The sequence below is a fragment of the Protopterus annectens genome, chromosome 14.part0, assembly GCF_019279795.1.
Source record: "Protopterus annectens isolate FY-2018-M chromosome 14.part0, PAN1.0, whole genome shotgun sequence".
NCBI lineage: Eukaryota > Metazoa > Chordata > Ceratodontiformes > Protopteridae > Protopterus > Protopterus annectens.
Window position 1 is genome coordinate 991,514,857 of NC_056748.1, and position 144,179 is coordinate 991,659,035.

Here is a 144,179-nt window from a genome sequence, read left to right on the forward strand (position 1 = left end):
CCATTCACTAAGATAGGATATAACCTCTTGTGGTAGTTTGATACCCTTGTTGTCTCAAGACAACCTACTGTTGGCATTTTGTCTTTCCCACTTACTGGCTCTCCCACCTTTTGTTCCCCACCTTGCCTTCATGGACATCTATATGCTACATGGCCCCACTGATTGCATTTAAAACATTTAACCTTAGGTCCTGGATGTTTACTTGGACTAGTGGCTTCCCCTGTTACTGGCGGTCTCTGTTGGGGCAGTCTCGGTTACCCACCATGGGTTCCCTTAGGTACATGAGCAGCATTGGGTGTCCCTTTTCTGTGCAGTGATGCCCTGCTTGCTAGGTATAGGTCTCCCTTTTTCCCCAACTCATCTGCAGTAGTACATTTTCTACTACATTTTCTTGAGCAGCCGTGGTGGTGCAGCGGTAGCATTGTTGTCTCACAGCAAGAGGTTCTCCTGTTCGATTCTTGGCTGGAGTGCGGGGAGTGCCTTCTGTGTGGAGTATGCATGTCCACCCCACGGTTGGATGGGCGTTCAAAAGACATGCGTAAATAGGCATGCCTTCGTGGAAGGTTGAACATTGAGCTGGCACCTCGACGTTTGTAAAAATCTACTGCCAATCATTAGCGGACTTCCGCTGTGGCGACCCCTAACCAGGAAAAGCCGAAAGACAACAACAACAACATCTGCAGTAGTACATTTTCTATTAGCTAACCAGATTCTCATGTCCTCTGGAAAAGTGCTAAGGGCTTGTTCCCTCACCAAAAGGTCTGCCAGCCCTTCAAAAGTGGTGACCTGACATCTACTCAGCCACCTATGAAAGTAAGTGCTTAGATCAGCAACATATTCACACACACACTTTCATCTGCCTTGCATCTATGCTCACAAAACTTTTTCCTATAAGCTTCAGGTGTTAACTTAAAAAATTCTAGCAAACAGTTCTTTACAACATTATAGTTTAAACAGTCAGTATCAGACAATTTGGAAAGAACAAGCACAGCTTTACCATGGAGTAAGGGGGTCATGAACTGTACCCAGAGTCCTTAGTCAGCATTATACTGTTTACATACCCTCTCAAACATATGACTGAAACTATCAAAATTATCCCCCTCTGTAAATTGTGGAAGAAATTTAATGACCTTTGTTGGTTCTGGGGTTTGGTTACTCCCTTCCCCATTACCTCAATGACTCTGGCAAAGAGTCAGCATCTCCTTTTCATGTTGGCTCTGCCTCTCCTTCTCTTCAGCTTCCAGGCATAGCAGTTTCTCATTTTCCTTAGTCTCTAAATGCCTCAGTCTCTCTGCTGCCTCTACTTCCAAATGTTTGGCCTCCAACTCAAGTCTCTTTAACTCCAGACAGATCTTTAAGTCCTCTGTGGAAAGATTGAGCTGTCCATTTTCTGAGAGTTGTACATCTCCACGGCCAGTCTGATTGTCCTCCTGGTTGCTATTCTCTGATGCAGCTGTGATTAAAGCTGAAGTCACGTCTGCCATAATCAAGTTGTCATGCACCAGTCATTTAGCCTGGCACATCTTAGCTAAATGGTTCCTTGTCAGCTTGCCATACTCCTCTGCTGACATGATTGCCTGCTCTCCCTGACTAAGCTAACAAAAAAATAAAACAATTGCGATATGAACTCTGAATGTTCACTGCATGGCTGATTGAGAGTACAAACACCTTCAGTGATCACTGTACACAGGCTACAGGAATTCAATATCCACACCACTACAAGCCAATTAATATGTGATGTGGCTATCTCACCACTATCAACCAATTAATATGTGATGTGACTATCCCATCACTGCCACCAATTAATATGTGACACCACTGCACTGGCCCAGTAATCAAGGGAACCAAAATCCTCACTACTAGCACCAGTGAGAGATGTCCAAATTGGGAGGATGACAAGTGCAGTTTCCCTTAAGAGCACACAGAGAACACAGTCAGTCTGAGGCTGGTTTCTCCCTCTTTCGCCAGATCCCCAGTAAGACTCCCCACTGGCACAGCTATAGAGTTGAAGGTTTTGTACTGGAACACTACCCCACCAGATGCACAGTAGCAAGCATGGCCCAATCCCTGCCCAACACCCTGCGCATGATGTTTATTGTTAGTGTATGTCTGAATAAACATAAGAAGACCTGTGTCAGCAAAATGAATATTAAAAACATTGAATTGTAGCACATTCAAAACAGTTGCTGCTCCACAGTAATGTACCTAAATGCAAAGTATAGTAATTATATCTTCTCTAATGCACTACTTCCCTACTATGCGGTTACGTCCCTACTATGCGGTTAATGCCAGTTACCCATTATATAATGCACATAGACAAACATTTTCACATTCAAGTGAGACTACTCTGATCATGTTCCTGAGAAAACAGAGAACAGAAGTACAATATGCTGGAAACTGTATATAGAGCAAAAGTATATTCTCTGTTAAGACTTAAAAATGCTCAGATGCCTCATATCCACTACACTGGGTATCCAATGTCAAAGTACATGGACACCATGCAACCTGAGTTATAATTTTCATGTAAAAGCATCTGTTATAAAACATGCAAAATAAATAAACACCATCATACATAGAATCATAGCTCTCAACATATTAGGGACGAATCCAGAAATAAAAACTATTTAGAAATAATAAGGAAATATGGGACACAAAGTATTAGTACTGTTTTGCCAGAATAAGAGAATATAAACTAATATTACTGAAAAAAAATAAGTCAGTAAATAATAGTTATAAAGTGCAATTCACAAAATTTTCTCCAAAGGTCACCAGTTTTAGGAGGGATCATGAGGGACTGGTCTAAAAGTCAAGTCAAAATCAGGGACCTTCCTGAAAATCACAGACAGTTGAGGGATATGCATAAAACATCTTTATCTTTAAACCATAACTGACTGCAGTTTACTATTGCTGAATCACAAAAATAAAACTTTTTTTAATAAATGTGATGCACTGCTGAGTAACTGGACTGACTAAATCCAAGCTAAGACAAGGAAATTCATTTTTCAGCATCCCATTATTAAACACATATCCACATGACAGGCAAAAGGAACAGTTTGTCCATCAAAATAAGCAAGACTACTCCAAGCAAACATTGCCTTCTCCTGTCCACCTTCACTAAAACTGGTCAACTTCCACAAGGGGGGGGGGTTGATTTTCTATCAGACATGCAATGTTGGTTTAACAAAGTTCACATGTTTTCAAGCATCTGGTAAAAAAGATGTTAGCTGCAACAAGACAACTTGTGTCACTAACTTTGCAACTAAGGACAAGTCATTAGTTAATGAAAGTCTTGCAGCGGACTTGCAAGTCTACATCCAAAGTACTGGCCTCCCCTTAAGAGCAGAGAACACCCTGCATAATGGCAACATGAAAGCCTACCAATCAAGAACGTTACATAGCCTACAGTGTAGTACTAAGCATTATAGCAACAAAGTCAGTGAAGATTATTTATTCATTTTATTTATTTTTATTTATTTGCAGTTTGTTTGCCAGGATGGTCCACTGGGCCTGTTTTCAATGGAGTCCTGGGGAGAAAAGCTCCAAGTTAAATTACACATAATAAAAAAAAATAGTAAAAACATAATAGATACAAGTTATTACAAAATACAGAAGTAATGGTATTAATAAAACAGTACAGGTGTTAGTAAGCGCAAAACATTCAATAATATTTACAAATATTGGAACCAACAAATGCTAAATAGAAATCAGAGCAAGGGAGGATGATTACAAATATTTTTGCCCTTACTTGGGTTGAGTTGCTAAGAGAGTTTATGTAGGGTTGGAGCAGGAGCATTGCCACTGGTACGTTAGGTGTGAGTGAAGTAAAGTTTTAAAGGATGAGGGGTTTCTAGTAGTGTGGATAAGAGGTGGGAGTGAGTTCCAGAGGTGAGCTAGAGAGAAGGACAGTAGCTGTTAACCAGGTGGGTGGGCAGGTTTGTGCAGTTTGATCATATTTTGGGTGTTAGATTGTAGGAGTCTATTTGGTAGGTGCATAGTAAAGGTAGAGCCAAGGGAAGGACAGAGGGAGGGACTGAAAATGAGTTTGTGATGGTAAATGTCCTGAGATTTTAGGACAAAAAAAATCAAAAGTTTTCTCTAATAGCTGCATTTTTTGAAGTTATTTTGTATCTGAAACAGCTACATATTGTATGAAATAGCATAAACACCTCAAATGCTACAAGAATAAGCTTTTGTTTTGGCAAAAAAAATAAGTTCTGTCCTGTGCGCTGGCTGTGGGTATGTTTTATGCTTCCAAATTTCATGTTTCTACAAATAATGTCCCACAGTGGGTATTTGAAAAGGTGGCAACCATATATATACTGCACTACAGCAAAGAGACTGATTTTACTAAAAGAACTGCTGTGTCATTTGTATACAAAAGTATACAATAATTGCATGATTATGTCTGCATGAGAAACTTACAAGCTGTCCTTATACTTGTTAATAAAAGGCAGTGGCGGCTGGTGACTTCAAATCAAAGGGGGGCTGCAGGAGACAGGTGAATGGGTTGGGCCAATGGGAAGGGGTGTGGCCAACTAGAAGGGGGAGGAGCTATACTCAAAACCACAAAAACTGTAACTTTAATTAAATACGCTGCCCTGAGTTCCAAACAGTCATTATGAGAGTCCAATCAAGACAAAATTAAGTGTAGAAAAAATATTTCAATGCATTGGCTGCATGACAGCTTACTTAATATCTAGATGGAAACAAAAAGGTTGTGAGGCATGAAAAAATAAATGACTTTTTAAATACATTACTGGAATGCCAGTCAAAATCAAGTATAAGAAAAACAAGCAGCACTCAACTCAAACCACTTCTTGCATTGCAGTTCTAATTTTTGTGTTTTTAATTTTATTTGCTCCCCATTTGGGGGGCACCTGACATCTGGGGCAAGAGAGACTGATGTAATGGCGTTGGCTGCGTGTTTTGTGCCCCTGATGACCTGACATGGAGGGGGGGGACGGTGGCCGATGTGGGACCCGGGACTTTGTTGGTCGGGCCGACTGGGGGCAACCTGCCAGCAGATTACCCAAATGTAATGACTGCAACAGTGAATACACTCGAACATCTACATTTATGGTAAGTGTACACAACTGCACTTTTTTCCCCCCAAGAATGCTTCCGGTGTCAAAAAAGGAAAATCCTTGAAGATCACTTTTAGACCTTTTTTTTCTAAACCCATTTGTGATAATGACCAGATTGAAAACACTTTCAGTACACAGCCTCTTACCCCTTTTTTCCCTATTTGAGTTTTTTTTTGGGGGGGTGGGCTAACCTTGGATTTAGAAGATACTTATTGTATTCATATCCATCCAGACCTCCGAGGTTTTCTAAGATTTTATGTGTCTGGATCACATTGTCATTTATCTACCTTATCCTTTGGGTTATGCACTGCTCTGAAAGAGTTCATAAAATGTCTGGCTCCAGTTGTAGCACATTGCAGGCTACAGAGTAGCCTCATTCTTTCCATATTTAAATGACTTTCTTTATTTTTGTAGAGTATTTTTGAAATTGCCAAGAATATCTCACTTTTGTGTTGCTTACTTGTTCTGTCATGGTGGTGTTGGCATAGACGAGACGTGTTTTTGGTTGAAGAGCAGTAATTTAGATTTTTAGGGTTTGGTAGTACCATTTGTGAGTTATTTAACAAAGTTTCAATTGATAAGAAAGATTGTTGTGCAAGATCTTGATGTTTATACACAGATTTGACAAATCACATTAGGGGCAAGTCATCAGCCTATTGAACTGGGGTATTTTTTTGTAGCATTATAGAGATCATTGATGAATATGTTGAAAAGAATGGGGCCTAGTATAGATCCCTGTGGGTCACCAATAGTTACAGGCAAAATGGTGGTGAAATCATATTTCTATTTCACTGCTGGTGGCCTGTTTGATAGGCACCTCTAGAACCATTCACTGAAGAGTTGGTGAGACCTAAGATGTAAATGTTTCTGGTGGAGGACTGTATCAAAAGCTTCTCATAAGTCTATGAAGATGGTGGAGATGATGCTTCTAACATTTTTTGTGAGTGTTGACAGCATTAACACGTTCAACCAAACAGTAGTTGTGCTGTGATGAGGATGGAAGGCTTGTTGAGAAGTTGCATATGAATATCTTTTTCTAATATTTTTGTTTTTGGGGGGGGGGGTAAAATGACAGCCTATGGTTTCAAAGTTTTGTATTGTTTCCACCCTTGTGCAGTGGAATAATGAATGTTTTTTTCCATAGCAAGGGGAATTTATTTTCAGATATGGACTGATTTATCAGAATTGAAAGTGATCATGCAATAACCTCTGCTGCTCTTTTAATATATTTGCCAGGTAGATTGACTGGGACAGTTGTAGTAGGGTTTAATGTGGGGATTGGTTGGAAGTAGAAATGTTGGATCTTATTTGAGTAAGGGCATCAAGTTCTTGATTTGTTGCCTGGTTGGTTAATGACTGCGCCATCTGTATAAAACTGGTATTAAATTGGTTGTCTATGGTATCATTTTGTTTCTGTGTGTTTGATGTTGGCTGTGCATCTTGTCATGGATTTAACAGTTTATTGATTGAGGTGCAGAATAGTTTTGGATTATTAGTGTGTATGTTTTGACTGTTTGAGTCACAGGCTTTCCTGTCTTTGGTGCCAAGTTGTTTTGTTAGTTTCTTAATTGTCTATATGCTAGTAAAGTGAGAGTTTGTTTTTTTCCCCAAGACCTTTAATGCTTTTTGTCTCTTTTCATGAGTTTAGTTGCTAAGGATAGGCATGGGTTGATATTTTAGGCTGTATTTCATCTGTTTTATATTTATTAATAAACCTGAATGTTTATAATATTTGCACAAGATTTGATGCTGAGTAGACCTGTAGAGTTGTTTTCTTTGTATGGTGAAGTAGTAGTTTAGAATGAAAAGAATTTGCAAAATGCGGTGGTGGTGCTGCGGTAGCGTTGCCGCCTCACAGTAAGACGCTGTCCGGTTCGATTCTCAGCTAGAGCGTCTTCTGCATGGAGACATGCGTGACTGGGCGTACCTTTGTTGAAGGTTGTGCGTCAGGCCTGGCAAGCCGGTATGTAAAAATCAACTGCCAATCATTAGCGGACCGAGTTCCGCTGTGGTGACCCCTAACCGGGAAAAGCCTAAAGATTTGAATAATAGAAGTGAGTTTACATTCTTTACAATAGAATTTTTAGAGTATTCATGTAACTTTTCAGATGTGCAGGTTTATAACAATATTACAAGAGAAATTCAAACATGAGGTCACAAAAAGTTAAAGGTAATAATTGTTTGCAGAGGGATACCATGCATCCTAAGAACATATTGCTTGGTCAGAGAAGTACATTTTGGAGATAACTACAAGTGAAGGAATTTTATATGAATTTAGGAATAGGCCTTGGAATAATTAATCCAAAGATGCTATAAATTTAAGAGAAGTTAGTGAAGCAAAAGATAATATGGTGAATTTAAGCTTATAATTAAACTAACCATTCAGTGATGTGGTTTCCACTTACTTATGGATATGGAACCAATGGCATATATATACTATTATAAAATTGGACTGGGGTGTTTTAACTAAATATACTGATGTAAAAAAGCATATTACTCCAAAGTACATTAGCTATGTGGTAAGAGTGAAAATACTCTAAGTATAGGAATTAGTAAGAGGGGTACTTTTCCGTTATCGGGGCAACAGCTGTAAAACGCTACTCCGCGCACGCAATGATCTCCTTAGCCTATGTTATTAATCTTCCATATGTAAGTATGAACTCAGCTTGATTACAATGGTGGAAAACAAGGCTTTCTGCAGCTCTAATTTTATTGACACGTTTACCAGAAAAGAGCCACCCTCTTGCGTCCTCTCTGTTGTCAGTCGACCCATTTGTTCTTGGTGGACGAGATCCTGCTTTAACTGTTTATTAGTTCTCTCACTGCCTGAATGCCTCATAGCCTGAAACTCCGATTTGTATGCATTTCAGTGAGGCGAACCACTTCTGAATGCCCTCTCTCCCTTGGATTCTGTTTTGATCATGTTCAACACTTAACATGTTCACCTAAGAATAGCCATCGTGACAAAAGTTGCTTAATGCAAATGCTTCCACTTATAGAGGCACATTAATCCTTTGATATTATTGTTTCAAGGCTGCCAGCATTCTGTGATCCATTAAAAACTAAACTGCTGCCTTTCAGCTGTGGTTTCAGATGTCTAGGAGAGTGACTATTCAAACTTAAAGCAGTATGTTAGTTTCCAAACTACATGTGTAATAAACTATAACACTTAGTTGGCATGGTGCAGTGCTGAACATAAGTAAAGGTTCAAACTACGACAACGCATTACAAAAGAATCCGGAAAATGGAATTCAAAGGCACAAGTAGCTCCTGACTTATGGTGTTCCATCTAGTTAACACCTCCTCTAAACGTGTAACAGTTGTTAGATTTTTGCAGAGTGCTGCTCAGTGCGGATATAAATTCTCGGTAACAGCTATGCGATCATTGTGTGCATGGGGTAGCGCTTTGCAGTTGTTGCCCCAATAACGGAAAAGTACCGTAAGAGGAAAGGTAAATTTTCACATACTTAATACAATGTTTGTATGTCTGTCACAAGTGAAGGAGTTGTGTAAATTGTGATTCAAAGAACTCTGACTCTTTAGCAAAATGCACATTATGCACACCGTTTTGTGTGGGAAAGATGAACCAAAATTTTAAAGAGAATCTATATGCCCAGTGTTAGAAGATGTATTTATTTGTTTTTGTTTACCTGGGTAGTGCACTGATCTCAATAGACCATTTTGCAGGCACAGCCCAGGTAAATAGAATTCCATAAGGAATGAACAGAACACAATTATAGATACAAGAATATGCTTAAAAAAAAAACAAAAAAAACCCACACACACACAGTAAACTCTCAAGCAACCAGAAGTCGCAAGCAACTAGGAAAAAAAAATGAAATACAGTACAGTATGAACAATTTAGTTTTTCATGTGTTCCACTTTGTTTTGCCTCAGTGAAACACACCTTATGTTTTAGTTTTAAAAGGGAAGATACAAATAAGTTCCCTCTCTCCCCAATCTGAGAGCAAATCAAACCAAACAAGTCAAATCGCTAAAATGTCAACACTCACTCCATACTCAGTCAGTTTGCATCAGATTGCACATTTTCTCTCTCTCTCTCACACACACAGTCTCTTCAGCTTTTGTACATGCATTCACTCACTTTCTCTCTCCAATCTCTCACTGATCTCTCTCTCACACACACACACACACACACACACACACATACACACACAATACTTCAGCTTTCATACATCTCTCCAATCTCTCACACACAGTCTCTTCTATTGTCATATGTGCAAGCATTCTCTCTCTTTTTTCAGTTCATTCAATTCCAGTCCACTCAACATGCCACTGAAAACCATTCCGCATGCCATGCTTTCTAGGGGAAATATAAGTTTAAAATATTATTATTCCAGCCAGGCTTTTAATTACTGTATTTAAATATTAAAATAAAGTCAGTACAGTGTTTATGGTATGGTACAGTATAGGGTACAGTTTTTGTCAAGTTTGTCAGGTGTATTTTAATAGTAACTGTCAAGCAACTAGAAACTACACTTATCCAGCATCTACCAATCCCCAGGGCTGCCGGTTAACTGAGAATTTACTGTGTGTATATGTGTGTGTGTGTGTATAAATATATATTCCAAGATATAAACCTATGCTAAGGCAATTGGTCTCTACCTGAACTATAGGATAGAGCTAAACCTCTCCCTAGCCTCTAATCCAAAAGGGCTATTCTAATCCTTTCTCCCAAACCTCATCACTCTACCTACAAGTTATCTAAGCTGCTTGCTCTACAAACCTATCTTAATGTTCTGATACACTCTCCTCCAGTCACATCTTCACCTTACCTCAGTAGTCAGCATTTCACTGATTGTTCCTGGGGTCCTTCTTCTTCACCATTATCCATCATTACTCTACTTTCTACACTGCTACTAACTACCCAACAAAGCAAACCTGCTCAACACCCATAACTTATACTCAATCTCTTTCAAATACCTAGTACAATATAGCCTACCTATCAGCAAAAAAATATCACAGACTAATCACATCAAATACTATAGGCCTCCCAAGAAATCTCTGTTCATATAGGTAAACACCTGCAACCTACACTTAGCAACCAACTCCAATCAATAATAGATGGAGATATCCAAGCACATTCTACAGTGACCCATACAGCAACCCTCACTTCTACCCAATCCCTTATCAGACCCCAACTCACTATTAGTAGCCCATCTTAACATAAGAAGCATAAATAATAAAGTTGCCCAAATACATGCTCTCATAGATGTCCACTCATTTGATATTCTGTGTCTTACAAACCAACTATACAAGATAATGAATTTAATCCACCAGGATATAGCACATTAAGACAAGATAGATTAAAAGGAGGTGGAATAACTATACTATACAAGTCTGGACTACAAGTAACCTCTATTGACTCTAAGCTAACTAATAATGAAGAAATACTTATCTCCAAAATCCAACTCAATAACCATAAGTCCATATATATTATTGGCATAACTCTAATATCCTTGAAAATATCCTGAATTGGCTATCAACCAACTATCCCAGACTTTAATATTAACTGGAAAAGCTGTACTTCTCATCCCTCTACCCATCTTAATCTACATGGGTTTACTCAAACTATAAGTTCCCCCACAAGGACCAATAAACACAATAACACTGAAAGTACCCTAGACTGGATACTAATAAATAGACATCAACAAAGTTATCATGTAGGGACTCTCCCTGAGGATATAAGTGACCATGCTCTCACCTTCATAATTAGAGTCAAGACTGACACCCCAAATCCAATCACCTATAGAGCAATCAGGAGTAATAAAAATTTTAACTCTGATATTTTCCAAAATGAACTTAGAGCATGCAACTGGTCACCCCTCAAAAGTCTAATCCTAGAGGAAGCAGTAAGCTATTTTAATAGTAAATTCCTAAATATTCTTGACCTCCATGCTCCAAAAAGGACCATTAAAACTAGAAACAAACCTGCCCCCTGGCTCTCAAAAATGCTACTCAGAAATAAAATCTGGAACAAATGGCGTACTACTAAAAACCAAGAAGATCACATAAAGTTCAGACAGCTAAGAAATGAGACAAAAAAAGCAATATTGTCAGATAAAAGAAAGTACTACATTCAACTCCAAAATACCCAGCAAAGTAAACCCCAAAAATTCTGGGCAGGTATAAATGCTCTCTTACACCCAGGCCGTACTGTCACTCCCCGACCTGTAGGTGCTGATCAGGACAATCCAAAGCAAATTGCAAGTACTTTTAATACCTTCTTTACTGAGACCATTCAGTCTCTTGCCAATCAACTATCTCCCAACAGCTCATCTCCCCCCATTTCATCTCAAACCCATCCCTACATCCCTTATCCAAACCCTTTTGCAAAAACTAAAACCTACCACCACTGCAGCCGACCTCCTTCCTGCAGAATATCTACAAAGCAGAAAATGCCATAGCCTACCCAGTTTCCATTCTGATTAACAGAACAATCTCTGAGGGTGCTATTCCTTCCATTTGGAAGATTGCACACATTATCCCCTTAGGGTGGAAATTGGAACTATCCAATTACAGACCAATTGCCATACTATCCTCTGGCAAAGATCATGGAGAAATGCATTCATATGCAACTGTTAAAACACCTTATAGATAACAACTTATTAGCTAACTGCCAACACGGCTTTAGGCCATTTCACAGTACTACTACTGCCCTTTTATCCTTCTCCGACTGTATAAATAAAAATCGCAATAACAACACTCTATCCTCAGCCCTTTTTATTGATCTCTCCAAAGCCTTCGACATGGTTAACCACCAACTTCTCATAAACATACTGAAAAACCTATCCCTTGATACAGTTACTATACAATGGTTTGAATCCTACTTAGGCAATAGGCAACAAGCAGTTATGTGGGGAAACAACCTATCTCCCCATCTCCCCATTGCACTAGGTGTCCCACAAGGCTCTATACTTGGACCACTTCTATTCTCTATTTTTATCAATGACCTACATACTGTTATTCCTCAAGCTTCCTTAATTCAATATGCTGCATTTATATGCTCAGCCTCAACTCCAGCAGAGCTTCAATCTCTCACCCAAAAAGTGTTTAACACAGCTGAGGAATGGCTACATCGTCAGTGTCTCATCCTAAATCCTAAAAAAAAACAAACTTTTACTTTTTACCCCCACCCACAGGACCACATCTCTACACTTTGGAACCATCATATCCCCCGACTCTAACACAAAACTCCTAGGAGTTCTGATTGACAATAACCTTAACTTTGAAGACCACATTAACAACACCATAAAAACAGTTAACAAAAAACTAGGCTCCCTATATAGAATCAAATCCTTTCTTACCCCACTAGCAAGATCTACTATTGCCCAGACCCACTTACTCTCTACCCTCCTCTATGCCTCCCCTATATATACTAACCTCTCAAACAACATCTACAACAATATAGCGAGATTTGCAACAGGCTCTCCATTTAGGACCCATCACTGTATTAATTATCACAATCTTGGCTGGCTAGAGTTACAAAATCTACTTCTATTTAAACAATTAACATTTGTCCATAAAATCCTGTATCAGCTTAACAACACACCAATTCTTACCAATCTTATCACCCCATACACCTTAAGACCATGCCATCTAGTAAAATACTAGTACAAATACACAAAACCTACAATAAGGCAGGGGACTCTCTGTTCTCTAATACCATAGGTAAAACTGGAACTCTCTTCCCAGTGACTTAACCTCGCTACCTTCACTAACACAATTTAAAGCAGGCTTAAAACCTACCTCAAATCTCATTGGCTGTGCACCTGTCTGAACCCAGACTAACCTCTCATGTCTTCTTCTTACTAAGCTACTAAATCTTACTGACTGTATATTCTAACTGCCTAATAATAACCAGAAGTATATCTTCCTTTCAATTTATTGGACTCTCTTTTATATCAAAATATGACTTTCTGTCTCCCTACTATGTTAATATATATACTTAGCATAAGATTCTACATCAAATGTGTTTTAAACTGTACACATTTCCTTATTTTTCCTAACTACTTACTCCAATATATTCTTTCATGTACTAAATTAGCTTAACTATATATGTTACTTCCACCTGTTAAACTTTGAATTGTTTTTAGTTTACTTTTGAATTAAGTAAAATACTGTTCTGTACTCTCCCCGGGCCTCTGCTGAAAATGGATATGTATCCAGCTGGACTAGCCCGGTCAACAAATGTAAAATAAAATAAAATAAAAAATAAATAAATAAATATGTGTGTGTGTGTGTGTGTGTGTGTGTGTGTGTGTGTGTGTGTATATATATATATATATATATATATATATATATATATATATATATATATATATATATATATATATCTAGAGAGAGAGAGAGAGAGGTTTACTATCAGTATGTTGAACGGCAAAATAATTTCTGTTCGACATTGAAAACAAACCACGAAAGTCAAAATAAAGAACAAGTCACAATGCTGAATCAGTTGAACGAATTCAGCAGATTCAACATTGTTTCCGAACACATCACGTGATGTCAGTATACGAGCTCATATAAAGTAAACTTCTATACCTAACATCACGTTTTTGCAGGGGGGCAAGCTCCCCTGCGTCACCCCATGAGGGCTGTACCCCCCCACACCCCCTGCTAACTATATAGTCCAACTCCGAGATCGCACTACAGTGAGGAAAGGGATGAATTTCCAAAAACTGCACTATACGGTGATGTCTGTACAGTTCTTTGAATTTAGCTAATATAAACTTTTGAACATTGAGATTTTCAGCCAGATGAAAATTCGAACTTCTGTGTTTTGAATTTTCCATCTGCAAGCATCTCAACTCGAGATTGATATTAAACTATATATATATATATATATATATATATATATATATATATATATATGCATATATACAGATGCAAGATTATGCTACAGCATTCAATTCATGAAGGAGTTAACAATGTCAAAACATGAGTAGAAGAATGGAATTATGCGTAGCAGAGCTTTATGGATAAGTTGTAGCCATAGTGACCGAGATGGCTTATGCCACATGAATAGCAGCATATCATTATATAGAGAGGAATGAAGAGATTAGAAGAGGCAAGTGAGAATAGTTACAAGAAAGGATGCCATGGTGAGAAAACAGATAAAAGGTGAGAGAGGCATGCAGAGGGAAGAGAGGTAGAAAGGAGAAGTGAGAGAGAGAGATGCGGGGGGGGTAGGATGAATGAGAGGGAGTAAGTAAAGGGATGATGACATGAGGTAAGGAAGGACGACATAGGGATAAAGGGGTGTGTGTGAGAGAACTGCAGAGTCCATGTAATGTGACCTGAGTAAGTGCAGCTGCACTTTGATTAGGTGAAGAGGTGTTCCTTGAGCTATTGTCTAAAGTGAGTTGGATATCTCGGATTGAAAGGTGAATGGAGTACCATAGTTCAGGTGCTAGGATGGAGAATGCACAGTTGGTGCAATAAAATTTACTTTTTGGAATTGCTAGGGTGGGTTGAGGTTGAGAGATACCCCGAGATTAAATGTGGGGGTTTTGGTGAAAAGTTTCAGTGATTGGGGAGTGTGACTCAGGAGGATGGGGCTTTGTGAATTAGTGATCTTAGTAGGAGGTTATCTCTCGATTGTACTGGGATCCATTTAGCATTACTGAGAGGCAGTGGTGTTCATTAATGTGGGAGTTAATAATGAACTGGCAGATTTTACTGGAGATGGTTTATAAGGTGGTGGCATTTTTCTTCATGGCTGCAGCTACAATGGGTCGTCCATATTCAGGTTGAGATGAGAGTTAATCCTGTGCCTCTGGCAGCTTTGGCTGGATTGGACCAAAGAGGCTGGCTTGTCCGCCCAGAACAGTAGCATGTTGATCTTTTGGTACATGTTTTGAATGAGTGGTTGAAAGTTAAGAGATTGGTGTAGCCAAATGCCAAGGTATTTGAAGACTGTGGTAGTTTCTATGGTGGAGCTTTGGGTATTTTTTGGTTGGTTCCAAATAACATTGCTTTCTTTTTGAGGGACAGAGTATACTTTGCTGGCCTATTAACTACTGGTTGAGGGTTTGGGATAATCTTGGAGCTGAGTTTGTGTAACAGAGATGGATTTGTTAAAGAATTAGAGGTATCTGAAGATTGTCAGATGAGAGTTTGTTGGTAAATATGGAAAAGACCCTGGGAGGGTGGCCTAATGGTTAAGATGTTTGCCTTACAAACACAAGGTGCAGGGTTTGAGTCTCACAAAGGATGATTGGCTAGGCTTAAAATGGCTCACAAGGGCAGTTAGCCTAGTACTAACCTATGAACCTATTATAATTTATATTCAGCTTTATTAAAGTACCAAGTAACATGCTGAAAGTAGCAATCTCTGTGATACCCCCACTTGTAAAAATGTTTCTTATCCGAAAAAGACCTGCTGCCTGACAACTATCTACTTATTTCATGGGGAAAACAAGATCAAAGTAAAAAATTAAAAGCAAACAAGAAAGAAGCTCAAGATGCATTGCTTACAGGATTACTGTACAGGTAATGGACCGCACATGATAGATTGGCATCCTGTTTGGTTTACAGGTAAAGCCTGCAAAGATGACTGTAAGTCACCAACAAATATAATGAGCTTCTTAAAATAGTGTAATCCTGTCGTTTATTACAAATACTGTCATATGCATTTCAATACCCAAGGCTTATACATTATCTAGTTATGTAAGTATTCTCTGCATGGCAACAACAGAAAGGCTTTCAATGTTGGCAATTATTTAACAGTATGCTTATTAAAGCTTACTTGCATCTTACAATCTCAGACAAGCTTACCTGATGGTCATTAAAGCATTGCTACTTAAACACAGAGCAACAGGCACTTTCTGAATAATAATAAGCATAAATCAACAGTGTAAAGATATGACAGAAACCAGAACATTCTGCAAAACCAAGGACAGTATAAAAGTAGCACTTGTGTCTACCTTGGATGGGGGGATACTCCGCACATTTACACTGCACAACTGTTCCTTGCCTTGCTTGGACAGATCCAGAGTCACTACATGGGGGAGTGGGGTCCAACAAGTATGTCACAATTTGAAATGTCTCTGGCTGACTGTGCTGGCCCTGACACATTTGTCATACCTCTCAACCTCAGAACAAGAAATATGGACAGAGCCATATATAGAAGTGGGACAAAGGCCCAAAAATAAGTACAATTTTTAAATACTGCTTTGATAAACTTAGAAAGATAATAGAATAGTAGGTCTTGCATTAGTATGAATTTTCTGAAAGGTACGAAATCTGAAACTCAAATGTCTGTCATTATGTTCTAACTTCAGTCTTTAATGATTTGCCACTAATTTGCCAAAAAAAACACAATTTTATGAAACATGGACCAAAAATGTGATGGAAAAATATAAAATAGCCACATGATACAGCTGGGAACATGTCAAAGAAGGGACATTTTTTAATATTAGTACAGCTAACTTGAGCAGCTGACAAAATAAAAGAACCTACATGCATTTCTGAAATAAAAGTAATCTATAACTCTGATAATTACAGTTATTTCTTAATTGTAAGCCCTCCATGTTTTCTTCCAAAATTGCCATTTTGCGGCTGGATTGTTAGGGGAAGAGCAACATTTTGAGCCAAAATCAGGGACAGTTGAGAGGTTTGGATATGCCTAATTCTATAAAGCAATTTATTTGCACGTACCTCTCAACCTATTAATGCAGGAAATCTGGACAAGACCAAATATCTGGGGTAACATATAAACAGTACTATAAATTGTTTTATAAACTGAGACAATTCATAGAATAACAGGTCTTGCTTTAGCATGCATTTTTCTGAAGGTTATGAAGTCTGAAACTCAGTGTCTGTCATTATTTAGTGACTTAATTCCTCAATTATTTGCCAGAAAACCACACATTTTTTGAGGAACAAACCAAAAATAAGAAGGAAAAATCTATTCATTCTGTAAAAATCTGGACAGTTGAGAGGTATAGTTCAGCTGGGGCTGTCTTTGAGTTTGCCGCCCTTCCCCCTCACACAATCATGGTCGAATGGAGCCTCCCTCCTGCAGCCATTCCAGTGAACCATTACTTGGCTATTTCACCCCATTTACCATAAGCACTAATGTGCGTACTGTTTAACTTCTACGATGATTTGGACTTCATTTGAAAGTTTTATTTTGCATTTTACAGCACAAACACTAATATATATCTGCTAAACAAAGTAATGCAGTCTCACAATGAAAACAGACTTAGCATTAAAACTTCTCTGCCCTTGAAACTCACATTCATTGAAACAGCATTGAAACCCACATTCAAAGAAAATACATTTTGCCAGTGGCAGATAAAGATTAACTTTGGGCTGTTTTCATATTATAGGCCCCTTGCACATGAAACATATACATGGTCTTTGATACACCTTCCTAATTGTATTAAATTATATTCCTTGTACAATATAGTACAGTTGTTAGAGGGCGTTTTAAATTTGTTTTGAACATTTTTCCAGTAAACAATGAAACAAAATGCATGCACCAATAACGACAAAACTGCCCAAATCCAGAGCATATCTATCATAAAAGTCTACTCAAACATCTACAGTCCACCAGTATCAGTAAATATGCACAATCTCTGAAGAAGTAAAAGTCATCTAAATAATTCCACATTAAAGAAATCTGTAACTAATGAAGAGGTTGCTGCTAGCAAACAACTTTATATTTCATTGTTTCATCTACAAATAAAGTGTCCCGAGAGCACCCCAACACTACCAGGTTATACCTGATACCATGCTTTTCGGCCCCAAAACTTGGACCGAACCACAAAAGGAGGGGGAGTATCAATATTCATCAAAGATGCCCACACCTCCAGGTTGGTGGCACAGCACGAAGCATCAGAGACTATCCATGTGCAACTAACAGTGGGTAAAACTGCCTTCCAGTTTATAGCCTACTACAGACCACCCTCCCAAACCCAGGAACCCTACTCGGCCTTCCTGAGAACACTGGAAAATATGAAGGTCTCTCCAAACACCATTATATTGGGCTACTTCAACTACCCAAACATAGACTGGGAGCATTACTCTAGCTCCAACACCCTAGCCCAAAGGTTCCTAGAATTTATAAACTCAAATGCTATGGAACAACTTGTTACCACTCCCACAAGAGAGGAAAACATACTGGACCTGATCATCACCAACATGGGGACTCTATGCTCCAGACCAGAAGTGTATCCCTCACTGGTAAGATCAGACCATAAACTAATCTCACTGGATATTCACATCCCGACCCCACCTCCTGCCCAGAAAACCACAGTGAAAAACTTCTCTAAAGCAAATTTCACACTCCTCAAAACTGAGGTGGAATCCTTCAAAGCCCCCGGGCCTGTGGAAAATATGGCCCAGACTGCAGAATCCTTTATAAACACATTTTATGAACACCTTCAGGAATGCATGGATCTTGCAATCCCATATAAAACCAAGACCCAATCCTCGAAAGGCAGATGTCCTGTCTGGTGGACCCCAGCCATAAACAAACTATACAATAGAAGGAGGAAGCTACTACATGATAGAGCAAAATCCCCAAAAGGGAAGGCATCTCTGATCAGTATTAGCAAAAAACTATGGGCACTCATAAAATCGTCTAAGGCCAGCTTCGAGAGAAAAATTGCACAGGACACTAAGGATAATCACAAGGCTTTCTTTAGTTATGTTAGGAACCTGGGTGGGAATTCCCAGATATGCTCAGAATTAGTCCACAATGACAAAAATACACCGCACCCACAGACATTGCGAAGATCCTAGCTGCCACGGTCAGCGCAAACTCCCCACCAAAAGGGAAAATATCTATCCCAGCAGAGTGCTGCCCCTGACATCTCAGATGCTCAGGTAAGAGCCCTCTCCAAAGCAAAAACACAGCATCAATGGGACCAGACGGTGTCCCGGCTGTGTCCTACATGAACTCCAAGAAGAGCTAAACCCAAACATAAAACTACTGTTCAATCTCAGCCTTACTACAGGATATGTACCAAAAGAGTTGCGTACAGCAACAGTGGTCCCTCTCCACAAAGGTGGTGCCTCAACAGATCCTGGAAACTATCGCCCCATAAGCCTGACTAGCTTGGTCTGCAAAGCTATGGAAAGGATCATCATGGACCTCATAAATAAAGATGTTGGGGACCTACAGACACTGGATCCTACCCAGTTCGGCTTTGTTAAGGGCAGATCCTGCCTCTTAAACCTGGTCAGTTTCTTTGAAACAGTCACCAAGGCCATTGACGAGGGGAAGGTGGTCCACACAGCCTACCTGGACCTCGCAAATGTTCGATACAATACCCCACTCGGGCATTATAGATAAGCTCACCAGCTTAAATATAAACCCCTATGTCACTAGATGGGTTGCAAACTGGCTCAAGGACAGAACCCACATGGTTAGATTTGCTGGAGCCATGTCAGACTCCAAACCAGTTACAAGTGGCATCCCACAAGGCTCAGTCCTGGGACCTCTCTTGTTCGGTATATATTTCTCGGAGGTACAGGCCAACATGGAAGGACTGTGGCTGACCAGATTCGCAGATGACTGCAAACTGGGCGTCATAATCAACTCTCCAGCCGACACAAGCATCCTCCAAAAGGGCCTCATAGAAACAGACAACTGGTGCCAGAGCCATGGCCTCAAGCTAAACGCCAAAAAGTTTATAGTCATCCCCTTTGGCAAAAACAAAGTGCCCACAAATTACCACATAGGTGGTAATCTATTAAGTACAGAAGAAGTAATTAGGGACCTGGGGACCCAAGTTGATAGCAATCTCTCATTTTCCAAAGTGGTTAGAAGAACATTTTATATAGCCCACCTTATCATGAAGGGATTCACATCTAAATCAGGGGAGGTCATCGTGCCTCTTTACTCATCCCTCATCAGGCCCATAGTTGAGTACAATGCCCCTTTTGGGATGTACCTTACCAGACACCTGCAGCAACTGGAAAGACCCCAAAAGTACCTCACCAAGAGGATCAAAGGGCTCAAACAGATGCCATATGCTGCCTGGTTAAAGAAACTCCAGCTCTACTCAGTGGCATACCGCCTGCTCAGAGGCAATCTGTGCCTGACTTATAAAGCCATGTCCAACCCGGAATTAATGGACATGCTGCACCTCAGAAAATTCAAATCCCATCGAGCTACGCGCTCGAGAGACCTGAACCTCAGCACTGAAATAAATAGGACATGCTGGAGGGACAGATTCATAACCCAGAGGCTCCCTTCACTCTGGAATAAAATCCCAGTCCAGGTTAGGCAGAGTCCCTCATTGACTCTCTTCAAGAGGAATCTTGATGAGTGGATGGGAGATCGTAGGTTTACCCCGGGTATCACTTCTGTGTCACTGTTAGACAGAGGCACAGTATACTAACCTCGAAAAAGGGCATAGCAAAATTAATTTAAAATGGGTGGCAAAAGCCAAACACACTCTGGCTAGGCTTATAAATGCCCTAGGGCAGATAGCCTATTATGAACCTATGAACCTATGAACCTATGAGCCTGTTGCCCTTGAGGAATAAATTGCCTGAGTTGCATTAAAAAAGATAAGCTAGTAATATTGCAATAGGGAATGTATGGCAAACTGATAACAGGTTCATAGTTACTAGGTATCTTCACCAAAAAGGACTGCAGCATCCACCCCCTTTACAATACAGTACAGTAAGAGCAATGCATCTACCTACTGTGGGAGTAGAACCCACAGCCTTCTGCATCAAAAGCAAGTATACTACCTATTGTGCTATTAACAATGCAAGCAGACTCGGCATAAGCAGCACTAAACTTTTGTCAAACTGCAGCTCTCAGATTCTTGTAAAATCTACTTGACATTCAGCTGCATCTCTGAACTTTGCAACACAAGAAATCTTGAAAAATCCAAAATTTGGTGTGTGTGTGGGGGGGGGGGACAAAAGACCAAAACATAGGGACATATTTTAAACATTGCTTGTATAATGTTGGAAAGTTGTTAAAATAAAATGCTGTGTTACCACCATACATTTCACTGTCAAGTATTGAACCCAGTACCTTGTGCAAAACACTCAGAGCAACATACCACTATGCCAAATCATCTGTTTTATGAAAGAAAGGAAGACTGAAACTTAAATGGCTACCATTTAGTGAATTCATTTCTCACCATAGCTGTCAACATCTTAGCACAAAACACCTGAACAAAGCCAATAATGGGGGAATACAGCCCCCAAACATATTCAATGAGTTCAGTTATCACCATAGCTCTCAACCTTGGCACAAAAAACCTGGATGAAGCCAATAATGGGGGAATACAGTCCAAAAAATAGGGACAAATATCCATTGAGGACACCAGAGCAAACCCACACAAACACAGGGAGAACATGCAGACTCCACACAGAAGGCACCCCAGCCAAGAATCAAACCAGACAACCTGTAGCTGTCAGGCAACAATGCTACCACTGCACCACTGCACTACTGGCTATGCTAAGTAACAAAAATACAGAAACAACAGATTTTATGAGGAACAAAATAGAACAAATATGAGGCAAATATCTGCAAATGTTTTACAAATGGTGGTGGGTAGGGAATTCAGGCTCTTGTCACTTGGGCACAAGGTACAGGGTTCAAGCCTTATTCTCTACCCGCCACCATGTAGCAACTGGGGGCATTTTACACACACACACACACACACACACACACACCTCCATGGCAGCTAAGTCCAGTAGCAGTCCTCTGCAGCAACCCGATGATTCCCTGTCCTCCATAACAGCCCATGCAGGCTTTCTGGGTCTCCCAGCGAGAAGTGAGTAGGCTGGGGACTCCAGCCTGTGGGCGATGCAGTCCAGTGTTCTTCCAGTCTGTGCGCTCATCACCACACAGACCTCTGGGCTGGCAGGGCGGTGTTCCCTGCCTTCCCTATCTGGACTGCCTAACAAAGCAGTCAGGAACTAAGCACGCATGCATGGAGTGCTCGTAACATTTTTTTAAGTTTATTTTTTATAGGTTCATAGGTTAGTATTAGGTTAGTTGCCCTTGTAAGCCTAGCCAATTATCCCTTTTGAGACTCAAACTCTGTACCTTGTGTTTGTAAGGCAAACACCTTAACCATTAGGCCACTCTCCCAACCCTTATTTTCTACAATGGGGGAATTTATTTTATTCCTTTTACATGTGGGGGGTCTGCAGTCCTGCATTCCTATAGCACGAGCCGCCCCTGATAAAAGGACATAAAATACACAGAATAACTCCCTTGGAATGGACATATTTCAAGAACTGCAAACTATGGTCATATAATGAATATTTATAATGAATATTCTCCATGTCACTGGATACTCTGCATGGCTTGTCACTCAGCCATGATTACCATGCACCGTCACACGGGCTTGCCCTGTCAATCATTTCAGCCATGCCCATTTCTGCTCAAACCAAAAGGTAGTTAGCACTGCCACCAGAACCCTTATCAGCTACTTTAAGGCCCTTACCAAAGGGTGACCAATCTTACTCTGTAATGTTACTGTTATCCAAATGGTAAGTGTGAGCAACAGCAAGGCTATTGGCATGACCTATACAGTGTCACCAAATACATATGCAAGTACTATAAGAGCTTAAATATATCTAAGCAAATCAGCCAAAATTACAAGGTTTAAATATATTTAATAATAAATGACATCCGCGGTGGTGCAGCAGTAGCATTGTTGCCTCACAGCAAGAGGTTCTCCAGTTCTATTCTCAGCTGGAGTGTGGGGAGTGTCTTCTGTGTGGTGTCTGCATGTCCTCCCTGCAGTTGGGTGGGCATTCGAAAGACATGCGTAAATGGGCGTGCCTTCGTTGAAGGTTGAATGCCGAGCTGGCACCTCGGCATTCATGAAAAGCTACTGCCAATCATTAGCGGACCGGAGTTCCAATGTGGCAACCCCTAACCAGGAAAGCCGAAAGACAAACAACAACAATAATAAATAATAAAAGAACAAGACAATACTCAATAACTTAGCACAGTGGAATCACAGGGAATATTTAAAAACAACATTGCAGGACAGTCTCAAATAAATACACAAATCAGCTAAACTAATCCTACTATATTTTATCTATCTCTAAGAGAAATACTATACCTAAATCTTACAGTACAGATGAGAAGTGCTGAATACGGATGTTTTCAGGTCCAAAGAAAAATACAAAATGGACAGACTTTTTTCTGAGATAGTTCTTAAATTAATAATACACATTACTGTTGGGTCAGCTGGATGGCATCACTATTTTTCACCTGCCTCCAGTTCCCAGGCTAAACAGATACCAACAGAATTTAGCATTTCTCTGTGAAAAATACTTATCTTTCAGATGTTTGCCTAGAACTGGAAGTTGTAAAAAAATTTCCACTTTTACATTTGGAACCTAGTAATTATTTCTGTTTCCAGACAACAGGAAAACCTCTATCTGTAGACATTGTATCTGCTTGCTGCACTGAAACACAGTCATAAACTTTTCAACTTATTTCCTTGAAGGTTTGCAAGTTAACTCTGTATGTTCCAACCATGCTATCAAAACATACATGTGCACAAGTATTTACATTTTTGTTCTTTTCCAGTAGGGCACACTGTGGTTACATTCTTGAAGCTCAGTACATAAGATACAGTTCACCATATACTTCTGCACCAGTAGTTTAATATACACATAAACTAAGAAAAACAGAAAATACTCTTAAAAAGCAAAAATGATGACAGACAGTCCTTAATCCACGAGTTTACTGATAGCGCTTTCATTCACAAAAGTAAATGACCTTCTTCAGACTTTAATTTACACATAACATATAGTTCTCTTACATTTGTAAGACAAGCCTATGGATCATATTAATATTCACAAATGACATATGATTATTTAAAAAATTCCACATAGCTTGGCTGGCAGCCTCACAATCTCCCTCAATAACACAATCATTAAGCCAGATACCCACACTAAGCTCCTTAGGGTGATCATAGATGATCAATTCAAATTTGACCTTAATGTATTCCACAGTATAGAGAAAGCCCACCAAAAACTCAGAATTCTGTACAGAAACAAGTGATTCCTCATATCTGACTCCAAAATCTCCCTGGCTGACGCTTACCTTCTTCTTAACCTCTTCTACAGCTGCCAAATCCTCACAAACCTACAATCCTCACTACTCTCTAAACTAGAAATGACCTATAATAAAGTTGCTCGATTTGCTGCCAATCTTCCTCCTAAAACTCACCACTGCCTTTCCCTTAGGACACTCAACTGGCTACAGCTTCCACATCACCTCTTGCTTTCCCAGCTTCTCATAATCCACTCTATCCTAACCAAGCCCTCATCTTGCCGTAACACATTGTCACTGGTCTCCATTTACATTCCCCGGCAACTTTTAAGAGGCTCTGACCAACATCTCCTACAGATACATAAACCTAAAAATTATATTGGCCAGAATCTCTACAGTTATCTCCCTGCTCTTTCATGGAATAAGCTTCCCATGATGCTTAGAAATATCACTCCAGTCCATGAGTTTAAAAAAGCTCTCAAAAACCACCTTTCCAGTACTTGGATCGGTCACTGTAATGATCCTACCTGAACTCCGTCCATGCCCCTCCACCACCCCCTCCCCTTACTTTACTTCCTTATCTCCCTATATCTACCCCATTTCCTCCACTAACTCCTACTTCCTCAAATTTATTTCTCTTTTTTTCATCTCACTATTCTACTTCTATCATCCAACACAAGTCTGTACTGATAACCTGACATCTGTGTCCTAGTTTATTACCTTGGCTCTCACATCTAGAATTCTACACTTCTAGATTCAATAGCTCAAGCTGTCCCTAAATTCCACAGTTGTCTACTAACAACAATCCAAATACTTAACTACCTGATCCCTCCTATTACCTGGTCCTAATACTAAGCACTTGTTTTATTAATCTGTAATTTACTGATACCACTTTCTAGTATCTGTTAACACCAGTTGCAGTAATATTTTTGTACTTTGAAATTTTTTTATATTTGTTATATAATTTGTTGTTAATTTTTATATATGTTATATAATTTGTTGCTTACTTTGTAATGTGGAGCTTTTCTCCCCAGGCCTCTGCTGAAAAGGGCAGTAGCTCAGTTGGATTATCCCGGTCAACAAATGTCAAATAAATAAATAAATACAGAAATAGTAAATTTGAATATAAAGAGTATTTTCTTGCAGAATAGATAGTAACATTTGAAATATTGCATGGAACTTTTAGTTGAAACAGCCACCTAAACTACTCATGACTGAAAACACAGTTTTAACAACATTTTCAAAGCAATGGTAGTTTATTTCCCAGGTAGGATGCCTTCTGTAAGGATTTTGCATGTCCTCCTTACAGCTTGGATTTTGGCAGGGCTTCTTGTTCATAGGTTCATAGGTGTTTACTAGGCTAATGACCACAAGGGCCTTTTTAAGCCTAGCTATGCATCCCAACACTCTGACAAGTTCTGATACCCTTGATAAGTGTAAGCATAGGCCTGGGAGATGAACCATTTACAGGTTACTTGTTTGCATTAGAGACATAGGTGCTACTGCAAAACCAGGGATGAATTTCCAGTTTCCCGTCCAGTTGTCCAAGTTGAACTTGAATTGGGTTAAGGAGGAACTCTGCTTCACATGGATGGGGAACCTGTTCCATAGACGGGGTAGTCTCTGGGATACATACCTATCTCTCCAGCAGGTCCTGTTTTTATCACAGGCAAGGTTTAAGTCTTTAGAATGGGTAATTCTGCTACTGTTTGTTTTGTGGATATGCAGGAGGTCCATCAGAGTTGGGTCTGACAATGCCCTGTATGCCAGGCACAGCTCTCCCCTCAAAAGCCTGTAGGAGACAGAATACAGGGATAGGGCCTTGAGGCGCTCTGCTTAGAACATATTACTTACTCCCTGCATTCTTTTAGTGAGGAACCTCTGTGGACATTCCAGTTGTTGGATATGCCTGGTTGGGTACATACCAAAGGATGCATTGTACTCAATGATAGGTCTGATGAATGCCGAATACAGTGGAACAATGACTTCCTGGGACTTAGATGCCATACCTTTGTTTATAAGTTGTGCAACATAGAATGATTTCCTCACCACTGTAGACACATGATGATCAAAGGCTAAATTACTATCTATGTGCATCCCTAAGTCCCTGACTACCGGGTCAACTCTAAGGGGTGTGTTGTCAGTATGATAGTTAGCAGGGATGGATGACTTCCCAAAGGATACTATTATGCATTTTGTTTTAGTCCATGGCTCTGACACCAGTTATTTGTCTGTATCAGCCCCTCCTGGAGAAAATTTGTGTCAGTGTGAGATTCAATGACAGCTCCTAATTTGCAATCATCTGCAAATTTAGTCAGCCAGAGACAACTGACATTGGCCTTGACTTTTGAGAAGTAAATGCCAAAAAGGAGCGGTCCAAGGACTGATCCCTGAGGGACTCCACTTTTAACTGGCTTCTTTGTAGAGGTGGACTCCCCAAGTCTAACTTCCTGGGTCCTGGGTGTGAGCCAGTTGGCTATCCACCGGGTGACATACGGGTTTGTACCTAACCTCCTGAGTTTGTCAAACAATCCCCGAGTGGGGTATTGTGTCAAATGCCTTGGCCAGGTCAAAGTGGGCAGTGTAAACAATTTTGCCCTCATCCATTGCTTTGGTGACCTTCTCAAAGAAGTCCACCAAGTTGAGTAGGCATGCTTCCTTTCAAATGTCAGACTTGTTGGTCCTGTAATTGTCCACAGGTGTATGTGAGTGATATGTAAGTCTGAAAGTTTTCTGTGATGGACCATAAACCTAAAAGGATAAAGTAGGTGTCAGAAAATTAATAAACAAAACTGTATGACAACATGAGTTTGGAGAAAGGTAACTGATATCACATAAACAATGGTAGGTAATGTGTATGTATGCTTCAATTTAGAGATTAGACATACATAAGGAAATTAACCTATGAGTTAAATAGAAGTGGTTGCATCTTAGTTGCATGAATTTAGCAAGTAGAAAGTTACAGTGGTCATAAAGGGAAGAAGATACTTGCATATGAAAAATAGTGCCAGCAAAAGCAAAGTATTTTTATCATGCCACTTTGATTTTATTTATTTACTTATATTTGTTTACCAGGTTGTGTCCGACTGGGTCAGGAGCCTGTTTTCAGCTGAGACACAGGAAGAAAAGCTGCAACAAGTAATTGACAGGAAAACAGTAGTAGTAGAAATGCAGAAGAGTATCACAGACAGTGTACAAATACAACAATATTTGACTAACATTTACAAGAATGCTAGTTCATAATATACAGTTGAGTATACAAATCTTGATAACAAGAGTAAACAAACTGTAAAAAAAAGTTGTTAGGTTAAAAGAAGAGAATGAAACAGACAAATAATAACTTGCTGTCTAATAGGAGAGTAAAAGCTGGTAAATATATAGAGTTGATCTAGTTAGAGTAAGAAACAACATGCTGGTGAAGTTAACCTGGAGCTATTTTAAATTGAACACATAACAATCAATACCCATATATTTTACTAATACAAAAGTTTAGAGCACATATGTAGTCACAATAAATAAACAATAAATAAACATCTCAGTCAATCGAGTTAGGCAAAAATTCCATTTGGGTACATCCTGTGTGAAACAACCATGTTTGGTATAGAGACACAGCAGTTAGCAGTGCTGTTTCACAGAGCTGGGTTTAACAGTTTAGTATTCGCTAGGATACCTCCTGGTGTGGAGTCTGTATGTCGTCAGTCTGCCGGAGTGTGTGTCTGCTGGTTGTTTTGTTTTTTCCAATTTCCAAACACACACCATATTGGAATTTGTGCTCCTCATCTATAGATGTGCATTTATTGTATTTATTTATATATTAAATAAATAAATAAAATACAGCACAGTGGTGCAGCAGTTAATAGTGTCGCTTCACAGCAAGAGGTTCGCCAATTCGATTCTTGGCTGGGGTGCCTGTGTGGAGTCTGCATGTCCCCCCTGCGTTTGTGTGGGTTTTCTCTGGGTGCTCCGGTTTCCTCCCACATTACAAAGACATGTGTCTGCAGCATTTCTCCCTGGGCCTCCGCTGAAAATTGGCTCATTCCAAGTCGGACTTTCCCAGTAAAGAAATGTTAAATAATTAAAAAAATGTAAAAATAAATAAATTAAATAAATAAAGGTGTGCTCCTCATCTATAGGTGTGCATACCTTGTGTATACAACATGTATATGTATGTGCATGTATTTATCTTGCAATAGTCTGGCATGAGCATCCTGTGCAGATTAAGTTCTCTGCTATGCTCTGACTTAGTTCCTGGGTAGTCTCCATTTACCGCATGATACAGAACTGAATAAAGCTGGTGTTGGAGAATGAAAGAATAAATTAAATTACTTTAAACACCAGATTAACAACACTGTGTATGTTTCCCTACATATGGCTTCATTTATCATTCAGTTTTGCTCTGAAATGTATGCCAATCTGAATTACTTGACTTCAACTATTACCTAGATTACGTGCCACAAGAAAATCTAATGCTTCTTTTCACATAATGGAATAATAGCTTCATTATTCGGTGCTGTCTCTAAACACATTTGTGTTTATACTAAAGGCATTCTACATATAAGAAAAGTTCTTTCATATTAATGGAGACATTCCTTATTCCATATAAGGTTTCCCAGAAAGTCATTTCCTGCTCATAGTGGACTTTTTGTAACCTGTCAGCTTCTCAGCTAGAAAACAGAGTTGGTGAAAGTCTGTTCTGACACCATGTACATTCCTTCCATTCTGAGATGGGCATGACTTGGCATAATTGGCTTTCTTCCATATGTTGTCGGTCTAACTGTGCTCCACTGTTACCAGTGCACTGAACTGATAGTAAAGTGTCTCGGTTCTTTTTTGCTGTTCATAGCTATTGGAACAATATAGTTAATTTACCAATAGCCTACCAAGCTAGGCAAAGAAAAGTACCACATCTTTTTAGCGTTGATTGACTTCTCTGATTACTGATGTCCAAAATGGGGTAGTAATATTTGATCACACATTAAAGCTAACATGCTCTTTACGGTACCCAGAAAAGTAAGGGTAAAATGTCCTTTAAGAAGTCAACAGTTAGGTGTTAAGCATTTGTAAAACTTTCATTGTTCATGTGAATTAAATTCTGATAAATAGCAAACAGAATGTTCTATTAGGACACTTGATTATGAGTATTTGGAAAAATGTAAGAGCAACACAAAATAAGGAATCTTAGTCCAGAAAGGGATGCATTCTGCATCATTGCTCTGACTTTATTACGCACAGCTTTAAGAGTTACTTAGTTAATAATATAAATAAGCATGAAGAGCGTCAGGTCTGAGCAATCCTCTGCACAAAAGCACTACTTCTTCATTATACTGCAAGCACGGTGATTAATTATAGAAACACATGACAAGGCATCTGCTAGTTCCTTTGGCCTACATAACTCTGCATTATAATGTTCTTTTCCTGCTGGGTTTTTAACTTTTGCTCTATTTAATTGATGGCTTCCACACTTCAGCTAAGTCTCTTAGTCTTTCATTTCCTGATTGTTTGTATATTTCTGCAGAGCAGCAGCTTTGTTTCTCACATTGTTATTCATATGAGCAGCAAAATAGCTGAGAGGGGGAAAAAAGACTCCTTCAAATAGTTTATAAACTGCAGAGAACACTCCTCTTTCTTATTTTGCAAGCTTGGCACATGCCTTCTGTTACTAAGTGGCCCTTCTTTCAGCAGCACCCCATCTTCCATTCTTTATCCCACTAGGTGCCCAGACTTACAGGCCTGGCAGCTGCTGTGTTTTCAAAAGGGGCTATAGTCATCTCTCCGCAGGTGAGCCCTCCTGCCAAAGTAATTTCTAATCAAAGGCTCTTTCACAGCATCACTGCAAGGCTGACTTTGTCTATGCCTCTGCTCCAAGTGGTTTCTCAATGAGTGCTTCCACTGAATATGCATCTCATACTGTGAAGGACCATTCGGTTTCTCTTTTTGATTCACATAAGAATGAATGGTTGATGTGATCCCCTTTGGCTCAGGGGCAGGACACTTTTACAATTATCATATGTGTTAGTCCATATTAGTCAAAGGTGTGGCACTCCCTCAAAGAGATCTCTGTTTTGAAAGCTGCTGGCAAGCTGTAATATCTATTCATTGCCTTACTTAAGTGTAATTGCTCTCTTTGAAGCTTAAGAGAGGCAAATAATTTGCTCTGCCCTCAGGCAGTAATGACCACACTAAACCCCCCTCCTCCCCCAGCCGTATAAGCTGCCAGCACCTCTGGAAATGCAGCTCCCATACTGAGAAGAAATAATACTACCAGGGCTGCTCAATTTCATCTCCTTTTCATCCCATCCTTTTTAACTTTATTAACAACAGCTTTCACATCCGCAACAACAACTTTAGCAGTGACACAGAAGGCTCAGAAAAGAGAGCTATCAGAGACATAGTGGTTCTACCCACAACACAAAAAGGGTCAGTGGGGACTGGGGAAGCCTACAGTAGAGCAGTACACAGACTTTAATTTAGATCAAAAAGGAGTCTGTTACTGCTGTCCCCAGTTGGAATGCCTTTTAGCTCTTTTAGAAATAAAGATGAAATTACTTTCTTTGGAGGAGTCTACTTTGGTATTTCTTAATATGTATTTGTCTGCCTTGAGAGAGAAAGAGAGAGAGAGAGGGAGAGGCCAAAAAAAAAAAAAAAAAGTTTTAAAATAGTCTGTGAAATGAAAACCAATCCAAAACAGTAATTCAATTCACAAATGGGACACCTTATATTTTATTGTTTTAACATTTGTTTAAAACAGTTAAAACTATGGTTTGATAATCAAGTTCCAGGGTTTACACATTGCTCTGCATTAGGGTAGCACAAGAGACAAACTGTGAAGTTGTAGATACTTAAGATGGCATGCAGCAGCAGCTACAATCTACAGACATGCACCCCACCAATTCAATGCTTTATGGGGGAGGGTTTGAAATAAAATGGACTGGTATCTCTTCTAGGTTTATAAATTGTTTTTTGTTCCACATCAGATAGTTAGGTGGTTGTTTGGATGGCTGTGCTTTACTTTTGTATGCATACATTCTACTTCTCTCCAGATGTATACAGCAGTACAAAGATGAGTATTGTTCTCACCTGCACCCATTTACACTACAGCAATGGATGTACCATAGACAGCTGTGTCCTTATCTCTCACTTCTCCTCTTGTGACCCATACTTCCATAAAATGGTGGATTTACTAGTAAGTGGTCTCATCTATAGTGACCTTTTTAGCCACAATGAGAAAATACATTACAAAAAGTTACAACATGTACTTATTTAAACTTTACAGTTTGATTACATGCACTGTGCTCACATTTTCTATATGCCATTTACAAAGCAGACTGCAGTTGGAATACAGACTACTGAGTTTTATGTGCACACACACACACACACACACACACACACACACACACACACACACACACACACACACACACACACACACACACACACACACACACACACACACACACTAAAATAGCTGCTATTACACAAGTACAAAGAAATGGTATCCATATACTTCAACACAGTTTTCTATGTATATTATTTACAAAATGTACACTTTCACATTGTCACAGTAAGACGCTGTCTGGTTCGATTCTCAGCTAGAGCGTCTTCCACGTGGAGACATGCGTGAATGGGCGTACCTTCGTTGAAGGTTGTGTGTCAGGGCTGGTAACTTGGCACGTAAAAATCAACTACCAATCATTAGCGGACCGGAGTTCCGCTGTGGCAACCCCTAACCGGGAAAAGCCGAAAGACACAACAACAACACTTTCAGATTGGTGGTCAGGTAATTTAAAACAGGCTGTAACCTACAGTCCTTATGCCTGACTTCATTATGTGAACATTTGCAGTTGGATTTAAACTTATGTAAAGCTTGCAAGATCACCTGATGGCATCTAGTCTTTCAGAACTGAAGGCCTGTCATCTCCCAAGGTTTCTAACTTTACTGTAGCTTCGTATAACCATCTAATATTTTGCCATTCTAGGTAATGATGGTCAGTCACCTGAATAACCAGATAACATAAAAGGGTAGCATTTGTTCTCCTGCTGTTTTTGTGCTCCATGTAAAATCTCTGTGATACCTGAGGTTCATCTCAGCATTAGAATACTCACTAAGTTAACAGGCAGATGAAACAAATGCTTGATTGCAGCTTCCCAAGTGTACCATAATTAGGTCCACGTAGAATTAATTGGAGAAGGCAGCAGCACAATGCTTGTAGTAAAAGTCATCCGGTCCTTATCTTTGTGTTTACTGTCCGTTTTGTTCAAACTCTTTTTTTTCAAAAGACGCCTTTTCCAGTTTAACCGTCAACTCTGCCATCCCCCCCCCCCAACTAGTTTGTACACTAGTGCATCACAAACTGGGATATCTCCAATTTTCAGGCCTGACAAAACTTTGGAACTTCAACATTTGGACCACATAACTTGATTTTAGTCTGGTGATGGAGAGGCAAAAACTTGAGCAACATGTAACTGTCAGATCAGTTACTATGCTGTCAGGCAATGTAGCTTCTTCTGCCTAAGAATTGCCTATTCATGGGTATAATACACAGTGCAAATGGTATAGTGGTACACAAATTACAGCATGCATCTCCACTCACCATGCCACAACTCTGATGTGGCCAGTGGTGGACAGATTGCATTATGCTCCTACCACTCATAACACCACAAGATATGCCATGTTATTCTTGACTCAGGAATACAATTCCACTTTGTAGCAAGGGTAACTCATTTGCTGGGCAAACCCAAACCTCCTGTCAAAGCTGGCTAGTCTTGCCAGCCCTAGGGACTCTAAAATCTTCAGGTCACTCCCCACCTTTGCTCATGGGTAATACAGAAGGGATAACCTCACCAAGATGGCCTTTTAATCTTAACCTTTTTTTTTCCTTGACTCATAGGTTCATAGGTGTGTACTAGGCTAATGGCCCTGGAGCCTTTACAAGCCTAGCCCATAGGATCACCCTGGCAACGTGCCACCCGACCTTAGTTCCCAGTGCCTTTGTCGAGTAGAGTGACTGGAGTGATCCCCGGGGTGAATTTTCTATTTCCCATCCACTCATCAAGATTTCTCTTGAAGAGAGTCAGTGAGGCACTCCACTTGACATGTATAGGAAGTCTATTCCATAGCATGGGTAGCCTCTGGGTTACGAACCTGTCCCTCCAGCTTGTTCTGTTGATTGTGGTAATGAGGCTAAAGTCTCTGGGGCGTGTAGTGTGGAGGGATTGGGATTTCTTTAGATGTAGCATTTCTAACAGAGCTGGGTAAGACATGGCTTTGTAAGTCAAGAAGAGATAGCCTCTAAGTAGGCGATATGAGACAGAGAATAGTTGGAGTTTTTTGAGTCTGTCCATATAGGACAAGTGTTTAAGGCCTAGGATCCTCTTTGTGAGGTACGTTTGCGGCCTCTCCAGTTGTTGCAGGTGTCTAGTGAGGTACATGTCAAATGGGGCATTGTACTCGATGATTGGCCTAATGAGGGAAGAATAGAGGGTGACAGTGACCTCTTTCTTCCTGGATGCAAAACCCTTAGTAATGAAATGTGCCACATAGAAGGACTTTCTGACCACATTGGCAATGTGGTGGTCAAAAGAGAGGTTGTTGTCAACCTGTGTTCCCAGATCTCTTATATTGCCTTCTGTGTTCAGTGGACAACCATCAATGTGGTAATTCATGGGAACTGGGTTTTCCCATTTTTTGGCATTGAGCTTAAGGCCATGGTTCTGACACCAATCGTTGGTCTTAGTGAGGCCCTTCTGTAGGATGTCAACATAATTTGGGGAGTTAATTATGGCACCCAACTTGCAATCGTGTGTGAACTTTGTCATCCAGTGCCCCTTCGTGTTGGCCTGGACTTCAGGGAAGTAGATACCAAACAGGAGAGGATCCAGGACCTAACCCTGTGGGACTCCACTTGTACTGGTCGGCAGTCTGACTTGGAGTCCGCTACATTCACACTGTGAGTTCTGTCTGTGAGCCACATTGCAACCCACCTAGTGATATAGGGGTTGATGTCTAGCTTAGTGAGTTTTTCTATGATTCCTGAATGGGGAATGGTATCAAAAGCCTTGGCCAGATCAAGGTAGGATGTATGAACCACCTTGCCTTCATCCACAGCTCTGGTGACTGACTCAAAGAAGTTGACCAGGTTGAGCAGGCATGATCTACCCTTCACAAAACCAAACAGTGTGGGATCCAGAGTTTGGAGATTCCCTATATCCTTGTTTATTAGGTCCATAATGATGCATTCCACAGCTTTGCATATCAGACTCGTCAGGGTATTGGGGCGATAGTTCCAGAGTCTGTAGTCGCTCCTCCTTTGTGGAGATGGATGACTGCAGGAGTGCACCATTCGGTAGGGACAAAGCCTGAGGTGAGGCTGTGACTGAACAAGGCACATAGGTGAGGTGCCAGTTCACTCTGTAGTTCATGTAGAACACAGCCAGGGATATTGTCAGGTCCCATAGAAGCTGTATTCTTGGCCTTGGACAGTGCTGTTTTAACCTGTGCAGCAGTAATACTGGGTGCCTGGCAATCTACTGGTATTGTGATTGGTCCTTTGGTGGGGGAGAGAGGGGTAAAGTTGCCACTGAATCTGTCGGCCAGTATATTGGCAATATCTGTTGGCTCGGTATAGGAGGTGTCATCGTGCAATAGCTCCGAGCAAATCTGGGTATTGCCGTGGAGATTCTTTACATAACTATAGAAGGCCTTGTGGTTGTCTTTACTATCTGCTGCAATTCTGTTTTCATAGCTAGCTTTAGAGGATTTGATGAGGGATCTCAACTTTTTAGTGAGGCTGATAAAGGAGTTTTTCCAGTCTTGGGACTTCACCTTATTCCACATCAGTTTCCTCCTTCTGTTGTAGAGTTTGTTTATGGCAGGGGACCACCAGATTAGCTTCCTTTTTTGAAGGAGATCATCTTGGTTCTTTTGGGTATGGCAAGATCCACATATTTGTGTATGTGTTTGTACAGGGCATTAGTACATTATTCGGTGGTTATGCAGCTGTTCTCCAATTGCATGGATGCCATGAAGTTAGCTACCTCTGTTTTTAGGAGCCGAAAGTTAGCTTTGGAGAAGTTTTTCATGCTCTTTACTTTTGCGGGGGTGGGGTGGGAGGGATGTGGATTTCCGAAGTGATTATTTTGAGGTCCAATCTAACCAGGGAGGAGTTGACTATTGGTATAGAGCAACGGTTGCCCATGTTAGTAATGACCAGGTCAAGGATTTTGCTACCTCTAGTGGGGGGTAAGAACGAGCTAGTCCAGGGCATTGGAGTAAATGAATTCCAGGAAACGTTGGGCAAGTAAATTGGTACATGAGTAGTTTTCCCAGTTAATGGAGGGGTAGTTGAAGTCGCCCAGTATGAGAGTGTTAGGTTGGACCTTGATATTCTCCAGTGTGCTTAGGAACATGGAGTGTGAGTCTTGGGACATGGTTGGGGACCTATAGCAGGCTAAGACTTGAATCGCTGTCTTGCCCAATTTAAGCTGCACCTGAAGTATCTCTGATGCGTTATGTTGGGCTACCAGTCTGGAAGTGTGTGCATCCTTTATGAATATGGAAACACCACTGCCTTTGGAGCTTCAGTCCAAGTTCTGGGGCCGAAAGGTGTTGAATGAGTTGTAGCCTGGTAGTGCAGGGGTGCTTTCTGCTGCCTTGAACCAGGTCTCTGTTACAGCACAAATGTCGATGCACTCCATTTTAAGGAGTGCTTTGAGCGAGTGCATTTTGAGATTTATTCTTTTAGCATTGAACAGCATGACCCTCAGACTGTATTTGTTTGTAGCTGTTATGGTGGTAATTTGGTCTTTGGAACACCACCTAAAAAAGGGACTGTAGGGGTGGCAAGAGCCTTGGCCAGTATCCCGAAGACCAGGGGTGACCAATGCAGGCCATCTCTGTCAAAGCATCGAGGTCTGTCAGTCATGTCATCCCAGGCAGACAGATACTGGATCCCCTTAGAATGACACCAGAAACCTAGCCAATTGTTGAAATCAGTCATTTTCTGCTTGTACTGTGGTATCTTTCTGAGTGATGGTAGGAGGCTGCTCAGGGCTAGGGTCATACCTGCCTGGGCTACATAATCTGAGAGCTCCTCCATGTCTCTTTTCATGTAGTCCAGGAAGGCACGTCTTAGGTCATTCACACCCACATGTACAGTGACAGAGTCATATTTGTACCTGTTGTTGAGAGACCTGAGTGCATGGGTTATGTGCTAGATCCTGGCACCTGACAGGCAGCTAACTGTTACTTTCTCCTTATTCAACCTAGTGGGTGGGACATCAGTGTGCCTCACTATCGAATCACCTATGTGTGTTGAGCATGCTGTTTTGCCTTAGGGGCTTTGGTTGAGTGGCACACTATTTAGGAGGGTTATGTGTCTCGTGATTAGTGTTGTGTTGTGGTGGACGAGTGCATTTCTGCCTTGGAGGTCTCTGCTGTTTGGGTAGATTTTTATTGAGACCCTCCACGAAGGTGGGTGTGTGGTTTGTGTTTTTATGTGAAGTCAGTGCTGGTGTGTGTTCTGGAGGGCTATGTGTTCCATGTGTGGTGGAAGTGTTGACCTTCTCCTCTTGACTAGCTATTCCGGTCTTGGCTGGAGAGTGGGTGGCTTCCAGTTTGGATATATAAGTGCATCTCTCACAAGTCTGAATATTGGGAGGTAAGAGGAGAGGGTTATCAGTGTGTACATGAGGCAGTTGCTACATTGTCTCAGGACGCCCAAGTTCACCAAGTTAACAGGAGAAAGCAGCGGGAACTGACCTTTAGACATGCCTGGAGGGGTGGGCATTAATAATAAGTACTGGAATTTCCTTGTAGAACGTTTAGTGCTGGTAGCACTTTTGTGCTCATTCCATTTGCAATCATCATAATTAAAGAATGTAATACTGTTAGCTGGTTTCTAATAAAAAACAAAACAAGAGGATTGATTTTTTTTTTTTTTTGCAGACGTCTCCACCAGGAAAGGTAGACAGTATGCAGGCAGGATCATTAACTCCTGCATTTCTTGCATAGTTACTTAGATCACTGAAAAGCTCTGATATTTTAATAGGTTCATAGGTTCATAGGTTGGTACTAGGCTATCGGTCCTAAGGCCTATGCAAGCCTAGCCTTAAAAATTCCCTGGAAATTTTTTCCCACAATATTTACTTCTCTGGGCCCCTGTCTAGCAGGGCGACTGACATGATCCCCGGGGTGAATTTCCTATCTCCCATCCAATCATCAAGGTTCCTTTTGAAGAGGGCCAATGAGGCGCTCTGCTTGACATGTATGGGCAGTCTATTCCAGAGTATGAGGAGTCTCTGGGTCAGGAACCTATCCCTCCAGCATGTTTTGTTCATTGTGATGATAAGGTTTAGATCCCTAGAGTGTATGGCTCTGAGGGATTGGGATTTCTTTAAGTGGAGCATGTCCAACAGCTCAGGGTTTGGCATGGCCTTGTATGTTAAACAGAGATCGCCTCTGAGTAGACGATATGCTACAGAGTATAGCTGGAGTTTATTTTAGATGGTCAGCATATGGCATCTGCTTTAGGCCTGTAATTCTTTTAGTGAGGTATTTCTGTGGCCTTTCCAGCTGTTGCAGATGTCTTGTGAGGTACATACCAAATGGGGCATTATACTCTATAATGGGTCTAATGAGGGATGAGTACAGTGGGACAATGACCTCCTTTTTTCTGGATGAAAAGCCCTTAGTGATGAGGTGTGCCACATAGAAGGATTTCCTGATTGTTGTGGTGATGTGGTTATCGAAAGTGAGACCACTGTCCACTTGTGTCCCTAAGTCTCTCATCACACTTTCAATGTTTAGTGTCCTGCCACCTATGTGGTAGTTCATGGGTACATGTTTTTTCCAAAGGGGATAACTATACATTTCTTGGCATTAAGCTTGAGCCCATGGCTCTGGCACCAGGCATCTGTTTCTGTAAGGCCCTTTTGTAGAATATCTACATCATTTGGGGATTCAATAATGGCTCCCAGTTTGCAGTCATCTGCAAACTTTGTTAGCCAGAGTCCCTTAGTGTTGGCCTGTACTTCAGAGAAGTAGATGCCAAACAAGAGTGGTCCCAGGACTGAACCCTGAGGTGCTCCACTTGTCACTTGTCTGGAGCTGGATTTGGAGTCGGCTACTTTTCCAGTCTGGGTTCTGTCAGTAAGCCAGTTAGCAACCCATCGAGTGATGTAGGGATTTATGCCAAGCTTAGTAAGTTTATCTATGATTCCAGAGTGGGGAATGGTATTGAAGGCCTTGGCAAGGTCCAGATAGGCTGTGTGAACCGCCTTACCCTCATCCACAGCTCTGGAGACCGATTCAAAGAAGTCAATCAGATTCAGGAGACAAGATCGGCCCTTCACAAACCCAAACTGGGTGGGGTCCAGTGTTTGAAGGTTGCCAATGTCTTTGTTTATAAGTTCCATGATAATGCGTTCCATGCCCTTGCAGATCAGGCTTGTCAGACTGATGGGACAGTAGTTTCCGGGATCCAAGGCGGATCCTCCCTTGTGGAGCGGGATAACTGTAGCTGTGCACCACTCAGTGGGCACGAAGCCTGAGGTGAGGCTATGATTAAACATGACACTTGGGTGGGGTGCCAGTTCATTTTGTAGTTCATGTAGTACACAGCCTGGGATGTCATCTGGTCCCATGGATGCTGTATTCTTAGCTTTGGAGAGAGCTGTTTCTACCTGTGTGGCTGTGATTATCGGAATTTGGCAATCTTTTGGTATTGAGATGGGCCCTTTAGGGGGTGAGAGGGAGGTGAAGTTGGCACTAAATCGATCTGCCAGGATATTGGCAATATCCTTGGGATCAGTATAATTAATGCCATTCTGTTGTACCTCAGAGCAGATCTGAGCATTGCCGTTTAGATTCTTGACATAACTATAGAATGCCTTGTGGTTGTCTTTGGAATCTTTGACAATTTTATTTTCGTAACTAGCTTTTGAGGATTTTATGAGGGATCTCAGCTTCTTACTGAGGCTGGTGAGGGATTTTTTTGCATCCTGGGATTTTCCTCTTTTCTGCAACAGTTTCTTCCTTCTGTTGTATAGTTTGTTTATAGCAGGGGACCACCAGATTGGCTTCCTTTTTTTGGAGAAGAGCATCTTGGTTCTATTTGGGATGGCACGATTCATGCACGAGTCGATGTGCTCATACAGTGCCTTAGTGTAGGATTCTGCAGTCGAACTTCCAGATCCCATCTGCGTGGGTGTTGTGAAGTTTGTCACTTCTGACTTCAGTAGCATGAAGTTGGCTTTGGAGAAGATTTTTAAGGAGGTTTCCTTACTGGGGGGTGGGATGTGGATGTCAAGGGTGATTTGCTTATGGTCAGACCTGACCAATGAGGGGGTGACCACTGGTGTGGAGCATCTATCTCCCATGTTGGTAATGACCAGGTTTAGGATATTGGAGCCCCTGGTGGGACAATGGATTAGTTGATCCAGGGCGTTGGAATTTATGAATTCCAAGAACTGTTGGGAAAAGGAGTTGGTACCTGAGTAGTTTTCCCAGTTAATGGCAGGGTAGTTGAAATCACCCAGTATTAGGGTGTTTGGTTGTATCTTAATATTTTCCAGTATGTTTAGGAAGGTGTAGTGAGAATCTTGGGGTATGGTGGGGGATCTGTAACAAGCTACAATTTGGAATGCAGTCTTACCTAGTGTTAGTTGCACCTGGAGAATTTCAGATGCATTGTGTTGGGCAACTAGCCTGGAGGTGTGAATATCCTTGGTGAATATGGACACTCTTCCACCTTTAGTGTTTCGGTCTTGGTTTTGTGGCCGAAAAGTGTGGTAAGAATTGTAGCCTGGTATTGCAGGGGTGCTCTCTGGAGCCTTGAACCAGGTCTCAGTCACTGCACAGATATCGATGTTCTCCATTTTTAGGAGTGCCTCGAGAGAGTGCATTTTGAGGTTTAGACTTCTAGCATTGAGTAGCATTACCTTCAGATTTTGCATGCTTGTATCTGTTACGGTGGTGGTTTTATCCTGTGAACCTTGCCTAAAAAGGCACTATAGGGGTGGCAAGAGCTTTAGCCAGTAACCTGAATCCCAGGGGTGACAGGTGCAGACCATCTCTGGCAAAGCATCATGGTTTGTCGATCATGTTTTCCCAGGCAGACAAATACTGGATCCCCTTTGAATGACACCAGAAGCTTAACCAACTGTTGAAGTCAATCATTTTGTCCTTATACTGTGGTATCATTCTGAGCGAAGGCAGGATGCTACTCAGGGCTAGGGTCATACCTGCCTGGGTCACATGATCCAAGAGCTCTTCCATGTCTCTTTTCGTGTAGTCCAGGGAGGTACGTCTCAAGTCATTCACTCCAGCATGGACAATGACAGAGTCGTATTTGTACTTGTTGTGGAGTGACTTGAGTGCATGCGTTATGTGGTGGATCCTGGCACCCGACAGGCAGCTGACTGTAATTTTCTCCTTGTTCAGCCTGGTGAGTGGGACATCAGTGTGCCTGACTATAGAGTCACCTATGACTAAAGTGTTGGGTACATTGTCTTGCCTTAGGGGCTGTTGTTGGGTGGCACACTGGTGTTGTGAGCTATGTGTTACTTTGGTTGACTGGTGTTTGTTTGCGTTTCGGCTTCGGAGGTCCTTGTTGCTTGGGCAGGTTAATGTTAAGGGCCTCCGCATATGTGGGTTTAGTGTTGCTATGTGTGGGTGTTGATGGTGTGGGTTTTGAAGGGCTATGAGTTGCTAGTGGTGTAATACAGGTGTTAGCCTTCTCCTCTTGACTGTCTAGCACAGTCTTGACCGGAGAGAGCTTTGCTTCCAGTTTGGCTATGTAAGTGCATCTCTCACAGGTTGTATTGTTGGGTGGTAGGAGGAGAGGATTGTCTGTGTACATGAAGCAGTTGCCGCATTGCCCCAGTATGCCCAGATTCACCAGGTGGACAGGAGAAATCACCGGAAGCTGACCCTTGAACATGCCTGTTTAGGTGCTTTTTTTGTAAGGTTTAAGAGCTGTTTTCCTTTACCTTTGCAAGGCACTTTGCAATTGTAGGCTGTTTAGTGCCTATGATTAATTTCTCCTTATTGATAAAAAGAGCTGAGTGCTTGCTACAGCTTGTGCTGATTTTTACAGACTAGTTGGAAAACCTGTTAAAAATGCAGGCATTTGTTGATACTTAAATGCTCTTCAGCATTTCCCTGTTACACAAATTATTGAGCAGAGAATTTCAACTGTACAATGAAGTCCTCCATTTTAAAGATATGAAAGCTGTTTTTGTACTTATCTCCACAACTTGTGTCCTTTCAGCTACATGTAATCCTAATGCTGTCAAAAAGTAAAAAAATTACAGATACATACGAGCACACAGTGAAAGGGCATTGCTCATTAAGTCTTGTGCAGCAGTTAAGGGATAATGATGCTTTCACTTTCACCAGAATCAATGCCAACTTATTCATGTTGATTCTCTCAACTCATCACCTCGCCCACCCATATCAATAAACACACAAATAACCACACTACCCTTGACTGTATGATCACCTCTAACCCAAATCTGTACCACAATGCCACCACTCTACCTGACTCCCAAAATGACCATCTTCCTATCCACGTGTTATGACACTTATTTCATCTGCTAAAACCTCACCAATACAAAGACAGCCTCAATCTCTCTAATTTCTGTCCAGATACCTTCAATAATCTTCTCTATTAACTGATCCTTTCTCTGTGCCCTCCCTCTCAATGAGGCTGGCAACAGGTTTAACAACACCTTCCTGAATATCCTATACTTCTTAGCCCCCACTAGAAAAATAAGAAAAAAAAAATTTACTCCATGGTTAACCCAATCCACCGTAAACTAATGCTTAAATGAGACAGTGCCTGGAAAACCTAGAAAAAAAAAACAAACTCCCATCACCAACTCCAAACCTATAGAGAACTTAGGAACTGAACAAAGAAACAAGTTGATCTGGAGAAAAAAACAATACTATCAAAAACCACTAGATAACCTCAATGCCAACACGAAAAAGTTTTGGAATAGTATCAACAAACTCTTACATCCAGGTAACCGTTCTCCCCCCAGCCCCTGTCCTAACAGCTTACCAACAGCCACTGCCTCCTTTCTTAATTCTTTCTTCGTTGACTTTACTAAAAAGTTACCTAAACCTGACAACACCTGTCTCTTCCCTTCTGATACCCATTCTTCTACCAAATTCTACCCAGTTTTGTCTTAAACCTGTCCCTACTGCATACATCAAATCTCTTCTTACCAAACTGAAAATCTGCTCCCCCTCTACTGACAACTTTCCTCCTCTATTCCTTAAACTTACAGATAACTCTGTTGTACATCCAGTATCCATATTAGCAAACAGCTCAATTCAAGAGAACACAGTCCCTGACATCTGGGAAAAAATCCTGTGTCATACCATTCCACAAAGGTGGCAATTTAACTGAAACAACCAACTACAGATCTATTGCCATATTATCCCCTTTATCCAAAATTTTAGAAAAATGTATTCATAGCCAGCTTCTCAAACACATCATACAAGACAACGTGTTAACGCCCACCCAACACGGTTTCTGTCCTCACCACAGTGCCTCTACAGCTCTCATTTCATTTACACAGACTATCACCAAAGCATGGGACAATAACAAACTAGTCTCATGCCTTTTCCTTGCCTTATCTAAAGTCTTCAACACTGTTTCCCATACCATACTAATCTCAAAACGTTCTTCCCTTGACCTCTCCTCTTCTGTTATACTGTGGTTCTCCAGCTACCTCTCCAACAGATTCCAATCCGTCAAATGGCTTTCTGCCTCCTCCCCCTTCCTCCCAGTCCAAACAGGTGTCCCCCAAGGGTCAATCCTTGGAACTCTCCTTTTTAATATTGTTACAAATGACTACAAGCTTCCTGTCCAAACTCCTCTATTATCTTGTGCTCTGATTACCTTCCCTCCCTCTTTGCTCTTACAAAAGATTCCCTCCTTTCACTCAAAAAATGACTGACCAATAATCAACTACTTCTCAATCCTAAAAAACAAAACTTTTACTCTTCCTCCCCAAATCATTACAACAACACAAAAATACCTTCCCAGTTTCTTCTCTTAATAATACACTTATCTCTGTTGAACCACATACTACAATTCTGGGCGTAATCATGATGACCAACTAAAGGTTGATATACATATTCAGCAAGCCATCAAAAAGACCCAGCAAAAACTTGGTCTCTTTTACAGACATAAAAAATACCTCACTATTAACACCGAATGTTCTCTAGCACAGACTTTCCTTCTCCCAGCTTTACTTTATGTAGCCCCTATTCTCACCAATATTCATAGGTTCATAGGTGTTTACTAGTCTAATGGCCCTAGAGCCTTTACAAGCCTAGCCCATAGGATTACCCTGCCACCCAACCTTAGTTCCTAGTGCCTCTGTCGAGTAGAGACACTGGAGTGATCCCCGGGGTGAATTTTCTGTTTCCCATCCACTCATCAAGATTTCTCTTGAAGAGGGCCAGTGAGGTGCTCTGCTTGACATGTATGGGAAATCTATTCCATAGCATGGGCAGTCTCTGGGTTATGAACCTGTCCCTCCAGCATGTTCTGTTGATTATGGTAATGAGGTTGAGGTCAGTGGAGCGTGTGGTGGGGAAGGATAGGGATTTCTTTAGATGTAGCATTTCTAACAGAACTGGGTTAGACGTGGCTTTGTAAGACAAGAAGAGATCGCCTCTAAGTAGGCGATATGAGACAGAGAATAGTTGGAGTCTTTTGAGTCTGTCCATATAAGACAAGTGTTTAAGGCCTAGGATCCTTTTTGTGAGGTACTTTTGTGGCCTCTCCAGTTGTTGCAGGTGTCTAGTGAGGTACATGCCAAATGGGGCATTGTACTCGATGACTGGCCTAATGAGTAGAGGGAGACAATGACCTCTTTCTTCCTGGATGCAAAACCCTTAGTAATGAGATGTGCCACATAGAAGGACTTTCTGACCACAGTGGCAATGTGGTGGTCAAAAGAGAGGTTGCTGTCAACCTGTGTTCCCAGATTTCTTATAACACCTTCGGAGTTCAGTGGACTATCATTAATGTGGTAATTCAAGGGAACCGGATTTTTCCCAAAGGGGATGAAGACACATTTTTTGGCATTGAGCTTAAGGCCATAGTTCTGACACCATTTGTTGGTCTCATTGAGGCCTTTCTGTAGGATGTCAGCATCACTTGGGGAGTTAATAATAGCTCCCGACTTGCAATCATCTGCAAACTTTGTCAGCCAGAGTCCCTTCATGTTGGCCTGGACTTCAGGGAAGTAGATACCAAACAGGAAAGGACCCAGGACTAAACCCTGTGGGACACCACTCATGACTCGTCGGCAGTCTGAATTGGAGTCATCTACTTTCACACTATGGGTTCTGTGAGCCAGTTTGTAACCCACCTAATGATATAGGGGTTGATGCCTAGCTTAGTGAGTTTTTCTATGATTCCTGAGTGGGGAATGGTATCAAAGGCCTTGGGCAGATCAAGATAGGCTGTATGAACCACCATACCTTCATCCACAGCTCTAGTGACTGACTCAAAGAAGTCAACCAAGTTGAGCAGGCATGATTTACCCTTCACAAAACCAAACTGTGTAGGATCCGGAGTTTGGAGATTCCCTATATCCTTGTTTATTAGGTCCATGATGATGCGTTCCATAGCTTTGCATATCAGACTCCTCAGGCTAATGGGGCGATAGTTCCTGGGGTCTGTAGTCTCTCGGGGTCTGTAGTCTCTTCTCCTTTGTGGAGAGGGATGACTGTAGCAGTGCGCCATTCAGTAGGGACAAAGCCTGAGGTGAGGCTGTGATTGAACAAGGCACACAGATGAGGTGCCAGTTCACTCTGTTGTTCATGTAGAGCACAGCCAGGGATACTGTCAGGTCCCATAGAAGCTGTATTCTTGGCCTTGGACAGTGCTGTTTTAACCTGTGCAGCAGTAATACTGGGTGCCTGGCAATCTACTGTTATCGTGATTGGTCTTTGGTGGGGGGGGGGGCATTAGCACTGAATCTGTTCGCCAGTATATTTGCAATATCTGTTGGCTCGGTATAGGAGATACCATTGTGCAGTATCTCCGAGCAAATCTGGTATTGCCATGGAGATTCTTTACATAACTATAGAAGGCCTTGTGGTTGTCTTTACTATCTGCCGCAATTCTGTTTTCATAGCTAGCTTTAGAGGATTTGATGAGGGAGCTCTACCTTTTGCTGAGGCTGATAAGGGAGTTTTTCCAGTCTTGGGACTTCACCTTATTCTGTTTCAGTTTCCTCCTTCTGTTGTAGAGTTTGTTTATGGCGGGGGACCATCAGATTGGCTTCCTTTTTTTTTGAGATCATCTTAATTCTACTGGGTATGGGAAGATCCATGCATTTGTGTACATGTTCGTACAGTGCATTGGTGTATGATATGGCGGTCATGCAACTATTCTCCATTTACATGGGTGCTGTGAAGTTAGCCACCTCTGGTTTTAGGAGCCCAAAGTTAGCTTTGGAGAAGTTTTTCATGGTGGTTACCTTTGTTGGGGGTGGGAGGGATGTGGATTTCCAAGGTGATTAGCTTGTGATCGGATGTAACCAGGGAGGAGTTGACTATTGGTGTAGAGCAATGTTCGCCCATGTTAGTAATGACCAGGTCAAGAATTTTGCTACCTCTAGTGGGGATAAGAATGAGTTAGTCCAGGGCATTGGAATTAATGAATTCCAGAAAGCATTGGGCAAGTGTATTGGTACATGAGTAGTTTTCCCAGTTAATAGAGGGGTAGTTGAAGTCGCCCAGTATGAGAGTGTAAGGTTGGATCCTAATATTCTCCAGGGTGCTTAGGAATGTGGAGTGTGAATCTTGGGACATGGTTGGGGACCTATAGCAGGCTATGACCCGAATTGCTGTTTTACCCAATGTTAGCTGCACCTGAAGTATCTCAGATGTGTTATGTTGGGCTACCAGTCTGGAGGTGTGCGCACCCTTTATGAATATGGAAACACCACCTCCTTTGGAGCTCCGGTCCAAGTTCTGGGGCCGAAAGGTGTGGAATGAGTTGTAGCTTGGTAGTGCAGGGGTGCTTTCTGCTGCCTTGAACCAGGTCTCTGTTACAGCACAAATGTTGATGTTCTCCATTTTTAGGAGTACCTTGAGTGAGTGCATTTTGAGATTTAGACTTCTAGAGTTGAGCAACATGACTCTCAAACTGCATTTTATCTGTAGCTGTTACAGTGGTAATTTGGTCCTTGGCACACCACCTAAAAAGGGCACTGTAGGGGTGGCAAGAGCCTTGGCCAGCATCCGGACCCCCAGGGGTGACAAATGCAGACCATCTCTGGAAAGCATAGAGGTCTGTCAGTCATGTCATCCCAGGCAGGCAAATCCTGGATCCCCTTAGAATGACACCAGAAAATTAGCCAATTGTTGAAATCAATCATTTTCTGCTTGTACTGTGGTATCATTCTAGGTGATGGTAGGATGCTGCTCAGGGCTAGAGTCATACCCACCTGGGCTATATAATCTGAGAGCTTCCCCATGTCTCTTTTCATGTAGTCCAGGGAGGTACGTCTCAGGTCATTCACACCCACACATGCAATGACAGAGTCATATTTGTACCTTTTGTTGAGGGACGTGAGTGCGTGCATTATATGGCTGATCCTGGTGCCTGACAGGTAGCTGTTATTTTCTCCTTATTCAACCTAGAGAGTGGGACATCAGTGTGCCTCACTATTGAGTCACCTATGACTAGTGTGTTGGGCATACTGTTTTGCCTCAAGGGGCTTTGGTTGAGTGGCACACTGTTTAGGAGAGTTATGTGTCTCGTGATTAGTGTTGTGTTGTGGTGGTTGAGTGCATTTCTGCCTTGGAGGTCTCTGCTGCTTGGTTAGATTTTTATTGAGAGCCTCCGTGAAGGTTGGTGTGTGGTTTATGTTTTTATGTGAAGGCAATGCTGGTGTGTGTTCTGGAGGGCTATGTGTTCCATGTGGTGTGGTGCAAGTGTTGACCTTCTCCTCCTGGCCAGCTATTCCGGTCTTGGATGGAGAGTGTGTGGCTTCCAGTTTGGATATATAAGTGCATCTCTCTCAAGTCTGAGTGTTGGGGGGTAAGAGGAGAGGGTTGTCAGTGTACATGAGTCAGTTGCTACATTGCCTCAGGATGCCCAAGTTCACCAGGTTAATAGGGGAAAGCACAGGGAACTGACCTTTACACATGTCTGGAGGGGAGGGCATTAATAAGTACTGGAGCTGTTTCCTTGTAGAACATTTAGTGCTGGTAAAACTTTTGTGTACTACAATAACTGCTTCAAGAAGTCTGGTAAAGTGCTAAACTAACAAGCTAGTAAAAGTGCAGGAGAGGAGAGAACTAGCAGATCTAAGGGAAAAATTGAAGAACAGACTTTGGCACTGCTCAGAAGCTTACAAACAGTCCTGGATGCAGCAAATCACTATCTGGACTAGATTAGTTACAAGAAAGGTGAGAAACAAGCACAGATGTGAGCTTTTAAACCAGAAAGTTAAAAGAGATGGAGAAACTGCCCAAATGGTCAATAAACTACAATTTCTGGGCCAAAACCACTCCTGTTGTGGTAGATAGGCTAGCTAGTACTTACCACTCCTCACTGATAAGCTAGAAGGCTTCACTCCAACACAGAAAGGCTTGTGGGGGTCTCAGAAGCTTGCCAACAGTCCTGGATACAGCAACTCTGTATCTGGACTAAACTAGTTACAGGAAAGGTGAGAAACAAGCGCAAATGTGGGCTTTTAAACCAGAAAGTTGAAAGAGATGGAAAAAGCTGTCCAAACAGCCAATAAGCTACAATTTCTGGGCCAAGAACCACTCCTCTTGTGATAGATGGGCTACCTATTACTTACCACTCCCACTGGCAAGCTAGAAGGCTTCCCTCCAACACATAAAGGCTTGGGGGCTCAGAAGCTTACACATAGTCCTGGATACAACAAATTAGTACAAGGACTAGGCTGGCTACTGGAAAGGCGGGAAACAAGCGCAAACGCAGTCTTTTAAACCAGAAAGTTGAAAGAGATGGAAAACTACCCAAACGGCCAATAAACTACAATTTCTGGGCCAGAAGCCACTCCTCTTGTGGTAGATAGACTACCCAGTACTTACCACTCCCACTGACAAGCTGGAAGCCTTCCCTCCAACACAGAAAGGCTTGGGGGGGGGGGCTCAGAAGCTTACCAATAGTCCTGGATACAGCAAATCTGTATCTAGACTAGAGTAGTTACAGGAAAGGCAGGAAACCAGTGCAAATGCAGGCTTTTAAACCAGAAAGTTGAAAGAGATGGAAAAACTGCCCAAATGGTCAATAAACTACAATTTCTGGGCCAAAAAACACTCCTCTTGTGGTAGATAGGCTACCTAGTAATTACCACTCCCACTGATAAGCTAGAAGGCTTCCTTCCAACACAGAAAGGCTTTGGGGGCTCAGAAGCTTACAAAGAGTCCTGGGTACAGCAAATCTGTACTTGGACTAGACTAGTTACAGGAGAGGCAGGGAACAAATGCAAATGCGGGCTTTTAAACCAGAAAATTGAAAGAGATGGAAAACTTCCCAAATGGCCAATAAACTACAATTTCTAGGCCAAAACCCACTCCTCTTGTGGTAGATAGGCTACCTAGTGCTTACCACTCCCACTGATAAGCTAGAAGGCTTCCCTCCAACACTGAAAGGCTTGGGGGGGCTCAGAAGCTTACCAACAGTCCTGGATACAGCAAGTCTGTATCTGGACTAGATTAGTTACAGGAAAGACAGGAAACAAGTTTAGAATTTTTTTTACAGAAAAGCAGCTAAAACAGCAGTAAATACAATTCAAATGGAGTGCAGGCTAGCACACTTGAGTGTGTAGCAATTATACGGCAAATACAGTTTAAATAAATGCAATTAAATTAACAAATGACTAAAAACAAGTGCAGAAGGCAGTAAATTAGAAGGCTACTAACAAGCAGTAATAAGTGCAGAGTAAGAGCAACTGAACAGATAGCATGCAGAACAGCAAACGAAGACAGTTACAATAAGAACAGCTGAATAAAGTATATATATATATATTTTTTTTTTTTTTGAGGGCGGGAACAGAGCAGGATTAAGAGGCTACAGGGGTTGTCCTTCCCAAATGCTCTCTTTGTACACAGTGGCTACAGCTGAAGAGATGGGACTAGCAGGAGTGCCTGAAATCAGAATATGATCTCACTGCACTCAGATGAGTGAGCAAATGAGATGGGCCCAGAAGGAGTATCCAAATACAAATTTACAAGAGGGGCGAGCAATTTAAAAGCCACTAAGATTAACACCAAACCAAGAACAGTGAGGAAGGGTGGGGAAGTAACTGTAGAGACACAGAGACCACAATTTTCAATTCAATTAATATTCAATCCAATCTATAAGATAAACTTGAAACTATCTACAAAAAATAGCCAGATTTGCTGCCAACCTTCCCTATCGCTCTCACCACTGCACAGCTTTAAAAAACGTATAATGGCTTGAATTCCATAACCAACTCCTTCTTCCCCAACCCCACCTCACACACACTGTCTTAAATCAATCCTTCCGCTGTCCTGCCCTCACAGACCTCATTACTCCCTACTCTCCTAAGCATAGCCTACGCAGCACAGAGCTGCACCTTTTAAACATCTACAAACCCAATAAAAATACTGGCAAACTTTTACACAGCCACTCCATCGCCAATGGCTGGAACAAACTTCCCATTTCTCTCAGAACAAACGGCAACTTCATAACTTCAAAAACTTCTAAAGGACTTATTTACTCATTCCTGGACCTGTCCATGTCCCACACCCCCCCCAAACTACTCCCTCTCCTCTTCCCCTTTCAGCTCTCACACTTTATTTAATTTATTTATTTATTATATTTTACATTTGTTGACTGGGAGAGTCCAACTGGATTACAAGTCCATTTTCAGTGGAGGTCCAGGGAGAAAAGCTTCAAGAGAACAATTTTTTACAAAACATAGTTTTAAGGACAGACTTTTGACATACAATTTCCATAGAAGAGACTTTGACATACATATTAACTAACAGATAGGATATATTCGTTCTCTACAATATAATATTACATTTTAGAAGATATTTAGAAGATAGCCAGGGAATTGTTATGGCTAGGCTTGTATAGGCCCTAGAGCTGATAGCCTAGTACCAACCTATGAACTTATGAACCTATTCCTAAGTTTAGGATTACTGTGATAGATTTACTATCAGAGTAAAAGTAGAGAGCTGTAGAATAAGGCTCTGAGAGAGCAGATGATGCTCACTATAGTTGAGAAGGATAACAAATTGATTTACTATATGTCTTCGCCTGGTTTTAGTTGAGGAGGATAACAAATTGATTTACAATATGTCTTCTTCTGGTTTTAGTTGCTTATGGAAAGCACAACATTGCTGGGGTAGTTTTTCCTATCTCCTGGAGAGATGAGATGAGCAGTAAATTAACAGTCCTAAGTGGGTACAGTACTATGATTGGATGGCTTAACAGAGTTACTTAAGTTAGGTGAAGTGTTCTAATGAGACATTAGCTAGGGGGATACAGGAGCACAGCCGATTATTCAAAAAGTGAGTTTTAACAAGTTTCTTGAACTGTGATGGGGATTTGTTGTCAGTTATGTGGGCAGGAAGGGAGTTCCAGGTTTATGCTATACAGTGGCTGTAGACAGACTTACCAGCTTCATTGTTATATCTGGTTACTTTGAGGAGGTTTTGTGTTCTAGACCTCAAGGGCCTGGTGGTTGTATAGGGTTGCAAAAGATTTTGTAGGGCTGGGATGTTTTCAAAGTTATGTATTATTTTGTGGGCTAGTGATATTTGACTGAGTTGAAGTAGTAGTGGTAGTTCTAGCCAATTGAGTTTTTTTAGGCATTTACAGTGATGTTTTCTGATGGGAGAGGTTGTAGCGAATTTGGCTATCTTATTACAACAACTATTATTATAACAACTAGGTCAGATTTGTGGAGATTTGTAAGCATAGGGGAGGCATAAAGTAGGATGGATAGTAGGTGAGTCCTCGCTATTGTAGTTTTGGAGTGGTCAGTGAGGACTTTTTTATTGCGATACAGTAGACCAAGTTTTTTTTGTACTTTTTTATGGTTATAGAAATATGTAGGTCAAATCTAAGGTGATTATCTATTTCAACCCCTAAGAGTTTAGTATGATTTGTGGGGGTGATTATGGTCTTGTTAAAGGAGGAGATGAAGAAAGAATCATTGGGAGATGTGGGTCTGTGGGAGCTAAAGAGTACTAGCTTTGTTTTACTTGGATTCAGAATGAGCCTTTGGTTTGTAATCCAGGTTTCTGCTAGGGAAAAGCATTCTTGAGTTAGGGAGTGAAGAATGTCAATTGATTTGGCTGCACATATTATGGTGGTATCATCTGCATATTGTACTAGTAAGGCTTTAGGAATACTGTTTGGGAGCTGATTGGTGAAGAGGGTAAAAAGAAGTGGCCCCAGGAAGGATCCTTGGGCTACTCCTAGGGAGACTGGTAGGGAGGGGGAGAGTTGGTTTTGCCACATAACAGCTTGTTTCCTTCCCTCTAGGTAGTTTTTGAACCAGGAGATGGCAGGGGTGGTAAGGTTTAGAGTTGCTAGTGAAAGAAGGAGTTTATTGTGGTTAACCATATCGAATGCTTTGGATAAGTCAAAGAAGGTGGCAGATACAAGGAGTCTGTTGTTCCTGTGAGTATTGAAAATGTTGGTGAATTCTGTTAGTGCGGTGGTGGTGCTATGGAAGGGTCTAAAGCCATGTTGTTGTGTTGCTATTAGATTATTTTCTAGTAGATATTTTATTAGTTGCTTGTGTATTACCCTCTCTAAAATTTTAGATAAAGGGGGTAGTATGGCTATAGGGCGGTAGTTATTGAGTTCCACGGAAGTTCCCCCTTTATGTAGAGGGATGATATGTGACATTTTCCATAGCTTGGCTACTATACATTCGTAGATGGAGCTGTTAATTAGGATGGAGACAGGATATGATATGGCTTCTGCAGCCAGGTGGAGGTATTCAGTGGGTAATTTATCTGCGGCTAGAGATGCTGGTTTGAGTTTATGGAGTAGTTTTTCAATGGATTTGGTTGGTTCTGGGTGGAAGCTGAACTTGGGGCAATTGTTAGTTGGGGGTGGGGGGTGGATTTGCAGGGGTGAGGATGTTGTCATAGGGTTGATTGTTTGCAAAGGTCTGGATGGTTTCTGTAAAGTATTTATTAAATTGAGTGGGGATGTCTTCTTGGTTGTTATCTATTTTTGGGGTTGGGGAAGTTGTTTTACCTGGTTGTAGAACAGAGTTAATTGCTGCCCAAAATGTTTGTGGGTTGTTCCTGCGCTTATCCTGTAACTTTTGGTAGTAAGATGTTTTGTCTGTTTTGGTGAGTTTTGGTGGCTTTGTTACATAGTTCGACATATATTTGTTTGTTCAACTGGGATTTACTGTTGAGGTAGTTGGTCCAGCCCTTGTTTCTTTTTTTGAAATGGGATTTTGTGTCTGGGGTTAACCAGGGTGCATATTTAGTTTTAATTCTTGTTGTTCTGGAGGGGGCATGATGGTTAAGGGTGTTTAAGAAGGTAGTATTGAAATATAGTTCAGCTTCATCAAGAGGTAGGTTTTTTAGGGGCTCCAGCTGCACATTTTTAGGTCGTTTATAAGGTTGGAGCAGTTAAAGTGTTTTTTGTTTTTAATTAGGCACATAGCTATTTGGGTCAGTTGTGGTGATTTTGATCTGAGTAAGAATGTGGCTTGGTGGTCACTCATGGTGTTTGGTAGACACCCTGCTAGGGATATCAGTGATGGGTGGGATATGAGTATTCAATCTAGAGTGGATTGGTGTTTGGTTCTCTTGTCTGTTCTTGTGGGGTAAGTGATGAGTTGGGTTAGGCCATGTAGGTTAATATGGGAGAGTGGGTTATGACTGGAACAGTTTTGCCAGTCAGTATTAAGGTCTCCTAATACTATGCTTTCCTGGGGGAGGGAGTTAGATATCCATTCTAGGAGTTTTTCTGTAATGGGGATATTGCTGCCTGGAGGGATGTAGCATCCTATGATGTTGATGTGTTTACTATCATTAAATTTTAGTTTTGTTAGAGTGAGGTCAACTTTATGAGGTCTTGGGTTGTTATGTCTACTTTCTCAAGGATGAGGTGAGATTTATACACTATAGCAACCCCACCCCTTTTTTACCTATTCTATCACTACGAATTATACTGTAACCTGGTGGAGTGATTTCATTCTTGTGGTTGCCTTTTTTAAGCCAAGTCTCTCTTAGTATGACTATCTCAGGTTGATAAAAGAAGAGTAGTGCATGAAGGTCGGGGACTTTGTTTAGTATACTTCTGACATTTAAATTTAAAATGAGGAGCGTGGATTTGTCTCGGTGGAGTAGGGTATCATTCAGGTTGAGGGTTGGGGCTCCTAGATTTTGTGGGCCTGGGTTTGGGTGTATATCATTGCAGCTAATGAGTTGCGTTCTGAGGTAAAAATAGAGTGAGTAGTTTGTTTAGGGTCTTAAAGCTCTTTATAGTTGTTTGGGACCGGTAGTGTGATGGCTGTAATATATGTGCATAGTGGTGAATAAAGAAGGTTTGGTAGTGATACTGGACTAGTTGAGTAAAAGGGTATGTTGTAATAATGCTAGTGGAAGTAGTTTTTCTTGGTATGTGGATAAAATTAAGTTTTTTTGGTGGTTGGTGATAGAAGTTAGCAATGGGAGGGTGGATACACCTAGGAGCAATAGTAAGAAGTGTATGTATGTGGGATTGGGTGGTTTGGGCATGGTTTGGTTGGGTTTGGTCATGAGTGAGAGATCTTCTTGGGATGGGGTGGGTGTGGTGGATGATGAGAGGTGTTGTTTGTGATTATAATGTAGTTAGATGGAAGACTGTGCTTTACAGGCTGTGGAATAGTGGAAGAAAAGGAAATGGGTACAGAGGTGAGGCAGATTCAGTGATTGGTGGTTAGCATGAGGGGAGTGGCTAAGTTTAGTTGAAATGTAGCACTAGTGGGGGCGGGTGGGAATAGGGGGCAGGGAAGGGAGCGGAGTAAGCCCAGTCGCAGCGGGGGTGAGCACAGTGGGGCTAACACTAACTCCAATTATATCCCTGGGCTTATTTGTTTCTTTTCTTTGTACACCAAATGTATCTTTTCACTTGTTTCTGTTTACAAAAAAATGTATCTTTTTGGCTGTATTGTACTAGTTTCATTTCACTCCAAATGTATCTTTTTGGTTGTATTTTACTGGTTTAGTTTTACACCAAATTTATGGGCTATTTTTAAGCTATAGATTGTCCCCTTGCAGAGATTAATTAAGAGCTGCAGGGTATATTTTATGGGCTATGTGCAGGGGAGCTGGATGAAATTACTGTGTGCAGGGTAGATTTGTAGGTTAAAGAGGTAAGATCCTTGGGGAAAATCTAGCTAGGTTACACAATATGGAGGGAGCCTAGAGGTGCCTTTAGACCCAGGGCAGCATGAAACAAGTACATAGGTAGAGTGTTAAGGTACTAGTACATGTTATGGTATTAACCTTATTCAAATTGCAGGTTGGACTTCGAAGACTTGTAGCAGGTAATGTTTTTCAGGGTAACGTCCTTTCAGTCAGGAGTGTCGTATACTGGGATAGTTTGAGGGGGACTACCTAGAAAGAAAACATTTATTATGAGAAATACCTTATCAGCACTAATAACTAGCCACCAGTCAAGCAGGTATAACACTGTCACTTAAACTATGTAATATATGGCAATACAGGAGCTCTGTACAGCTACGAAGCACAGTATATGCTTTTTAGTTACAAAAATGATTAACAAACAGTTATAATGTATCACTAGCTTTATAGACTACTCTTGCAATCAGAATATGATGCAGGTAATAATTGTTAAGGTTTTCTACAATGGTTTGTCCTTGTTTGATGTTAAACATTTAATATAGATGCCGGACAACAGCTATCAAGTATGTTTTCCTTTACTTGTTTAAGGTCTTTATGATGTTCTACCAACCTTGAATTTCTCTCTGATGGTAATTGCTAGATAGAATCAGTATTACACTTGTATTCTAACATGTTCATTTATAAGTTGTATTCCGTTTCTCCTGTGTATATAGGTTCATAGGTAGGTACTAGGCTATTGGCCCAAGGGCCTACGTAAGCCTAGCCAACAAGGTTGCCTGGCTTATGCCACCCAAGAAAGTTATTTTCCTGTGCCACTGTCGAGCGGAGACACAGAAGTGATCCGCCGGATGTATTTCCTATTTCCCATTTCCCATCCACTCATCAAGATTTTTCTTGAAGAGTGCTAATGAAGAACTTTGTTTGACATAGATGGGTAGCCTGTTCCAGAGTATGGGAAGTATCTGGGACAGGAATCTATCCCTCCAGCATGTCCTGTTTATTGTGGTGATGAGGTTTAGGTCTCTAGAGTGTGTAGCTCAGAGGGATTGGGATTTCTTTAGGTGTAAAATGTCCAACAGCTCTTGGTTTGACATAGCTTTATATGTTAGGCAGAGATCACCTTGGAGTAGGCAATATGCTACGGAGTAAAGCTGGAGTTTTTTGAGGCAGTCAGTGTAGGTCATTTGTTTGAGGCCAGTAATCCTCTTTGTGAGGTACTTCTGTAGCCTTTTCAGCTGCTGCAGATGTCTTGTGAGGTACATTCCAAAAGGGGCGTTTTACTCTATAATGGGTCTAATGAGTGTCGAGTAGAGGGGAACAATGACCTCTTTTTTCCGGGATGAGAACCCTTTTATGATGAGGTGTGCCATGTAAAAGGACTTCCTGACTGCTGTAGTGATGTGACTTTCAAAGGAGAGACTACTGTCCACCTGGGTCCCAAGGTCTCTTATCACACATTCAGTGTTAAGTAGATTGCTGCCTATGTGGTAGTTCATGGGTACAGCGTTTTTACCAAAGGGGATGACACTGCACATTTTGGTATTGAGCTTGAGGCCATGGCTCTGACACCAGGCATCTGTCTCAGCGAGGCCCTTCTGTAAGATGTCTACATCATTTGGGGACATGACTATGGCTCCTAGTTTGCAGTCATCTGCAAACTTTGTTAGCCAGAGGCCTTCTGTGTTAGCCTGTACTTCAGAGAAGTAGATACCAAACAGGAGAGGTCCCAGGATGGAACCCTGTGGTACTCCACTTGTCACTGCTTTGAGGTCAGATTTGGAGTCTGCAACTTTTACAGTGTGGGTTCTGTCAGTGAGCCGTTTGGCAAACCATCTTGTGACATAGGGATTTATACCTAGTTTAGTGAGTTTAGCTATAATTCCAGAATGGGAGATGGCGTTGAAAGCCTTGGCGAGGTCAAGATAGGCTGTGTGAACCACCTTACCCTCATCTACAGCTTCGGTGACTGCCTCAAAGAAGTCGATCAGGTTCAAGAGGCATGATCTGCCTTTCACAAACCCGAACTGGGTGGGATCCAGAGTTTGGAGGTTACCAATGTCTTTGTTTATGTGTTCCATGATGATACGTTCCATGGCCTTGCAGACCAGGCTCATCAGGCTAATAGGTCGATAGTTCCCGGGATCAGTGGTGGCTCCCCCTTTGTGGAGTGGGATAACTGTTGCTGTGCTCCATTCAGTGGGCACAAAGCCTGATGTGAGGCTATTATTGAACACAGTGCTTAAGTGGGGAGCCAGTTCATTCTGAAGTTCATGTAAAACGTAGCCTAGGATGTTGTCCGGTCCTGTGGATGCTGTGTTTTTGGATTTAGAGAGTGCAGCTTTTACCTGCGTAGTTGTGATTACAGGCAGCAGCGGCCTTAGGTCAGCTGGTGCCCTAGGCAAAAGGGCTCCACGGCACCCCCCCACACCACCCTGGTCTACCTACACCAAATAAATACTGGAAAAGTGCCCCTGCAACAGCGGTGCCCTAGGCGGCTGCCTAGTTGGCCTATGCCTAAGGCCGGCTATGATTACAGGGACTCTGCATTCTTCCTGTATAGATATGGGCCCTTTAGGGGGTAAGGGGAAGGTAAAGTTAGCACTGAACCTATCTGCCAGGATGTTGGCAATATCAGTTGGTTCTGTAATTTTCATTCCTTTGTGCTGTAACTCAGAGCAGATCTGGGTGTTGCCATCGAGATTCTTGACATAGCTATAGAATGCTTTGTGGTTATCCTTAGAATTAGTGGCAATTTTGTTTTCATAGATAGCTTTGGAGGATCTTATAAGGGATCTCAGCTTCTTACTGAGGCTGACCAGGGAGCTCCTCCACTCATGAGATTTTACTCCCTTTTGCAACAGTTTCTTCCTTCTGTTGTACAGTTTGTTTATGGCAGGGGACCACCAGATTGACTTCCTTTTCTTGGAGGATAGTGTCTTGGTTCTGTTTGGGATAGCATGATCCATGCACTGGTGTAAGTGCTTATAGAGTGCATTTGTGTAGGATTCAGCAGTTGTAACTGTATTGTCCATCTGCATGGGTGTCATGAAGTTCACCACTTCTGTCTTAAGAAGCATGAAATTGGCTTTGGAGAAATTTTTTACCTTGGTTTCCTTAATGGGGGGTGGGGGCGGGATGTGGATATCAAGGCTGATTAGCTTATGGTCGGATCAGACCAACGAGAAGTTGACTTCAGGTGTGGAACACCGGTCACTCATGTTGGTAATGACTAGGTCTGGGATATTGTTGCCCGTGGTGGGGATGTGGATAAGTTGATCCAGGGCATTGGAGTTTATGAATTCCAGAAGGCATTGAGATAAGGAGTTGGTACATGAGTAGTTTTCCCAGTTAATGGTGGGGTAGTTGAAGTCGGCAATTATTAGGGTGTTTGGTTGAACCCTAATATTTTCCAGTACATCAAGAAAAGAGGAGTGGGAATCCTAGGGCATGGTGGGGGATCTGTAGCAAGATACAATTTGGATTGCAATTTTGCCCAGAGTTAGTTGCACTTGGATAACCTCAGATGCATTATGCTGAACAACTAGCCTGGAAGTGTGAATATCCTTAATGAATATGGACGCACCTCCACTTTGGTGTTTCAGTCCAGGTTACATGGCCGAAAAGTGTGGTATGAGTTATAGCCTGGTAGTGCAGGGGTGCTCTTTGGAGCCTTGAACCAGGTCTCAGTCACTGCACAGATATCAATGTTCTCCATTTTAAGGAGTGCCTCTAGTGAGTGCATTTTGAGATTTAGACTTCTAGCATTGAGTAGCATTACCCTCAGTTTTTGCTTGCCTGTTCCTGTTACAGTGGTGAGTTTGTTATTTGAACCTTGCCTAAAAAAGGCACTATAGGGGCAGCAAGAGCCTTAGCCAGTATCCGGAATCCCAGGGGCGACAGCTTCAGGCCATCTGTGGCAAAGCATCGTGGTCTGTTGACCATGTTATCCCAAGCAGACAGATACTGGCTCCCCTTAGAATGATACCAGAAGCTTAGCCAATTGTTGAAGTCAATCACTTTGTCCTTGTACTGCGGTATCATTTTGGGTGATGGCAAAATGCTACTCAGGGCTAGGGTCATACCTGCCTGGGTTACAAGATCGGAGAGCTCTTCCATGTCTCTTTTCATGTAGTCCAGGGAGGTACGTCTCAGGTCATTCACACCAACATGGATAATGACAGAGTCATATTTGTACTTGTTGTGGAGTGACCTGAGTGTGTGGGTTATGTGGCGGATCCTGGCACCTGACAGGCAGTTGACAGTAACCTTCTCCTTGTTTAGCCTGGTGAGTGGGACATCAGTGTGCCTGACTATAGAGTCACCTATGACTAGTGTGTTGGGTACGTTGTTTTGCCTTATTGGCTGTGGTTGAGTGGCACACTGAGTCTGTGGGCTATGTATCATTTGGGTTGTGTTGGGGGATGGAGGTTACTTGCGTTTCTGCTTTGGAGGTCTCTGTTGCTTAGACAGATTATTATTGAGAGCCTCCGCAAATGTTTTTGTGTTACTATGTGTGGATTTTGGTGGTGTAGATTCATTGAGACTATGTGATGAGTATGGTGTGATGCAAATGTTTACCTTCTCCTCATGACTGTCAAGTTCAGTCTTGGTTGGAGAGAGCTTTACCTTCAGTTTGGCTAGATAAGTGCACCTCTCACAGGTTGTAGTGTTGGGTGGTAGGAGGAGAGGGTTGTCTGTGTACATGAGACAATTTCTACATTGCCTCAAGATGCCCAGATTCATCATTTAGACAGGAGAGAACACTGGGAGCTGAACCTTGGACATGCCTGAATAAAAAACTATTTTCCTCTAGATATGTGAGGAAAGTGAGTACAAGAGCTGTTTTTCTCTAAGCAAGTGAGAAAAGTAAGTAGAAAAACTGTTTTCCTCTAGGTAATGAGGAAGATTGAGTGCTATAGTAATTTGTAGCTTATTTAGTGCTTACAAGTTCTGAACAAGTGCTGAACATGAATAAGCAAATTTAAGTGCTAAAGCTAAGAATCTGTATCTGTACTAGATGAGTTACAGGACAGAAACAAGTGCAAATGCAGGCTTTCAAATAAAAAAAAAAACACTCCTTATGTGGTAGACAGGTTACCTAGTGCTTACCACTCCCACTGATAAGCTAGAAGGCTTCCCATATACACTTGTATGTTAATATTGTATGATGTTTTATTTTTGTATTTGTTTATCTGTGGAGCTTTTCTCCTCCAGTCTCCACTGAAAAAGGGCTCTTTTGGCCAGTTGGACTAACCCAGTTAACAAATGTCAAATAAAATACATAAATAAATAATAAAAGAATAATGTACAATGACGGTTTTTGCTTTACTCCTTGTTCTGAAAAAAAATTAAAAAGGTGGTCTGTGCCTGGTTTCCTAGCACAAAGGGATGGAGACCCACTGCGACTCAGGTGACCAATGTTCAGTTATCAGTTCCAGCTCTGGAGAAATGTATAGTAATGATATGAGGGTGGTTTGTTTATGGCCCCAAAAGACACATTCATTCACAGAGATCAGTAGATGAGAAGCAGATGTTTTAACTTTTGTCATGATGTAATCATCTTCCTATTTTATTTATGTCCCTAGCATTGTGGATTTGCAATTGATGTGCTAGTGCATATATCTGTTAGTGTGTGTGGAGGGGAGCATGCAGTGACACAAGCTTTGAAATAATTTCATATGCTCTTGGGTACATACAAGAACTGTGGGTATCCACTTAAGCTACTGCTTCTGTTTGGACTCTGCTTATTACTAAGTCACCTACTCTCTCCCACAAGGCAACACTTTCTGCCCTTCACAGAAAAGAGAACTTCACCTAGTCCATCTGTCCAAGTACATCTATTGTCTGGACCATGGGTCATCAGATGCACCATGGCCATTGTTAGTATAGTTAGCTACCCTACTTCTCAGACAATGGGTCAGATCTGTTTCAATCTTTTTTTAATTTCTCCAAAACTTTTGGGTTTCTAATACTATGATGGGAATGGACCCCATTCCTAAGTCAAAGTACAATTAAAGTTCATGAAATTAATATCAATCTTTGATGTCATCCAAAAGTGCTCTTCGCAGCACTCGCAATGTGCCCAGTAATGACTCCTTCTGCAGTTCATATGGGGTTACATGCATTGGTAACATATCTAAATATGATTGTAAATTATTTTTTATAAGACCCATTGCTCCAACTACTATTGGAACTGTCTGGGTATTTTTCTTCCACATTGCTCTAATTTCTGCCTGCAGATCCTGATATTTTATGACTTTGTGTCTCTCTCTGTATGCAAGACACTGTAGTCACTGGGTGTAGCAATTTCAATGGTCAATGCTACTTTTGTTTTCTTTTCTTGGACCACTATATCCGGTTTTCTAGCATTTATCTTTTGAACTGTTGGTAATGGGTGATCCCATGTGATAGAAATCATCATTTTCTCTGATGCTTTGTCGCTCCTGTTTCCAGTGTTTTTCAGCCACTTCAGTACCATAATGTTTGGACAATCCCCAGTGCAACTGTCTTGCCACATTATTATGCCTTTCAGTATACAGTCCTTCATAGGTTGATAGGTGTGTACTAGGCTAATGGCCCTGGAGCCTTTACAAGCCTAGCCCCAAAAAAGAATTGCCCAGGCACTGTGCCACCCGATGTTAGTTCACAGTGCCCATATCCAGTAGTGCAACTGGAATGATCCCTAGAGTGAACTTTCTGTTACCCATCAACTCGTCAAGATTTCTCTTGAAAAAGGCCATTGAGGTGCTCTGCTTGACATGAATGGGAAGCTTATTCCAGAGTATGGGCAGTCTTTGGGAGATGAACCTGTCCCTCCAGCATGTTCTGTTAATTGTGGTAATGAGGTTGTGATCTCTGGAGCATGTGGCACAGGTGGACTAGGATTTCTTTATGTGTAGCATTTCAAATACGGCTGGGTCAGACATGGATTTGTAAGTCAAGCAGAGATCACCTCTAAGTAGATGATAAGAGCATGAGAATAGCTGACGTTTCTTGAGTCTGTCCATATAGGACATGTTTAAGGCCTAGGATCCTTTTTGTGAGGTACTTTTGTGGCCTCTCCAGCTGTAGTAGGTGTCTGTTCAGGTACATGCAAAATGGGGCATTATATTTGAGGATTGGTCTAATGAGGGATGAGTAGAGAGGGGTGATGACCTCTTTCTTCCTGGATGCGAAACCTTTGGTTATAAGATGTGCCATGTAGAAGGATTTTCTGATCACAGTGGCAATGTGGTGGTCAAAGGTGAGGTGGCTGTCGACCTGGGTGCCCAGATCTCTTATGGCCCCTTCAGTGTTCAGTGGGCTCCCATCAGCGTGGTAATTCATGGGAAATTAGTTTTTTCCAAAGGGGATGATAATGCATTTTTTGACGTTAAGCTTCAGGCCATGGTTCCGACACTAGTCATTGGTCTCAGAAAGGCCCTTTTGTAGGATGTCTGCATCACTTGGGGAGTTGATAATGACTCCTAGCTTGCAGTCATCAGTTAACTTGGTCAGCCAGAGTCCTCCTGTGTTGGCCTGGACTTCTGAGAAGTAGATGCCAAACAGGAGAGGGCCCATTAGTATGTCGCACCCAGCAACGAGGTGTGTGACTGTTTCCAATTCGGTTTTACAAAACCTACATTTGTCTGTTTCTCCCACATGTTCAATGCACTTTGTAAACCAGCATGTACATAACCCATTATCTTGGGCTGCCAATATTAAGCTTTCATCTCTTGGTTTGAATTCACCTCTCCTTAACTATTTCTGTGTTCATTCCTGATCAACATGAGGTTCTTCCAAAAGTTTTCTATACTTGCAACTATAATTATGCTTTTTCCACATTTCTTGCCTTCTCATCTGGTCCTTAACCTTATATTCTTTCTTTTGTTTTTTGGCACATTCAGTTGCTGCCTGATTTTTATCCACTTCCGGTTTGATTTCCATTCCTGCTTGATGTCGATATGCTCCTGCTAAATTAAGCAGAGAAGTCATCTTAGATTTATTCTCCTCATGTTTCAAGACTTTCATTACATTTGGGTCTTGTGAGGCCAGCAGGTATGTGTGGAGTCCCACGATTGCAGATCTATACATGTTATCAATTTCAAGGAGGCCCATCCCTCCTTCGGAACGGGGAATATATAATCTTGGTTTACATTGATTTCTATAAATCATTTGGTGAGCATGAAGCATCCTTCTTGTTTTCCTATCTAATTTATCCAGCATGTTTTGGGGCCAGTCAATCACTCCAAAACTGTAAGTTAGGATAGGAAGAGCAAATTGGTTTATAGTCTGGATTTTGTTCCTAGATGTCAACCCTGTTTTCAGAATTAATTTAAGTCTTCTAAAGTATTCATTACTAAGTTTTATTCACATTTGTTCATGTTTTATTGTTGATCCTTCATAATTTCCCAAATATTTATACACTTGTTCTTGCTCAAGTTCTTTTATATCATATTCTTGTCCTAAACTGATGTGTTCCTGGTGCTGCAGTTTTCCTGCTTTAAAGGTTGCTTTTGCACACTTATCAATTCCAAATGACATTCTTATATCATCTGAAAAAGTTTTGACAACCTGCAGCTGTACTTTCAGTTCCTCATCTGATGAGCTACACAGTTTTAAATCACTGTCAAAGAGAAGATGAGAAGTCTTTACAATTTGTTGTTTTTTAGGAGCCAATTTATAGCCATTGCCTAAGTTGTTAAGTAAACAGCTTAATGGGTTAATGGCAAGTCAGAATAACAATGGTGACAGAGAGTCACCCTGGAATATCTCCCTTTGAATTTTTATCCCTGGGATAATAATCTGTCCTTTATCATGGCTTAATTGCAAAGTGATTTGCCACTGTTTCATGCTCACTGTATTGTAGTCGATCATTGTAGGGTGTATCTTATACATTTTTAAGCACTCTTTTATCCATGAAGCTGGGCTATCAAATGCTTTTTTATAGTCAGTCCATGCCATACTTAAATTCTTCCCCTTTTTACAGTTCTCCAGTATGACTTTATTTAACAACAAATGATCCTTTGTTCCATGTGACTTTCTTTTATTGCCCTTTTGTTCTACTGCCATAATTGAGTTTTCTTCTATATGACTATAAACTTTGTCGGCATTAATTCCTGTGTATAGTTTATACGTCGTCGGAAGGCAAGTTATTGGTCTATAATTTTTAGGGTAGCTTGCAGGTTCACTCTTTTTTTTTTTTTTTTTATTAACATTTGTTGACTGGGAAAGTCCGACTAGGTTCCACAGATCCTGTTTTCAGCGGAGGCCCGGGGAGAAATGCTCCAGAAGCATGTCTTTAGAATTAAGACTCTTAAGAAGGAGCATTGTTTTGCCTGTTATTAGTCAGGTTGGTGTCTGTTTGGGGTGCGCATATAAATAGTTCTTACTCATGGCTAAATTCTCATGCAAAGATGTTAATACTTTTAACCAAAAGTTAGGTACTGCATCTGAGCCTGAGGTTTTCCAATTGGAGGCTTTTCTTAACTTTGTCTCAGTCTCTCTGGCTGTTACTTCATCCCATTTCATATCCTGTACCTTTAAACTTCTTATTCTTTCTTTTACTTCTATCCATTTAGCATCTTTGTTATGTTCCACAGGATATTCATAGATGTTGTGTCTTTCGGCTTTTTCCCGGTTAGGGGTTGCCACAGCGGAACTCTAGTCCGCTAATGATTGGCAGTAGATTTTTACGTGCCAAGTTGCCAGCCCTGATGCACAACCTTCAACGAAGGTACGCCCATTCACGCATGTCTCCACACAAAAGATGCTCTAGCCGAGAATCCAACAGGACAACGTCTTACTGTGTGGCGACAATGCTACCGCAGCACCACCACTGCAGTATACAGGATATTCATAGATACTTCTCCAAAATGTATCTACTTCCTCTTTTTTTGGTGGTCTTTCAAGTCCTTTTATCTTATTTCCCAATTCTCTATAAAACTTTTTTGGGTCATCAATAAATTGCTTAATTTGTACTTTTCCTTTATATTTATCTTTGTATCTTCTAAGTTTTTCTGCTTTTGCTGAAATTTTTAGTTTATTTGTGATAGTGCCTGATAGATCCTAGTCTGTTCTAATACTGTGCATTGCTTTAATCACGTGTATCTTTCTCTCAGTATTTTTGTTGATCTATTCCCTCTTCTAACAGTGACACTTCTCATCTTAATTGCTTTATAGTTTTCTATATTCAATACTTCCATGATGGTATTCGATTTCTCCCCTTTATCTTCCTCACTACCCTGTGTTCTTGTGGTAGAACTTTATCAGTTATTAATTTAGCAGCACAATAATATATCCTGCTTCCAGTATTATAATGGCTTTAATGTTCTTGAAGATATGAAACTTTATACCTCTTACCACCTCATATATCATCTTAGTTCTCCCAGCCTCTCTTTATAAAACTTGTGATTCAAACCTCACAAGCATTACCGTTATCTAAAATCCTCTAATTCTATTGTAAACATGTTGCCTTCAGAAGTGCCCAGTGCACTCAATGAAATTTAACTAAGACCATTTATCAAGGATATTAAGCACCTGCTTTTTCCTACTTGTGTACTTCTGGAATATTCAGTGCAGTACCAGTCTTACTCTCTGTACCTTGAATTTATACAGCTATTGATCATTGTAAAATAACATTAAGATGTGCTTCCTTTCCAGGGATTTTCAGTCTCTCCACTAGCCCCCACCCTCACTGTTTTACAATGCTTTTTTTCTTCTGAATTTCCCTTCTTAGCCTCTAGTATTAATTGATATTGCAGGAATTCTTCCTTCTGTTGTATAGCATTTGTTACTCCACTTGAGCTCAAGTCACTTTGTTCTACACTAGAAGGGTGTTTTTGCTCTCTGGTGGGAGCAAAGAGCTAAATTCAACCTATCCAAGGTGGGAACTACTGGTTGATAGCTTTTTCTTTTTTTATCTGATTGGCCTGAGGGTTTAACTTTATCAAAGGATTTTTATCCTGCTCATATAAAGCCTCAGATTTGCAAAGGTGAAAACCTTTCCAGTTTAAAATCCTCTATAGGAAACGCTCTCCATAGTCTCCCACTGTTGACAACTGCTCAGAGCTGCCAGTCTGTGCAGAAGATGGTACCAGTTAAAATCATCTAATAGTCCACTAATAGACACTCTCACTTTGACCTTTAAATGACTCTCCCTTACTCCTGCCTATCTAGAAATTGTTACATAAGACAAGGAAACATATAGGCTGGATTCAGAACTGCTGAATCTAGACTGTTTGATATCACTGTGCTCTTAGATCAGACATATTACATTAAGAGGGCTTCCCTGCACCCTTGTGGCAGAAGTGTGTAGCTCAGGACCTGTCTGAGTTGGGGATTGCTGAAGAAAGGTTCAGTTTGGGGTTTTCCTATTGGCTGTTTTGTTAAAACTGTTTAAATTTGCATGTATACAAGCCTCCCATTTGTGCTGGTTTGTGCTCAGTTTACTGGAGCTGCTCAATGTTTGGCAGCTGTAGCCAGAGGTCTGGAGTGCATCTGCACTGAAATCCGAGTCATCCACAAAAAAAAAAACTGAAAAATAATCATATTTTACGCCAGTACTGCAGTTTGTTAACTGTATTTAATTGAACTACTGCTTTATTTTGGCTGTTTGTGACTGCTTTTTACTCTGTACATTGTAATTCTGTCTCATTACCTTATACAGCATAGGATAGATTCAGACCTGCTGAATCTAGACTGTTTAGTATCACTGCGCTTTTAAACTAGCCATCTTACATTAAGAGGGCCTCCCTGCACCCTTGTGGGAGAAGTGTGTAGCTCAAGATCCATCTGAGTTGGGGATTGCTGGAGGGAGGCTCAGTTTGGGGCTTTCCCATTGGTAGTTGTATTAAAACTGCTTACATTTTCCTGTATATAAGCCTTGTGTTTGTGTGCAGTTTACTGGAGCTGCTAAACATTTGGCAACTTGAGAAAGAGGCCTGAAGTGCAACTGCAATGAAATCCCAGGCATCTACTGAAAAAAAGTATATTTTAAGCCAGCACTGCACTTTGACTGTATTTGCTGCTTCTGTTTTGCTGATTTTGACTAATTTCAGCTAGCCCACTTCCTTCCCAAATACCACATTCAGAAAAATCCTGCTGCAATGGATGGGCAGTTTCCCATCATTTCTCATGCCAGCTTGATTGAAATGGGCATCTTAAGACAATGTATCAAGGGTCACCCAGACTCTGCTACAGTTTGCTGTGAGGGAGAGGTTAGTTTGCTTTTTATTTGTTGTATTATGTATTACTTTATTACATTTCTCTATTTGTATACTGTGATTTGTTTTCTTTACACTGTTTTTTACTTATATTCTGCTTTTAACTGCATATTAAAACTTGAAAAGACACCACAGCTCTGTCTCTTGTGAGTCAGACAGAAATTTTTCCCACCCTCCTACCTGGTTACTGTTGTGTGCTTAAACACCACTGTCATTCTAGTTGCCTGCCCATTATGCTAATTTGACCATATATCTCATTTCCTCTCTGCTTTTACTGGGTTGTGTAAGCACAAAATTATCATTTTGTGAAATCACTCCCTTTCAGCTATTTATATTTATTGGCCATCCTACTGTATTTCATATATTACCAGAATAAAAAAGTGACCACCCCTTTCAATCTATTGTGCTGTTTTAAAAATAGTGACTCTCCACTAAAACTTAACTTTTTACACAGGTAAAACTTAAGTTATCTACTTTCACATCTAACTCCCCTAGTGCACACTGCAGTGTTTAGGATAAACCTTTTTTTCATCTTACCTTGAAGCATCTATTGGAAGACCACCAGTTATAGGAGAGCCCACATTCTGCCTCTCAGTAGTCATCTTAGGATTAGTGCTTCTGTTTTCTTCTGGTGAGAGAAGGAGTGCAGTTACATTATTTCCTGGAGACTGCTGATCACCAGAAAGCTTAATAACTGCTTTATAGGTGACAGCTTGGAATCTGTGCATATATTCTGATCCTGGTGAGAGTAGGAGCAGAGTGCATTGATTCCTGACTGTTTCTGGTTGGAGAGTGAGTGTTTGTGCTTAACATACCTGATTAGTCTGGTTGCTATTCAAGGCATCTACCAGAAAATGGCTACAAGCCTGCAGACCCTTGCATCATCTGAGACAAGACTGTGGATCACCAAGCAGGCTGTGACCTGCTTCTCTTCTTGGGATTGGTGCTAACATTTTGCTCTGGTAAGAGAAGAAGCAAAGGAGTATTGTAGCCCAACAGAGGTAAGCTGTGCTGAGACCAGCATTAGTAGTAGCCAGGCAGTAGCCATTCATGTGACTCCCCTCTTTTCATCATTCTTGACAAGCTAATTCTTTATTTTCAGTAAGTATTGCTTGATTTCTTCCTAACTTCAGAATATCTGCCTAAATACTTCATCCTTAAATTTTCAGGGTCTACGTATTGGTTTTCCCTCAAGTGTTTGGCAGTGCTCTGTACAGACTCAGACACTTTGAGTGACATTTTCCTGTAAAAGGTTTTAGTACTTAATATAGTGAGCTCATATCCAGGCATGTCTAAAGGTCAGTTTCCTGTGCTTTCTCCTGTCAACCTGGTGAACTTGGGCATCCTTAGGCAGTGTAGCAACTGCCTCGTGTACACAGACACCCTCTCCTCTTACCTCCCAACACTATGACTTGTGAGAGATGCACATACATAGCCAAATTGGAAGCCAAGCACTCCAGCCAAGACTGGATTAGCCAGTCAAGAGGAGAAGGATAACACCTGCACCACACCACATTCAACACATAGCCCTTCAGAACATACACCACCACAACCCTCACATAGTAACACAAAACACACACCTATTTTCATGGAGGCTCTCAAAAAAATCAGCTGAGACAACAGACCTCCGAGGCAGAAATGCAAACAACCAAAACATCCCAGCACAAACCATGAAACACATAGCTCACATAAACAGTGTGCCACTCAACCAAAGCCCATAAGGCAAAACAACTTACCCAATACACTAGTCATAGGTGACTCAATAGTAAGGCACACTGATGTTCCACTCACTATGTTGGTTAAGGAGAAAGTTATGGTCAGCTGCCTGTCAGATGCCAGGATCAGCCACATAATGCATGCACTTACGTCACTCCACAGCAGGTATAAATATGACTCTGTCATTGTCCATGTTGGTGTGACTGACCTGAGACATACCTCCCTGCACTACATGAAAAGAGATATAGAGGAGCTCTCTGATCTTGTAGCTCAGGCAGGTATGACCCTAGCTCTGAGTAGCATCTTAGGCTCACCCGGAATGATACCACAGTGCAAGCAGAAAATGATTGACTTCAACAATTGGATACAATTCTGGTGTCATTCTAAGGGGATCCAGTATCTGTCTGCCTGGGATGACATGATTGACAGACCTCGATGCTTCACCAGAGATGGCCTGCACCTGTCACCCCAGGGATTCTGAATACTGGCCAAGGCTCTTGCCACCCCTATAGTGCCTTTTTTAGGCAAAGTCCTAAAGACAAAATTAGCACCATAACAGCTACAAGAAAATGAAATCTGCGGGTCATGCTGCTCAGTGCTAGAAGTCTAAATCTCAAAATGCACTCGCTCAAAGCACTCCCTAAAATGGAGAACATTGACATCTGTGCAGTGACTGAGACCTGGTTTAAGGATCCGGAGAGCACCCCAGCACTACCAGGCTATAATTCATACTACACCTTTCGGCCTCTAAACCTGGACTGAAGCACTAAAGGCGGTGGTGTCTCCATATTCGTAAAGGATATGCACACCTCCAGACTAATAGCCCAACATAATGCATCAGAGATACTTCAGGTACAGCTAACACTGGGTAAAACTGCAATCCAGGTTGTAGCCTGCTACAGATCCCCCACCATGTCCCAAGACTCCCAATCCACATTCTTAAATACACTGGAAAATATTAGGGAACAACCCAATACCCTTATACTTGGGGACTTTAACTATCCCTTCATTAACTGGGAAAACTACTCATGTAACAACACACTTGCTCAACGTTTTCTGGAATTCATTAATTCCAATGTCCTGGACCAACTCATTCTTACCCCCATGAGGGGCAGAAACATCCTTGACCTGGTCATTACTAACATGGGTGACTGTTGCTCTACACCAGTAATTAACTCCTCCCTGGTCAGATCTGACCACAAGCTAATCACCATGGATATCCACATCCCACACTCACCCCCTTAAGGAAACCACAGTAAAAAAAATTCTCCAAAGCCAATTTTGGGCTTTTGAAAACAGAGGTGGCTAACTTTACTACACCTATGCAAATGGAAAATAGGTGCATGACTGCTGAATCATACACCAATGCACTATATGAGCACATACACAAGTGCATGGAATGGGCCATACCAAACAGAACAAAGATGCTGTCCTTCAAAAAAAGGAAGCCAACCTGGTGGTCCCCCACCATACACAAACTCTACAACAAAAGGAAAAAAACTGTTGCAGAAAAGGGTGAAGTCCCAAGACTGGAAAAACTCCTTTGTTAGCCTCAGCAAAAAACTGAGATCCATCATCAAATCCTCTAAAGCTAGCTATGAAAACAAAATTGCTGCATATTCTAAAGACAACCGCAAGGCATTCCATAGTTATGTCAAGTATCTACATGGCAATACTCAGATCTGCTCTGAGTTACAGCACAATGGCAATACATATACAGAACCAACTGATATTGCCAACATATTGGCTGACAGGTTCAGTGTGAACTTTACCCCCTTTTCACCCCCAAAGGGCCTGTCACAATACTTGAGGAATGCCAAGTCTCTATTATCATGGCTACATAGGTAAAAAACACACTGTCCAAAGCCAAGAATACAGCTTCCATGTGATCTGATAATATCCCTGGGTGCATTCTACATGAATTAGAAAATGAAATGGCACCACACCTGTGTACCCTGTTCAATCACAGCCTCATTTCAGGCTTTGTTCCTACCGAATGGTGCACTGCTATGGTCATCCCACTCCACAAAGGGGGAGCGACTACAGACCCTGGGAACTACCGCCCCATTAGCCTGATGAGTCTGATATGTAAGGCTATGAAGCACATCATCATGGACCTTATAAATAAGGACACAGGGAATCTCCAAACTCTGGACCCCATGCAGTATGGGTTTGTGAAAAGTAGATCACACCTACTCAACCTGATAGACTTCTTCGAGTCTGTCACCTGAGCTGTTGATGAGGGCAGGGTAGTTCACACAGCCTACCTATATCTTGCCAAGGCCTTCGACACCATCTCTCACTCAGGAATCATAGATAGATTCACTAAATTAGGCATAAACCCCTATGTAATAAGATGGGTTGCCAACTGGCTCACTGATAGAACCCACACTGTGAAAGTAGTGGACTCCAAATCTGACTACTGACCAGTTACAAGTGGTGTCCTACAGGGATCGGTCCTAGGACCTCTCCTGTTTGGCATCTACTTCTCTGAAGTTCAAGTCAACACAAAGGGACCCTGGCTGACCAAGTTCACAGATGATTGCAAACTGGGAGCCATTATTGATTCTCCAACTGATGTAGACATTCTACAAAAAGGCCTTACTGACACCATTGATTGGTGCCAGAACCATGGCCTTAAGCTCAATGCCAAAAAGTGCATGGTCATTCCCTTTGGGAAAAAGTTGATGCCCATGAACTACCACATAGGCGGTAGCCCACTAAACACTGAAGGTGTGATAAGAGACCTGGGGACACAGGTTGACGGCAACCTCTCCTTTGATAAACACATTGCCACTGTAGTCAGAAAGTCCTTCTATATGGCACATCTCATTACAAAAGGTTTTTCGTCCAGGAAGAAAGAGGTCATAATCCCTCTCTATTCATCCCTCATTAGACCTGTTATAGAATACAACACCCCATTTTGTATGTACGTTACTAGACACCTACAACAACTGGAAAGGCCACAAAAATACCTCACTAAGAGGATCTTAGGCCGTAGACACATGCCCTATATGGACAGACTCAAAAACTCCAGCTATTCTCTGTCTCTTACCGCCTACTTAGAGGCGATCTCTGCTTGACCTACAAAGCCATGTCTGCCCCAGAGCTGCTAGATATTCCACACCTAAAGAAATCCCAATCCCTCCATGCCACATGCTCCAGGGACCTTAACCTCATTACCACAATAAACAGAATATGCTGGAGGGACAGGTTCCTAACCCAGAGACTTCCCATACTCTGTAACAAACTTCCCATTCACGTCAAGCAGAGCAGTTCAATGTCCCTCTTTAAGAGAAATCTTGACGAGTGGGTGGGCAATAGGAAGTTCACCCTGGGGATCACTTCAGTGGCCTTGCTTGACAGGGGCACTGGGAACTAACTTTGGGTGGCATGATGCCAGGGAATCTTCTTGGGCTAGGCTTATATAGGCTCCAGGGCCATTAGCCTAGTACATACCCATAAACCTATGAATTATTTCATGTATATTGACAGCCATTTACTCCTAAAGCAAACTAACACCCATATGTGAGAGATGCAAATACACTGTGGAATTGGAGTCAATTCTCTCACATAAAAACAAACTAGATATCAAACAGGTTGTTAGCAGACAAGCTTCACCTCTCATGCAAACCTCTCATCTCACACAAATTAAGGTCATGACACATAAACCCACCTATTGGGAGGTATTAACTAAAAGTCTACCAAAAGAACAGTGACCTCCCAAACGCACACCACACACACTCACACTCATCACTAAGCCTAAAGAAACCAATACACATATCAACATACACATCCGTGTCTCAACAAATAAGCCCGTAAGGCAAAACACATCAAATGTATTGGTTTAAGGTGACTCCATAGTGATACACACAGATGTCCCTCTCACCAGACAGGACAAGGAGAAGGTCACGGTCAGCTGCCTATCAGGTGCCAGGATCTGACAAATCACGCATGCACTCAAGTCACTCAACAACAAATACCATTATGACTCTGTCATAGTCCATGTTGGAATGAATGACTTGAGACATACAGCTCTGGACTATATGAAGAGAGACATGATGGAACTCTCTGATTATGTGGCCCAAACAGGTATGTCCCTAGCCCTATGTCACAATATAAATAAAAAATGATTGACTTCAACAATTGGCTCAGCTTTTGGTGTCGGTCCAGGGTGATCCAGTATCTGTCAGCCTGGGAGGATATGGTAGACAGACCTTGCTGCCTTGCTAGAGATGGTCTGCACTTGTCTCCCCTAGGCGTTCAGATATAGTGCCTTTTTTAGGCAATGTCAAAACAACAAATTTTCCAACGTTAACAAAATCTAATCGATACAACTCAGGGTCATGCTGCTTAATGCTAGGAGTTCAAACATGAAACAGCACTCCCTAGAAGCACTAATCACCTTGGAGGATGCTGATGTCTGCAGTTACCAAAGACAAACAAACAAGTAGAGCCATCCGCTAAACGTATCTTGATAATCCAAAATTCCAAAACAAAGCAAACCAAGGCATGAATGTCCACACTATAAAAGTTTAATAGTACATAAGCTTTCGAGTTTACACTCTTTTTCAATACAAATAAAATCTCTGCAAAGCAATCATTACATATACAAATACCAGCCAATTAAAAGTGATTTAATTGTTTAATTATTTGTTTAATGTGATTACATTAAACAAATAATTAAACAATTAAATCACTTAAAGTTAAAATGCTTGCTATACAAGTTAATGATTACTTTATAAAACATACACTTGTTTATATTTTAAGATAGGTTTTATACTATTAACTTTGTTAAGACCAGGGGGCATATCTGCTCTAAAATAATTGATCCATTTATACTCAGCTTGTTAAGTCTTATTAATAATATCACCCCTTTTCTATTTACATATCTTTGTTGCAATACTCTAAACTTAAATATATGGTCATTTCCACACTCCATAATGTGCTTGCTGAGAGTGTTGGTGTCTACCCTTCTACGAATTTCTGACAAATGAGAGGCAATCCTTTCTTTCAATTTACAGTTGGTCTTGCTGATATAAAACATGAACATTTTTCACAATTTGCCAAATATATAATATTTTCACTTATACATGCTGCAAATGTTCTAAACAAAAATGTTGTCTTAAGAATAGGATGTGTTAACTCTACATTGGTGAGAGATGCACATATATAGCCAAATTGGAAGCCATCTACATCCCTTAGTCATGGGAGATTTCAACTATTCTTCCATAGATTGGGGATATGCATGGGCAAAAACAAACTCACCCTTACTGGACTTCATCTCTTCCAGAGCATTTGTATTAGTCTGCACCCCGACTATGGGCTCTAATGTTCTGGACATAGTCTCAACAATGTGGGGGGTGTTGCTGTACTTCCCCATGCGTGATGCCCTCTCTGGATAGGTTAGACCACAAATTAGTCTCGTTTGAAGTAACTACTGGAACAGACACCCTCACAGGAAGAAAAAATGATTAAAAAAAACTTCACCAAAGCTAACTGTAGAGTACTAAGCAATGGTATAAAAATCTTCATACCACCCACAATTGCAAGCATTAATGATATGCAGAAGTGTTCACAAATGCCCTGTACAAACACTTAAGCAACTGCATAAACTCTGATGTAGCTGACTGGATCAAAACCAGGTCTTCCCATAAAAATAAGTCATCATGGTGGACTTCAAGTATAAACCAATTATATAACAAGAGTAAGAAACTGTTGTGCAAAAACAAGAGGGATATCACTCTGCAGGGGAAGAATTCCCTCCTAAGCTTAAATGGGAAAAAATCAGAAATCTTATAAAGTCTTCTAAACTATTGTAGTAAAATTTTATCTCTAGCTAAGGATAATCATAAGACATTCTTTAACTATGTGCAAACTCTAAAAGAGAATGCCCGGCTATGTGCTGAACTGGTTGTAGATGGGATCACTCATACTACATAGGAAGATATCGCCAACCTGACAGATTCAGTGCAAACTTCACCCCCTATCCCTACCTACCATATCCCAAAGCATACCTGACACAAGTCGTCTGACTAGCATCTCTAGAGAGCAGGTGTTCTCTGCATTTGCCAAAGACAAAAACATGACCTCAGTGGTACCGGATAATATCCCAGGTTGTTTACTAAACAATCTAAAACAAGAACTAATGGACCCCCTTGCTGTTCTCTTTAATCATAGCTTGAGAACTGGCTATGTACATACAGAATGGAGAAGAGCAACAGTAATCCCCATGCACAAAGGGGAGCCATCAGCTGACTCTGGGAACTACAGACCCATAAGTCTAACCAGCCTCATCTGCAAGGCCATGGAAGGACTTTTTGAACCTCATCAGCATGGACATAGATGACCTTCAGATGCTGTTCCTAACCCAGTTTGGCTTTGTTAAGGGTGGAACATGCTTATTAAACCTGGCAGACTTCTTTGAGAATGCCACCAAAGCCATGGACTAAGGTAAGAGAGTGCATACAGCCTATCTCAACCATGCGAAGGCTTTTGACACAATTCTCCACTCAGGAATCATTGAGACACTCTCCCAGATAGGGATTAACCCTTACGTTACTAGATGGGTAGCCAATTGGCTGACCGACAGAACACACACTGTCAGAATTGGTGACTCCACCTCCACCAGTAGACCTGTCACCAGTGGAGTACCACAGGGGTCTGTGCTGGGCCCCTTACTGTTTGACAACTATTTTTTAGAAGTCCAGGCCAAAGTACATGGCCTTTGGCTCACCATATTCGCGGATTGCAAACTGGGAACAATAACTGAGTCCCCCAACAATGTCAACATATTACAAGAAGGCCTAGTGCAAACATATTATTGGTGTCAAAGCCATGGTCTAAAACTAAATGCAAAAAAATGAATTATTATTCCTTTTGACAAAATGAAATTCCGTACAAATTACAATATTAACAGCACCTCCCAGAGCTCCAACGCAGTGGTGCGAGACTTGGGAACACAAGTTGACAGCAGTCTGAACGTAGACCACTAATTTTCCACAGTGGTAAGGAAAGCATTCTATGAAGTACACCTCATTAAGCAAGGGCATAGCATCCAGGTGAAGGGATGTCATAACTCCATTGTACTCGACCCTCATCAGACCACTAATAGAGTATAATGCACCCTTTTTCATATAGCTCACCAGACACCTACTGCAGCTAGAGAGACCTCAGAGGTTTCTTACTAAGAAAATACAGGGACTCCAAAGCATGACCTATGTGGACAGGCTAAAAGCCCTGTCACTTTACTCTGTATCTTATAGGCTGCTGAGGGGTGAATTGTGCCTGGCCTACAGGGAAACCTCCGACCCTGCTCTAATGGAAATGCTGCACATCTGCAATTTAAATAGTTCAAGTGTCACTCTCTCTAGGGATCTCAACCTAGCTTGTGACATTAACAGATCATGCTGGAGAAACAGAGATGTCTCCCAGAGACTGCCATTTCTCTGGAATAGACTCCCTATTCACATAAAACAGAGCTCTTCACTGACCCTATTCAAACACAACCTAGATAAATGGATGGGAGACTGCAAATTTGGCCTTGGGGTGGCACCATGTCCCTCATGGACCCGGGTTAGCCAGTGTTGATCACAGACCCGCTCTGTTATTGAACTCATTTTGTGAACTACCAAAAAAATAACAAATGGGGATACTTGGGATTAACGTGGCTAGGTTTGTAAAGGCTCTAGGGCCGCTAATCTAGTAACATCCTATGAACCTATGAAGCTATGAAAAGACTGGAATCATCTACACACTAAATTAGGTGGAGACCACAGTAACTCTGCATTTAATTAAAAATATAGTGAACAACAGAGGAAAATGACTGAACCTTGAGGCGGCATTTATCCTTTCTGTATAACAGAGTTGTGAATATTCAATTTTATTTTGTTCTTCCTGTGATATAGGTAACCAATGAACTCGGCTGTCTTTTATTTGACTAACATTAAGCTGCTTGTGAGTTGTGACTCATTTGTTCACAGCTGGATGTTTGTCTATTAAAGGGCAAGGAGACTTGACTACACAGCCTATGTTACTAAATACACTCTCTCCAAGGGTGTGCAACTGTAGAGTCTGTATACTTAGAGATCAGGGGTGTGAATGTAGAATCTGCAATAAATGTGGGCTTGCCCCCCCAACAAAAAAAACTTTTTTTTTGTGAAGTAGCTACTGAATACAAATATTGGCCCTGTTAAGTGATCAGCAGTGAGTTAGCTGGAATTTGAGCAAGTGTGGAGTTTCAGTTGCTATAATGGATCCCTATCATAAGCTCAAAGTCCCACAAGCACAAACCTTACAAGATCAAGTTACAAATATCAAAAACCCAGAAGTTCAACCAGCACACTACAAACACAACACCTGCTTTTTTGCAATTTGCAAGCCATGCTGCACCTCCGTGTGTGTGTGTGTGGGGGGGGGGGGCTGCATCCCTACCCTTGCTAAGTATATATACAAACTTAGAGATTGCACTAGAGTGGATAAAGGAGCAAAACCTCAATCCCCACTGTTCCGCTATCCCACACAATGACTGTTCATGCCATTCAAGCTTCCCGGTTTTTGATATTTCCAGCTTGGTCTTGTAAGGTTCACATTTGTGGGACTTAGAGCATATAATAGGGTGGGACCCACTATAATACATCTCCTGAACTTTGTTAAGCAAGATAAATTGCAGCAATTTCTGACTAAGCAGTGGAGAAGTAGGGAGTGACTGATCTTATCAACACCCTTTAGCTGATCTAAGAATAATGTAGCCATATACTAGTCTTTGTTATGGTATTTTCTAAGAAATAGTGACACTTCATGGTAGTCTGTATCAAAATGTGAACTGAGAGTCATCAAAAAACAAACTACATTACAGCTGGATTATACCTCTACAAAATTCCTTAAAGCAGACAAAGCATTCTGTATCTTTTAGAAGTTGTACTTTTTGCTGATTCTTTTACATAATTTAAATGTTTCTAAGTTTCACACAGAAGGTAAGCATAGGTAGAAGCTACTCTGCTAAGAAGTTTTTTCAGCTTTGTCCTACATGATCATAGTCTGTTTTCAGTTCTCTTGTGATTGACCTTAACATTTTTTCATTCAGGAGTTCATTAGTGGGGCCACCATATTTGGGGTGGCAAACAAAACCTGACATGGTAAAGAAAAAACGAGAACAATCTAACGCTGGAAGTTATATATTTGAAGTAGTGGTATTATAAAGTTGTTTTACCTCCAATGTACAAAAATAGGACAATGGTTACTTAAAGAATTAGGGAGACAGAGAGAATGCTAGCTGTAATGATTCTATATGTATGAAATCAGAAAAACACAGTGGAGACTCACTTTCCCAATGTATTGTCAGTTGTAGGTGGAATAATAAACTAAGAACCTAAAGCTAATTCTAGACAGCCTAAAAATTCCTAGTAGAACATTATCGGTCAACGTTCATGTCAACAAGAAGTATGACTTCAGATTTAAAATTTCTTGGGAATTATTCATCTTTTTTTCTTACACAGGCTCTAGCTGTTTTGGGGCACATGGACAGCACTTACGGTAATCCTTGCAACACACATGGACAGCACTTACGGTAATCCTTGCAACTCTTCTAGGTAAGGCACTGTTGATGAGTCAATGTCTTCCATGAACAGAAGTAAGCTGGTTGTGATTGATGGCTGTTCCTGCATCATTATAAGTGTAGTTGTGTTTAAAAATAATGTAATTTAATAATGTGACCGACGTTTTCTGAGATATGACATTATCAGGAAATATCAAGATGTTAGATGCATATAAAAGGTCCAAGGCAACTATTACTCACTTAAAATGCTCCTCTCATTAATGTGCAGGAGCTTGAGGATGGAGACAGCTGCCCAGGGAAATCAAGACAGGAGGTAAGGTCCACAGTGGTGGTATTAAGATCTGGGCCGAAACAGCGTAACTTTCCCAAGGTATCAGGACTTGTAAGGGAATCTAAGAAGTTACCTTAATTGATACTAGATAGAGAACATGCAATCATTTAGAGGATGGCTGGACGTCTTAGAGTCAGTGAAAGTGGTGGAACTTTGTAGAGACTGTAGAACTAAGGAGGAAAATGTATTTAGGATGTACTTGAATGAGATGAATAGAATGGTATAAGTAAGCAGCAATGTCTGGAAGGGTAGGTATTATAGGCAATTTAATGGACAACTGAGGGATGCTGTGAGGTCAGGAGGCCTGACACCACAGAGGACCTTCCTACCCATGGAAGGTGCATTATTTCCCTACAATGGCTGTCCTGTAGGGCATTATTGTGCTTAGCAAATGGCCTCTATTTTTTGAGTTTTTTAATTATATTTTATATGATATTTCTATTTGTTGGTCTTTTTTAGAAAAAAGGATTCCATTTCTTTGTCTTTTTATAGTGAAATAACTCACACATCCTACTTTCAGAAATGTGTAGATAATAGGGAATATGTATATTGATTGCTGATAGTGTATTTTGTACAAGAGTGTCTGTGAATGTATGAGAGTCTGTGTGTGCTTGTGTATGAGTCTGTGTGCTTACATCTGTGATTTTGTTGGTGTCTGTGTTTACAATTGTTTGCATCTGTCTGTGTTTGTATGTCTTTATGTTTGTGTATTTTAAACTAGTACTAGAAGGCTGTGCATTTTTATCAGACAGAACACAAATTTTAACAGGTTAGTACTATTCTGTGATACGTACTATTGTGAAATTTGAACTGCACTACTCTGATTGGTGCAGTGGCATTTTCTATTGCACTTAATGGCAGTGGATAAAAACACATACAGTATTTAAGGGTCTACTTCACCCTGTTGAAGGCCAACAATATCGAAGCTGATATTGTCGGCACCAAAATGTCGAAAGCGAAAGTCATCGCACGTGTAAATGGAAATCTCTGTAAGGGGAGATTTCCATTTACTGCGATGTAGTACGATCTTGGAGTTGGTATATTTAAGTAGTGGGGGGAGTGGGGGGTGCAGGGGGCTTGCCCCCCTGCATAGAGCAATTTGTGTTGTGTTTGAGTGTTTTTTTTTTTGTGTGTGTTCATTGTTCGGGGGTTTCGACATTTTCGTGTAGATTATTACGCTGTCAACAGTTTGAGTTTTCGACAGCGTAATATAAACGCGTATTTAAAATAGCTATGAAATAGAGAATTTATTATTGTGGGACTTTATCTTGGTCTGGAGTTGTGACATTCTACTTTGAATTTTATGAGATGAAACACAAATGTTGGCAATTTAGGTCTATTCTGTAGTAGTAAACCCTGTACCCAATCTGTACAACTTTTTATCTCTAGGTGATTTTTATGCACCATGGCTGCCGACCATCAAGCTGAATTATATTACTTTCACTGGAGCTGTGCAATAGGAGTGATGGTTCCTAATGGAATTGTGACATTTTGCATTGCACTTTTAACACAGAAGTAAAAAGTGCAAATGTATATATATATATATATATATATATATATATATACATACATACATACACACACACACACACACACACACACACACACACACACACACACACACACACAATCTTCAAGGTGGAGACAGGACAGTCATACTAGAGGGTGAATTCATGAATACCCATCTAGTTGCCCAGCTCCTTTTTAAAGGCAGTGTGTATTTGCAACACACACAGGCATAAAGGTTTTATTTACACTTTAGCTGGCAGTGTTAAAGCTGCAAGCTAATACATATGTTTTATTTTAATTTTTGAACTGCTGTAGTTTGGCAGATATTTTGACAGCTGTTAGAACAACAGTCTAACCATAGCACTTGAGTGTTATGTTTGATAGTTCTCACAAGAGCTGTCAAACTACAGCCCTTGATAGTTCAATATGGCAGTTTGATCTGACAGTTTAATGACAGAATTTGGGAGGCTGGTAAGAAGCTTTACAATTTCATTGTTAAGGACTCTGTGGTGTTCATCCTTGTTTTTCTTTTTTGAGCATTATGAAGAATTATCAGAATGGTGTTTCTAGGGCTTGACCAAGGAGAATTCAATATTTTGGAAAGGTGTTTAGTAAGGAAGGGTAGAATAGGGTAGGGAAGAAGAAGAATCAGAAAAAGAAAAATGCTGTTAAAGATAAGGCACCATGAAATAAGTTACTGTAGGGGCAAAAAAAAAAAAAGATTTGGGAGATAGCAGAAGTGAAAAAGTGAGGCAGTGAAGAAGCCCCTCTGTCAATATAGACATGGTAGTGTTCTCAATGACATTATCTATAATGGAGGGAAGAATTAGTTTGTCATGACAAGAAGGGGAGAGGACAGTGAACAGCAACACAATTGTAAAACAATGAGTCTGTGCATACGTGTAAATCAAAGCCTAGAATGGTACAGCCCTTTTACAGCTTACTATTACAACTGAAAGTTTCAGAAAGGGCACCAGGGAGCATAGCAAAAAAAAAAAGTAGAGAGAGAAAGAGTAACAAGATAAAAAGTGTTCAAAGAGGGGCAAGCACCTTGGAGTGCAATAGGATGGTGACTACTGTCTAGCAGTAGTCAAAAGCCCAATGTACAGCACCAAGATGGATAGCTGCATGGCTTACACATAGGACATGGCAAGTGTCATACAGCAGCTGCACAGGTGAAATCCTTGGTTACAGTCAGGTGTGTAACCCGGGGCTCTGTCCTAGGCCCTTACTTATATAGATTGTATCTTTCAGACCTAACATTTTCATCTGAGGTGTTCTACAGTCTATATGCAGATGACCTGAAATTGGGTAAACTGATTACAAGTGTTACAGATAAGGCATGTCTGCAAAATAACTTGACTAAATTGACCATTTGGGCACAGGAGAGTAATATGCTGATAAATACATCAACAACTAAGCATATGAGATTTGGGAGACATAAACTGAAAGTGAATATTTAATACAGCACACAGTGATTGAAACTGTAGACTCATTTAACGGCCTGGGTATGTGGGTAGATTCAGCTTTGAGTTTATCTAATCATATCAACCATTTGATTAATGATAGTTATAGAACTATAAGTTGTATAAAAAGATTTATAAAGTCTAGGAAATCAAAAATGATGAAGTCATTATTTATTAGATATATTAGACCCAAACTTGAGTTTGGAATAACAATATGGAAACCCTATAGGAAAACAACCATGAGTAAACTGGAAAGAGTACAACGGAAATATACCAAGAGCATCCATGGATGTGAAAATGTAAGTTATTATGAAAGACTAAAATATCTGAACTTGTACAGTGTCTCTTACAGATATTTAAGAGGAGATCTTATTCAGGTATATAGTGCATTTGGGGACAGCTACCTCTGGGAATGTTTGGGGTTATCAAAAAGTACTAGAGAATTGTCAGATAATCTATGTAGAAGATTTTATAGGAATGAGAAGTGTACTAATTGGTTCTCTGACAGACTAGCTGATGCTCGGAACAGACTACCAAATTACATTAAAGCAAGTACTAGTTTAGATATTTTTAAGAACAGCCTGGATACTTATTATGGGAACAAGTGTTTTGGTATATTGGCAAGCTAGAAGGGCATTAATGCCCTTGGTTGAAATATTTGTACGTATGTCTGTAAGGGCAGGGAAATAATGGAGAGCTAAAAGGGATGAACAATGCTGAGGACAGAAGCAGTAGTGAAAAGATGCACAAAGATACAAGATCAAAGCAAACACAGGGGGGAAGAACAAGTCTCAGTATAACATCTTCATAATACAAGAAGGTTTTATCACAAAATCGTTGTAGTGGTTTGTGTTTGTCTGTCTTTAATACCTCAATATCTCTCATAGCTATTGGACATCTGATAGCTGTGTTTCAGACTTAGGCTTTTCCAGCTACATTTTTTTCATATTTGCGCATATTAAAATGTCCATCTATCTTTTCTTGCACTTCCACAACCAGATGTGAAGAAAACAAACATGTCATAGATTGGTTTGTTATATGACTGCAAACCTTACGATTCCCTGCATATCCACCTTGTCAACTGATCATACATTTCAACTGTTTATGTTGAACCCCTATAAGGACTGTGAAGTTTTTTACAACACCACAGTACTGTGTGGACTGTTTGTATTTCCATATAAATATGAAATGTATCTACTGGGATCAGAGTAAAACATTTTTAACCCATTACAGAATTATGGCCTGACCAGAATTCAGACTTCACATTAAGTAACTTTCCGTATGCATATATAAATGTAGTTTTGATTTTCAACAACAATACCAAGGTCTGTATTGACCTAGGCTGCAGTTATCCAATCTGGTATCTAGAGGTCTGCTTCTGTACTTCTGTAGTGCCTGCAAAAAAAAATCCTCATATGTAATCATTGTTGCTACTTACCAGCTTATAACACACAACAGCTTTTTATTTCCTGAATAAATATGGATCTGCAAAGCTTCTTCAGACAGACAACTGCTATGCCCAGAAGCAACATATATCTGTAATTACTTATCCACTGTAGAGTTTATCAAATTATACAGGATAAAGAGACTATGTCAAAAGGATCAGACCATTCAGTGGAAATGATGGTATTTTCATAGCTGCTCAAACTGTGGTGCTTCCAGCCAGACATGATCCATCCGTCTGTCCGTGCAATGTTGTTGAGTCCATTCTACTCCTATAGCAATCTCATAAACAATTTACTAAAAATGTATGGACTGGAAGTAGAGTTCCATGTTTTTCTTCCATATCACACATGCACACACACCTACGGACAATCAAGAGCCATCAGTCCTCTTGCCACATGTCTTTGGGATGTATTAAGGAAACCAAACTACCTTGAGAAAACTTGTACAATAACTGGGAGGACATGTAGACCCTGCAGGAAGGCACCCACCTGAAAACCAAAACAGCAGATTATTTGCTGTCGGGCAATCATGCTACTCACTGTACCTCTGTAACATCCCAACCATGGCTGTACAAGGGGTGCACACGTTAATGTGAATTTTGTATTGACACTATCCTCTACCTTCTCCCCCAAATTCAAAAATATGTACAATAACATCCAACTTAGTTAAGAAATGCACAAATTCCTAAATATATAATTTTGAGATGCAAACTCTGTCTCTAAATACTATGTAGATAATTATAAAATGCCAGTCAGGTAAAAAATATGGATGGCACACTGGTTGCAGTGGTAGTGTTGTCGCCTCACAGCAAGAGGTTCTCTGGTTCGATTCTCAGCTGGGGTGCCTTCTGTGCAGAGTTTGCATGTCCTCCCTCCATTCGTGTGGGTTTCCTCTGGGTGCTCTGGTTTCCTCCCATATTACAAAGACATGCATCTGGATCCTTTCTCCCCAGGCCTCTGCTGAAAATTGGCTTTGTTCCAAGTCGGACTTTCCCCATTAACAAATGTTAAATAAATAAAATAAAAAATAAAATAGTGACTCACAGACCTTTTTTTCCAGCATTCTAGACTGGGATGATAATGAGCACAAATACCATGCAGTTTACTGAGGGTATCAGTGAAGTTGCACTTAGGTATTGAATAAGCATTCCCTTACTATTGTAGTCAGTCATTAACTTATTTCAAAATAATTTTTGACATATATGAGTAGTGGCCAGTTGATCGAAAAATCAGTCAATCGATGTTTTGAATGAATTTAAGCAGGGTATGGACTTATCAACAAAGTGGAAAGTGTTTGAAGTTCAAAGTTCTAGAAAGTTGTCACATCAAATTGTGCTGCTGTGCAAGAATTAAGTGTTTGTGATACCTTGTTGTACGTTTAAGCAAACAGTTATTACATAGGTTGAAGTCCATGATTACTGGCTTTTAAAGGAATTCACTGCAGGTGCTGCTTGTAAGTGTGCACCGTCAGTGATTAATTTCTTTTGCATGATTTCTCCCTTCATGTTTGTAAGACAGTAGAGTTGGTACTTATAAGTTAAGGGATGCAGGAGGATCACTCCCCTTCAAAAACACTTGTACTTTACTTAATACCTATTTTCAATTATGTGAAGTCTGATGTTTTCACCTTTTGATGGATGTGAAGAGAAAACTGCAATTATCAGAACACTTCATTGTGTATGTAGTTAGAGTTAGTTCTAAGCACACTGCAATGAAAGCACAATAGTTTCCAAAGATGAGATTGGGTTAATTGGTTTCATCCACCCTCCCCACATGAAAAAGATTCCTGTGAGTGCATAGGTGAGTCCTAATTTTAATTTAATTTTTAATCTGTCCCAATTTTCATCAAATCCTGTTACACTCACAGCAGTAACATTTATCATTAATTTGCCTTTTCAGGTTCTCTGCATCTCAGTTGTGCTGCTGAGCAAGAAGCAGATTGTTTAGCTTGTTAGCTGTTCAAGAGAAAACTAGCATCCACAGCTGGTTTTGACCATGAGCATCTACAGAAGGAAGCTCTCAACTTTTCTCTTCTGTGGGGATGTATTTGGCCACTGTTGAAGTGAGCAGTAAAGTACTATGCGTTAGCTCCCTCAGAGTCCTAGGCTTTGATGTTTGCAGCTTGCTGACACAGGGAGGCTTCACGATGAAGGACCTTTGTAAGATACTTCATGGCATAACACTTAGTTCTGTTCTGATTTTTTATACACAGTTTTAACAGTTTTGTTGTAGATATGCCAGCTGTTACTGAGGTGATATGCTGTTGAATAATACACTCCTACCAGTGACCTGGCTTGTGTCCTCAAAAAGATACCCTAATCATTTTAAGACAAACCTGAAGACTGAGCTTCAAAACTGCAGATATATTCTATATACTTAGATATTTGAAATACAGGTTAGTATTTCAGTATATTTTAAGTTTTACCACACAGTCTCAGCAGTGATCTAAGTCTGCTGCTGTTAATAAACACCACTCCCTTTATTTTTTTTATTACATCTTCACTGTGCATATTTGCTCCCGTGTTCAGTAATAATCAGAGCATTAACATCCAAAATTGGTTTAGTTATTTAATTATATATAAATTCATTTTTGATGTATGGTTAACTGCCCTAATTCAGTCTAGATCCTTTGTGGTCATGCCTCAGGGTTGGATATACAGTGAATCTAAATCAAAAGGGAGACAGGTGGAATAGGAGTGGATTATTCCAGGACATACATGTTGACTAGCTTCTGTTAATTCAGAAGAAATTTAAAAAAAATCCTCAACAGACAGAAAGCAATGGATGTTCTGAAATAAATCAAATGTGTAAATTATTCATTCTGTGAGGAACCAGCCATTAAAGTATGGTTCTATGGCAGATAATCAAAAGTATTTATGAAAACTATTGATCGCAAAAAAAATTACTGTGATCAATTCAGTAAAAACTAATTTTGTCCTGTGATGGCAAGCCACACATATCCTCCATGCAGGTAAACTTGCCCTCTGTACCTTTGAACTTAGTATAGTAAACTGGAAGGTTGTCTTCTACTTGGGGAAAGACAAACCATAACTGCAATGATCTCTAAAAGCGTGTTTTGGCCAAGTTCTATTTATTAGAGATTGACTTTACATTACTGTTTGTAGCACATAATACTTCCATATCAGTAATGCACACTCTTCCTATGTAATTTACTAGGCCCTCATTAGACCAGTCATTGAATATAATGCCCTCTTTGGCATGTATATGTCAAGACACGCACAACAACTGGAACATCCATAGAGATACTTACTTAAAGGATACAAGGTTTAAACAACATGTCCTACATGGACCAACTCAAAGCTCTGTCCCTATCCTTGCTATCCTACAGACTGCTAAGGGAGGTGTCTAGGATACAAGCATCCTCTGACCCATTACTAATGGATTTACTACACAGTAGCAAGTCAAATGGTATCAGAAACACTTTAAGGAGCTAAACCTCTTCTTCAACATCAACAGAATGATTTGGAGGGACAGGTATACCTTGCAGATGATACTGCTGCTCTGGAACAGACTTCCCATCCACATAAAACAAAGTCCATCCCTGTTCTTATTCAAACACAACTTAGATTTATGGATGGAAAACAGAATATTTAACCCAGGACTGCCCTCTGTGCTACTAATAGACAGAGGTAACTTCTAAATGCTTTATCTCATTCATGGGTCCCCCCAAATAATCTGTGGTATGATCCCAGTTATTCTCATTATGGTTAATATATAATTATTGACCACAGGATGGACAGATCAATCTATGACCAAATGAGATTTTGAGCAAAAAAAGGAAAACTGACTAGGCTAAAAAGATCAGCAAGGGCAGCTAGCTTAATACTTACCCATGAACCTATAATTCTATCACAGATACAGGTGTCTGGGATTGGCACAGTGGTTAAGGTCTTTACCTCACAGACACAAGATAAAAGTCTTGATTCTGACCTCTGATTATTGACTAGGCTTGTAACAGTCTGCCAACTGACAGCCTAGTATGAGCCCATGAACAGACAAAATGCATTTTTTTCTGACTAAATTGTAGTTCATAGCTTCATAGGTAGGTACTAGGCTATCAGCACAAGGTTCTCTGGCTTACACCAGCCAAGAAAGTTAATTTCCTGTGCCCCTGTCGAGCAGAGCCACAGAAGTGATCCCTGGGGTGTATTTCCTATTTCCCACCCACTCATAAAGATTTTTCTTGAAGAGTGCTAATGAGAAACTTTGCTTGACATAGATGAGTAGCTTGTTCCAGAGTATAGGAAGTCTCTGGGACAGGAATCTATCCCTCCAGCATGTTTTGTTTATTGTGGTGACAAGGTTTAGGTCCCTAGAGCATGTAGCTCGGAGGAATTGGGATTTCTTTAGGTGTAGCATGTCCAACAGCTCTGGGTTAAACATAGCTTTATATGTTAGGCAGAGATCTCCTTGGAGTAGGCAATATACTACAGAGAAAAGCTGGAGTTTTTTGAGACAGTCAGTATTAGGGCATCTGTTTGAGGCCAGTAATCCTCTTTGTGAGGTACTTCTGTGGCCCTTCCAGCTGCTGCATATGTCTTGTGAGGTACATTCCAAAAGGGGTGTTGTACTTTATAATGGGTCTAATGAGTGATGAGTAGAGGGGAACAATGACCTCTTTTTTTCCTGGATGAGAACCCTTTTGTGATGAGGTGTGCCACATAAAGGATTTTCTGACTACTGTAGCGATGTGATTATCAAAAGAGAGACTACTGTCCACCTGGGTCCCAAGGTCTCTTATCACACATTCAGTGTTAAGTAGACTGCCGTTTATGTGGTGGTTCATGGGTACAGAGTTTTTACCAAAGGGGGTGGCAATGCACTTTTTGGAACTGAGCTTGATGCCATGCCTTTGACACCAGGCATCTGTCTCAGTGAGGCCCTTCTGTAGGATGTCCATATCATTTGGGGACTCAACTATGGCACCTAGTTTGTAGTCATCTGTGAACTTCATTAGCCAGAGTCCTTCTGTGTTAGCCTGTACTTCAGAGAAGTAGATACTAAACAGGAGAGGTCCAAGGACTGATCCCTGTGGTACTCCACTTGTCACTGGTTTGAAGTCAGATTTGGAGTGTGCAACTTTTACAGTGTGGGTTCTGTCAATGAGCCAGTTGGCAACCCATCTTGTGATGTAGTGATTTATACCTAGTTTAGTGAGTTTGGCTATAATTCCAGAATGGGGGGGGGTGGTGTCGAAAGCCTTGGCGAGGTCAAGATTGACTGTGTGAACCACCCTACCCTCGTCTACAGCTTTGGTGACTGCCTCAAAGAAGTCGATCAGGTTCAGAAGGCATGATCTGCCTTTCACAAACCCAAAATGGGTGGGGTCCAGAGTTTGGGGATTACCAATGTCTTTGTTTATGAGTTCCATGATGATACGTTCCATGGCCTTGCAGACCAAGCTCGTCAGGCTAATAGGTCGATAGTTCCCAGGATCAGTGGTGGCTCCCCCTTTGTGGAGTGGGATAACTGATGCTGTGTGCCATTCAGTGGGCACAAAGCCTGACGTGAGACTATGATTGAACATGGTGCTTAGGTGGTATGCCAGTTTGTTCTGAAGTTCATGTAAAACGCAACCTGGGATGTTGTCCGGTCCCATGGATGCTGTGTTTTTGGTTTTAGAGAGTGCAGCTTTTACCTGCATAGATGTGATTACAGGGCATCTGCGTTCTTCCTGTATAGATATGGGCCCTTTAGTGGGTGAGAGGGGGGGTAAAGCTAGCACTGAACCTATCTGCCAGGATGTTGGCAATATCAGTTGGTTCTGTAATTTCCATGCCGTTGTGCTGTAACTCAGAGCAGATGTGGGTGTTACCATTGAGATTCTTGACATAGCTATAGAATGCTTTGTGGTTGCTCTTAGAATCAGTAGCAATTTTGTTTTCATAGCTAGCTTTGGAGGATCTTATAAGGGATCTCAGCTTCTTACTGAGGCTGAGAATCCAAAACATACGAAGCCAAACTCAGAACCACAAGAACAAGCCGTGAACGACTCCAGGCAGTCAAAAAAAGGTTTATTTAAGCGTTTTTCGTCAGTTTAATACGCTGACTTCTTCAGAACATAAAACAAAGACCACTGACAGTTTGATCCTTATAAAGGCGTAACCCTCATTAAGGTATTCAAGCAGTAATTCAATTAGTCTAATTAACATGAAGTAAATTGAATTTTAAAAAGAGAATGGATGAATTTAAAAAGGAACTGTTTAAAAAGACAGTAACCGATTAATGGTAGCAAACTGAACAACCTTGTAGGTGTGCCTACAACACAAATACATAAAACAATCTGTTGATGTGAAAGTGAATCCTGTGGAATGTGTTGCTTGTTGCAACCTTTAATAAACTACTATACCACAGTAATGTTGACTTTTATACAGCTTTAGAACCTTAGTTTTATTTTGTTTTATTTTACTGTTAAATCAAGGTTCTAAAGTTACCCATGTCGTTGTGTATAAGGTAAAAACCTCAAATACCCCAAAAGTTGTTGTAAGTTTTAAAAAACACGTTAGAAAATATGGTAAAAAATCAGTTTATAAACTAGTTTAGAAAGAAAAATTAATGTCGTATTATTTTTATGTTTTTATATATTTATGTGTAATTGTAGAAAAATAAGTAAGTATACTACAATATTTGATGATACTGTAAACTGCTACTAAGAGTTAATATTACTTAAATTAATGGTTAATGTTAATTAAAATAATATTCGCACAGCAGATTTTAAAAACATAACAAAAGGTTAAAAACACACGGTTGTTTGTATGTGATGGTACTACAAAAAGCGCTACAAAGAGTGTATGAAAAGTGTGTTAAATACATTAAGGTGTGTAAATGTCACACATACCACATATACTTGATGAATTTCAAGTGATATTTTTTGAGTAATGTTATATTATAATAATTTTTAATAATTTTTATAATTTCTAATAATAATTTTTTTTTTATGTATTGTATTAATGATTTAAATTATTTATGATAAGTTAGACATACCTAATGTCGTGAAAATCGTGATCAATTAGTTTTAATGAATTCATAATCACGTTTGATGGAACTAGCTAGTTCACGAAAATAATCATAACAGACGTGAAACCATAACAGACATTAAACCCATGAAAGACCTGAAAAACACATAATACATGTATGCATAATAAACAGAAAATGTATATATACACATAAATGTAGATTCCATAAAGGGGGTGTGTGTCAAGTGACAATATCTTCATCTTTTCAAACTAGTTAATTTTAATAGGCTTCCAATTGAACAAGTCTCATTCAGTCCTGGGAAGCTGTATGCATTTAGTTTTACCTGCCATTTCAGTTCCAATTCTTCAAGTTTCAGATTTCTGGGACCCCCTCTTGGGTCGATTTTTACATGGTCAATCGCCATGAACCTGAAACTGTGATTTGGATGACCTGCCGTATGTTTAGCAAGTGCGTTCTCGAGTTTCCCCTTTTTGATGGCATACAGATGTTCATACATCCTTTCACGTAGTCTTCTTTCAGTCTTACCAACGTAAAATGCTAAACAGGATGTACACTTAGCTAAATAAGTAATATGGTTGGTGTTACAATCAAATTTATTCCTTAACCTAAATTTTTGTTTGTTCAGAATAAAAGAATTACCCTCCTGGACGTGTTTACAATAATTACAGTTGTGACATTTATACATTCCAGGGCATCTCACTATGGGTACATCATGTTTTTCTAACAAGTTTTTGATGTTTAGCCCTTTCCTGTAAACAATCATAGGGTGGTCACCTAGTTTTTCAAATAGGTCAGGTTGTATTTTAAACAAGTCCCAGTTTTTCTTCAATATAGATGAACACAAGGTGCTTTTTATATTAAAGGTAGTAATGAATTTAACAGTGCTTAGCTCGTTGTTTAATCAGCCACTAGTTGGAACATTACTCCCTTCTTGGTCACATAAGTTCTTGTCGACCAAGATGACACTGTTGTCATTAGTCAAATTTTTAGTGTTGGTCTTCAGGAGGGGTAAATACACCTTATTGTGTCTTTTATCCATTACTTCCTGGACTATTGGGTCAAGAAAAGTTTCCGGGTAGCCTCGATGTATAAACATTTCCCGTATGTAAGCACATTCCTGTTTAAAATCCTCGTCCAGGCTGACCATTCTGGAAGCTCTTACCAACTGCCCCTTCACAACAGATTTCTTCTGATAGTGAGGGTGGCAGCTGGTGTAGTGGAGGAAAGTGTTAGAGTATGTTGGTTTCCTAAAAATGTTTGCAATAAACAAGTTTAAGTTGTAGTTCTTACTAAGATGGATGTCAAGGTAGTCGATACTGTCACAATTAAACGTGTGAGTAAATTGCAAAAACTCAGTAGTGTGGTTGAAGTAGTCAATAATTTGATTACTGACATTTTCGCTGCCTTTAAGTAAAATGAAAATGTCGTCCAGAAACCTCGTGTAGTATACAAAGGACTCAAAGAACAAGTTTCCTTTAAAGACAAACTCAGATTCCCAGTACGCCATAACCAAGTTAGCCACACTTCCTCCACAAGGTGATCCCATGGCAACACCTATTTTTTGCAAGTAGAATTCTTCACAGTGGTAAAAATAGTTGTTTGTTAAAACTAAATCCAACAGGACAGAGACTAAATCTGTTTCCCTGGTGGGAGCTTTATGTTTTTCAAGCATAAGTCCCACCCATTCTAATGCTACCTCATGGGGAATGCTAGTGTAAAGGTCTTTTACGTCGATTGTGAGGAAGTTGTAGCTTTTGTCAAAAGGCAAGGTGTCAATATTTTTCAAAAATGTCCAAGAATCTTTGCAAATTTGAGTCTCCTTAACCAAGTATTTTTGTAAAATTGCATCCAATACCTTAGCACAAGAGTAAGAAGGAGATCCCCTACTGTCTACCAAAGGTCTAAGTGGTGGATTCTCAATACTCTTGTGTATTTTAGGGATACCAAAGATACTTGGATATCTAGGAAATGACGTTATTAGGTAGTTGTATGTCTTTTGGTCTATTAGGGCATCAATAAACAAATCCTCAATGCAGTTTCTAATGATGCTGTAAGCCCTATTTACCTCACTACGTGAACTGTGTTCATATGCTTCAGTGTTTAGTAATTTGTACATTCTGTCATGGTAGTCACTCATGTTGAAAACAACTAATCCACCCCCCTTGTCAGGTTTACAAAACCTAAGCCGTTGGGTGGTAAGGAAGGACATTATTTCCCTTTCATCATTGTTCAGGTTGGTAAGTGTGGACCTATTGTCTCTATAGGTATTCATGTGTCTTATGTCTAGTTCACAACACTTCTCGAACAAGTCGAGAGCAGGATGTAATGGGGGGTTGTAAGTACTAGGAACATGGAGACTATCAGACAGACGAAACACGTCACCCATCAAAACGTGGAGATTAAGTTTCCTAACAAACAATTTGATATCCAAAATTGTGTTAGTCATGTCCCATTGTTTAGATGGGACAAAAGTAAGTCCTTTAGATAATAGGTCAACTGTTTCAGGCCCAATTTCTATGTCACTAAAGTTATACTCTTTAAAATCACCCCTAGTGTTTAAGATAATAGAAGGTACTAGTTTACTACTCTCCAATGGGACAGACTCATAAGCACCGCAACTAGACTCATTTAAAGTGGTGTCAAATTGCTGCGGTTCTATAGTACTCGTGCTTAACTCAAGGACAGTCTCAGTAATGTCCAAAACAGTGTCAGAAGCATTATGACCATCAGTTGAGATTGACAATAAATCCATAACAGGTCGAGGGTTTATTTCCTGTAAACATTGTAGACCCGTTTGTCTTTTACTACATTCTGTTGGTAGTTCTTCTGCTTTGGTTTGGCCCCGGTGAAGGGGCCCTGCTGAAAATTTGGGTCTCGTGCCTGTTGTCTGTCAGGTTGAGCACTTCGAAGTCTATTACGCCATGGGGTACCCCTACCCCCTTGTCCTTGTTGGTTAGATGGCCCTAGGTCGAAACTGATGTTGTCGGACTCGAAGTCATCAACAAGGTCACAAGGTCCTTGTTGAACGACATTCAGGTCCTTATTATATTGGTAAGATTTTTTAGGGTTTACCATTCCCTTTCCCCAAACTTGGGCTACAGGTGGGATGGGGTAGGCAGTTCCTGAACCATATGCTTTAATGTCCCTGTCGAGTTTTTTGATTTTATTAGACTCCAGTTTAGACATATACTGGTCAATACTATTAAATATACGGTCGTAATCGTATTTGTATCTACCAAGTTCGTAGTGAGTTTGTATACTAGTGTCCAAATCCGTTACAAACCTCGACAGGTCAATGACAGAGTTTTTGTAGTGCTTAATAATAGTCTCAATTAGTTCAAAACCTTGTCTGTCAAATAAAGATACCAAGTCTTTATGGAAGGTAGACCCATTTTCCAAACCAGTAGGGTAAGATACCTGTCTCAAACCTTTGGGGACTACCTTTCTAGATAGACATTCTTGAAAATAAGAAATTTCCAACTGGAGCTTTTTAAGTTTAACTAAACATGAATCAAAAAGTTTAAGTTTATTGCCTATTAAATCATCGTCTTCCTCCATTAGCTCCCTACTGTTTCCATTAGGTACAGCGTTATAGACACTATTTAAACAAAAAACATTCTCTAACCAAGTTGTAAAAGAAGAGGTTAGTGTGGTACCTTTAAGTTTTGGCAGTCCACTCCTAGATGGACCAGGAAGTTGCCTCGGTGCTTCCTCATGAGAGCCTTCAGGCTCAGCAACTCTGGAAGGCAGTAGTACTTCATTTGGATGTCCCAAATGTCTTATAGGTACACTCTGGTTTGAATTAAATCAGTTTAAATCCACTCCGTCGATACTGTTGCCATGTGTCACCACGTTTGGTGTTAAAATGTGATTAATTCCACGTAAAGGGAGCGTTTTGTTGCTCCTGTTGATGCTGGAGCCCACCTCAGGCATTCCAACAGCGTTACTGCAACCTCGTCCGAAAACAGCGTTAGATAGCCCCTCTCCGTCGTTAGCGTGAATCCTCTCAGCTGGCACTCCATCCACGCTAGGTTGAGGGAGAGTGAGCATCCCTTCTACCTCGTTGCTAGTTTGCCACCTCACTGACTCTGATAGAGACAGTACCATTTGCTGTAGACCACGTTGGTCTAAGTCTAACTTGTCAAGCCTCAAAAAAATACCATCAAGTTTGGATGCAACGACATCCCAGGAACTGCCCATAGATGGGATGAGGTTGACATCCGTGTTGTTGTCAGCAGCTGAGTTGTTGAACAACACCCCTGGAGTATCCGGAGGGTTAAACTGACTGTCTGTTCCGCTCACGCCCGATGCCATGTAACTAAGAATCCAAAAAATACGAAGCCAAACTCAGAACCACAAGAACAAGCCGTGAACTACTCCAGGCAGTCAAAAAAGGTTTATTTAAGTGCTTTTCGTCAGTTTAATAAGCTGACTTCTTCAGAACATAAAACAAAGACCACTGACAGTTTGATCCTTATAAAGGCGTAACCCTCATTAAGGTATTCAAGCAGTAATTCAATTAGTCTAATTAACATGAAGTAATTTGAATTTTAAAAAGAGAATGGATGAATTTAAAAAGGAACTGTTTAAAAAAACAGTAACCGATTAATGGTAGCAAACTGAACAACCTTGTAGGTGTGCCTACAACACAAATACATAAAACAATCTGTTGATGTGAAAGTGAATCCTGTGGAATTTGTTGCTTGTTGCAACCTTTAATAAACTACTATACCACAGTAATGTTGACTTTTATACAGCTTTAGAACCTTAGTTTTATTTTGTTTTATTTTACTGTTAAATCAAGGTTCTAAAGCTACCCATGTCGTTGTGTATAAGGTAAAAACCTCAAATACCCCAAACGTTGTTGTAAGTTTTAAAAAACACGTTAGAAAACATGGTAAAAAATCAGTTTATAAACTAGTTTAGAAAGAAAAATTAATGTCGTATTATTTTTATATATTTATGTGTAATTGTAGAACAATAAGTAAGTATACTACAATATTTGATGATACTGAAAACTGCTACTAAGAGTTAATATTACTTAAATTAATGCTTAATGTTAATTAAAATAATATTCGCACAGCAGATTTTAAAAACATAACAAAAGGTTAAAAACACACGGTTGTTTCTATGTGATGGTACTACAAAAAGCACTACAAAGAGTGTATGAAAAGTGTGTTAAATACATGAAGGTGTGTAAATGTCACACATACCACATATACTTGATGAATTTCAAGTGATATTTTTTGAGTAATGTTATATTATAATAATTTTTAATAATTTTTATAATTTCTAATAATAATTGTTTATTTTTATGTATTGTATTAATTATTTAAATTATTTATGATAAGTTAGACATACCTAATGTTGTGAAAATCGTGATCAATTAGTTTTAATGAATTCATAATCACGTTTGATGGAACTAGCTAGTTCACGAAAATAATCATAACAGACGTGAAAACATAACAGACATTAAACCCATGAAAGACCTGAAAAACACATAATACATGTATGCATAATAAACAGAAAATGTATATATACACATAAATGTAGATTCCATAAAGGGGGTGTGTGTCAAGTGACAATATCTTCATCTTTTCAAACTAGTTAATTTTAATAGGCTTCCAATTGAACAAGTCTCATTCAGTCCTGGGAAGCTGTATGCATTTAGTTTTACCTGCCATTTCAGTTCCAATTCTTCCAGTTTCAGATTTCTGGGACCCCTCTCGGTCGATTTTTACATGGTCAATCGCCATGAACCTGAAACTGTGATTTGGATGACCTGCCGTATGTTTAGCAAGTGCGTTCTCGAGTTTCCCCTTTTTGATGGCATACAGATGTTCATACATCCTTTCACGTAGTCTTCTTTCAGTCTTACCAACGTAAAATGCTAAACAGGATGTACAGTTAGCTAAATAAGTAATATGGTTGGTGTTACAATCAAATTTATTCCTTAACCTAAATTTTTGTTTGTTCAGAATAAAAGAATTACCCTCCTGGACATGTTTACAATAATTACAATTGTGACATTTATACATTCCAGGGCATCTCACTATGGGTACATCATGTTTTTCTAACAAGTTTTTGATGTTTAGCCCTTTCCTGTAAACAATCATAGGGTGGTCACCTAGTTTTTCAAATAGGTCAGGTTGTATTTTAAACAAGTCCCAGTTTTTCTTCAATATAGATGAACACAAGGTCACATAAGTTCTTGTCGACCAAGATGACACTGTTGTCGTTAGTCAAATTTTTAGTGTTGGTCTTCAGGAGGGGTAAATACACCTTATTGTGTCTTTTATCCATTACTTCCTGGACTATTGGGTCAAGGAAAGTTTCCGGGTAGCCTCTATGTATAAACATTTCCCGTATGTAAGCACATTCCTGTTTAAAATCCTCGTCCAGGCTGACCATTCTGGAAGTTTACCAACTGCCCCTTCACAACAGATTTCTTCTGATAGTGAGGGTGGCAGCTGGTGTAGTGGAGGAAAGTGTTAGAGTATGTTGGTTTCCTAAAAATGTTTGCAATAAACAAGTTTAAGTTGTAGTTTTTACTAAGATGGATGTCAAGGTAGTCGATACTGTCACAGTTAAACGTGTGAGTAAATTGCAAAAACTCAGTAGTGTGGTTGAAGTAGTCAATAATTTGATTACTGACATTTTCGCTGCCTTTAAGTAAAATGAAAATGTCGTCCAGAAACCTCGTGTAGTATACAAAGGACTCAAAGAACAAGTTTCCTTTAAAGACAAACTCAGATTCCCAGTACGCCATAACCATTCTTACTGAGGCTGACCAGGGAGCTCCTCCACTCATGGGATTTTACTCTCTTTTGCAACAGCTTCTTTCTTCTGTTGTAGAGTTTGTTTATGGCAGGGGGCCACCAGATTGGCTTCCTTTTTTTAGAGGATAGCATCTTGGTTCTGTTTGGGATAGCACAATCCATGCACTTGTGTAAGTGCTTATAGAGTGCATTTGTGTAGGATTCAGCAGTCGTAACTGTATTGTTCATCTGCATGGGTGTCATGAAGTTCACCACTTCTGTCTTAAGAAACATGAAATTGGCTTTGGAGAAATTTTTTACTGTGGTTTCCTTAATGTTGGGATGGGGGCGGGATGCGGATATCTAGGGTGATTTGCTTATGGTCGGATCTGACCAACGAGGAGTTGACTTCAGGTGTGGAACATCGGTCACGCATGTTGGTAATGACTAGGTCTAGGATATTGTTGCCCCTGTTGGGGGTATGGATAAGTTGATCCAGGGCACAGGAATTTATGAATTCTAGAAAGCGTTGAGCAAAGGAGTTGGTACATGAGTAGTTTTCCCATTTAATGGAGGGGTAGTTGAACTCGCCCATTATTAGGGTGTTTGGTTAAACCCTAATATTTTCCAGTATATCAAGAAAAGAGGAGTGGGAATCCTGGGGCATGGTGGGGGATCTGTAGCAAGTTATAATTTGGATTGCAGTTTTGGCCAGAGTTAGTTGCACTTCGATAACCTTGGATGCATTATGCTGCGCAACTAGTCTGGAGGTGTGGATATCCTTAATGAATATGGACACACCTCTGCCTTTGGTGTTCTGGTTCAGGTTAGATGGCCGAAAAGTGTGGTATGAGTTATAGCCTGGTAATGCAGGAGTGCTTTCTACAGCCTTGAACCAGTTCTCAGTCACTGCACAGATACCGATGTTCTCCATTTTACGGAGTGCTTCAAGTGAGTGCATTTTGAGATTTAGACTTCTAGCATTGAGTAGCATTACCCTCAGTTTTTGCTTGCCTTTTCCTGTTATGGTGGTGAATTTGTCATTTGAACCTTGCCTAAAAAAGGCACTATAGGGGCGGCAAGACCCTTAGCCAGTATCAGAAATCCCAGGGGCAACAGGTGCAGGCCATCTCTGGCAAAGCATCGTGGTCTGTCGACCATGTTGACCCAGGCAGGCAGATACTATATCTCCTTAGAATGACACCAGAAGCTTAGCCAATTGTTGAAGTCAATCATTTTGTCTTTGTACTGTGGTATCATTCTGGGCGATGGCAGGATGCTACTCAGGGCTAGGGTCATACCTGCCTGTGCTTCAAGATTGGAGAGATCTTCCATGTCTCTTTTCATGTAGTCCAGGTAGATACATCTCAGGTCATTCACACCAACATGGACAATGACAGAGTCATATTTGTACTTGTTGTGGAATGACCTGAGTGTGTGGGTTATGTGGCGGATCCTGGCACCTGACAGGCAGCTGACCATAACCTTCTCCTTGTTTAGCCTGGTGAGTGGGGCATCAGTGTGCCTGACTATAGAGTCACCTATGACTAGTGTGTTGAGTACGTTGTTTTGCCTTATGGGCTGTGGTTTATTGGCACACTGAGTCTGTGGGCTATGTGCCATTTGAGTTGTGTTGGTGGGTGGAAGTTGCTTGCGTTTCTGCTTTGGAGGTCTCTGTTGCTTGAGCAGATTATTATTGAGAGCCTCCGTGAATGTTTTTGTGTTTCTATTTGTGGATTTTGGTGGTGTAGGTTTAGTGGGACCATGTGATGAGTGTGGTGTGGTGCAAGTGTTTACCTTCTCCTCTTGACTGTCAAGTTCAGTCTTGGTTGGAGAGAGCTATACCTCCAGTTTGACTAGATAAGTGCATCTCTCACAGGTTGTGGTGTTGGGTGGTAGGAGGAGAGGGTTGTTTGTATACATGAGGCAATTGTTACATTGCCCCAAGATGCCCGGATTCATCAGATAGACAGGAGAGAACACTGGGAAATGACCCTTGGATGTGCCTTTATAAAAAACTACTTTCATATAGACAAGTGAGGAAAGTGAGTATAAGAGCTGTTTTTCTCTAAGCAAATGAGGAAAGTAAGTACAAAAACTGTTTTCCTCTAGATAAAGAGGAAGGTTGAGTGTTATAGTAATTTGTAGCTTATTTAGTGCTAACAACAAGTTCTGAACAAGTGCTGAGCACGAATAAGCAAATTCAAGTGCTAAAACTAAGTATCTGTACCTGGATCTTGTGGTAGATAGGCTCCCTAGTGCTTACCACTCCCATTGATAAGCTAGAAGGCTTCCCTCCAACACACAAAGGCTTGTGGGGCTCAGAAGCTTACAAGCAGTCTTGGATACAGCAAATCTGTATCTGGACTAGACTAGTCACAGGAAAGGTGGGAAACAAGTGCAAATGTGGGCTTTTAAACCAGAAGGTTGAAAGAGATGGAAAAACTGCCCAAACAGCCAATAAACTACTTTCTGGGCCAGAAACCACTCTTGTGGTAGGTAGGCTACCTAGTGCTTACCACTCCCACTGATAAGCTAGAAAGCTTCCCTCCAACACAGAAAGGCTTGTGGGGGGGGGGTGGCTCAGAAGCTTGCAAACAGTCCTGGATACAGCAAATCTGTATCTGGACTAGACTAGTTACAGGAAAGATGGGAAACAAGCGCAAATGAGGGCTTTTAAACCAGTAAGTTGAAAGAGAAGGAAAAACTGCCAGACAGCCAATAAACTATAATTTCTGGGCCAGAAACCACTCTTGTGGTAGATAGGCTACCTAGTGCTTACCACTCCCACTGATAAGCTAGAAGGCTTCCCTCCAACACAGAAAGGCTTTGGGGGCTCAGAAGCTTACAAACAGTCCTGGTTATTACAGCATTAGTTTGGCACATTTAATAATTCAAAGTCAGAGTGCAGAAGAAAAAAAATATATACTGCATTCCTTCCAGATGACATTTCTCTTTTAGTATAGATCATATAAACTACAATAGCAGGGAACTTTGCATGTTCTAAAATAAATCTAATCTTCAGAGTTACTTTTCTTTTTATAAGAAGCTGCTACAAATCTTTTTAACTTTACCTCTGATTTCTGGTTAGCTTTCAAACCAACAACTTCTAGAGCATCTAAAAATATCTGCTTATACCTAGAATACCTAATATTGTGATCAAGTGATCAATAGGCATTTGTTCAAAATGACTGCTTTATGTGGAGACAAAGCCTCTAGCAAACTCCATATCTGTGGTGTGTATTCTCATGTACTCCTACTTAATATAATCGCCTCGGAGGTCAGAATTCATCAAAGAAAAGGCAAATACTTGTTTTTGAACAAATCAGGCATGTGGCAGTCTCATCTCTTCGGCAAATTTAAGAAAAAAAAGTAGTGTTTGAAACATGATACTCCAATTAATATGATTCATTTCAACTACTTGTGTGTTGCTGTAAGAAATGACATCTGCAACTTATAGTCATTTTTTGCAATATTTATACAAACATAACATTTTGCTTTCCAGCTTGTTTGAAACTGTTGACTGCCATGGTAATTCTGAAGAAGTTAGATTGACTCCTGAAAGAAAACTGTAGATGATTTGAAATAAATCTTAATACCTCGAACTATACAGTCTGTCTGAGCTCTGCATGAACAAAGTCAACTAGGCTTCCAGACCAGCGATTTATACTCTTTCTGCATAGTACTGTTTAATATTTGCTGTCTGATTTATTTTGTCAATTTTAAACTTAAAATTTTAAAATAGGTTAACAAAAATGGTCTTAAAATGTTCACAGTTGACTGTCTTCTGTTAATTTAGATGGTATCATACAAACTGCTGAAGAAAATTTTATTTTCCTAAATATAAATTTCTGAACAGATCTCTTTCTCTCTGTAAGATTACAGCCATTAAAATAAGATTGTATACATTCCAGCAAAAACTGGCAGCTTAATTCCATAATAGCAGTTTCTATCTTCGCTTTTGATTGTCTGATATAGTACTGTCTACATTGAAAAATAAGGCATTGTTCTGATATTTTTTTATTTTTTATTATTTATGAAAGTATAACAAGAGTAGAAAAATACAGCTTACTGACTTCTGTTAATTTAGAGGAAAAAAGAAATCCTAGCAGCATGGAAGACTTACAATTTTAATATAAGTATACAATCTTTCATATAAAATACTTGCATCACAACATTCTACAGACGAGTCTTTCATCGTATCTGAGTTGCAGGAATAGAGTACTGGGACCTGTTTTTGAATTAAGACAGTTTATTAGAAATGTGGTTTTAACATTAATATTTGATTAGCAGGGTAAAACTGAATAGTTTTTCTTAGAATTTCTGATTTCATACCAAATATTCAACAGTGAAATAAAATAGATATTGAGCAATGTCTCACTAAAGAAACATCCTGAATGTTTTTATAGCTGCTGAGAGGAGAAATAGTCATATAGTCCTCATGAAGCAGACCCTATTAAGTTGTCTGAAAAAGGAGAAACCATGGTTATAATGAGTAATAAATTATACAGATATGCAATATTTGATTTGTATGTAGTTGTAGGTGTGCAGGTTACTACACATAATAAACATAGCAGATACTATTATAAACTAAGTCATACAATGCATAACTCTGTGGTTATATATGTACATAACAGTGGGTCTTCTAAGATAATCATTCATGTTCAAATATTCAAATCAAAACTTACAGCTTTAATACACTGCAAAAATTGCATAAGAACTTGCGTAACCCCTATCTAAAACCACGGAAAACAAGCTAATACAGAATTATGGCAACAACATCTGCATACCTTTTACTCATGATATTAAATCTGTCTCTTTCATTCTAGTATACAAAGGACACTGGTGACTTTTTGAATAAAGTCAAGCAACTGAAAGCAGCTTTCAGATGAAAGGCAGTTTTGTTTTCTTACAGGTCAGTATGGATATAGAGAGTATCCATATACTGTGACACCTCATATGACAAATTCGAAAATTTGATTGCTAATGGCTAGATATATACTCAGATTTCAGTGCTTCTTTGATGATGACATGTTCATATCTGGGTGTTTTGCATGCTCTCAGAAATGAGGACAGCAGTGAAGGCATACTGACCCCTCTGCATACCACTGACTTCACTGCTGTCCACAGCACGTGTCCATAGACCGTTATGATTTATGTCACTGTGTGTCTAACTATGGACACTTTTCTTACTATGCATTCTATTTTGAGCTCTCACTTAAGAATGATCAGATGTTATTTCCATAATGAATGTGTTTAGTAATGGTTTCTGCTTTATTGCCATGCTGTAGAGACTAGATTATTCTTTTCAGGGACTGATGGGTACCAAACTAAAAAAAAGTATAACAAACTCCAGAGTGAAGTTTTAGTGTTTTTATTTGTTTTGATTGCTGTGATATCCACTGGGTTAAGTCCCATTCTCAGTCAAGGGCTGGAGAGAGAGAAAATCTCCAACAAGCATTACTATATGTGCGAGTACAATAATGACGTGATTAGTATGCATACATATTGGCTACACATATTAGCAAACATTAGTTTTATGTATGCAGTAAATAAGCTATCATGTGCATTATATAATAAAAATATTCTCTCTTATGTTGTTAAAAATATAATTAAGGAGTGAAAGGATGAGACTTCTTAACTATACAAAAGTTCATATTGTATTTATTTATGGATATATTGAAGCCAAGTAACTGAAATAATTGATGTCCTTAAGGGGTCATTTGCATATATCCCATGGGTCTCCATTACAGGAGGTTTAGTATCATTGGTTCATAGGTTTATAGGTGTGTACTAGGCTAATGGCCCTGGAGCCTTTACAAGCCTAGCCCATAGGATTAGCCTGGCATTGTGCCACCCGGCCTTAGTTCCAGTGCCTCTGTCGAGTAGAGCCACTGGGTGATCCCTGTGGTGAATTTTCTGTTTCCCATCCACTCATCAAAATTTCTCTTGAAGAGGGCCAGTGAGGCACTCTGCTTGACATGTATGGGAAGTCTATTCCATAGCATGGGCAGTCTCTGGGTTATGAACCTGTCCCTCCAGCTTGTTCTGTTGATTGTGGTAATGAGGTTGAGGACTGTGGAGCATGTAGTGTGGAGGGATTGGGATTTCTTTAGATGTAGCATTTCTAACAGAGCTGGGTTAGACAAGGCTTTGTAAGTCAAGCAGAGATTGCCTCTAAGTAGGTGATATGAGACACAGAATAATTGGAGTTTTTTGAGTCTGTCCATATAGGACAAGTGTTTAAGGCCCAGGATCCTTTTTATGAGGTACTTTTGTGGCCTCTCCAATTGTTGCAGGTGTCTAGTGAGGTTGATGCCAAATGGGACATTGTACTCGATGAGTGGCCTAATGAGGGAAGAGTAGAGGGAGACAATGACCTCTTTCTTCCTGGATGCAGAACCCTTAGTAATGAGATGTGCCACATAGAAGGACTTTCTGACCACAGTGGCAATGTGGTGGTCAAAAGAGAGGTTGCTGTCAACCTGTGTTCCCAGATCTCTTATAATGATTTATGTGTTCATTGGGCTACCATTGATGTGGTAATTCATGGGAACTGGGTTTTTCCCAAAGGGGATAACAACACATTTTTTGGCATTGAGCTTAAGGCCATGGTTCTGACACCAGTCATTGGTTTCAGTGAGGCCTTTCTGTAGGATGTCAGCATCACTTGGGGAGTTAATTATGGCACCCAACTTGCAATTGTCTGTGAACTTTGTCAGCCAGAGTCCCTTCATGTTGGTCTGGACTTCAGAGAAGTAGATACCAAACAGGAGATAACCCAGGACCGGACCCTGTGGGACTCCACTCGTGACTGATTGGCAGTCTGATTTGGAGTCAGCTACTTTCACACTGTGGGTTCTGTCTGTTAGCGAGTTTGCAACCCACCTAGTGATATAGGGGTTGATGCCTAGCTTAGTGAGTTTTTGTATGATTCCTGAGTGGGGAATGGTATCAAAGGCCTTGGCCAGATCAAGGTAGGCTGTATGATCCACCTTGCCTTCATCCACAGCTCGGGTGACTGACTCACAGAATTTGACCAGGTTGAGCAGGCACAATCTACCCTTCACAAAAACCAAACTGTGTGGGATCCCGAGTTTGGAGATTCCCTTTATCCTTGTTTTTTAGGTCCATGATGATGGGTTCCATAGCTTTGCATATCAGACTCAGGCTAATCGAGTGATAGTTCCCAGGGTCTGTAGTCACTCCTCCTTTGTGGAGAGGTATGACTGTAGCAGTGCGCCATTTGGTAGGGACAAAGCCTGAGATTATGCTGTGACTGAACAGAGCACACAGGTGAGGTGCCAGTTCACTCTGTAGTTCATGTAGAACACAGCCAGGGATATTGTCAGGTCCCACAGAATCTGTATTATTGGCCTTGGACAGTGCTGTTTTAACCTGTACAACAGTAATACTGGGTGCCTGGCAATCTACTGGTATTGTGATTGGCCCTTTGGGGGGAGTAAAGTTGGCACTGAATCTGTCGGCCAGTATATTGGCAATATCTGTTGGCTTGGTATAGGAGGTGCCATTGTGCAGTAGCTCCAAACAAATCTGGATATTGCCGTGGAGATTCTTTACATAACTATAGAAGGCCTTGTGGTTGTCTTTACTACCTGCTGCAACTCTGCTTTCATAACTAGCTTTATAGGAGTTGATGAAATATCCCAACTTTTTGCTGAGGCTGATAAAGGAGTTTTTCCAGTCTTGGGACTTCACCTTATTCTGCATCAGTTTCCTCCTTCTGTTGTAGAATTTGTTTATGGCACAGGACCACCAGATTGTCTTCCTTTTTTTTGGAGGAGAGCATCTTAGTTCTGTTAGGTACTGCGAGAGCCATGCATTTGTGTATGTGTTCATACATGGCATCAGTGTATGATTCAGCAGTTGTTCTCCAATTACATGGGTGCCATGAAGTTAGCCACCTCTGTTTTTAGGAGCCCAAAGTTAGCTTTGGAGAAGGGTTTCATGGTGGTTACCTTTGCGGGGGTGGTGGGAGGGATGTGGTTTTCCAAGGTGATTAGTTTGTGGTCGGTTCTAACCAGGGAGGAGTTGACTATTGGTGTAAAGCAATGGTCACCCATGTTAGTAATGACCAGGTCAAGGATGTTGCTACCTCTAGTGGGGGTAAGAGCAAGCTGGTCCAGGGCATTGGAATTAATGAATTCCAGAAAACGCTGGGCAAGTGTATTGGTACATGAGTAGTTTTCCCAGTTAATGGTGTGGTAGTTGAAGTCACCCAGTATGAGAGTGTTAGGTTGGACTCTGATATTCTCCAAGGTGCTTAGGAATGTGGACTGTGAGTCTTGGGACATGGTTGGGGACCTATAGCAGGCTATGACCTGAATCGCTGTCTTACCCAATGTTAGCAGCACCTGAATTATCTCTGATGCATTATGTTGGGCTACCAGTCTGGAAGTGTGCACATCCTTTATTAATATGGAAACACCATGGCCTTTGGAGCTCTGGTCCAAGTTCTGGGGCCGAAGGATGTGGAATGAGTTATAGCCTGATAGTGCAGGGGTGCTTTCTGCTGCCTTGAACCAGGTCTGTGTTACAGCACAAATGTCGGTGTTCTCCATTTTAAGGAGTGCTTCCAACGAGTGCATTTTGAGATTTAGACTTCTAGCGTTGAGCAGCATGACCCTCAGATTGCATTTGTTTGTAGCTGTTACGGTGGTAATTTGGTCATTGGAACACCATCTAAAAAAAGAACTATAGGGGTGGCAAGAGCCTTGGCCAGTATCCAGAAGCCCAGGGGTGAAAGATGCAGGCCATCTCTGGCAAAGAATCGAGGTCTGTCAATCATGTCATCCCAGGCAAACAGATACTGGATCCCCTTAGAATGACACCAGAAACTTAGCCAATTGTTGAAATCAATAATTTTTTGCTTGTACTGTGGTATCATTCTGGGTGATGGCAGGAGGCTGCTCAGTGCTAGGGTCAAACCCGCCTGGGCTACATAATCTGAGAGCTCCTCCATGTCTCTTTTCATGTAGTCCAGGGAGGTACATCTCAGGTCATTCACACCCACATGTACAATGACAGAGTCATATTTGTACCTATTTTTGAGGGACCTGAGTGCGTGCGTTATGTGGCGGATCCTGACACCTGACAGGCAACTGACTGTTACTTTCTCCTTATTCAGCCTAGTGAGTGGGACATCAGTGTGCCTCACTATCGAGTCACCTATGACTAGTGTGTTGGGCATGGTGTTTTGCCTTAGGGGTTTGGTTGAGTGGTACACTGTTTAGGAGGGTTATGTGTCTCGTAATTAGTGTTGTGTTGTGGTGGTCGAGTGCATTTCTGCCTTGGATGTCTCTGCTGTTTGGGTAGATTTTTATTGAGAACCTCCACAAAGGTGGGTGTGTGGTTTGTGTTTTTATGTGAAGGCAGTGCTGATGTGTGTTCTGGAGGGCTATGTGTTCCTTGTGGTGTGGTGCAAGTGTTGACCTTCTCCTCTTGACCAGCTATCCAGTCTTGGCTGGAGAGTGTGTGGCTTCCAATTTGGATATACAAGTGCATCTCTCGCAAGTCTGAGTGTTGGGAGGTAAGAGGAGAGGGTTATCAGTGTATATAAGGCAGTTGCTACATTGCCTCAGGATGCCCAAGTTCACCAGGTTAATAGCAGAAAGCAGATTGAACTGACCTTTAGACATGACTGGATGGGTGGGCATTAATAATAAGTACTGGAGCTGCTTCCTTGTAGAACATGTAGTGCTGGTAGCACTTTTGTGTGCTACAATAATTGCTACAAGAAATCTGGTAAAGTGCTAGACTAATAAGGTAGTAAAAGTGCAGGAGAGGAGAGAACTAGAAGATCTGAGAAGGTTACAAACAGTCCAGGATACAGCAAATCTGGGTAATATTGTCTGAAGAAGTACTTTGGAATATTTGTACGAAAACGCTAACAATAAACGGTCTGTGTGATTTTACCTTGCTTCTGGTATTTTTGTTTTTTAAATCTGTATCTGGATTAGACAAGTTACAGGAAAGGCAGGAAACTTTTTTTTTTTTTTTTTAGTAGACAGTGAAGGGACAGAAGATAATGATATAATTCAATATTTGGAAGCTAAAGGGGTGGGCCTTTGCTAAGTTCTCGCTATAAAGAGTAGAATGAGGTGATGTAATGTGAGTGGGGGGAGTGTTCAGTATCAACTTTATACCAGAGGAGGGCGACTCAAAGCCACCAAGACTTAAGACCACCACTTACCACAGCATGAAAATTGTAGCTTGGCTAGGTTTGTCTTGCAGTTTTTCAAGAATAGCTAAAGATGTGAGCCTGAGCCTGAGACTGAATCCAGCTTCAGGAAAAAGGTCTGTCCCTGATGTTATAAATTTTACCCCTCATCCTCTGAAAGGTGGCTGAGGCTCCATGTAGGTCATATGCTAACATTGTGTACTGAAGCAGACAGATATCATTTTTCCCTTTGGCAGAGGAGATGGGATCTGCCGAGTATCTCTTTATCAACTCCAGTGTTGTCAAATATCTTGCCTTTTCTAGGTTCTCTAGCAATTCTCAGTTCTGGGCATTTCATACTTCAGCTAGAGATTCTCTGCTCTTTTATGAATTAACTTCCAGTTGTTATCTCAGTGCAAAATGTTTTATTTTGTTTTTTACCATGGCTTCAGTACATTAATGTGATATATTTCTCCTGTATTTCATTTTCCTGATTGTTTAACCTTATAATTCACTGCATTTAGTTTTTCAATCACCTCAAATGGCCCTTGTCATTTAAACAGAAATGTGTTTTTCCGTATAGAGTTCTAATACTAATACATATAATACATAATCTCTTTTTTTATGTTGAGCATTTTTGTTATGAGCTCAGTATTACAGCCCCTGCAATCAATGCATGTGCTTCTCTACTGTAGGTAAAACAAGTTGCCAACAAACACTGTTTTATCATACATTTAAACTGTCTATTTCTCCTGAGTTTCCTTAACACTATTAAGCCGTCCTCTTGAATGCCTGATGTATGAAAGTTCAAATGGGATAAACCCGTTTGAAGCTTGTGGCACCTGTCTTATTGAAAATGACAACAAAGGTAACAACTGATCTTAGTTCTTCCAGTTGTTGTCAGTAATTTTCCTTGGCATGCACTTCAGAGTTTTATTAAATCTCTCTTCTAATCCAGGAGTGTGCAGTTGGTAGACTACTAGATTACTAGTTGAAGTAAGAGCCAAATGAAGAACAGTCTTCCATGTACAATGCTTCAAGGAAGCTGAGGCTGCAAGCTCAAAAGGAGCCAGAGTCAATTTTTCAACAACAAAATTAATGTCCCAAGAAAGTGAAATAGGCTTCCTGTGAGGTCTAATTTGAAGGACAATGAATAATATGTGTACTGACTAAGTGTGAGTTTAGGATATTAACAAGTATTATTTTACAAGGAAAGGGATTATTTATATTTATATTTATTAACAATTCAAGGCTTTTAACCAGTTTAAAGTGAGTTTTTTTATATATTTATTTGTATTTAAATAAATGTAATATATATATATATATATATATATATATATATATATATATATATATATATATGTATACACACATTCATTTTATCAAGCCTTTATATATATATATATATATATATATATATATATACATTAATTTTATCAAGCTTTTAAGGAAGGATTTTATAATTCCGATTCGTTCTGCTTAATTAACTGCTAATTGTGTTAATTTAGGAGGATATATATGTGCACTTTATGTTGTCAGCCCGCTTCTGATGAATTTTTTTATGAACGAAAACGTACTGTATTTGTGAAACGTTACTGTGTTTTGTGTAGAGTCTGTTTTGGCTGAATAAATATCCTTTACTGTTATCTGGCTGGTGTTCTTCGTGTTCCTTGGCACTTTTTGCAGTTTCTCAGTGTTTTTGTGCCTTGGTGGAACTCTTTTTGGACTAATTTGAAGGACACCTTTAAGAAATTGTTTGACTTCAAACCTAGAGGCCAAAGGAGTAGTCAAAGGCAGACAAGTAGAAAGAGTTGAAAGATGAGCTTTAACTGAAGAGTAAGCCAACATATCATGGAGCAATTCACACAAATAAGAAAAAAACAGAGGAACCTCCACAGAAAATAGATCCTGGTTATAAGCAATGCACCACACCAAAAATCTCTTCCATTTGGATACATAAGATTTCCTGGTAGTGGGTTTCATGGGCTCCTGTAGGACCTGAAGCAAGTCCCCAAAAAAGAGGTGCCTAGAAGAAATCAAAACCTTATCACCCACAGTGTCAGTTGAAGAGTAATAAGTGAGGATGGATAAGAGATCTCCTCTCTTGTGTGAGTAAGTCCACCCTGTGAGGTAACTTGTGGTGATTGCCCTTGGCTATCTGCAGAAGAAGGGGGAACAAATGCTGTCTATGTGAAAAGGGAGTACCAGCAGGATTTTGGGGGAGTCCTGTTCTATCTTTAGCAGGACCCTCGGAATGAGAGGAAGGGGAGGGGAGGGAAGGCATACAGAAACATCCCCTTACAAGAAAATGACAGGGCATCCACCTTCCATGTCAGAGGACTTGAGACTGTGGTGCAAAAGAGAGGAAGTTGTTTGGTCAGAGGAGAGGAAAAAAGATCTACCTGAGGAGTACTCCACTGGTGGACAATGTCCAAAAACACATTTCTGTGAAGCATCCACTCGTGAGTTTGTGTCATGTACCTGCTCAGAGAGTTTGCCACAAGGTTTAGTTCTGAAGGAACATAAACCACTTGAAGAGTCACTTGATACTGGACAGCTAGATCCCAAACCTGAAGTGTTAGTATGCAGAAAAGGTAAGACCCTGATCCTCCCATGCTTGTTGATGTACCACATCACTGTGGTATTGTCTGTAAAGATTTTGAGAGGCCCTAAAACAAGAGTATGGAAGGCCTGAAGATCAAGGAGGAGAGCTCTCATATCCTTGATGCTGATATGATCCTCCCTCTAACAGGTGGGCCAAAGACCCTGAACTTTCAGAGGGCCGAAATAAGCTCTCCACCCCATGTGTAAGGCATCTGAGAAAAGTTCCTGAATTTCAATCCTGGGATTGAAAATGAAGCCCTGGATTGAGCGACAGCTGATGAATCCACCACTAAAGCTCCAGTTTAAGACATGGAAGAAAAGGAACTAGAAAGTCCCAAGGATGAGAATGTTGAAGCCAGACTGACTTAAAGAACCACTATAGCTTCCTCATATGAAGTCTGTCTAGAGTAAGCATAGTAATGGTGAAAGGCATGCAACCCAGAGCCCTTAGAAATGCCCTGGCCATTACAGAGACTTGAGGAATACGGTTTTGAGAAAAAGCAATTAGCCAGAGACTTGGTGGTAGCAGGGAAGCCAACATAGGAATGATCTGGAGCCTGCACCTGAGAAAAACCTAATCCTGAGAAGGAGTTAGAAAGGATTTCTGGAAATTCATTGTAAACACCAGACTTTGCAAGAGGCAAATAGCACAGTGGAGGTGCTGAATCAGGGTCTCTGGGGTGGAAGCTTGAATGAGCAGGTTATCCATAGGTTCATAGGAGGTTACTAGGCTAAAGGCCCTAGAGCCCTTTCAAGCTTAGCCATATTTTTCCCCACATTGCACCAATTTTTGTGGGTAGGTGAGTGAAGTTCACAGAGGTAAGGGTCTACGGTAGTTAATACTGACTTCCTCTGTCCAGGAGGGACATGGGCATCACCCCAGGAGTGAATTTGCTGTCACTCATCCATTGATCTAGGTTGCATTTGAAGAGGGTTGGGGGGGGGGCTCTGTTTCACGTGAAATGGAAGCTTGTTCCAGAGAAGTGGCAATCTCTGGGAGAGCTCTCTCTCCAGGATGACCTGTTCATGTCAGAGGCTAGGTTAATATCCCTGGAGCAAATGCCCCTCTTGTAGTTTGATTTACAAATCTTTAGCATTTCCATCAGGACCGGGTCAGAGACTGCCCTGTAAGTCAGGCATAGGTCATCCCTTAGCAACCTGTAGGAGACAGAATACAGTAATAGAAATTTTAGTCTTTCTGCATTAGACCTGTTTTATGTTCCCTGTAATTTCTTGATAAGAAACCTCTGTGGTTTCTCCAGTTGTTGCAGGTATCTGGTGAGGTACATGCAAAAGGGAATATTGTACTCATTATGGGTCTGATGACAGCCGAGTGTAATGGAATTATAAAATCCTTAGATCTAGATGCATTGTCTTTACTTATAAGATGTGCCACATAAACGGATTTCCTTACTACTGTGGATGCATGGTGGTCAAAGTTTAGATTGCTATCAGCTTGACTATCCAGATCACTTACACTGGGTCTACACTTAGGCTGGTGCTGTCTATAATGTAATTAGCAGGGCTGTTGGCTTTCCCAAAGGGAATAGTAATTCATTTTTTTGCATTTATCTTTAATCTGTGGCTTTGGCACCAATCATTTGTCTGTCTGCAGTATAATAACATCACTGGGGGACTCAGTGATTGCTCCCAATTTGGAATCGATAGCAAACTTGGTCAGCCACAGGCTGTCCAAGTTTGTCTAGACTTCTGAAAAATAAATTCCAAACAGTAAGGGACCCATCACAGAACCCTGTGGTATGCCAGTGGTGATTGGTCTTTTGCTACAGGTGAAGTCACCCACTTTGACATATGTGTCCTGTCAGTGAGCCAATTGGTTACTCATCTGGTAATGTAGGGGTTAATTTCCAATTGGCAGAGTTTCTCTATAATACCTGAGTGGGGATTGCTTCAAATGCCTTGACTAGGTCAAGACAGGTGCTATGCACTGTCTTTCCCTCATCCGGAGCTTTTATGACTTTCTCAAAGTCAACCATGTTTAACAGGCATGATCTGCCTTTAACAAATCCAAACTGGGTTGGGTCCAGAGTTTGGAAATTACCTATGTCCTTGTTAATACTGTCCATAATTATTCTTTCCACGGCCTTGCAGATGACACTAGTCAAACTTATGAGCCTATAATTCCAGGGTCAGTTGATGGTCCCCCTTTATGCAGAGGGATTACTGTTGCTGTCCTCCATTCTGCCAGAACATAACCTGTTCTCAGACTGTGGTTAAATGGGGATCCAAGTGGGTCTGCTAGGTCATGTTTTAAGTTGTTTGAAAGGCAACCTGGGATGTTGTCTGGTCCCACTGATGCCATATTTTTGGCCTGGGAGAGTGCCAAGATGACCTGCTCTCTTGAGATAATAAGCTGAGCTTTGGTGACAGGTATACTTTGGGGGATGACTGGAGGGACAGGGTGGGGGGGGGTGAAGTTTTCTCCAAATCAGTCAGCTAGCAGATTGGCTATTACCTCTGGTTGAGTATGGCAGTTCTGCATATACCTTGGTATTCCCTTTTAGATTTCAGACATAGTTAAAGAATGCCTTGTGATTATCCTTAGCTAGGGAGGCTATATTTGCTTTGTAATTAGCTTTGGGGGACTTGACAAGATCTCTAATTTGTTTGTTTAAGCTAGAAAGGGGTTTCTTATTCAGCTGATCCAGTTCCCTCTTGTTCTTGGGTATTAGATTTTTCTCTTGTTGTATAGCCTACTTATACTAAGGGTCCACCAGGGTGGCTTGTATTTTCAGTAAGACCAGGTTTTAATCCAGTCAGGTACAGCCAATTCCATGCAACTGCTTAAGTGGTTATACAGGGCACTGGCATACACCTATGTATAGGAGTCCATGTTATCTGTGTTACAGGGGGCTTTGAAACTTCTTATACCATCACTTAGTAGGAAGTAATCTGTCTTAGAAAAAAATCTTAAGCATTTTTTAGCTTGATGAGGTATCTGGTTTTATAATTACATCAAACAAAACTGATTTATGGTCCGATCTTACCAGGGAGGACATCACATGGGGGGGGGGGGTTGCTATGCTCTCCCATGTTAGTGAGTACTATGTCTAGGACATTTGAGACTCTTGTGGGTGTGCTGACTAGCTGTTCCAGGGCATTTGCATTGACAAAGTCCAAGAACCTCTGAACCAGCTTGTTTGTGGGTGTGTATGTTTCCCAGTCGATGGTAGGATAATTAAAATCACCCATGAGTAAGGTGTTGGGCTATATGGCAAGTGACTCCAGTAAGTCCAGGTATGCGGTATGGTTTTCCTGTTTCATATGGGGGAGGACTCATAGCTAGCTATGATGTGGTAGGGAGCTTTACCTATAGTTAATTGGACATGAAGTAGTTTAAGAGAGTCATACTGTTTGACCAGTGTCAAGGTGTACTTATCCTTAATGAAGATCGATACACCCCTTCATTTAGTTCTTTCATGCTCAGTTTGTGGTCTGAACATATGGAAAGCACTGTAGCCCTGCACGGCTGAGGTGCTTTCCGCACCTTTGAACCATGTCTCAGTAACTGCACAGAAATCAGCATCTTCCAAAGTGAAGAGTGCTTCCAGGGAGTGCAGTTTCTTGTTTGGACTCCTAGCATTAAGCAGCAGTAGTGTGAGTTTATCTAGAGAGGATTTTGTTATGTTAGGAGGTTGGTTATTTTGGCACTAAAAAAGGCATGATAGGGGTGGCTAATGCCTTTGCCAGTATCTGAAAGCCTAGAGGAGATAGGTGCAAACTGTATCTGGCAAAGCAGTGTAGCCTGCTGACCATGTTTTCCTAGGCTGACAGTTATTGGATCCTCTTGGAATGACACCAGAAGCTAAACCAATTGTTATAGTCAATCATTTGTTGTTTGTAGTGCAGCATCATCCTTGGAAAAGGTAGAATGCTGATTAAGGCTAGGCTTGTGTCTACCTGTGACAAATCTACGAGCTCAGTAATATCTCTCTTCACTTAGTCCAGTGAGGTATGTCTGAACTGATTGGGTCTATATTATGTTATCCAAAAGGCATTACAGCGAATGCCTTTTCAGCAACCCCTGAACAGCGAACCGCCACTTACGAATAAGGCTAATTCAGATATTTTTTCCTAGGGGGGGAAAAAAAAAAATCACTCGGCCATCCAGGAATGAAACATCCCTACAAACATTTCAAAGTGGGGGGCTTTGCCCCACACACTGCCCACATTCACCCTAATTAAATATACCAACTCCGAGATTGCACTACAGTGGGGAAAGGGGCAAATTCACAATGATGGCTGAGCAATTTTTTGCCCTAGGAAAAAAAATCACTGAATTGGCCATTCGCATAACTCGTGGTTTGATGTTTAAGGATCTATGAAAAGGCATTTGCTGTAATGCCTTTTCGATAACATAATATAGACCCAACTAATTCACCCCAACATGGATTACGATGGAGTGATACCAGTACTTGTGACTTGACAGATCCTGGCACCTGACAGGCAGGTAGCTGTAACCCGCTCCTTATCCAGTCTGGTGAAGAGAACATCCCAGTGTGTCACAATGGAATCATCTATGACCAGGTAAGGAAGGATCTGTATTCCCCTCACCCTGCAAAAGGCAATCACAGGAGCAAGGCTTTTGGTGAAGGCCCTTGGGGCAGTAGAAAGGCCAAAGGGCAACTCAGAAAACTGAAAATGCAAGAAAAAGAAAGAGAAGTGCAAATATTTCCTGAAAAGCAGATGAATATGGATGTGAAGAGAGGCATCTTTAAGATCCAGAGACCGGGAAAGCCTGAGGAAGAAAAAATACAGTCCGAAGGAACAGTATTTGAAAATAAGGGATCTTCAGAAAGGTGTTGAGCTGAGAAAGGTCCAGAATGGGCTTCCAGGTGCCTTCTTTCCTGGTAAACAAAAACATTCCTGAACAAAATCCCTTCTCCCTTTGAAGAGCAGAAACTGCTTGGATGGTGCCTTGAGACAAAAGGTCCTGAAGTACTTCTGGAAAAAAAAGGACAACTGTTCTTGAGGAGGTTTAGGAATACTTAGAAAGGGAGGAAGGAATTTCCACACCATGAAGTATCCTTGATGAATGATGGGCAGAACTCAAGAGTCTTGAGTGATACGTAACCAACTGGGAAGGGACAAGGAAAGATGAAGAGACAAAGGAACCTGAGCTAGGATGAAGGAAAGAAGATGTCAGACAGAACCTGGCTTGTCTGTAAAAGGAGGTATCTGAGTAATAGGAGTCTGAATAGACTTAGCAGGAGGGGCATATCTATAACCCTTTTTACACCTGGGAGGAGGGTGAGACTGTCTACGAATAAAGGTAGGCTTAGAAGGATAATTCCTGTGAAATTTAGGAATAGGGGAAAACAATATGTTTCAGTTCTTGTAAGGCTTTGCCCTTTTCTTGCAGGGACTTACAAAGCTCTGCAGAACCAAAGAGCATCCATCAATTTGGCTTTACAATCATCAAGTAAAGGTCAGAGGCAAAGCCAAGAATAATGTCTCAACACAGAACCAAAGGCAACACCTCTAGAATAATCATCAGTTGCATCATAACTGCATTTAATAGAATGGTGAGCCTCTTGAGAAGAATAGCTCAAAAAGAGAGGGCCGAAACCTTCTCCTCAGAATCAGGAAGTCAGAAATAACCTGATATGTCTTAGCTCTTCTTTCTCAGGCCTACCTGGTCATATGGGTCTGGTAATTAATAGCCCAAAAGCCAGGGTAGCAGCAATATACAACTTTTTGCCCAACCATTCCATGGCCCTACTGTTCTTGTCAGAAGGAAGAAATTTAGTGGAGGATTATAGTTGGAAAGGTTTGTCAGAAGAGACAGACACAACAGAAGGGTCATCAGAAGGACAGTTGTAAAAAAAAAAAAAAACTTACAATCATCAGGCACCTTATAAAACTGTCAGTTTTTTTAGGGTCTGGATGCTGGGAATCAGAAGCCTGAAAAGCTGCTGAAAAAGTGTCCAACAGTGCAGCTAGGACTGGAGGGACAACAGAGGGGTTAGGGTCTCCATCTGGAGTAGTTCATAATACCTATTCTGGACATCAGAAACCTGGGTACAGTCCCATTTAAAAAAATTCTTCATACAACAGACTGTATCCCCAAAGGAAACTTCCTCAAAGGGAGAATCTGGAATAATGGAGTCCTCCTCCTCAGAACCACAGTCCAATGGAGAAGAAATCTTAGAGGAGTAAGTCAAAGGCTTCTCCAGAGTCCAATTCCTCATCAGAAGACTCCAGGTCCCTAGGCCTTTTAGAAGGAGTAAATGACCAAGGGGAAGCAGGAACAGAAACTCCTGGGGGGGGGGGGCTTCAAGGCCATGAGTACTATGTAAAATCCTGCCATTGATGCTGGGGATCCTTAGGAGAAGGAGAAATATGGTTTGTTTTCTCCTTTTTCAAAGTGACATCAACCCTTAAGATTTTAGGAGGTTCAGACCCTTGCCGACACTCAATGTAGCTGGAATCTCCTCCTGAACAAGAATCTGCAGAACACCCCTCAGTACCTTGGATATGATCATCTGAGGTTCTGCCTCAACATATGCAATGGACATCTGCAGAGCCTCCAAGAACAAGTGAGAAGCCAGATCCAAGCCAGCCTCCGAAATGGTTGATGCAGAAGAATCTGATGGAACAGGCAGGTAATCCTCCAGGCTTTCACCAGTTTCAAGAAAGATGTCTAAGGGAGGCAGTACAGCAGCAGACCTGACCTGACTTTTTTTGTCTTCTTCGCAGATGGCTGACCTCCAGGATGGGATGATTCCTCCATCACACCTGCCCCAACAACTTAAGATGTTGGTTCTCTAGGGAGATAGACAAGGAGAGACAACTACAAAGGGTCTTAGGGACAAATGCTTGACAAATCTGGCACAATGTATGGTCATGAGAAGCACCCAAGCATAACAAACACTGCTCTTGATTGTCTTTATGGGAAAGCTGTCTCCCACACTAACATTTTCCCTTTCTGGATGTCATGTAACCTCCCAACTAAAAGAAAAAACAAAATAAGAAGAAAGCCCCAACAGGGCACTTATCTGAAAACATCTTGATGACCAGCAGAAACAAAGAAGCATTCAGACAGATGATCAAAGATGGCGTTTGGACTAGTGGCAAAGAAGTTCTGAAGTATGTATGTCTGTACATCACCTTTATGCCCTACACTGTGAGCATGGAGCATAGGTGTGACATAAGATGTCCTCAAAATCCTAAGGCTTTGGTATACTGGCCGGATGTTGGGCTACCCTAGGAAGGGAATCCCTTTAGTAAAGAATACTGCAGCAGTGATATGTAAGGACATTAATAGATGTAGCAATTTAACAAATGGGAAAATATTCTTATGCATTTTGCATGCAACACTAAAATCAAATATCTAGGAGGCATCACTGACAATAAGTTATAAGTTTGATCAATGTGTCAAAGTGAAAGTCAGAAAACTCCACTCTTTAGTATATCTGAAAACAAAACAGATTCCAAGAAGTGACTGTTCCTCTATATACCTCACTGATTCAGAAAATAACTTGAGTATAATGTTTTCTTTTGTCAAAAGCAAACCATATCACACAGCTTGAGAAAGTACAATGATTTTTAACTAAGAGAAAAGAGGGTCCAAAGAACACAATCTACACAGACTTCAAGAATTGTTTTTGTTCTCTTCCTTCTACAGGTTTCCTGAGAAGAGACCTTTGCTTAAAGTCTGACCTAATTTTATTGGAAAACCAATTATAGTATTTGATCAACAAAACTAATGCTATATACTAAAACCTAAACACCATAAAAGCAACCAAAATAATGAACATAGAATAATTTAATGAATCAAGATGCAGAAATTATCCAGTAAGCGCTTTCATCTATGGTTAGAGTTATTCAGATTGAATGAAAAGGAGTAGAAACAGCATTATAAACTTAAAACCCTATCAATAAAACCTTTAAATAATGAATCTAATTAAATCAATTACTGCCTGCATTGGTGTTTAAACTTTTCTCTTTAAATAACCGTTGACATTTTCTTTGTCATTTAATCCTGGAGGGTTGCTGTCATCCAGCTTCAGTTGCCAGCAATATTCCCTTCAGTCCAATTCTTCAGCATCCAACCTGTTATTAAATTTAGGTACATAGTCCAAAACTAAAAACTTCATTGAACCTCTAAGTTGGTCAAACGATAATGTTTTCCCCTATGCTTTATTCACATCTGCTTTAACTAGTGCATATAAATGCCCATGCACCCTTCTATACAACGGCCTTGTAATTATGCCTACATAATATGCAGGACAGGATCAGCAAACAGATAAATACACTACATATTTAGATTTGCACACATGAATACCTCTAACAGAATGTTTTACATTATTTATTAAAAGTTAATTTGTATCCACTTTTACATACTGGCAGTAATTACAGTCCAAATATTTAAACATTGCTTTTTTATCTTACTTTCCATATTATTCCTACAACTTAACTATAGGTATGAAGCTTCCATAGGTATGAAAAACGATATTGTGGAGGGGCAGTTAAAGAGAGTTAGTGATTTAACTGATAGTGATGAATTATTTTTAAAAGAAGGGGCTTCCTTATGCTGTAAGTTGATTTCAAGGGGTTATCCCAGAAAGGTGGTAAGACAAAAGTTTGATGAAGTGAACAGTTTTTGAAAGAGCAAAAACAGTGTTGTGGAATAATTTAGCAACATTTCTGACAACTATAGAATGGAAATGTTGGTACAATATTCGTTAGATGAAAAACAGATCAAGAAAATTGTTAAAGAAAATAGGAAAATTCTAAGTAGTTTTCCTGAGGTTAAGAAAGTAGTGGGGAAGTTCCTATTTTTATAAATAAGAGAGGAAAGAACTTATTTATTTATTTATTTATTTATTTGCAGTTGGTTTACCAGGATAGTCCATTGGGCCAAGATTAACCCGTTTTCAATGGAGTCCCGGGAAGAAAAGCTCCAAAAACAAGCAAGGTTACAATAAGGTTTTAGGTTACAATTATTACAAATGTTACAGACTAGAGCAAAAAAAAATTACAAATAGTACAGACTAGTGAAAAATATTACAGATGCTACAGACTAATAAAAAAGGAACATTACAGTATAAATACTGAAAAGCCATTACATCTTAAGGAAGCTTGCACTTGAGAGGTGCATTCTAATACATTCTTTATAAATAGCTTAGTAAGTACAAGGGAAGGATGTATGAGTTAGGAGAGAAAGTAAAATGGAAATTGCCAGTGTAAAGAGGGGGAGAGAAAAGTAAAACGGAAATTGCCAGTGTAAATTATGTGGGGTGGGAGCAGGAGCATTCCCACTGGGATACTAAATGTGAGTGAAGAGATTTTTTTGAATAGAAAGTGGTTAGAGGTGGTACGAATGGATGGTGGTAGGGAGTTCCAGAGACATGCTAGACTATAGGATAGGAGATTTTTTACCTGGGGGACGAGTTGATTTATACAATTCTATTAGGTTTTGGTCGTTAGATCTTAGTAATCTGTCAGGTAGGTGCATTTTAAAGGCAGAGGAAAGGGAGGGACAGAGGAAGGGGTTGAAAATGAGCTTGTGTGCAAGAGTATGTTGAGTGTAGGTGAGATGATTGGATAGTTCTAGCCATTTTAGTTTGTGGAGAGAAGAACAGTGGTGGGTGGAGGACTTATGGCTGGTAGCAAACTTGGCAATTTTGGTGTAGCAAGAGGAAAGTTGTGTTTTAAGGGAAGATTGTAGGCTAGTTAGGAGTGGGGCTCCATAGAGGAGGGAGGGGATAAGAAATGTGGTAGAGAGAGTGATTTTAGTGGAGGGCGTGAGATAATGATTTTGTCAGTAGAGCATGCCAAGTTTGTGGTAGGTTTTTTTGATATTTAGTTGAAGGTGGGAATTGAATTTAAGCTGACTGTCAATTTGGACCCCTAGTAATTTGGCCTCTGACACCAATTCCAGAGATGTGTTGTTATGGCTAGTGATAGAGAATGTGTTTGTATTGAAAGATGTGACTTTAGAGGGAGTAAATACTATTCATTTGGTTTTAGAGGCATTAAGTGCTGCATGATTTTTTTCATCCATTGTTCAGTGGTTGAGAATGTATCTTGTGTAAGCTTTAGGAGTGTAAGGATGGAGGTGGCAGAACAGATAATAGTTGAATCATCTGCGTATTGGATGATATTTCAGAAAGGGATAGAGTTGCGGAAGTCGTTTATAAATATATTGAAAAGGAGGGGACCCAGTATGGAACCCTGGGGGACTCCAGTTGGGGTGTTAAGGAATGAGGAGGTGGCCTTTTTCCATTTTACTGCTTGATATCTAGTGGATAAGTAGCTGGAGAACCAGTTCAGATAAGAAGGTGATAGGTTAATCTTAGAGAGTTTAGTTAGAAGTAGATTGTAAGAGATAGTGTCAAAGGCCTTAGAGAGGTCAAGTAGGAAGGTAGAAACAATGTGGCCAGAGTCGCGGGCTTTATTTACAGTTTCCAGGAAGGAGAGGAGGGCTGTCTTAGTGCTGTGATTGGGTCTAAATCCATGTTGTGTGGGAGTTAGTAGGTGATTGTCTGAGAGATGTGGTAGGAGTTGTAGATGGATATACTTTTCTTGGAGTTTAGAGATGGGAGACAGGATAGCGATGAGACAGAAATTAGTAATATTTTTATTATTGCCACCTTTATGTAAAGGTATGATAAAAGCCTTTTTCCAAATTTGGGGTACTATGCTTTCTTGGATAGAGCAGTTGATTAGAATGCTGATGGGGTAGGCAATGACTTTGGCAGCTATGCTAAGAAAGTATGAAGGAATGTTATCTGGGGCATTAGTGCATGGCTTCAGTTTCTGAAGGAGTTTTTTTATGGTAGATGTGGGTATAGGTTTTAATGAGAAAGGTGGGGAGTGGGAAGAGGGGGTATTTGAGGGTGGTGGTGATGGAGAAGAAATGAGAGAAGCAGAAGTGGGGGTGTAGTGTTAGTAGAGGAGGATGGGGGTGAAGTGGAGGGTGTGGTGATGTTAGAGAATGATGAGGTTAGTTTGGAAATAGAATCAATGAAAAAAGAGTTAAATTGTGTAGCCAAATCTATATCGGGAGCATTAGGGTCTGGGCTGGGGTTGTCTGTTTTGCTGGGATTAAGGAGGGTAGAGATTCCTTTCCAGAATTTCTGAGGGTTTGTTTTATTGTTGTTTTGGAGTATGGAGAAGTAATTTTGTCGATCAGTGATGATGATCTTTTTTACTTTATTTCTAAGTGTTTTGTATTCATTATGGGTGGGGGGAGTCCATTTTTTCTGGTAATGTGTCCAAGCTTTATCTCCGTGACACATGGTTGCTAGTGTGTTTTTGGTTAGCCAAGGGGCAGTTTTGATTTTTGTTCTTTTTGTCCTTATGGGACATGGTAGTCCTGGAGGTTTAAGAAAGTTGAGCTGAAGTGGGCAACAGTATTATCTAGAGGTAGAGTTTTTAGAGTGTTCCAATTTATTGCTTTTAGAGAGTTAGAAAAGGTAATGGGGTTGAAGTTTTTTTGGTTGCGAGTAGTAATATAATTATGAGTAAGGTGTAAGGGTGAAGGGAGTCAATGTGTGAAGGTGGGTAAGTGGTCACTAAGGGGATCGGGAAGGGTACCACTGTCAGAGAAGTAATGGGGATGAGAGACTAAAATCCAGTCTAAGATACTACCACTGGAGAGGTTTTTTGAGGGGCGGGTTATGGAGTTGATTAGCTGTGAGAAATTATAGAGGTTGATGTTAAGTGGGTTTGTGGGAGACTGAATAGAGGACCAATTGATATTCATGTCTCTCAAGATTATTGTTTCATTGCTAATGTTGGTAGAAAGCCAGGAGAGGATGTCCTCAAGTGTAGAAATATTGTCACCAGGGGGGATGTAGAGGGAGGCTATACATATGTGCTTGTGTTTGTTAACTTGAAGTAGTGCTAGGAGTAATTCAGCATTATTGAAGTGGGGAGTAGGTTTGTTATAGGGAGTAACTGACAGGGAGGATGAGTATAGGAGAGCTACTCCTCCCCCTTTTTTGTGGGTTCTATCTTTTCTAATGATAGAATAGTTGGGTGGTGTTATTTCAGAATCTTTTATACGGGGGTTTAACCAAGTTTCAGATATTGACAGGATGTCAGGTTTATTATATATAAGCCAGGCATGGAGGTTTGGCATTTTGTTAGCTATACTTTGGGAGTTTAAAGAGGTAAGTAGTATGGACTTGTCTATAGTGGATGTGGGGGGGGGGGGGCTGGGTTAGGGTGAATATCTCCAGATAATAGAACGGTAATTAGATATAGGATTAGGTTGGAGAGATAGTTGGACTGCTTAGAATATAGGTTGAGCTTTATTATAATTGTGAAGAATTTGTTAGTTACTAAGGGGAACTTCAAGAATATTTTTCAGATGAAGTTAAGTTGTACGAATAATATGGAAAATAAGATTGGAAAGCAATGTTTAAATGTTTGGACTGTAATTACTGCCAGTATTTAAAAGTGGATGCAAATGAACTTTTAATAGTGTAAAAATTTCTGTTAGAGGTTTTTATGCATGCAAATCTAAATATGTAGTGTATTTATCTGTTTGCTCATTCTGCCCTGCATAGTATGTAGGCAGAACTACAAGACATTTAAACAGAAGGGTACATGAGCATTTAGTCAAAGTCAAAGCAGACTTTATTGTCAATCCGATATACAAAGCAGTGCAAGTTGAACAAAATTACATTGCTTTGGTCCCCATGCAAGGCATAAAAATGAACACATAGTATGAATGACAGTAGGACTAATGCACAGTCAGTAATAATTAAATTATTAACAACACAATAAATTACCCCAATTGGACAGGACGGCATTAGACAGTATTATACTAGTAGGTATTGCAAAACTATGACTTCACAATTTATTTATATGCAATAGGTAAACCAGATGTTAATAATACATGGGGGACAACATTATTGTTTAACCAAATGTAGAGATTCACTGAAGTTTTTAGTTTTGCACTATGTACATGAATTTAATAACAGGTTGGATGCTGAGGACGAATCGGACTGGAGGGAATATTCCTGGCAACTGAAACTAGATCCCAGCAACTCTCCAGGATTAAATGACAAAGAACATTTCAAAGTTTATTTAAAGAGAAAGAAGCTTATAACTAATGCAGGCAGTAATTGTTTACATTAGATTAATTATGTAAATGTTTTCTTGATAGGGTTTTAAGTTTATAATGCTGGTTCTTCTCCTTCTTTTTATTCAGTCTGAAGAAGTGTAACCGTAGATGAAAGCACTTACTGGTTGATTTCTGCATCTTGAGTCATTAAATTATTTTATGTTCTTTATTTTGGTTGTTTTTTATGGTATTTATTTACTTATAATAACCTTTTGGTCCATTTTGTGCTGTGAGCTACATACCATAATATAGTCCTAAATATATAAAAAAAAAAAAAAAAAGAAAAAGTGGTCAAGATGGAGTACTCAGTAACATTGAAAACTGCAAAATAAATTGCTTCACACAGTAGGACTAAGCTTATCTTTAATGCTCTGCATTAACAATCTTAATGAGTATGTGGGTAATACAACATACTGACATGAGATAATGGCAGATAAACTTCTCAAAGGCCAATAGGTTGCAGTCTTGACCACCTAAATGTATGACCCTGTGAATAGTACTGCTGTCCTTTACCAAGCTACATGCCATCTTTCCGACTAACACCTCGTTACCTTTTTTCACCCTTAAGGCCATGTAACATCAGAAGTAATGCTTAGAGAATAACCAATAACTGGCAACATTTTTATATAATGTATTATTTTTATCATTCTGCTATTCATCAGTGTGGCAGTACGAACCCAGTGAGTGTAATATATCTACAACACATGGCTTGTGCATGTCAGCTCACTATCTAATGTGTGATAATGCTACTATGGTCAAACTCAACAGATGCATTCCACATTTATACATGTATCTCTGCCTGTCTCTTCATCAGTTTGTCTCCCTGCATATACCTACAAAACATGTCATTATTATACTATTTATCAGGAATACTGTAATAAATGTTTCAAGTGAATGTTATCAGCTATTGCAGTTTATATCTATGCATGTATTTGCTTATTTATTTATTTTGATGACTAAACAACCATACTAAGCCCATATTACTTCATCACTAACTATATATAAATATACTGCAATGTACCTGCAGAACATCCACAGTTGTGATGAATATGTGAAGTCTGCAATAAGCATTTATGGCAAATGATTTTCTAGTTAAAGTAGTAAACTTTCATCTGTTGCATATAGCTGGAGGAAATTAAGTAATAAAGCAGCTAGTTTATATATAGTTGTTCTACATCCTATCACTGTATATTTGCTATAACTAGTACCTCTACTGTGTACCCTTTTTCTGAATGCAGGTGTCTATACATATGATCATAACTGGTGTCACAGTGGCACAGCTGTAAGTATTGCTCATACACGGTGTTTGGGTTTTCAGTTTACGTCTCAGCTAGGATACTATTTGGGTTTTCACCGGATGCCTTGTTTACTTCCAACATCCCAAAAACATGATCTAGGTGAATGGGAAACAGAGCAAAGAGAATGCAAACAGATTGGAGTACAGATCAGTAATGTAGTAACAAGGAACAGACAAGCTATGTGAGATAGAAGTATACACCATCGTGAATACACATGAATGATGACTCATCAAATGTGGGGAAATTCATTTTTACTGAGGTCCAGTGACCCCAGAGTTAATTTTAGTTATTTAGTTATCTAACATTTGTTTACTGGGAAAGTCTGATTGGGACAGAGCCTATTTTCAGCAGAGGCCCAGGGAGAAATGCTCCAGACACATGTCTATGTAATGTGGGAGGAAACCGGAGCACCCAAAGGAAACCCACACAAATGCAGGGAGGACACGCAGACTCCACACAGAAGCACCCCAGCCGAGAATTGAACCAGAGAACCTGTTGCTGTGAGGCAACAATGCTAACCGCTGCACCATTGCATCACCCCTAATTATACAGACACATACAAACACATGTCCACACACATACATATATACACCCCAAATGTTTCCAGTGCTCTGTTATCCTATCAGATTTCATCGAGCACTCAATGGTTTAATAATTGTTTTACTGCAGAAATAAAAGCTCATTAAGAATGACACTAGTAAAATATATGCTTCCAGAAGACATTGTTATTTAAGCATATAAAGCAAGCAGTTGCTGGGTGACGCAGTGGTCTGCATTCATGTGGGTTTCCTCTGGGTTTCCTCCCATGTTACAGACATGTGTATGGAGTGTTTATCCCCGCGTCTCCACTGAAAAGTGGCTCATTTCAAGTTGGGCGTTTCCGGTAAACAAATATAAAATAAAGTAAAGTTGTACCAAACTGGTATAGGAGGATGAGCTGATAATGACTGTAAAAGTACCCATGCATATACCACTAGACAAAGAATATCCTGATAGTATACCATAACAGCAGAATCTGTGGGTATGTTGTCCAGCAGTGAAAAAACATTTTACAGTTTGTTAGGTTCAGTTGTTGTTTTCATTCATTTTTTTCCCACAGAGATTAGCAGAAAACTGCCACTTTTCATTTAATAGCCCCCTAATTTAAAATAATCAAGTGCCTGTCTGCAATCTGACTGCTCTACCACTGAAAATAAGGTAAATTACATATGACCTTTCTGAAAGGAACACTAATATAGCAGCATTCAGAATAGTCAAGTTTGGGATAACAGACAGGATCTTAAATGGGGTCAAAAAGTTTTGTTTGTTGTGATGTAAATTTAAAGTTACTAGAATTATTCTCTTAACCTGTTTTTAAGATCAAACATAGTTGTTTACAGCCTTATTTTTCTTGGGAAACTATTCCACATTACACTTGATGATCAACTGCATGCTCTGCCTTTCAGCCTTTAATTTATCTAAATGAAGAAGTATCTAACCTGGGCCCACAGAGTATAGCCAAATTATATGGAGTCTTGGCACATCTATGTGCTTCAGAATGATTTCACTTACAGTTGTGTGAAGAGTATGAAAGAAATTAATAATACCTTTGAGAAATACTGCAGCCATCCACAGGATTCCCAAAACCATAGTATGAATATCAGGTCTGATCTCTGCATGACAGAACCACAGTTCCTAAAATTCCACCTGCTCCTATGCTGGCTAATTCTAAGTGGCATTCGTCAGATTCAAACCTTGGCCTTCATGATTAGCATTATACCATCCGAATTGATAACAATGTGATGCTTTTTCCAGACATCTGGATTAAGAGATGTTACTCACAGAATATCAGTTTTTGTACAGGAAGTTCATGTAAAGATTTATTTAAAACTGTATTTACTGGGGTACAATACTGATCTCATGATACATTTTCAGACTCATCCTAAAAGAACACAAGTAGCATTGATTATAAATTATCACTGATGTAAGAAAAATGTATACAAATGTGAATAAAGCAAATACCTATAAGAGTAGGAAAAGTAAACGCATACAAAAGACTTACTGTGTGCAATACAGAAAATAGAGAAAGACATTCCATGGATACAAAGTGTCTAGGAGTTATCCAGATAAGATGCAGAATGGTTAATAAAGACTTATTTACATAACAATGCAATGTACTGGCATCCTTCAATCAATGGTCACTAATGCATCTCTAATGCCAGCCTTTAAAGTAATTCTCTCTGTTCCTCCATTCACTTAGTGTGCTCCTTATGGGTAGTTCTTTCTGGGCATAACAGTTTGTTGACATGGACTAGCATCTATAGCCGACTCTGAGCTGGAGCCAAAACATCGTGTACATGAGGCAGAAACCTGTTTACACATTTTTCATCTTTGAAATCGGGCCAGCTAAGCTTTGCTGTGGGCAGCAGTGTAAGAGGAACTAAGTCTGGCTCCTACATACGTGTAATTACACGTCTGCAAAAACCATCCTCTCTAATAAACTGTAATTAGCGGGTTTTTTCATAGCCTCTTTATACCTCACATAAGTAGGCAGTGTTTAGCTGTAACTGCAATTTTACAGTTACAATATTATCTTTGTTGTTTCTCGTAATTGCAAATGCTATCATACCAACAATTAAGGAGCCCACTGTTTATCTGCAGAGCCACAAGCCGTTAAGAATTATTTTGCTTTAAAGACTTTCTGTAAGGTACAATGCTTTCTTAAGTGAAGGCATTTGTTAAACCATGCTATCTAGTAAAGCATGACATCAGCAGAGATTTAAAGAAGGAAACGTGAAATCCACAGGCACACTAGTGTTTGCTTTTTTATCTACTGTTTCTGAGTTGCTGATTATTTGTCAGAAACTACAACCCAAGTCACTCATTTGAAGTACAGGTTAACACCTAATTGTGATTCATAGGCTAAAATGTGTCCCGTCATGCTGACCATTAGCAAGTCTATTGGAAGTGCTGATCTTACAGTGACTGGTTTACTTCCTCACAGATAACTGGTGTGTTATGGCATGCTTCCACATATGCAGAGCACATGTATATCCATAGTAACAGATGTTGCATTTTTGTATATCGTGTGTAGCTTGTAGCAAGTTGCATCACCATGTGGCAGCTTTGATGTGGTACCTGAATATCCTAACTAGAAGGATGCCACATCAGGACTTTTAAAGCCTACATTATTTAATTTCTGCAATCTGAAAACTAGAAGGGTAGTTTTTTCTACTGAACCTCAGTGCAGGGAGCTTGAACTCCACCACACACAGACACACAAAAATATGCATATGTATATACATATGCACACACATATACATGCATATGTATTTACAAACACACTCACACTTATTATATGCAAAGCTAATTCACTAACTCATGGGGTCAATACGAAACATAACGTTAAGTAACATTTATTAAGAAAGCAACTGTGATCTGACTATACCAATCAATGCAACTACAAGGAATCAAAATTATTCTGAAATATACTTCTTCACCTCTACAGATAAACCAGCAACTGAAGTTTCTTTGTAACCTTGAGTTTTTCATAATGCAAGCAGTGGTTCAGCAAAAATTGGGTGAATGCAGTTTCTCTGTTTCAGAAGAGTTTAAAATAGGTTCATAGGTAGGTGCTAGGCTATTGGCCCTAGGGCCTATATAAGCCTATCCAAAAAGGTACTCTGGCTTTCGCCACCCAAGAAAATTATTTTCCTGTGCCCCTGTCGAGCAGTGCCACAGAGGTGATCCCCAGGGTGAATTTCCTATCCAGTCATCAAGATTTTTCTTGAAGATTGCTAATGAGGAGCTTTGTTTGATGTAGATAGGTAGTTTGTTCCAGAGTATGGGAAGTCTCTGGGACAGGAATCTATCCCTCCAGCATGTTCTGTTTATTGTGGTGACAAGGTTTAGGTCCCTAGAGCATGTAGCTCAGAGGGATTGGGATTTCTTTAAGTAGATCATGTCCAACAGCTCTGGGTTTGACATAGCTTTGTATGTTAGGCAGAGATCATCTCTGTGTAGGCGATATGCGATGGATTAAAGCTGGAGTTTTTTGAGACGGTCTACGTAGGGCATCTGTCTGAGGCCGGTAAGCCTCTTTGTGAGGTATTTCTGCGGCCTTTCCAGTTGTTGTAGATGTCTTGTGAGGTACATACCAAAAGGGGCATTGTACTCTATAATGGGCCTAATGAATAATGAGTAGAGGGGAACAATGACCTCTTTTTTCCTGGATGAGAAACCTTTTATGATAAGGTGTGCCATGTAGAAGGATTTCCTGACTACTGTGACAATGCTATTATCAAAGGAGAGACTACTGTCCACCTGTGTCCCAAGGTTTCTTATCACACTTTTGGTGTTAAGTAGACTACCACCTATGTGGTAGCTCATGGGTACAGAGTTTTTACCAAAGGGAATGACAATGCACTTTTTGGAATTGAGTTTGAGGCCATGGCTTTGACACCAGGCATCTGTCTCAGCGAGGCCCTTTTGTAGGATGTCCACATCGTTAGGAGTTTTGATTATGGCTCCTAGTTTGCAGTCATCTGCAAACTTCATTAGCCAAACACCTTCTGTGTTAGCCTGTACTTCAGAAAAGTAGACACCAAACAGGAGAGGACCCAGGACTGAACCCTGTGGTACTGCACTTGTAACTGGTCTAAAGTCAGATATGGAGTCTGCTACTTTCACAGTTTGGTTCTGTCAGTGAGCCAGTTGGCAACCCATCTTGTGACATAGGGATTTATACCTAGTTTAGTGAGTTTATCTATAATTCCAGAGTGGGGGATGGTGTCAAAAGCCTTGGCGAGATCTAGATAGGCTGTGTGAGCCACCTTACCCTCATCTACGGCTTTGGTGATTGCTTCAAAGAAGTCTATCAGGTTTAGGAGACATGATCTGCCTTTTACAAACCCAAACTGAGTGGGATCCAGAGTTTGGAGATTACCAGTGTCTTTGTTTATAAGTTCCATAATGGTATGTTCCATAGCCTTGCAGATCAGGCTCATTTCCCGGGGTCCGTGGTGGCTACCCCTTTGTGGAGAGGGATAACCGTCAATGTGCACCATTCAGTGGGCACAAAGCCTGAGGTGAGGCTATGATTGAACATGGTGCTAAGGTGGGGTGCCAGTTCATTTTGTAGTTCGTATAGAATGCAGCCTGGGATGTTGGCAGGTCCCATGGATGCTGTGTTCTTGGCTTTGGAGAGTGTGGTTTTTACCTGTGCAGCCGTGATTACAGGAACTTTGCAGTCTTCCAGTATAGAGATGAGTCCTTTAGGGGGTGAGAGGGGGGGGTAAAATTAGCACTGAACCTATTTGCCAGGATGTTGGCAATATCAGTTGGTTCTGTATATTTAGTGCCATTGTGCTGTAACTCAGAGCAGATCTGAGTGTTGCCATTGAGATTCTTGACATTGCTATAGAATGCATTGTGGTTATCTTTAGAATCAGTGGTGATTTTGTTTTTGTAACTAGCTTTGGAGGATTTTATGAGGGATCTCAGCTTCTTAATGAGGCTGACCAGGGAGTTCCTCCAATCATGGGATTTTACTCTTTTTTGCAACAGTTTCTTTCAGCAGGGGACCACCAGATTGGCTTCCTTTTTTTGGAGGATAGCATGATCGATGCACTCGTGTAAGTGCTTATAAAGTGCATTTGTGTAGGATTCAGCAGTCATACCTCTATTGTCCGTCTGCAAGGGTGTTGTGAAGTTTGTCACTTCTGTCTTAAGAAGCATGCAGTTGGCTTTGGAGAAATTTTTTATAGTGGTTTCCCTAATGGGGGGTGGGGGCGGGATATAGATGTCTAGGGTGATTAGCTTGTGGTCAGATCTAACCAACGAGGAATTGACCTCTGGTGTGGAATACTGGTCACCCATGTTGGTAATGACCAGGTGTAGGATATTGCTGCCCCTGGTGGGGGTGTGGATAAGTTGATCCAAGGCGTTGGAATTTATGAATTCCATAAAATGTTGAGCAAGAGTTGGTACATGAATAGTTTTCCCAGTTAATGGTGGGGTAGTTGAAATCACCCATTATTAGGGTGTTGGGTTGCACCCTAATATTTTCCAGTGTATCAAGAAATGAGGAGTGGGAATCCTGGGGCATGGTGGGGGATCTGTAGCAAGTTACAATTTGGATTACGGTCTTGCCCAGAGTTAGTTGCACTTGGATAATCTCAGATGCATTATGCTGAACAACTAGCCTGGAGATGTGGATATCCTTAATGAATATGGACACGCCTCTGCCTTTAGTGTTTCAGTCCAGGTTAGGTGGCCAAAAGGCATGGTATGAATTATAGATGCAAAAAATGAATAAAAACAAACGAACTAAGAAATGAGAAACCACGGAGGTCACAAATATTATTTGTGACCTCCGTGGTTTATCATTTCTTAGTATGGTATGAATTATAGCCTGGTAATACAGGGGTGCTCTCTGGAGCCTTGAACCAGGTCTCTGTCACTGCACAGATGTCAATGTTCTCCATTTTAAGGAGTGCCTCGAGTGAATGCATTTTGAGGTTTAGACTTCTGACATTGAGTAGCTTTACCCTCAGATTTTGCTTGCTTGTACCTGTACAGTGGTGAATTTTTCATTTGAACTTTGCCTAAAAAAGGCACTATAGGGGTGGTAAGAGCCTTAGCCAGTATCCAGAAAACCAAGGGCGACAGGTGCAGGCCATCTCTAGCAAAGCATCGTGGTCTGTCGATCATGTCATTCCAGGCAGATACTAGATCCCCTTAGAATGACACCAGAAGCTTAACCAATTGTTGAAGTCAATCATTTTGTCCTTGTACTGTTGTATAATTCTAGGTGATGGCAGGATGCTACTCAGGGCTAGGGTCATACCTGCCTGGGCTACAAGATCAGAGAGCTCCTCCTTTTCTCTTTTCATGTAGTCCAGGGAGGTACATCTCAGGTCATTCACACCAACATGGACAATGACAGAGTCATATTTGTACTTGTTGTGGAGTGACCTGGGTGCGTGCATTATGTGGTGGATCCCGGCACCCAACAGGCAGCTGACAGTAACTTTCTTCTTGTTTAGCCTGGTGTGTGGAACATCAGTGTACCTGACTACAGAGTCACCTATGAATAGAGTGTTGGGTATGTTGTTATGCCTTATGGGCTGTGGTTGAGTGTCACACTGAGTTTGTAGGCTATGTGTCATTTGGGTTGTGTTGAGGGGGGGTGGAGATTGCTTGCGTTTCTGCTTTGGATGTCTCTGTTGCTTGAGCAGATTTTTATTGAGAGCCTCCACGAATGTAGGTGTGTGTTTTGTGTTTCTATGTGTCTGTTTTGGTGGTGTAGGTTTTGAGGGACTATGTGATAAGTGTGGTGTGGTGCAAGTGTTTACCTTCTCCTCTTGACTGTCTAGTCCAGTCTTTGGTGAAGAGAGCTTTGCTTCCAGTTTGGCTATATAAGTGCATCTCTCACAGGTTGTAGTGTTGGGTGGTAGGAGGAGAGGGTTGTCTGTGTACATGAGGCAATTGCTGCATTTCCCCAAGATGCCTAGATTCATCAGGTAGATAGGAGAATACACCAGGAGTTGACCCTTAGACATGCCTGGATAGGTGCTTATTTGCCAAGTAATAAAAACTGTTTTCCTCTAGACAAGTGAGGAAAGTTGAATGCTATAGTAATGTGTAGCTTATTTAGTGCTTTCAATGAGTTCTGAAAAAGAAACAGATTTGAGTGCTAAAACTAAAAAAACTGCTGGTTCTAAGGGAAATTTTGAAGAGAAGACTTTATGGCACCGGGAATAGTTTAACCCTAGCTAAGCTGCGATGCATAAAGTGTATTTGTTTTTATATAACAGTAGGAAATGAGCAAACTGATTTAAACAAATTAACCAATTAACCAATAAAACACTAAAAACTGAGCCTCATTCCAGCAGTCTTCGATCAGACAAGTTCTAACTGCACTCTCCTGCCACTAGGGTGCAGGGGAACCTTCTCCAAAAAAACATGGTCTGGATTAGTGCTCAACTTATACAACCAAAGCTAGATTCAGCAGGTCTGAATTTAGTCTATGTTACAGCAAACAAGTTGTACCAATTTCAGAAAGAAACAGTTCAAATAAGCAGGCACAATAAGCCTTTAACCAGAAACTCACAGCTCAGAAGGGCAGAATCTACCCTCTCCTCCCACAAGAGTGCAGACCACACCTTCTTAATGTAAAATAACTGGTCCAAAGCCCAAGTGCTTAAACCAGAACTAATAAAATGTGGTTTATTTAGATAGTGCCTTTTCCCTGTTGCACATGCTTGCATTTCAATGACATTGGCTTGTAACTGTCTTCTAAAGAATTAAAATAGCGTGTCATACTATAAACTGCTGTCTGGGGAAGAATGCATGACAGGTAAAAATAGCTTTACTGTCATAATACCCATGTACTTTATTACTGCAATGTGGATCGCCTCTACTTTGCACTTATGGCTGTTCCTCATTTTTTAGTTTTTCATAGGGATAGGGTGTCTCTTTGTACTAATCCTTCTTTTATGCCCATCGTGGTTAATGTCTCTCATCCGATCTGCTACAGTCACAACAAACCAAAATATGAAAAAAACACAGCACTAAAAGTAAAGAGGTACAGTTGAAACTCAAATTACTTATCTTTAAAAAACAATAAATTAGATTCCTAAAAAAATACATATAACATCCATAAAAACTGAATCATATAAGCTCTTTCAGCCATTGACATAATGAACTTCATCAGATAAAACAAATTTGCTGGGTCAACATTTAAATACACTTAAAAATAAAACTATTGGTTATTACAGTAATTACACAGCTTACCTAATTGGATAAAACAATAACTTTCAACCAATAAGGTACTTTTAGTTCTTTTGATTGTCCAATGTGATTGTATTTCTGTGTTAACTCTTACTTTTTACTTTCTGGAATCACAAACACTTGCCATCTTCCCTAATTGTTTGATCCAACATACTTTCATCCAATGGTTTACTTCCAGTCTATGAACCATTCTTTGATCAAACACAAATGCTACTCTTTCACGGTTGGTTCATATTGTTGGTTACTGAACCTATTGCCTATTTACCTATACTACCAATCACCACAAGGGTTAAATCAAAAACTCTGCCCTTCAGTCACTAAAGGTTTTACCACTGTTCTTTTCAAATGTAATATTACTTAACAATATATTTAAACTTATATTTTAAATGTTAATTTTTAAACAGGATCAGAATAAATATATCATTTGTTAATCATTCAAGGGCTTTGAGCTTTAGGAGGCTTGCAATTGAAGTCTGCTCATTAATTCCTGGCCATGCCCCCACATTCAATTGGATTTGCCAAATGAGTTCCTTTACTTCCAAATGTAATATTTGGGGCCCACCTCTACTGTTTGTATTTACACCATCAATTGCCATGTGTTTAAAATCATATCCTGGATATTCCTTGACATGTTTCGCAAGTGCATTATGCAAACAATTTTTCTTGATGTTATATTCAAGTTCATAAATCCTGACCTTAAACTTTCAATCAGTTTTACCCACATAGAAACCCATACATTCTGTGCCCAAGGCAATATAAACTACACATCTGGATTTGCAATTAAACTTGCCCTTAATTTAATACATAATTCCCTTTATTTTGAAAGTTTTATACTCGTATACATGCTTGCAATTTAGACAAAAGCTGCATTTCTTCATTTCTCCTTGCTTATAATTATTATTAGTATTCCATTCCAAAATGTGCTTGAAATTAAGACCCCTATGATAAACTAATATGGGTCTCTTCCCAACCCCACTCCATACTAAATTTTCATCAGCTAGTAAAGGATAGTTTTTATATAAAATACATTTTATTAACTGGATATTACTACTAAACACTGTGATAAATGCCCCCTTATAATCCAAGCCTAATGGAGATTCATTAACTAATACACCTTCCAGAGCCTTAAGGACACCCAATTTTCTTTCTCCAGAAAATGCCCGTTTTACCTCCCTATTTAGAATAGGTTCAAAATAACCATTTTCTCTCTTCATTGATACTGCTACAACCAATTCCGCTAACAAATCAGTGGGATACCTCCTCTTTATGAACATATCAACCAACATGGAACATTCTTCCTTAAAATGGTCTTCCATAGAGACCATTCTGGAGTCTCTAACAAGTTGCCTTTTAACCACTGAAAGTTTCTGATGTAACAGGTGGGCACTAGTATAATGGAAAAAGCTGTTAGAGTAGGTGCTCTTCCTATAAATCCTAGAAGTAAATCTATGGTTCAGTCTGTCCTTATGTAATAACACATCCAAATAGGAAATGCTATCAGTATTCATTTCATATGTAAATTTTAAGAATTTAGTAGTAGTATTAACATATTGTATAAATTGCACTATTTCATCCATCTTGCATTTCCAGATGATGCTTTTCTGAGTGGCCACGACATCAGTAAAATAAACTCAAGTACTCTCAATATGTTAAAAGTATTCTCTATAAGACCATCCATAATGAAAGGTATAAAAATATTTAATAATAAAATAGAAAACATGATAATATTAAATATCTAAATGCAATAAACACCGGAGTTTCAGCACAGGTGAAATAAAAATAACAAAGTTGGCCAGATTCATACAGATGCAGAAAAACATTACTTAACTAACATCACTGTATTTCCTGACTGTCTAAAGAATAACTGTTCCCTAGCTTTTTCTTCTTTCGGCTGTTCCCATTAGGGATCACCACAGTGGATCATCTGTTTCCATTTCTTTCTGTCCTCTGCATCTTGCTCTGTCACACCAACCACCTGAATGTCCTCATTCCATACCACCACATTCATAAACCTTATCTTAGGCCTTCCTCTTATCTGGCAGCTCCATCCTTAGCATCCTTTTCCCAATGTAGCCAGCATCCCTCCTTAGCACATGTCCAAACCAATGCAATCTCACCTCTCTGGCTTTGTCTCCAAACTGTCCAACATGAGCTGACCCTCTAATATATTGATTCCTCATCCTGTCCATCATCATCATACCCAATGCAAATCTTAACATCTTTAACTCTGCCATCTCCAGCTCTGACTCCTGCCTTTTTGTCAATGCCACCGTCTCTAGCCCATATAACATAGCTGGTCTCACTATCCTCTTGAAGATTTTCCCTTTCACTCTTACTGGTACCTGTCTGTCACAAATCATTCCTGACACTCTTGTCTGCCCACTCCACCCTTGCCTGTACTCTCTTCTTCACCTCTCTTCCACACTCACCATTACTCTGAACTGTTGATCCCAAGTATTTAAACTCATCCATTTTCACCAATTCTTCTCCCTGTATCCTCACCATTCCTTTATCCTCCCTCTCATTCACAAAAATATATTCTGCCGTAGTCCTGCTGACCTTCATTTCTCTCCTGTCTAGAGCATATCTCCACCTCTCCAGGGTCTCCTCAACTTGTTCCCTACTCTCACTGCAGATCACAATGTCATCTGCAAACATCATAGTCCATGGGGACTCCTGTCTGATCTTGTCTGTCAACCTGTCCATCACTATTCATAGGTTCTTAGGTTTATAGGAGTGTACTAGGCTAATGGCCCTGAGGCCTTTACAAGCCTAGCCATAGGATTACCCTGACATAGTGCCACCCAACCTTAGTTCCCAGTGCCTCTGTCGAGTAGAGCCACTGGAGTTATCCTCAGGGTGAATTTTCTTTTTTCCCATCTACTCATCAAGATTTCTCTTGAAGAGAGTCAGTGAGGTGCTCTGCTTGACATGTATGGCAAGTCTATGCCATAGCACGGGAAGTCTCTGGGTTATGAACCTGCCCCTCCAGCATGTTCTGTTAATTGTGGTAATGAGGTTGAGGTCTCTTGAGCGTGCGGTGTGGAGGGATTGGGATTTCTTTAGATGTAGCATTTCTAACAGAGCTGGGTCAGATATGGCTTTGTAAGTCAAGCAGAGATCGCCTCTAAGTAGATGTTATGAGACAGAGAATAGTTGGAGTTTTTTGAGTCTGTCCATATAGGACAAGTGTTTAAGGCCTAGCATCCTCTTTGTGAGGTACATTTGTGGCCTCTCCAGTTGTTGAAGGTGTCCAGTGAGGTACATGCCAAATGGGGTATTTTACTCAATAATTGGCCTAATGAGGGAAGAATAGAGGCAGACAATGACCTCTTTCTTCCTGGATGCAAAACCCTTTGTAATGAGATGTGACACATAGAAGGTCTTTCTGACCACAGTGGCAATGTGGTGATCAAAAGAGAGGTTGCTGTCAACCTGTGTTCCCAGATCTTTTATAACACCTTTCGTGTTCAGTGGACTACCATCAATGTGGTAATTCATGGGAACCGGGTTTTTCCCAAAGGGTATGACAACACATTTTTTGGCATTGAGTTTAAGACCACGGTTCTGACACCAGTTGTTGGTCTCAGTGAGGCCATTCTGTAGGATGTCAACATCAGTTGGGGAGTTAATAATAGCTCCCAACTTGCAATCGTCTGTGAACTTTGTCAGCCGGAGTCCCTTGATGTTGGTTTGGACTTCAGAGAAGTAGATACCAAACAGGAGAGGACCCAGGACCAAACCCTGTGGGACTCCACTCATGACTGGTCAGCAATCTGACTTAGAGTCAGCTACTTTCACACTGTGGGTTCTGTCTGTGAGCTAGTTTGCAACCCATTTAGTGATATAGTGGTTGATGCCTAGCTTAGTGAGTTTTTGTATGATTCCTGAGTGGGGAATGGTATCAAAAGCCTTGGCCAGATCAAGGTAGGCTGTATGAACCACCTTGCTTCAAAGCTCTGCTGACTGACTCAAAGAAGTCGACCAAGTTGAGCAGGCATGATCTACCCTTCACAAAACTAAACTGTGCGGGATCCAGAGACTGGAAATTCCCTGCATCCTTGTTTATTAGGTCCATGATGATGCATTCCATAGCTTTGCATATCAGGCTCATCAGGCTAATGGGGCGATAGTTCCCAGGGTCTGTAGTTGTTCCTCCTTTGTGGAGAGGGATCACTGTAGCAGTGCGCCATTCAGTAGGGACAAAACCTGAAGTGAGGCTGTGATTGAACAGGGCACACATGTGAGGTGCCGGTTCACACTGTAGTTCATGTAGAACACAGCCAAGGTTATTGTCAGGTCCCATAGAAGTTGTATTCTTGGCCTTGGACAGTGCTGTGTTAACCTCTGCAGCAGTAATACTGGGTGCCTGGCAATCTTCTGGTATTGTGATTGGTCCTTTGGGGGGGGAGGATAAAGTTGGCACTGAATCTGTTGGCTCGGTATAGGAGGTACAATTGTGCAGTAGCTCAGAGAAAATCAGGGTATTGCCGTGGAGATTCTTTACATAACTATAGAAGGCCTTGTGGTTGTCTTTACTATCTGCTGCATTTCTGTTTTCATAGCTAGATTTAGAGGATTTGATGAGGGATCTCAACTTTTTGTTGAGGCTGATAAGGGAGTTTTTCCAGTCTTGGGACTTCACCTTATTCCGCATCAGTGTCCTCCTTCTGTTGTAGAGTTTATTTATGGCAGGGGACCACCAGATTGGTTTTCTTTTTCTGGAGCAGAGGGTCTTGGTTCTATTGGGTATGGTGAGATCCATGCATTTGTGTACATGTTCATACAGTGTATTGGTGTATGATTCAGCTTTCATACAACTATTCCCCATTTGCTTGGGTGCCGTGAAGTTAGCCACCTCTGTTTTTAGGAGCCCAAAGTTAGCTTTGGAGAAGTTTATCATGGTGGTTACCTTTGTGGGGGTGGTGGGAGGGATGTGGATTTCCAAGGTGATTCATTTGTGGTCGGATCTAACCAGGGAGGAGCTGACTATTGGTGTACAACAATGGTCGCCCATGTTAGTAATGACCAGGTCAATGATGTTGCTACCTCTAGTGGGGGTAAGATCAAGCTGGTTTAGGGTATTGGAATTAATGAACTCCAGGAAACGTTGGGAAAATGTATTGGTACATGAGTAGTTTTCCCAGTTAATGGAGGGGTAGTTGAAGTCGCCTAGTAAGAGAGTGTTAGGTTGGATCCTAATATTCTCCAGGGTGCTTAGGAACGTGGAGTGTGAGTCTTAGGACATGGTTGGGGACCTATAGCAGGCTACAACCTGAATCACTGTCTTACCCAATGTTAGCTGCACCTGCGGTATCCCTGATTCATTATGTTGGGCTACCAGTCTGGGCGTGTGCGCATCCTTTATGAATATGGAAACACCACCGCCTTTGGAGCTTTGGTCCAAGTTCTGGGGCCAAAAGCTGTGGAATGAGTTATAGCCTGGTAGTGCAGGGGTGCTTTCTGCTGCCTTGAACCAGGTCTCTGTTACAGCACAAATATCGATTTTCTCCATTTTAAGGAGTGCTTTGAGTGAGTGCATTTTGAGATTTAGCCTTCTAGCATTGAGCAGCATGACCCTCAGTTTGCATTTGTTTGTAGCTGTTATGGTTATGGTGATAATTTGGTCTTTGGAACACCACCTAAAAAAGGCACTATAGGTGTGGCAAGAGCCTTGGCCAGTATCCCGAAGCCCAGGGGTGACAGATGCAGGCCATCTCTAGCAAAGCATTGAGATCTGTCAATTATGTCATCCCAGGCAGACAGATACTGGATTCCCTTAGAATGACACCAGAAACTTAGACAATTGTTGAAATCAATCAATTTCTGCTTGTACTGTGGTATCATTTCGGGTGATGGCAGAATGCTGCTCAGGGCTAGGGTCATACCCACCTGGGCTACATAACCCGAGAGCTCCTCCATTTCTCTTTATATGTAGTCCAGAGAGGTGTGTCTCAAGTCATTCACACCCACATGTACAATGACAGAGTCATATTTGTATCTGTTGTTGAGGGACCTGAGTGAGTATGTTATGTGATGGATCCTGGCACCTGACATACTTTCTCTTTATTCAGCCTAATGAGTGGGACATCAGTGTGCCTCACTATCGATTCACCTATGACTAGTGTGTTGGGCATGCTGTTTTGCCTTAGGGGCTTTGGTTGAGTGGCACACGGTTTAGGAGAGTTATATGACTCATGGTAAGTGTTGTGTTGTGGTGGTTGAGTGCATTTCTGCCTTGGAGGTCTCTGCTGCTTGGGTAGAATTTTATGTGAAGGCAGTGCTGGTGTATGTTCTGGAGGGCTATGTGTTCCATGTGGCGTGGTACAAGTGTTGACCTTCTCCTCTTAACTAGGTATTCCGGTCTTGGCTGGAGAGTGCGTGGCTTCCAATTTGGATATATAAGTGCATCTCTCGTAAGTCTGAGTGTTGGGAGGTAAAAGGAGAGGGTTGTCAGTGTACCTGAGGCAGGTTCTACATTGCCTCAGGATTCTCAAGTTCACCAGGTTAATAGGAGAAAGCACAGGGAACTGACCGTTAGACATGCCTGGTGGGGTGGGCATTGATAATAAGTACTGGATCTGCTTCCTTGTAGAATGTTTAGTGCTGGTAGCACTTTTGTGTGCTACAGTAATTGGGACAAGAAGTCTGGTAAAGTGCTAGACTAATAAGCTAGCATAAGTGCAGGAGAGGACAGAACTAGTAGATCTAAGGGAAAAATTGAAGAGCAGACTTTGGCACCGCTCAGGAGCTTACAAACAGTCCTGAATACAGCAAGTCTGTAGACTAGTCTATTTACAAGAAAGGTGAGAAACAAGCACAAATACAGGCTTTTAAACCAGAAAGTTGAGAGAGATAGAAAAACTGCCTAAACGGCCAATAAGCTACAATTTCCAGGCCAGAAACCACTCCTCTTGTGGTAGATAGGCTACTTAGTGCTTACCACTCTCACTGATGAGCTACAAGGCTTCCCTCCAACACAGAAAGGCTGGGGGGGGGGGGCTCAGAAACTTAGAAACAGACCTGGATACAGCAAATCTGTATCTGGACTAGACTAGTTACAGGAAAGGGGAGAAACAAGTGTAAATGCGGGCTTTTTAATCAGAAACTTGAGAGAGATGGAAAAACTGTCCAAACGGCCAACAACTACAATTTCTGGGCCAGAACCCACTTCTTATGTGGTAGATAGGCTACCTAGTGCTTACCACTCCAACTGATAAGCTAGAAGGCTTTCCTCCAACACAGAAAGGTTTGGGGGGCTCAGGAGCTTACAAACAGTTCTGGATACAGCAAATCTGTATCTGGACTAGACTAATTACAGGAAAGGCAGGAAACCAGCTTAGAATTTTGTTTAGTAAGATGGAAAAGGAGAAAGCAGGAACAAAAGATACAGCAACAATAGAAAATAGATAGCCACAACGGGAGACTCCTTCCTGTCCTTATGCAACAAAAATATATATATAAATTTGATCTCCTGGACAGGAGCTTGAACGGCAGTCTACAAGGTTCAACAACAAGCAGAAAGTAACTCCAAATAACGCTGTTGTGTAAAATAAAAACTTCTTTAATTCGAATACAGAGTAAGCACTTTCACCATCAGGCTTTTTCAGACTACTATACTCACACAAAGCATTGACTTATATAGTAATGTAAAATAGTATAGTCAATTAGCAACTGTTTTCGCTATTAACTTTTAAAGTGACGGAACATAAAACAATTCAATAAAACACTAATACTTCCAAATGAGTTGATCCTAGTCTCATTCTTTATAAAATTGATATGTAATAGTTTATACAAAAAAATGTTTGTTAAATATACCCTTATGGTTCTTAAAGCTGCTATCTATTTATTATTATAAAATTTATTATTATAAAACATCCCCTAGTTCACTACAGTGTCTGTTAAAACAACAATGGCACAAAAAATCAATAATACACAACAAAATACATAAAAATCTAAATGCATTAGTAAACACAGCAACTAACTGGAATACTAAACTCCATAAAAATACACAAATATTAGTCCTGCACTAATTGATGGATATTAAGAAAAACAAGTACAGAGACATTTCAGTCGGATACAGCCTCATTAAACCTAATTATATCCGATGGTAAAATACTACCCATTATAACTGTAACTCTAACTTCATGTAATCAAACTAACGAACACTTCAAAGCTAAAATTGATAACAATAAAAACACTATGAAATGTTCAAGTTAATTATGACTGCAAAGAAAATGTAGTACTATACCTATTGGGTTTAGGTAGTCTTCTCTTCTTTAATACTGGTTTTAAATTCACTTTATCGTTCAGTCCAGGATATTGATCGGCTCTACAACGTATAATCCATCTTAATTCACATTCTAGGGTGAAATTATCCAAGTCTCCACCCCTAATGTTTGGTCTAATAGCTTGCATTACACGAAAACTAAATGTATGTTCATTACCCAGGCTATTGCTATGTTTCGCCAATGCATTGATGTCCGAGCCTATGTGTATTTGATAGAGATGCTCTCTGATACGCTCTCTAAATTGTCTACAAGTTTTCTCAATGTAAAAAACTGGGCAGAGTTGGCATGTCGCAAGATAAACCACATTAGTGCTTTTACAATTCGTTCGTGTACAGAACGAAAATTCTCTACCGGTCATGGGATGTTTAAACGTGACATTCTTATCTATAAACCTACACTGGTTACATTGCTCACATGGGATGGTGTTATAAATCTCAGTGTTAAAACTAGGAACACTTGAAGTCAAAGGATGATGGCAAAGTAGTTGCTTAAGATTCCTTTTGTTCTTATACAAAAACTTAGGTCTATCACCTACTATGCCACTTATGTCATTATCCAATAAAAGTGTCTCCCAACATTTTTCAATGATGACTTTCAATTCCTTAACGTCACTGGTAAAATGTATTGGTATACTAAGCTTATTGAAATTGGGGCGAAGACCCTGACTTATATTGTCGTCCCTCTCTGAAAAGTAGGGACGAGCTCTAGAGGACCTCAAATTATTTACCACTAGTGTGAGGCTATCAATGTGCCTTGCACTATAACACCTCTGACTCAATCTACTTCTGAGGTTACATGTCTCATTCTTAAACCCATCAACTGCTGGGTTGAGTCTTGAAGCTCTCATAAGCTGCCCTTTCACGACATTGTCAAATACATGCCTGGGGTGCATACTACCCCTATGCAACAGTGTGTTCCTATAGCATGCTTTTCTGTGAACCGATGTATTTATCATACCATTCTGTAATCTAATAATGTCAACGTCCAGGAAGGAAATATGTGTCCTGGAGAAACTAGATGTAAATTTGAGAAAATGTGTCAAATTATTCATTTTTGTTACAAAATTCTCTAGTTGTAGTTCATCACCCCTCCAAATCAGGAAGAGGTCGTCTACAAACCTCCTATAAAAACCAACATATTGTTGGAATTCACTTAAAGGGAAAAGAGAATTACATTCCCATTCAGCCATTACTATATTGGCGTAGCTACTGGCACAAGAAGTGCCCATAGCTACGCCATCTTTCTGAATGTATGTTATTTCATTGAAAATGAAAACGTTGTTATCTAATACTGTTTCCAAAAACAAAGCGACTAGATCTATTAGACTGCCATCTAGGTCAGTATTTATATCAAGGTATCTCTGTACACTAATCACTCCTATATCATTAGGTATAACTGTAAATAAACTTTTTACATCCAGTGTTACTAAAATATAAGGTTCATCGTCATGCAGTGTCTTTGTAAAATCATATAGTTCCATCAAAAATTGTTTACTATCTTTTAGTGTAAAAGGATTCTTTTCAACAACTGGTCATAAATAGTGCTCTACAAAAACCGAAAACGGTTCAGTGAGCCAACCTTGACCCGCTACAATTGGTCGCATAGACGGGTTATACATAGATTTATAAACTTTAGGAAGGCCTTGTATAATTGGAATAAGAGGGTTATTCACCTTCAAATATTTAAACAAACGAGATGTTATTGCGAAACTTTTCATTAAATCATCCAACATGTCATAGACCTGAAACACTTTAATAGTAATAATTTCCATGTCAATCTTCAAGTAAAAGGTATCATCATCCAACATCAACCTCATTTTCTCTAGATACTCTGTAGTATCCAGAATTACAATAGGGCCCCCTTTATCAGCTGGCCGTATAATAACAGACTGGTCATTCCTCAATTTAGTGAGTGCTATTCTCTGCTGAAAACTTAAATTTCTCTGATGTTTTGATCTACTTCTCGTGCTCTTATCATAATACCTATATAGATCATTCTCTACTAATCTGGTGAAGGTATTTAAGATAGGATGCAATACTGGTTGATAAGTGCTGACATGTTTAAACACGTTTGTGTTTCTAGTAGAAGGTTCTGATATTTCATTACTACCAAAATCTAACTTCAATTGCACATTACGTGCATACATCCTTACATCTAATATAGAATCTGTAATATCACTGTTACAACTGGGTATAAACGTAAGTCCTTTATTAAGGACTTCTTCTTCAAAAATAGTTAACGTTCTATGGGACAAATTCATCACTAAGGATTCTCGACTCTTCCCCAGAACTTCTTCAGAGTGGGACCATTGAATTCCCCTCCAGATCCCTTCCTCTTCTGTCGTCCCCTGCTCATGGATCTGGACCTCCCCCCTTGGCGGGGCATTTCTATTAGAAAAGGGGACTGCATCTGTTGATTACCTGCCAGTATAAAGTTAGAAGGTGTGTTAGTCTTATTCTTACCAATTTTACTTCTAACTACTGGTTCGTCATTACTTTCAAGGGGTTTCAAAGCATTCGTTATAGGTGGGGTGATACGAACTGGGTCAACTACTGAGTCACTGGAACCAGCATGTGTGTCTGTAACAGTACTTAATACATTACTATTATCAATTTGAACATTTAATGAACCAGCATCTCTGGTTAAATTCATGTTGTCCCTCATGATTTCACTGTTCTCATTACTAGTAACACCACCTTCAGAGGTAACAATGTCTAAAATGGGAACATTTGTCACAGAATTATTAACAGTATTACGTAACACTCTGCTGTCAGTATTCTGCCTCGGCCAAGTGAACACATGACCAAGTCTAAAATCTTTAATGTCTCTCACGATCTTATTTCTTTTTTTGTTCAAAAAGGCGTTTCTCAAATAATTGGACATTGTCCATAAGTTTATCCATCCCCACCACTGCTTTGGGGTTGGAATATTTCTGTAATATAGTGTCATGTTGCAGAGTTACTTTATTTCTAAGTTGCTCCTCTCTGTACTTGTTTTTCTTAATCTCCATCAATTAGTGCAGGACTAATATTTGTGTATTTTTATGGAGTTTAGTATTCCAGTTAGTTGCTGTGTTTACTAATGCATTTAGATTTTTATGTATTTTGTTGTGTATTATTGATTTTTTGTGCCATTGTTGTTTTAACAGACACTGTAGTGAAGTAGGGGATGTTTTATAATAATAAATTTTATAATAATAAATAGATAGCAGCTTTAAGAACCATAAGGGTATATTTAACGAACATTTTTTGTATAAACTATTACATATCAATTTTATAAAGAATGAGACTAGGATCAACTCATTTGGAAGTATTAGTGTTTTATTGAATTGTTTTATGTTCCGTCACTTTAAAAGTTAATAGCGAAAACAGTTGCTAATTGACTATACTATTTTACATTACTATATAAGTCAATGCTTTGTGTGAGTATAGTAGTCTGAAGAAGCCTGATGGTGAAAGCGCTTACTCTGTATTCAAATTAAAG